General features: G+C 34.4%; 1 protein-coding gene across 1 annotated transcript; it reads left to right on the top strand.

Annotated features, from left to right (window-relative positions):
- Positions 1–14,885: 14,885 nt before the first annotated feature.
- Positions 14,886–123,531, top strand: MCU (mitochondrial calcium uniporter). Its single transcript, XM_090158167.1, has 7 exons — positions 14,886–15,285; positions 106,816–106,915; positions 107,804–107,974; positions 115,309–115,413; positions 117,367–117,527; positions 117,607–117,810; positions 120,463–123,531. The coding sequence occupies exons 1-7, from the start codon at positions 15,214–15,216 to the stop codon at positions 120,676–120,678; spliced, it is 1,029 nt and encodes a 342-aa protein (XP_090014293.1). The 5' UTR covers positions 14,886–15,213; the 3' UTR covers positions 120,679–123,531.
- The last annotated feature ends 12,908 nt before the right edge of the window (positions 123,532–136,439 follow it).

The following is a 136,439-nucleotide window of genomic DNA, read 5'->3' as shown; positions in this document are numbered from 1 at the left end:
GGTTTTCCGTTCAGGAAACATTTTCAAGAACGCTTCTTTCCACTCATTCCACGTGGCAATGGTACCACCTTTCACTTTTGACAATTGCAGGCGAGACTTTGGGGAACGAAATTCGCTGCCGCTGAATTTAATTTTATACTATTTGACCATCCGAACTTCGTTCCCAGTCTTTCAAATTGATCGAGCCAATCTTGTCCCGACTCGTTTAAGCTTCCACTAAAATTCGGGCAATGTAACCCTATACCATTAACCGCCAAGCTGACAGTTGCATGCGGTCTGTCTTGCATTCCAGTAACTAAAGTTTTTACACTAGAAATTAATTGGCGTATACTTTCCTCCGTCATTTTGGTCTTCGATGGATGGCTTCGTCGCTGTACCGAAGGTTGCTGCTTGGGCACCGGTTTATCACTTTTTGTCGAACCACTCTTGTTCGCGCGTATCGTTCGCGGACCAAAACCCGAATGCCACTTTTTATCTCCGCTCCTTTTTCCTTTTTCACTATCGTGCCCCCAGCGGCAATATAGACCACGTTTGGGCTACCATTAAGGCCCGAAATCAAAAGGGGATAAAACATTCCGTCACAATATTTGTAAATCTGGTGATAGTAAAGCATTAACATACTTCATATTTCCTCCCAGCATTTCAAATTACACGTTTTTACGTTTCAAAATGTATAAATACTACGGATAAAATACGTTAACCCTCGTCGGAAACGCCAGCTAGAGCTAAGCCAATTTACGGCTTTTAGACGCTTTTTACTTGCTCGGAGTGTAGTACATTGTAGGTTACTCTGGTGGTATTCATCTGCGTAAAATTCTTGACAAGTGTTGTCAAAAACTCATGACAAGTTTGTTATTAAAATGCATTGAAGTTAAATACTTACTACACAAAAATGCAAGCAAAACTTAAGGAATGACTTCAAAGGACTTACGAAAGTGTAGCACACGACTATCACGACCACCCCATCGTCAATCAGGGCCAAATGTATAATTGTAGACGTACGAAATTCGTTGACTAGTAATCGTTTTAAATTTAAAATATAGTGTCATTTTTCATGGTTTTGAAAAAATTATTTTTTTTTCGGTAGGATGCAGACAAAACGTTTCAATGATATAGTGAAAGAGCAGACTCTAAAACGTAAGAATACATTTGGTTTAATTGAAATCCGCATATTTAATGTTAAATTAGGTCATAAAAAAACTAGTTGGTCGTTGGAGGCAATACCTTAACATGCTTCTACAATTATTCCACGTAACTCTTGAACGGTGGCCATAGGCGTACGGTACAGTCCGGGGATCTATGAGGCCGACAAACCGGACCATTCCTTCCCATCCATCAATTTGGTAATTCATTGTTGAGGTACTCCACGACATCACGGTGCTGGTAAGCTGGCGCTTCGTCATGCTGAAACCAAAGACGCCTGAAATCGTGCAGGGGAAGATCATCCAATGCGTCCACTACCTCGTTTTGAAATAAGGATAAGTAATTAAGTCCATTTAGACGAGACGGATGAAAAATGGACTAATAAGTCTATCTCCAACCAGAACAGTGAGGTTAATCGTTGCACCACATGCGATTGTTCTGGTGGTTAAATGGGCCATCCCTTGAGAAAGTGCACTCATCGAACATTAGCAAAAGGCATCAGCCATGATGTTAAGCCAGTTGCAGAATTCGTATCGGTACTGCATGTCTCCATCGTGTACTGCTTGATTGAGTGTCGTTTGGTAAGGATTACAATGATGACTGTTTTGAAAGCACCAGTTGTAGCTATTTCCCACACCCAACGAAGAACGCAAGGACAACGTCTTCCAAATCAAAGTTGTTTCGGCCTTAATCACGGAACCTCGGATTGATTTTGCCGAAATTGTTTAAGTCCCTTATGACTCTGAGAACCAACTAGGGCTATAGTTGGTAAAACTCTTTCTAAATAACTGGCTTACTGTACGGGCGTTCCAATTACTTAACCCGAGAACTAACTCAAGAAAATGGCTGCTCTGCTCTAAATTATAGCTATACATACTAAACTTGAATTGTAATTTTGAATAATAATTTTAATTAAATACTAAATGGCAACTTTTTTAAAAGTAAATGTTAGTACAAAATAGATGACATTAGGTTTACGCTTATTCTTCATTTCATTTAAATATGCCAAATGTTATTTTATTTGGTAATTCTAAGTGGTTAATTCCAACATAGAAACATTTTGCCAATGTTCGATTAAAATAATTATAATAAAAAGCTATTACTTCCTAAGACGAACTTGTTTTTTGATGACCTCATATTTCCGTGAAAAATAGGCGGATTTTAATCAAACCAAAATTATTTTAAAAGTAGGAGGCCACCAACGGTCAATATATAAGAATTAAACGACAAAACTGGTAAAAAAGACCGTATATTTAATAAAAATAAATCGCAGTACTTCGGCAAAATATGCCTTCAAGGCGGTACAAATCTTGAAGGCATATTTTGCCGAAGTACTGCGATTTATTTTTATTAAATATACGGTCTTTTTTACCAGTTTTGTCGTTTAATTAAAAATTATTTTAACCTTTTATAGTCTGCTCTTTCACTTTCTCTATGAAACGTTTTGTCCGCAACCTACCGGTGAAAAATTCTTTTTTCTAAAACCATTTTTGTAAATTAAAATTAAAAACGATAACTAGTCATCGAATACCACTGAAAATTTCGTACTTCTACAAAACATAGTTTTGGTGACAATAGTCCAATCCGCTCGGTATCTTATGGGTCCCCTAAGCTTAAGATCCTCCAAACGATTGAAAAGCTTGCCGATGTCGTTCCTCCTCCCTCCGCCAGGATGCCCGCTGATCAACTCCCCATAGCCACGCTCCCGAACTAAAAATAAAGAAATTTTTGGTTCGCAATAGATGAATGGATATAACGCCGTCTATTGTTATTCAACATACTTTAAATTTAAATATATCTACGCTCCTTTTAATACATTTAATTATACATTTAATTTTTGCCGGCTTTTAATAGGATTTTGGGATTACTATAATATTTTCAACTAGCCCATGGCCTACTTGATTAACAGAAGGCGCCACCTCTTGGTTACTTTAAAATTCAACCATTTTTGGTTATAATTGTAGTATCAAAGTATAAATTAAATTTAACTGCATTAAATTTTTACTTTGTGTTTTTCAATATGAACTTGTAATTATACACTAATTTTTTAATTTGTAATGTTATGAATCGTGTATATTCTGCCGAACGCACATGTAGTTCATCAATCGTCAATATCAGTGAACATCGTTATGCTAAAAGTACAGGTACGGAAACTAGCTCATACATTTTAACAGTACGTTTTTCCAACGCACCGTTACCAACTTTCTATGTCCCTGTTTCCATGAAAAAAGGTGTGTTAGTTTTTTACTTACTAGTGTACATTGATCACGCGTTTTTTCGTGAAAACGTACGAATAGGAACTGTTTAATAATAAGTTACGCGTTAAATATGATGAAGAAAATTTCGCCAATATTATTTACCATGTTTAAGGTTTTCTTGTTCGCATCCTTATTTTGTTTCGGGTTTTTCTTTGTAACAAACTCTTCACCGGGGAATTGCCCAAATAAAATAACAGTCAAGACAAGTTACTTGTCTGTTTGGGGAAGCTGGACGAATTGGAAAAAACTAGTGGACAAAGGTGATACTCTGAGTCGTATTTGGAATGAAATTTACTCGAAGGAACCGATTAACTACGTCCCTAAGCCTCTGAATGAGTCGTCGCAGCGTTTGGCAACAATAACTGACGTCTGCCAATATTACCGACTGGATCAGAGAGAGTCCGTCTGGTACCGAAAGATAAACCATGGCAAGGTAGCCGCTACTCGTTGTTTATTTAACCAATGCAGCGTCATTGCGGATGATATCACCAAAACTTTCTTTTGCGATATTCCCAAAGTAGGTTCCACCAATATAAAGCGATATTACTTAAACATGGTCATCAATGATGCGGAAAAGAATGCCAAAAACCCGCACCAGCGAGGCATATCCGTCTTGAAAATGGTCAGTCCTTCCTACTACAGCCAAGCCGAATTGAAAAACCTCCAGTATAAGAAAATTGTGTTCACAAGGCATCCTTTCCGGAGATTAGTCTCGGCGTACTTGGACAAATTGGTGATGCGGCGACCCAACCAAAACTTCTACCGCACTTATTCCTTGCCTATTATGAAACGGTATCGTGACCCAAAAATGGACTCGACAGAAAATCCGCGTTTGGAATTCAGCGAGTTCGTGAATTATTTAATAGATACTCCTCCCGTTTACTACAACGAACATTGGATTCCTTACTGGATTCGATGCGAACCGTGTCGGATAAAATACGACTATATCGGGAAGATGGAAACTATGAACGAAGACACACAGTTTCTGTTCCAGAGTCGCTTGTCCACTCACTCGATCGCGACCAATGATACAATTTCTTTCGAGCTTTTCTCGCGAATCCCTTTCGAACAAAAACAAAAGCTCTATCACATTTACAGATTGGATTTTGAAATGTTTGGATATTCCGTGGTAGGGTATCTCTGAGGCTGTAATCCTTAAACAAAGATAGAAAGATTTAGACATGTCTAATTTTGGAAAATGTAACAGTAGTTAAACATTCAAAACTAACTAATTTTTTTATTGAAACCAATAGAATCTCTGGCCAATAACGACTCGGGGGACTAGCTTCTTAAAAATATGCACCCAAATTACAGGTATAATGAAACTGAGATTAGGTCAAATCTGCAATAAGATACGTAATCACTTAAGTACAGTCGACGCTTAAGGAGTGTACAGCGAATAGGTTCATTCCCTCCCAGACCAGAGGCCAGAGATATAACGGAAATTTTTACATTTCTACGACTATATTCTCTTGTTTCAGACTTTGCTCTGAAATCATGTTTGTAATATTAAAAAACTAAGAATTTTTAACATTTTAACATTATCTAGAATTTTAGTGGCGCCAAATCTATTGCGTCACAATTTAATCCATAGTATGATATAATTTCGCATAGCAAATTAGCTATATTTAACAGATATATTTAAAATAAAAATTTTAATTTTAGACTATGATGGTTTTAAAACAATTTATTTAAATAATAGTTTTAAGTTTATTTACAGAGCATGACGCATGTATTAAACGTTTATTAGATAACTCATTGCGGTTTTTAGTTCCATATTGATGTATTTAATATCAATTGGCACTATTGCTATTTATTAACTAATATTAATTATTTTTAATATATTTTGCAACTTTTGTCATTTATACATCAGTACGCCTTTAAATATAAATGACTGCCCCTTTTTCCCGGTTCGGAAGCGGAAGCAACTATCATTTATAACTCTCACAGCACATTTTTGCAAAGTATCAAGCCGGTTAATATGTTTTTAGCGACATTTCCCCAAATGTGGATTACAAACAATAAATGGGGATACACTAATGCGTAATATAATAGTGGGGTGGCTAAGTAATAGTGGGGTGGCTAAGTAATAGTGGGGTGGCTAAGTGGTTAGCACTTTAGCCTCGCAGCAAGAGGAGCCGGGTTCGATCCCAGCTTGTGGCACTGGGTGAAAATCCGGAACCACTCCTTCTGCGTAGAGTTTGTAAGTTATCTCCCCACTGGTTAAAGGGGTTTTCCACCGAGATCTTCGGTTTCCCCTTCCTATAAAAACTTGCTGAGGTTAACGGTAATAGTTAGTGTAGGGAGCTGTTGGCTCGCGTGGCATCAAGGGCTTGCCACCACCCTCCTACGCATTGTAACCCGGCCACCTGTTACTAGATCACGCACAAGCAACATTGCTTATGTGGTCGAAGGTGGTGCCTTGGGTATTAGCTCTATTTAAAAAAAAAAAAAATTGTTTTCTAATTTTCGGACTAAAATACCGCTTATTAACATTAATTCGATAAATATTATACGAAACTGTTTTTGCTATTTTATATACATGCGCATCAAAATTTAAACGACTGTCAATACAGACCCCGAAATACTTATATTTCAAGTATACTCTTTCAAGTATACGACATTTTGCGATTTTAATCTCAAGGTCACTATCGTCTGGCTTGTTTTTATTACATAGTATCATATATAACAGTTGTATCACAGTTAGTTCAAGCTGGTTTTGATCCACCCACCTTTTAATTATAGTCAGTAAATTATTAGCAGAGTGCTCCAAGTTTCTAATATTAGGCCCAGTTAGAATGCCAGCGGTATCATCGGCGTACAATTTAGTAGTATCCTAAATTTATATAGAGGTTAAAGAATAGTGGGGACAATATCGACCCTTAGCCCCGCCGTGAGAGTTTGTCTGTATGATATATTATTCCCTATTCGGGTTTGCGAGGTTCTATAAGAGAGGTGTAATTCACACCAATCAAGAGCTTTGCCGCGAATACCTACAATTTTAAGTTAACACACTAAACGTTTATGACAAACATGATCAAAAGCTTTCTTGAAGTCAAGAAAGAGTACCAGGGCATATCATAAGAACTGTGGTCAGTTACCTTAACACTATCAAAAAGTTTAGCAACAAGAGGAAAAGTAGAAAACCATAAATCTAGGAGAGTAGCTGTAGTATTTGTTACTCTCGTTGGTGTGTCAAGACATTGCACAAAGCCATAACTTTCAGTCAAATCACTCAATTGTTTTCCAGCAACTGCAGGGCTCTCAGCGATTTTTTTAAATATTATAGGAATTATGGGAAATTTCGTAGAAAATATAGGAATTTATTGGAACATTTTAAGCTAAAAAATAGGAATTTATAGGAACATTTTAGCTAAAAAGAGGAATTTACAGGAATATTTTAGCTAAAAATAGGAATTTATACGAACAATTTGGAAAAAATAGGAAATTATAGGAGTATATTGAAATTATAGGAATTTTTAGGAACTCTGGGAGCCCAACCATTGAGGTTTTCGGGAACACCAGACCTATTTAGAAGGCAAATTTTTCCCAAACGTTAAGGCTGTTTTCTAATACAATATTTTTAACATTATAGGAAATTCTGGATATAGCTATAGAAAAACTAGAAAATTTCGAAAAAAATAGGAATTTATAGGAACAATTTTGAGAAAATAGGAAATTATAGGAGCATATTGAAATTATAGGAATTTATAGGAATTATATAGGAACTCTGGGAGTCCTGCAACTGATCTTAGTAGCATATCGACATTATAATCTCCCAGCAGTATTTCTTTTTGTGCCAGCTGGACCCATATTGTTTAGAATACCTTCCAAAGCTATAGTAAAGTCGTTAAAGTTTTCGTGCGGCCTATATATTATTCTAATATACACTTCTTGGGTCTTGATGGTGAAACACTCTGTAGCCGCTTAACAAATACACACATCTTCAATTATATCCACATCATGACAGGACTTAACGTACATACCAACTGCCCCACCATTCTTCGTAGTGCGGTTAATACCAAAATAATTATACCCTTCTAGAAAAACACTATGGTTCTCTTTGTACCAGGTTTCGGTTAGCGCATAAATATCAACACTTGGGGGATTCGATTCGGCTAGACAAGAAGCAACTAGATTCATAAAGTTACAATAAGTACTGCGAATATTGTTAGAGATTATATTAAAAGCCATGTTGAACAATGAAGAGAACGAAAAAAAAAGAAAAAAACAAAATAGAAACCTAAAAAGATATTAATGATTTGTACTAGAGAGCTGCATGGAATCGGTTTTTTACCATTTACCATGGTTACCGCGGGATTTCCGCGGGAATGGACGGGAATGGTATCAATATTTATTTTCCGGGAATGGAATGGATGGAAAATCATTTATTTAAATGGGATGGAAAATTTTGCCTCGGGAATGGATTTTCCCCCATTTTATATACATAATGTACTAAGTGATTGGCCCTCTTAAATAGAGTTTAGTTCGAGTGAAACGAGCGAATCCAATGTAAATATTTCATTATTATTGGTGTGTCTCTTCTCACAAGCGCTTTGCGCCGTTAACTTCTACACCTACAGCTTCTCGTACCCGTATCGTGCGCCAGGCCGTGACTGCACGGACTTCCCCTGAATCCCCTCCCTCCCCACGGTGACGAGAATGCATATATTTATATTCAGGGAGAATTAGGCTAGATGATTTTGAGAGTTTTTCCAAATCGAACTGTCGCTGCCCTCGGTAGGCTCCCCTGTTATAATAAATAAATCAAAGCGTCCCGGTACCTCGTTGACCTCGTTAAAGCTACGTTATTGAGACTGACCCGGTTGACGTTTATGGAACGCCAAAAGTGTCACAAGCATCACTTTTGGACATGTTAAAAGTTTTTGACTAGTGCTTTTCCTTCACCATTCATTAGATTTTAATCCCATCGAAGTTGCAACGTGTCCACCAATAAAACCATGACGATTTAAGCTCATTATAAATTCAACCATTAGAAATCGGCTGCTTCATTTGGGCGTAGCTGGGGAGGAGTCACGTTTTTACTTGACTCGACACAATTTATACATGTCAAAATCAAAACTTCTTTTCGACTAGTGCTTTTCGTTTCGACTAGACAATTTCTTCACGCATCGTGATTGGACTAGAGGTTTTTAACGGTAAAGGGACAGAAATATCATTAACATAATTATTGAAAAACGCCATTCTATTGGTTTATCAAAATTTATACAAAGCCTTTATTGGCCTTTACGTGTCACGTAAAATAATTTAGTTACCTCCTTAAAAAATCTCATGCCTTTATCCCCTCCTCCGACAAATTGAACATGTCAAAACTTTCTGACTACTTAAAAACTGTAGTCGAGTACGCCAAAGGTGTCTCAATTCCCGTATAGAAATCTAACGCGAGCCGAAAGTGTCACAATACAACAGATTTCGACTAGTCGAAACTTTTATTCACGTCCAAAATACGAGTCACGTCAAGAATTCGGCACTAGTTCGGAAATGTGTCGCTTAAAAAGGTTTTTGACTAGTCTCGAAATGTCGCCACTAAATCTGCGATGCCCTTCGACCCATCACAATAGTTGAAATTCAAACTACCCAATCGCGAGTGATGTAAACTTCTGCCGCTTAGCTCGCCAAAAGTGTCTCGATACAACAGTTTTCGACTAGTCGAAACTTTTATACACGTCCAAAATACGAGTCACGTCAAGAATTCCGCACTAGTTCGGAAATGTGTTGCTTAAAAAGGTTTTTGACTAGTCTCAAAATGTCGCCACTAAATCTGCGATGCCCTTTGACCCATCACAATAGTTGAAATTCAAACTACCCAATCGCGAGTGATGTAAACTTCTGCCGCTTAGCTCGCCAAAAGTGTCTCGATACAACAGTTTTCGACTAGTCGAAACTTTTATACACGTCCAAAATACGAGTCACGTCAAGAATTCGGCACTAGTTCGGAAATGTGTCGCTAAAAACGTTTTTGACTAGTCTCGAAATGTCACGACTACATCTGCGATGACTTTCAACCAATCACAATGGTGGAAATTCCAACTACCCAAATGCGAGTGATGTAAATTTTTCGCGAGTAATGTAATTTTTGTCGCTTAGCTCGCCAAAAGTATCACAATACAACGGAACGAGACATGCCAAAAACGTTTTCACTAGGCTCGATCTCAACGATTAGATCTGCGATGGATGTATTGTTTCTTTATTATTTCCGTTTATTCTCCGATAAATCTGCGACTATGTCTTCTGCTGCTACGTCAGTATATCGTTTTTGGTAGCAGACGATTCCTTTAATTTATACAAAGAATAACATAAATAATAGTGAAAGGATTGGCAACTTCATAGACAAAATGGATTTAAGACGTAGGCTTCGAATGATATTGCAAAATAAACTTGGCAGTACGAGAAGGTGGCGTAGGAATTGAGATTAATTAATTGTTTTATTAAACGGTTTTGAAACTGAAAATAGAAAGGGTACGTCAAATTGTTTTTAATAACTAACGATATTTTAGCAAAGGATCCTTTCAACGTGTTAGATTTTAGAAAGCGAGCTTTATAAACAACATGTTTAAATTATTTCAACTGCGTTTTTAAGACTGTCAAAATAAATGCTGCTTTCCAATTTCTGTTAGATATTTTGAAGACCGGAGGTGGTTTGTGTAAAACCAAATGAGTAGAAATCTAACGATGTTTTGTACTCAGGCATTATAAGCCACAGAGGATGGCACTCCGAAGAGCTTAGGAGACGGGTCTGTACTTTGGTAATACGATTCCGTAAGTCGTAATCTTTGAATATCTAGATAGTCAAACCAATTTTACCTTACATGGAGTACCGAGGAGAAAAGAGTTTTCGGTACGGAAATATTAGATTATTAGGTAAAGGTATACGCGTTGCCGATGAATAACACGCCGCAAAAAGTCAGAATTGCTAGGAGACGAATTGTACATTGGAATTTCTGAATATTATTTTTATTAAATTACGAGAAACACATTTGATGGGACTAATTGTAAAAAAATGGTAGTGGTGTTGCTTCGATTTTGAAAATCTGGTATATATCGCCATTCTACAACATGCTCTCTTAGGAGGAATGTCAGGCGAAAAAACTTACAGTATTTATACTGGCTGAAGCAGAGATGGAATTAATTATGTATTCTTGCTAAAATGAGCATATTTCGGGGAAAATTAAGTTGTTTGCTAGGTTGAATACAGTGTAACGTAACTGTTCAATTACTAACAACGTTTTATTAGTTGTAAGCCTAATACACAGGGATAAATAATAAGATATTTTGTGTTAATTTAAATAATTTATATTCGAAAAATAATAACGAATGTTTGACAAGTTTTCCCATTATAGAAAAGGTAATTTAAAACCATTGACAAGACGTAAATAACGGTTCAGTTTCGTCCACTAATACATAACAATTTTTCCGACGCGTCTCGTTCCCAACTGTACTCTGCGTGCCAAACATAGAGGAGTTGCATCGCAGATTTATCCGCTCGTGTTGAAATGAACTAGAAATACTAGCAAACCATTGAGTTGGGAATAAATAGAGGTACAACTAAATCTGACTGGCGCGGGACCGATTTAGTTCAATAAGGAGACTTTATCAACTTTATCGTTCTACCGTGACGGCATCTGTCTCTAGTGGTGGCAACTATATTGCAATTGAATTTTTTCGCGAAACTGAAATGTATATTTACTTGTAACAAACAAACCTTTCAAATTGTTTAAAAATAATTTTATTCTGTCAACTCGATCCTTTTTAACTCAAGTTACGGTGAGTTAGCTAATAATTATTTATTTTTAGCCAAATAACTTTACAAAATATAGATGGCGCTACCGCCAAATTATAAAGATGAAATTCATACAGTATTATCAGAACAGGTCCCGCGTAACCATGGCAACCGAAATCGTAATTGTAATTCTAGCAGTATTATTCCCAATTCAATGCTAGCAAACAACATAAACTTCCGCGAAATATTCTCATTTTAGCAAGAATACATAATTATTTCCATCTCTGCTCCAGCCACTATAAATACTGGAAGTTTTTTTCTCTTGACATTCCTCCTTAGAGAGCATGTTATAGAGTGGCGATAAATATCAGATTTTCAAAACCGAAGCCACACCACAACCATTTTCTTACAATTAGTCCCGTCAAATGTGTTTCTCGTAATTTAATAAAAATAATTTTCAGAAATTTCAATGTACAATTCGTTCGTCGGCTAGCAATTCTGACTTTTTTTTAAACATGTTGTTTATAAAGCTCGCTTTCTAAAATCTAACACGTTGAAAGGATCCTTTGCTAAAATATCGATAGTTTTTAATAACAACGCATTGAGATTTTTACGCACCCTTTCTATTTTCAGTTTCGAAACCGTCTCATAAAAAAATTAATGAATCTCAATTCCGACGCAGCCTTCTCGTACTGCCAAGTTTATTTTGCAATATCATTCGAAGCCTACGTCTTAAATCTTATTTGTCTATGAAGTTGCCAATCCTGTCACTATTATTTACGTTATTCTTTGTATAAATTAAAGGAATCGTCTGCTACCAAAAACAATATACTGACGTAGCAGCAGAAGACATAGTCGCAGATTTATGGGAGAATAAACGGAAATAAGAAAGAAACAATACATCCATCGCAGATCTAATCGTTGAGATCGAGCCTAGTGAAAACGTTTTTGGCATGTCTCGTTCCGTTGTATTGTGATACTTTTGGCGAGCTAAGCGACAAAAATTTACATCACTCGCATTTGGGTAGTTGGAATTTCCACCATTGTGATTGGTTGAAAGTCGTCGCAGATGTAGTCGTGACATTTCGAGACTAGTCAAAAACGTTTTTAGCAACACATTGCCGAACTAGTGCCGAATTCTTGACGTGACTCGTATTTTGGACGTGTATAAAAGTTTCGGCTAGCGTTAGATTTCTATACGGGAATTGAGACACCTTTGGCGTACTCTATATAAGTTTCCATATAAGTCATCAATTTTTAGATTTTGTTTTGCTATCGCATCTCTCTTAACCCTTGGCTACCGTTTTAAAGATCATCTTGCAAATTAGCTATTTGGGTCTTCATCTACAGTGATTTTAATATTTTTAAGCGATTGTTCTAAGTTATCTTGTTTTATTGCAACTTGATCTATTTTCCGAGTTAGGGTATCGTTTTTATCTCCGAAACCACTAAGGGTTTTTTCAACTTTAGAAAAGTAAGAAACAGAAAATAATATTAATAAAAGTACCAACCTATAACAGATATATGCCTTACTAGTTCATTTCGTGTAAGATCCCGTTTGCCTGAGCTCTGCCTGCGGAGTGGAACGTTGAGTGCTAATCGTCACTTTATAACCTCGTATCAACTGCAGTGTTGTTTTTATCACCACCGATAAAATATCGATGCGGGCGATACACTTTCACACCGATTAAAACATCAACTTAGTGACAGGCGTGTAGTCCACGTTGGGGCCAAATCGAGTTGTGTGTTGGACACTTAGGCGACTTGTTGTAACTCCATACCGCTACCTCGATCGGCTCCTATAACAGATAAATGCCTTATTAGTTCATTTCTTGTAAGGTCCTGTTTGCTTGAATGGCTAACTAATGGTGAATTTGAATGGCTAGCTATAATGATGAATTTGAATTGTTTACTAACGGTGAATTTGAATGGCTTCCTAATGTTGAATTTGAATGGCTTCCTAATGTTGAATTTGAATGGTTTACTAATGGTGAATTTGAGTGGCTGACTAATGGTGAATTTCAATGGCTGACTAATGGTGAATTTGAATGGCTGACTAATGGTGAATTTGAATGGCTGACTAATGGTGAATTTCAATGGCTGACTAATGGTGAATTTAAATGGCTTATGTCTTGTAACTGGTGAAATCCTCAATATTTAAAAAAAATAACTCTTTTTCTCAAATTGAATATCAATATCGTCGCGATGGGATTGCGTTCTCATTTAGTTGCTTCTTAGGTTTAACTTTTAGTAATTCTGCTTTAAGGTCTCGCACGAAGTCTTCTTAGTCAAATGAGTTAATATTTCAAAACATGGAAGACTGAGCGCATTAATAAAATAAATTAAGTGAATTAAAATTTAATTACTAATTTTACTATTCGGGAAAAATTGCTGAATACAGTGTGTAGTTGACCGGATCAGTCTGCATAGCAGGAAATACACCCTCAGTCACAAATCACTAAACAGTGTCCAAAATGTCAAAAATCATATTTGGTTTTTTTTTGGTGGTTATATTCCCATTAAACAGATCCCTAACAATTGATATTTTAATAAAAACTACTACATATTTCAGAACTAACGGAAATATTGCTGTGTTTGTAAATAAATAACTGAAATATGAAGTAAAATAATCCTATAATCAACGGTTAAAAATTTTTGGCTTGCAAATTGACATAATTATTAAAAGTGTGTTGATGGGTGCTTTTTGGAAAATAATGTTATTCTCGAAGTAAAAGTTGAGAGTGGGTAGGGAATGAAGTTCAGTTCAGTTCAATTCTTTTCCGAAAAAGATTTTTAGATAGTACCCGGATTGGAACTTAAAAGCTCCCAATGAAAACAATTTAGAACATTCTTATACATTACCATCATGGGCTACTCAGCTACACGTATCTCAGAAACTACTTTACGATGTGACATATTTTGAAAGTTAGCTATCACAAACCGAATGTTGATGCCAAACCCTCTTTGTCAAATGAGTGTAATGAGTTGAAAATAAATAGAGTACAAAAAAGACTAAATTTTTTTTACGTAAGCGCTTATGTTCAAAGATGTTATATAAAATTTGATGCACATGATAAATTGTGATATTTTGAATAGAATAATTGTAAACAAACAATACTTGATGACTTAGAAAAATTGGTTTTGCAAAAGGAAATATTTTTAAGCTATTTTTATTCACTTGGTAAATACCTCATTTGATAAACAATATTATTTTTTATCATTAATATTTGTGTATTTCTTTTACCGTCATCTTCTAAACTTGAGTTTCTAATGCCAGTTTCACCCTGCTAATGTTGAGGAAACTTTCAACTTCGCGCCCATGAAATATCCTCCTTTGACGTCACACTGCTATAAGCAAATTTTCCAGCTTCATAAAAATTCCTTCAAACCGTTCGGCTAACCCCTTTTCCCGTCCGGTTAGGGATTCAGTGGCCATTCTTTCACCCTCGATCAGAAGCCTACAATCTATTTAAACTCAATAATTGCCATCTAGTGTTAAATTAAATAAATTTCATTTAATGTTTAACAAGTTTGTATTCAAAAATATAAGATGATATGAATATGATTTTTAAATTACTAAAAATGCGAAACAAAACAATTTTGTTTAATTCAACACTTATGTTTCCGCGGAGAGGTGGCGGCACATACGTAGCGAACTTCAATCGCAGTCGATTTGGCTTGTAAACCTAGGCGTTGCGGGCGGCCTTTACGTTGCGAGGAAAGCTCCATTGAACGTCTCTTTTAATAATATTCACTCCCTCCCCCTCTCGTGGCAGTGTTTGGCATCATTCTGCGACGTACCGGGCCAAGCTTTCGCGCCAGGTTTTTCGCCTCGCTGTCGGCGATAAAAGGCCCCGAAGAACCGCGGAGTAGCGGTTTCTCGTTGGAAATAACCAAAAGTGAAGGAATTAACCAAGCAAACCTCGTATTTCTTCCGCAATCCATTATCCATCGCTGCCCGCGGAGGAAACGGTGAAACGGCGATAATATCCGTTTGTTTACTTCGTGTATTTGCGAAATCCCAATGTACGAATAATCGGGTGTCAAATAACTAAGGAATCGCCGGTGAACATGGCTAACGTTAGCAGAAGATTGTGCTCATTTGGATTGACGTTTTGTCACAGAAGAACCAAACAGTGGCAGGTAGGTGACCACTTTTCCTTTAATTTTAGCCAGGTCGCGGTATTATACGCGTATGATCGGTCCGCAAAGGCTTAGCGTTTGACAGTTTCGCCATGGGTAAGCCGTTTTTCCCTCTCTATATGCCGACCTAATGTTGCTAATGAAAACGTTAGCTCTGCAATTACAGCGAACCGAGGGTTAACGGCTTTCCCGGGTTTCCGTAAGAGGTTCTTTTTTATAATTACTTTCGGTTCTTATAATTAAATATTTTCTTGCTGTTGATAAGCACGATATATTTATTACGACTAGGTTGTTATATTTCCAGGGCGTATATGATGTATTATGTTTGCTATTGACTTTTGTTAATTTTGTTTTATTTAATGAATAATGAAGTAGAAAAAGCGAGGACATTTTCTATAAATTTGCGTAAGAGGATAATGAATTTTTTATTTAAAATTGTATATTCTTTTATTATGGATTTGCCTCAAAAATTAATTTGGTAATTCTAAAATTTTGGATTTATGAATTTTTATCCATTTTTTCTTATGGGATTTTGGTAAATATAAAAATAAAATTATTCAGGCTTTTAGATTTCTTAATTATTGCCTAGAAGTTATTTAGGTTGAAGTTATTTCCGATAATAATAGCTTAATGTAATTTTATGTCATTTTTTGATGCTATCCCTATTTAAGTTTAATTTTTGGGGGTAAAATTTAAAAATTGAAACTTGACTTTTTTGTTAAAATTCATTTTGTGTTGTGTTAAATAAATCTTAAGCCGTGTATGGGGCGAATATATTACGTAACAAATTCAAGACACTCTGCTATTTGAGAAGCCCTTACCGGGAAGTTTCTGTTACCATAAACATTGTGCTTGAAAAAGAAATTATTAATTTTAGTAGTGTAGGTGGATCAGTAGGGGAACGTATAATGACTGGTGAAAAATAATTAAAATATACAAAACGTTCTGATTAAAAAAATATTAAGATATTAAAGTGGATATCAGAATTAATAAATATAACCATGAAAAATATTTACCACTATTAATAAATGTTGTATACAAAAAATATTAAATAAAGGAAAATACTTGCCAATATTAAGAAATATTTTACAAGAAATATTAAATACAAATTAAAAATACTTACCAATATTAAATATTGTACAAAAAATATTGAAAACAATATAAAAACACTTACCAATATTAAATATTGTACAAAAAATATTAAATAAAAATACTTACCAATATTAAATAAAAAATAAAAATCCATTACCAATATCAATAAATATTTTACAAAAATATTAACTAAAAATACTTAACAATTTTAATATTGTACAAAAAATATTGAATAAAAATGAAAAATACTAAGCAATATTAAATATTGTTCAAAAAATATTACGTTATAAATACTTACCAATAATAATATTGTACAAAAATATTAATTAAAAGTTATAAATACTTACCAAAATTATATTGTACAAAAATATTAATTTAAAGTTAAAAATGCTAAGCAATATTTAAAAAATACTGTACAAAAAGTATTGAATAAAAATTAAAAATACTTAACAATATTATAACAATAGTGTTAAAAAAACGTATTGATTAAAAATGAAAAATACTTAACAATATTATAACAATAGTGTTAAAAAAACGTATTGATTAAAAATGAAAAATACTTAACAATATTATAACAATAGTGTTAAAAAAACGTATTGATTAAAAATGAAAAATTATGATTTATAATCTACCATACCTTTAAAATAAATATTAAACGACAATTTTGGGCGTTTTCGTATTTACAAAAACCAGTAAAGCTGATATCATTAATTTTTTTCTAAATGCAATTCCTAAATATCCGATCCGCCTAATATGGTCGATCTTTTCTGAAATTCCATCACTTTCTCGTGTATAATATATCCCTTGTGTCAAACCGCAATAATTAATTCACTCAACGATGTTCAGTTAAGAAATTACCACGCATAAGGATATTTTAATAATTTATAATTTGTATTTTCTGTATGTGCTGTGACGTTTTACACCCTGCACTCTTATTTCCTAACCAATGGGTGTGTGAATTTAACAATGGTAAACTGGCAAGTTGTATTTTAAGTAACTGTATGGAAAAACGCAACCGTCATAAATATTTATCAGAATAGAAATAGGTTGTTTATTTACAATTGTATTTACTGAAGGGAAGTTTTGGTTTATTTAAAAAAAAAATTTATCACTTAACTACACTCAACGTCTACAAATGTTTTTAACTTAACCGAAACTTCCACATGCACTTCTTAGACTTTACTGTAAATCTAAAAATATTGAAAAATCTATTTATTTACATACAATTTCTGATTTTTATTGCTTAAAATTTGTTTTTAAGCACTACCCCTTTACGCAAAGAATTCCTGTAAACTAAAAATTTAATAAATTTTAATGAAGTATTAGCAATTTGTTTTAAATTTTTAATTAAATTAATTAATAAAATTATTGTAAATTATTATTTAAGTAACTGATTAAACATTAAATGGATTAGCAGCAGACGACAATGCTGTCAAAATCAAGTTCCATTTTCATTTTAAAGAGTAGAAGTTTAATTTGGTTTATAAATACCGTAATTTGTATTGGTCTAAATATCTGTATGACGTCACGTTAATTGGGTTTTTAGTCACGCCTTATACTAATCTTCAGATGACGTCATCGTAACATCACATTTTACAGAAGTTAATTAAATACAGGTATTTTTTAAAGTAACAAAATTATTTGAATTCGTCATATGATAAAGCTTCTAAAAATATTTTATCCTGAAGATATGGTTATTACTTTTTACACCCTGTTAATTTTGAGTATTTTATTTATGGCAGGAAATTCATATCGCGAGATATTTAATATATACATTTGATAATAACAAACGATCAGCGGTATATCTGCCTTTAAATATGACATCAATTACTTCACAGAAGTAAAGGTATAATTGTTGGGGTGGGTCACTTGGACAAGGCTACGCTAATATTTACCCTTACGTTTTCACAATTTGCATCGAAATTTCGATGATTAGTTACTAATGTCTAAGATTTCTTATCCACTAAAAATATCATTTATGAATTTTATATCATCCTTTTCCTGAGAAAGGTTTTTATACCGCGTTGAATGTGCAACTCAATTCCAAGACTTCCACGCCTTATCCATTAGATTTCAATTACAGGAATTACCTCAACATTTCCCGCGTAATTGTACTAGATCATTTCATTTGCAATATAACCGGGAGATGTTTCTTCGACATTGTCAGACAATTAGTGAAACTCGTGTACAAAGTTATAGGTAGCGTAGAATTCAGGAGGATCAATTATTTGAACATTTTCCGCCGGATTTAAAACACCATGGGGATTACTGACGTTAGTTACCTGATTACAGGGTTGGATTGATTTAAATTATTGATTTTTTTGAAAACAATCGTTGATTTAAATCAAATTTTAAATAATTTTTGAAAAAGAAAAAACTCGACAATTGCTATAATTGAGGTTTAAATATTATCTTTCTCGTACTTCCCCCCTAATGTTGCATTGGATTCTACCTGTGGGTGGAGATTCTGCCGGATTGGTTTTGTGAAGTACCAAAATAGGATTTAAAAAATACACTTTTATATGATTATTAGCTGTAATTTAATAAATTCATTATACATATAGAAAGATTAATTCTTCAAAAAATTAAAACATTTGTTTTAGCTAAAATTATGATACTTAATTATATGAAACTTTGAAATTTTAATTGAAATCAAAAAATCCATAAAAATCCAAAAAAAATTAAAAAAATGATTTAAATAAAAAAATCGATTTATTTGATTAACAAATCGTAGCTCTTTCGTTCATACGCACTCTCGATTTAGAATAAATTATAAAAGTTGCTAGTTGTAAGGAGAATTTATAGCATCATCTATTTTATTGCTTGTTTTGAATGGGCACATTTTCTGCTAATATCCATTCTCGCAGGCAGCGGTGCAAATCTTCCGTGAGTTTTTGTTATCTTTTTCTAGGTTTTTATACCTGACAAAGGTCGTAAATCTTTAAAGGTATTTCGAGTGGGGTCTCTTTTTTTGAAGGTCAGATGGGTTTTTCATGTTTAAAAATACTTCATTTTATTGAAATGCGACATTTTTCGTTTTATTTTTCTTAATTTTTGTTTTCAAATTATTTTATAATCATAGCTAACTTAAAATGTTCCCGGAAATTCGTCATAGCGCTGCCAACTTGTATAACGCGCATCGGGGTTGGCCGTCGTCAAAAAATAGGGGCTGATTCCCTAAGCCTTGGTTACTTAACATCACTCAGAATAATAATACCATAAATTAATAATATTTTACAAAAGTTTGTCAATTTGGGGAATATTATTACTGAGAGCTAGTAACGGAGTGACGTCATCACCAGAAGAAAAACTCCCCCTAGCGAGGCGCTGTCAAAGGCTACGGCGAAGAAGCCCGTAATGCAGTCTGTCTTGTGAATTGCTCTTAGTAAAACTTTTGCATGTGAAGAATATGAAGTGTCACACTTATGTAACAATATTATACACTTCTGATAATACCAATGTCCGACTCGTCGTTAAATATGTTTAACAAATTAAAAAAGTATAAATATTTAAACGGTTAAATTCAAAGCAATTTTATAACCACGTGACTATATTTAAAGGTTTCTACCGTTTGATGACGCGCAAATGTTAACCGAAGGAAATTTCACCTTGCAATTTACGCTATCGCCTATTTAAGCGACGATTAGCGGAAAGATGCAAAGTTAATAATTCTTATTCAGTAGATCGATTTAGTCGTTCTGTTTTCTCATCTGTTCTAATTCCGCAGCACCTGTTTCGCTTCTCGCGCGAATTTAAAATATTTTTTAATTTGCTCTCGGAGCGTCCTTTGGCGCCTTGGCCCCCTGGCGGTGAAAAAAAGTGAGAAAACGTAGAACCTCTTCTAAATAGGATCTCTTGCGTCAGCATGTTTCAACTCCTACGCGTTATGAACTTCCCTCTTTCGAAACGTCTACGTTCCTCATTTCAAAGCCAGTAATTCGAGTATTTGTGTCATTTGGATTTAGGTACATGTAGATTCGAGAAATTTACGTGCCAACGAAAATAGCCAATTACTGGATAGTTCTGGTTAATGATAAATTTTTATTAGCGCGCTGTTACTAATGCCAGACTTAATATTCATTGGAATAAACTGCAAGAGCCGTATTATATTCAGATATTATTGACAAAACTGTTTTGTGGTTTCTAACCAGAGTTCATGTCGAGTTGTTTTCAATTTTCTTGGTCAAAACTAGTGCTCGGCATTCGATTAATTTTTATCCATGAATAAAATAAGCTCGGCGATGTTTAAATATTTATTTAAATAACCAATAGTTGAATAACAATTGTAAAATGTTTAAATAATCGAAAGTGAATAAGCCTATTATTTAAAGAAAACAAACAATTATTCAAATAAATGCTTGGTTGTGTAAAACACATAATTAAATAAGTTAAAATGATATTCTTATTACCAACGTTTTTTAAATAAATCAGAAATTTTGTGGATAATGAATAAACAATTCCGAGCACTAAAACTAGTGTTGTAAGTCGGAAAATTTTCTGGTAAATGACCTTTTTTCCGAAAAATGTTTCGTATTTTTACGAAAAATAAAAAATGTTTTTATTCCATGATTAGTCTAATATATTGTTAGCCAAGTTAAATAAAGCGGCATTTTCGCCTCATTTTTTCGAATCTAAAAGTAAAACTAAACCTCTAGACTAGTTTAAACTGATTAACAATGTAACACTATTAATGTTCTGTAGTATGTTTACTGATATTAGACATTTTATATCGATAAGAAGTTAAAAAAAATTAAAAACCCTTAAAAAGTTATTGTTTCAATTTTTTTTATTTTTTCGATTTGCGGAAATTTTTCCGCATTTTATTTTTCCGGAAAATTAACAACATTAGTCAAAACCGTCTTTCAAAACCGATTGGATTTTAAGTCAATACATGTAGTATGACCGTAGCGTAAGTGTAAAGGAGTTAATGATATGCATTTTATATCTGTTAATTTTAAATCGATTTAATTATAATTTGTTGTAATTGGTCTTAGATAACAAGAACAAATTATCGTCTGCAATTTGGTTTTAAAAAGATTTACATTAAAATTAGGCACTCTTAAGTCGGTCGTAGAAGAAGATGAGGTGGGTTATTAATGTTTTTGAGAGCCACATAGTGGACAACTCGATAAGCTCATAAACTCCTAGATGTTAGTCTACTATATGCCGTTGATATCTAAAATCGTCCAACGAAAAGTTGAATTTCCCGTCAGGGTTGGCTGATAAAATCAAGAATTAAATCGAGTGATTTTTTAAAAAAAATTGTTGATTTTAATCACGTAATGTATTTCAATGGTGAAATAAAAATTGGAAAAATAGGTTCTTTAAAAATTAAAATACATAGAAAATCTCAACAAACTAAAATAATAAATAGTTATTAAATTTAATTAAAGATAAACTTATTGATAAAAGTCAAATATGCTTTAATTATACAATGAAAGAGCCATAAATTGAAAATCTTTAAATTCAATGAAATAAATAAAAAATGATTCAAATCAAGAAATCGATTGATTAGATTTTAATTTAAAAAAATTCAAAAAGTGCCAACCTTGTTTTCCCGTACAAAAATTTTCTTCAACATTACTATAGAATATAAACTAGTGTTTTCTATTTAAAACGTACGAAAATTGGGGTTATTTTTTATATTTTTTTATAGGAAACCTTCAGAATAAACTTATTGAAAAACTAGTATATGTTATAGAAAAAACTGGTACATTTTACGGAAACAAAAAAAAGTTTTATTTACTTATGTTGGTAAGTTCCAAATAAACAATATATCTTGAAATGAAATGTTGTGCAATTATTTATTTAGGTTTTAATATTTATAATATGCCATAAAAATTCTTTATAAGTACTTCTAAATGTTTTCTTTATATACGGTTTCTGTAGAAATTTTATAGTGTTATATACTTGAAAGGCAGTCTTATATAGCACTTGAGGGTTTCCATAGGACTATATAATCATTTTATAGAAAAATGAAATGTTATAGATTACTATATAATTTCATTTCTGTATTTTTTTGGTAGTAATTAGGTTTTATTGATATCAAACCATTGGCTATTTTTGAAAGGTAGTTGTTGCAAAACGTAGTTAACATGTTTTCAACGGTTAATATTCCTACTGGGGGTTTAGTAGAATCTGCTATGTACTCAACTATTTGGCATAGCAATTGCATGTGCTTTCTACAAATATGTATTTCAATATGGCGCTGGGTTTTAACCCGAAAAATTTGTCAAATCATCTGACTCGTTATAAATAAACTTATTACGTTGTGTAGAATTATTACGAGCAGAAAATCAAAGCTAAATCCGCCATTTTCCAAGATGAAGTCGGATTTGAGCCGCATTAGCAAGGAGTTACCAACCAACTCGAAAATTTTCAGCCTAATGGCCTTAATATTATGGATATTTATAAAGTATTTTTGAATTGTCCATATATGGAAAACGTTTGTGATAAGTAATATAATTCAAATAATTGGACACCGTTTTTCGACACTGACAGTAGCACCGCGCTTCGACTGGAACGTGAGTGGTATATTATCGTCCTGAAATGGTTAGTAGTAGTATATTTCACCTTGGGCATATTAAGACACTAAAGGGAACTCTGTGCTGAACTAAACCTTGTTTGCGCACTTTTTGTTATTACGTTACTTACGGTGTTAGGAAACAACGCAAATATGGAAGGTTGCTTTATCGTCACGGGATAGCGTATTGGCATAGCCTTAACACGCGAGATTTCGCACGCGCGCTCGAAATCTCCAATTCCTCGTGACTCTAGCACGTGCTTTTTAGACTTTGAAAAGTACGAGATAGTGACGTAAGAGTTTCATTGATTTTAAAGACCACGACACTTTATAGACGAATACTATGGCAGCTAGGAGCAACAAACACAACACCCCACACAAGGAGAACGCAACCCGTCAAAAGTCGTGGATTTTCTTGTGTACGTTTTTCATTGGCTAGAGTTAGACGCTTTAGCGCCTGCTGCCGTCGGAACTTTGGAAGGGGAAATCCCCAAATTGTCTTCCTCCCGCCCGTAAAACGTTCAGCGTAAAGGCTCGAGACGCTCGTCCAATGAAATTCGTACACAACCCTTCGTTAGCGTGTTTAAAGGCTAGCTGCGTTCTCCTTGTGTTTGTTTCTCCTAGATGGCAGTTACTGAGTCAAAAACATTTCAGTAACAATAACTGGATATTTTTGTCTATAAACTTTACGCGTAGTTAAAGTAGTTGACGACGAGGTGATCACGTTTTGGTTCGGAACTGTGAAAAGCTTGTATTTTTGGAGTAAAACCGATTTAAAAAACCGCCAATAAATGGCCCAAATTCATAAACCCAAATTTATTACTTTTCTGTCGAATACAGTATACAGGGCTCCCACCAGTTCCCTAAAATGCCTAAAAGCCCCTACTTTTTTTAAGGTCCCTAAACCACCATAAAATCGGGATTTTGTCACTAAATCACCCTATTTCTAATACATTTGGGGAAAAGTACCATCGCCTTAAAATATTTCGTAGAAAAACGGAAAAAACCCGATTTAATGTGATAGAATTATTACAAAAAAATTATAGTCATTTTTGTGATCGATAAGTTTTTTTAGAAATTAAAACTAAGTCAGTTTTAAAAATTTGCTGCTTTTAAAAGTTTGAATAAAGATCCTATCTTTGTTTATTAAAATGGTCCCTATTTGGTTCCTACGTTAAAATATGTGGATCCTATTTCACCCTATTTCTAACCAGAAAAATCCCCTATTTCCCTATTTTGTTTTCAGATTTTGGTGGGAGCCCTGAGTATAATTTGAGCGGTTATGTAATCAAACAAAAGATGTTTTTCCTATACTTGGCGGATATAATTGTGTCCATACAGTTGTCTTCTAACTCGCTAAACAAGTTTCATTTCTGCATTCCATTTCTTCTATTGATCCACTCAATGCTAGAGTACGTGCAAGCCCTTTCATTTTGTCAGTCAAGGACGTTAAGTTTGGGGGAAATCGCAATTGAATACGGAATTTTACCGATTGCTTTAATTACTGTTCTCCATGTACCTGAATTTAAATACTGTTAGTTTTTTTTTCGTCAAAATAAAGAACGTATTCGTGTGGCCGCAACTAAAGCTTGTGTAGTCACCTGATCACATACTTGCTTTTGCCTTTTATTACCGCTTCAGCGCGTCTAATGATAATATCGTCACTGCTAGTTTGTATAGGTATAAACATTTTTGGAATTGAAGTGAAGTTAAATGATTTTTTCCGTATAATACACGCTAGGCCTATACCGAAATTTTGAATTTTTGTCATTTGTACGCCAAATTGTTTCTGCTTTTGTGGTCGATAGCAAATTACGCTACGTACCTCTCCTTCGTAACGAACACTATAGTTCTTTCACAGGGCTGCGTTCAGAACGGCATTTTAATGTCGGGTATATACGTCACGATAGTCACCGAAAGAGATAGTCGGTTTTTTTCCGATGACTGACGTCATTACTGACATAAAACTACTATTAATAAGTACGTTTAGTAGCAGTCAACGGAAAAAAACCCGATGGAATTGATATTTTCCACCGATGAGCTTTTTCGTCATAATGACGTCGTAAGTTACTGAACGCTTTTATTCAGTCATCGGTGTTTTTAAAATGGCGTAGCTTTTATAGTAGTTTTACGTCAGTAATGACGTCAGTCATCGGAAAAACCGACTCTTCCAGCCGATGACTTCGGTGCGTAACCGATGACTATCGTGACGTCAAAACCTGAAACGTGAAAAAGCGTACAGTAGGAAACCGATGTCAGCGATTAGTAATGGGTGAGTCCGATGAGCGCTGCTGAACGTACCCCTTGCTACATGTACGTTATTTTAAAAAACACGGATGACTGAATAAAAGCGTTCAGCAACTTACGACGTCATTATGACGAAAAAGCTCATCGTTGGAAAATATCAATTCCATCGGGTTTTTTCCGTTGACTGTTTCTGAACGTACCCACAGTCTCTAACAGTAACGAATTATCTTCAACGGCACACGATAAACATTTAATTTAGACGTTTTTCGATTGGTATTAGCTCCCTCTATCTACCTATGCCAGTTTTGAGCCACGATTTTTAATCAAAGAGGGATATTTAGTCCCCCCGATTGTGCTAAGAGTGCCATTGTGACTGTGCCATATGTTTTTTTTATGAAATAAACTATTGAAAAGATCCAACTGCCTAAGTTAAGTTCCTAATACTCGAACAAAATTATAGTCTTCATAATTATTAAATTACATGGAAAATTCAATATTTTTATTGATTTTAAGTAGAAAAATCAGTATTCCGAAGTGGTAAAGGTCAGATGTCAAATAATGTAGCAAAATGTGGTAAATACTGACATGATCATACTTTTACTGGCTAATATGCCAACTAGTAGAAAATTATAAATTTAAAAAAAATAAAAAACATACCAAAGGAAAAATATATTTGTGCTATTTTAGACAAATATACTGGATTATTATAAATATTTTCTTTTATGGCCATGGTTGAATAAATTAATAATTATTAAAAATAAAAGATCTGCTACCATGAAGTAGCAGATCTTTTGTTTTTAATAATAATTAATACTGGATTAGTTGCCAGGTTTTGGACTAGAAACTCAATTTTAGCCCAAACTTGTTGTTTCTTTTGGCTATTTTTCTACGATTTTTCCTGAGTTTGAATTCGTCTGCTATATTTCTTTAAGGTGCTTTCACGGTTTATACACAGGTTAGACTACTTCGGCTCAGAGATGCATGGTTATGAGCTACTCCCGCGTTTAGAGAATTTGAAAAATTCTACTTCGCGCCTACAGCGCCGGCTTGTGTAAGTTTCTGAACTATGATCAACTATTGTTAAAATAATATTTATATTTAAAAATGGAGCGCCACCTATATTTTAAATTTAAATGTATCGTAGATAATTAATAAATTTTAAAATACATATTATCAAATTATAAATACGGTAGCTCATTAGTGTATTTATAATTAAAATTTAAAAAAAAATTATTTATATTAAATTAATTAGAACTGTTTTTATACATTAGAGGGCGTACTAGTAGCATAGTAGAAAACAGGGTTGCCTGTCAGAAGAACTTAAGAGGCTCAAAACGCTAGAACGTACAAGTAGTCGAACCTGTGTAAATATATAAACCGTTGTGTTTTTAATGGTTCTTTTGTGAAAAACTGAAACATTATATCTCACATGTAAGTGATGCTACATATCTGAAAGACATCATTTAAATGCACCTACTGATGGTTAATCACTAATGGTCACTTTTTGCCACTGACATGAACTTAATTCTAAAAAAAATACATTTATTTAAGACTGAGAAAAATAATCGTTTTAACTTAAATTTGAAAAACTATAGTTAATTTAATAGTGATACTTACGGTTCCTGTATTGATTTTTGATGTAATATACTTCATTGGCCGCTTTCCTTACATTTTCGCCTGTACCACGCCCCCTGTTGTGTTATGAAAATTGTGAACGCTCCCTTTTGAAGTTGGAAAGACGCCAATTTGTTTTGGTGGAGCTATTCAGATTTGATATCCGAGAGCGATTACTTTCGTTGAGATCCTTATAAAGCAACTTTTCTCGAACTAAAGGTGCACTCTTTTTACCCTAAAACGTTTTATTCTATTTTACTCTATTTGCTTATTCCGGATTATTAGGGCTACTCTTTTTACTCCTTCTGAAAAGGAGGTGTAAAGGAATAAATCGAATTTTGTCGTTTGTAGCCAGAATTTATCTGTTGAAAAGGCCACAGGCAGCACATTTTGGAAAAACGTTTTTACTCCGACTCGAACTATTCGCCACCACAGAATCGGAGTAAAATGACGTCATAGCCTTACTCTTCTTACCCTACTCCGAAATCCAGGAACAAGCGAAAAGAAACCACCTAGTATACTTATAAAACTACAATTTCATGTTTTGAGACACTTACAGGATGCATGTATGAAGCAAGTAATATACTAAAATAAAAGTAACTTTGCAGCCTTCTGATGATTTTAGTGGACATTAGTGATTTTCTCGAACTATTTCATCGAGGAAAGATACTGTGTTTAAGTAAAAAAAAATCCTTCATTTTTAGTTCTTAAATGCATACTTATCTGGTAACAGATATATAACACACTTTAGATATACGCTCATGAAACTAAGTTTTTTTTAACTTATAAAGCTACGATTAGAGCTCTGTGTAACAGATAAATTAATTGACAAAATTTCAATTAATCGTAAATATTTTGGTTAACTGTTTATTTATGGATATTATCCATGGATAAACAACGATTTAACATGCAAAAAATAATCTATATTTTCGGATAATTGTAGGTTATGGATAAAAATAAAATAAGCCCTAAATAGATTACATACTTATGAACGTACTAAATTCCTTTCAAATATCTTCAAACCTCAAATTGTATTATGATGTAGCAAGATTTCGGGTGGTTCCACAGATAAGCCACCAATTAATTCAACTTAGCGTTCAGGTTAACTGGGAATATGTGGCCAGCACCCTGTTCGCCTCGTGATTGCTGGGAGTAAAACCACGCCCTTCGGCTTTCAGGTAAGTGGCAAGACACTCCCACGTGATATTACTATCGGATATATCCGTGCTGAAAACGGGTGCTATAGTTGCGGCGATGTATTCTCTTTTACCTTGAGTATATTCTTGGTTTCATATACAGAAAATAAGATAACTTACTCGACTGGTTAATCTCCAGCCGCCAACTGGAATTAAAACAAACATATTTGCGGTACCATTAAAAGAGCCAGTATCTCCCTAGCTATTCCGCCGGATCCCCGATAAATCGGCTAAATGGGTCGCGGGTAGGATGACAATTGTCCATTCAAACAGTGGGGCACCGCTACTACACGCGCGCTGCAGCGCCCTCTTTAATCTATTTTATCGTTAGTTCGTAAACTGAACTCATTGGCGTTCCGGGGAGGACCTTTCTAACCTTCGCTCTCCCCTCTCGGATTAGGCAGAGGGCGGCCTTCTAACGGCGAATGGAAATTACTCCGAATTAGGTGCTGCCCTCTCCTGGAATTCCGATGCTCTATAAATCGATACCATCCTATGTAATGTTAAATTCAATTGTGCGATATAATTCGAGGCGGTTAAATCACCCTGTGTTAGGTGTCCTTCCTCTGTAATGTTAAGTTTCATTGTAATTCGGTGTTCCAATGACATATTCCGAAATTTGATGCTTCGTATCGAAAAGTTTATGAAGCTTTATTGAAAAACAGAGGAAATATATAGTTTTCATTTTACCTATAATGCCGCTAACGTTGAGTTAAGATTGAGTTTGTTGCTCTAAAAGGTAGTACATAAAGCGCCAAACTAGTGCTTTCAACGAACTGATCAGTTTTTTCAGGTCTTAAATCTTAGATATCTGAAGGTAATTCGTCAAATCAAATAATCTGTTATATTTACATTACCCAGCATTCTGATTTAACTTTGTACCTGATTCAGATGACGGCAGATTGATATATTTTATATGAACTGCTTACGAACCATCTACCGTGTGGTTTTGTTTAAAACACTACCAGCCACGTATTGACAAGAAACAGTCTATAAATGCATAGTCTTGCTGATCGAGACTGAATAGAAGTAGTGGTAATGATGTAGGAAACGCGCTAGACTAACTACCTCCATTACACCTTGTATCTTCGTACGAACGGCTTCATTTTCAAATAACGACTCTTTTGACCGACTGTCACCACATTCGCTATTACCGCTATCGCTTTTTAAATATAAGCTGTCACGTAAAACACTGCCACGTAGTTTCGTTGTGCTTCGAACGGCGACCGAAGAGGGGGGAGGGGTCTGTCGTATTCTGGCTTTAAAGGCGGAACAGTCCAATATTGATCTTTCACATTACGCGGTCGCAGCCTCCCTCTAGCTCTCATTTCCGCCTCGAGAGTTTCCTGGACCGAAATTGCTTGTAAATCCACGGTGGCACGAAGTACTAACTCCTGTCAAAGTCGGGGGCCTTCGCCCCGATGCGGCGAGATAACCTTCAAACGACCTTGACGCCGTATACTGTAGTTTGTGGTAATGCAAATCGCCGCGCGGTCAAATTTAATGAAAACCAGCTTCCGATTATAATACCGCGATGAATTATCGCGTTTAACTTTGACTGTGATTAATGCAACAAACGCTGGTTCACGTTTATTATCGTTTTGTTTTATTATTATCGGAACGTGATCAGAAAATAATATACCAAGACTTCACATTTTTAGAAATTCTTCCGTAGTGTTTGGTCCATTTTTGGGTGCGTAGGTGTTAGTGAAATATAATCAAATAGTTCTTGATCCTCGTAGTCTCTGAGAAATAGCATGGCTTTCTTGCCTATTATATAGTTATTATTGCAGCAATATTACATTTATTATCAGGTAAAATTTTAAACAAACCATTTTTATACAGTGAAATAAGGATCCCATTGATTTTGTAAATTTCCATTTATAGCTACTACTTGTTTTAATACATTCATAAAATTATCAACAAAGACCTTTAAAAATACCACCACAATAAACAAGAAAGGCCACAATTTCATGTCCTATTGAAAAATAGTCTTTGTGAAGAGTGGGACTGGTTTAGTTAAGGTATCTAAAGACTTGTTTACCAATCGACGAAGCAGAGACATAACCTTTTAGAAATGGTTTTCTTGGAATGTAAATTCCATTTTAAATTTGGATTTCAGTTAGTTTCTGTAAACTCGGCGTCGAAAGTGTTTTTTTGTTTTGTAATTTCCAACTTGACCTTATTAAAAAAATAAAATTTACTGCGGTTTCCTTACATTTTCGTTTATCCCCGATGACTCTTTCTGTGTTTTTTTTTTAAATAAGTTTCATCTGGCGGTAAGTACACGTATCTGTTAATATTTCATTCTTTCACATAACCAAGACTAAAACGACTATGATAAATATTTTTAAATTGCACTTCGGAAATTATGCAAACTGAGCTGTTAATGACTATACCATTCTTACCATAGTGACTTTCCACTTACAAGGAGAGTACCCGAGGTGTTTATTGCCGATTATGTTCAAAGTCGAGCGTAATGTAGACCTATATGAGATATGAAATTTCCCAAAAAAGGAGACGTTGCACTACCGATTCGATTTGCCATGGCAACCGAAAATATTTTTGCCAACTTAAAACAAAAAATCTCAATTTAAAAAAGCATGGGATTTTCTCGGATTCACAGGGCAGCACAAAATGGGTAATTTGGACCACATTTAAGTAAATTTCATTAAGCTTGGGTAAATTGGAACATTTTTGGTGTAAAATTGTAACAATTGTTTGGTAAAATAAAGAAAAAATCTTATTTTTGTTTTAAGTGGTCAAAAACATTTTCGGTTGCCATGGCAAATCGAAGGACTGGTGCAACGTCTCCTTTTGGGAAATTTCATTTCTCATATAGGTCTACATTACGGCCGACTTTGAACTAAATCGGCAATAAACACCTCTGGTACTCTCCTTGTTAATTAAATTAACGAGTACGTCAAAACGCTTAACTATCAAACTCCTACGACTCGAATTTATACTTGGTTCACGGAGACATCTCTCAGTTAAGATGGCGTGTATCGCTTATTATTCAAACCGAAAAGGAAATCGAAGCTCTCTTATTGTTTGATTGGCTACTAACGATTTCTAATACATTTCCGACAGTATTTCATTTACTTAATTATATCATGTATTTATCCACTGATATTCGATTTCCATTTTATTGCGCGAATTCTAAACCTAAGCGTTCATTTCACCTTGATCCAATGACCTGAACTACCACAAGCTCAGTTACCGCAATGTTTTCGAACGCGCGTTGTTTAAACTTATTGGAAGATTATAGGAGTAATGACGTTTATTATATCTGATCATTCCAATAAAAGAGAAACTATCAAAAGGAATTCATAACCAATTAGCCAACTCATAGACACGCCATCAATGGGACTCGTATAACGGAATGCAACAATGACTCCGCACAAATTAGGGAATCTTTGGCTTTTGACGCGATGAACGGTCTACTCATCCAATTTCGTACAATACCACTTTCGTTTACATTAAGGAACTTGATTTTACTATAAGATTGGAACATAATTGTCGTCAATCGCGGATTGCCTCAAGTATAAACCTTAATGACATGGACGCGGTCATTATCTTTTGTCATGTCACTAGAATGAACTGTGTCCTCTTGTGACCGGGTGTGTCTTTTAAATGGTAGGCGAAGTCAAGAGCTTTATCACCTTACTTTAAGGAACCGATTTTTTACAAAAATTTCAAAGACAAGTTTCGCCCATATTTTAGCATATAGGCCCTCTGTTAAGATTAGTTTCAATCAACTCTTCAGTTTCGCACTACTTGCTTCAGTATTTTTTAATATGCCATGTTAGTCTTAAAACATACGTTATCTTTTGTTACGGCTACAGATTTTAATCGGCTGCGTAAACATTTCAGGTTTTGTTTGCATACCTGTGACCGAAGGCTTACGTAATTGCACGCAGGGTAAGGTATCTGTAGGCAGAGATCAAGTTTTAAAATTCAGGTAACATTTGTATAGCTTTGGTCATTTTCAAAATAGTTATTCAAATTAGTTAACTATGTTTTCTTTGTCTACGGCGATGACGAAATTATAATTTAAAAAATATCTTTAATTAGGTAGTTAAATTTCAAAGTAATTGGTATAGAGTTCAAAAAATGCAAATATGTACCAGTTTTCAACCTGAACAACCTAAGTTAATTGTGGGCAAATAGTTTGTATGGTAGGCCAACTCCAGAATCTGAAATGATTGAGCGAACCACAAAATTAAACAATAAAAGGAACCACCTAAGGAATGCTTTGGATGAAAAAATGAGTGAATAAGTAGATACCCGAAACAAATTTGAAGAAATTTAAAAGCTTACAAATAGCTCGTACCGATAAGTCTTCGAGCAAACCAAAAGACGCGAAACTCGGACCAAATTATATAGATCTTCGAGTGTATAAGTAGATTAGTCCATTATGAAAAGGGATAAAAAAGATAAACCCTAAACAAATGCGAAGAAATTTAAAAACTTACAAATAGCTCGTACCGATAGATCTTCGAGCAAACCAAAAGACGCGAAACTCGGACCAACTTATATAGATCTTCGAGTGAATAAGTAGATTAGTCCATTATGAAAAGGGATAAAAAAGATAAACCCTAAACAAATTTGAAGAAATTTAAAAACTTACAAATAGCTCGTACCGATAGGTCTTCGAGGAAACCAAATGACGCGAAACTCGGACCAAATTATATAGATCTTAGAGTGAAAAACTAAATTAAATTAGCCAGAAATTCCAACGGTAGACCGGTTTCGTTCTATTTGGGACTCATCAGTATCGTGCGGGAAATCTGGCTTGCGACTATTAAACCGAAAAGATAATCTAAGGCTAAACATTAAAAATTTCAAAACGAGTTGCGTAGCAACGGAAAGCCTGGTGAATTATTAAAATCAATATTTTGGAGCTAATGCAGTACTCGTGATTAACATAATGTAGTTATACAGACTGTATTAAAACAAATGACTATAAAATAAAAATAAAAAAGTTTTTTGGCTCACCAAACTAATACGACATGGGCGCTCAAATTTGTCACCACCATTGAACACCACTGACCACCACTGACTTCGACTTCTCGGTTCAAAACACGCATTTTAAGGTAATTGAATTTGGTACATGATTATTTTCTTAGTTCGTAATGTTTACGGTAAAAATTAAAAACTTTCGTAAAGAATTATTTAGGTGTTTAAAGATAGGAAATTTGTCTAGTTACTTTCTATTTGGTGCTTCAAGAACTGTGTTAAAAAAGGCATTTATTTTTTTTTAAATCCCAAAATATTCGTAACGTCAACTATATAGGTATTAAAAGATACAAATCTGTAAGCTTATTCGTGACTTGAAAATCCCTTTGCGTGGTCTTCTAACGGATTCCCCATTGGTTTTTTTCTCCGTGGTGATATACAGGTATCCTGGTCTACAGAGTACTTCAACAAATAGGCAAATAGTGTGCGCGGGATCTTTTCATCTGTTGATGCAGTTCTTGGCAAGCTCTTCCTCTCCTTATTTTACCGCACGCAATAACACTCGGGGCCAAGCCTTTTCTTATATACGAGCTACTCGCAACATCTACGGATTTGACTGCGCCATACCATCTTCCACCAGCGACTGAGTAAGCGGATCTCATTCGCCTCTTTGGATGAGGTATTAGGTGAGGGTGAATGCTTGAGCGGAGAGTTAGAGGGACTCGTCATTAGCGTTTTGGGGAATGAGAAAGGGCCTTTGTTTCTCTGATGAACATATATTATACGAAGCCAGGTTGTAATTACTGAAAACTCGAGCATAGTTGGCCTTCATCGCTCCTCAAAAGTCTTGGTCGCTTTCAGATAATGACCCATCCGTTGTTTAGCTTCTTGGGCCAATTTGGAGACACTTTTTTCGATTTCATTTTACGCATTTATTTTGAAGGCACTAATGATAATTATCGAGTTCGTTAGGAACTGTATTCAAATTGGAAGATATTTGATCGTGCTGAAACGGAATGGACTTTCCTTGTAGCACTAGCAGTACGCGGGCTCCGACATTTGCAAATTTTGTGGACGGGATTTTGTATCTCGGTGATTTTTGAAATCAAACTGATTTTGAGATTGCAGAGCGCGATTAGACTGATTTAGAGATTTTGAATCTGATTTTCGGCCAGATTTAAGAATTTTTAAATTTATTTGTAAAATCATTTTTCTATAGGCCTAGTGTTCGGGATTGGTACGAATGTTGGACCCCTCGTAACAGTTTAAATAACTCGTCCCTTCTGGTATATAATTATTATATTAACTTTCATATTATTTTTAACATTATCTACTTGTATTTATAACTTTTGTTGATTTAAATTAACACATTGATACTAAATTATAATTTACTATCTACCGTTTTCTCCACGTTTTTCAATTTGTTTCATAACCATGTTTGCCACACTATTCAACTCCGATTGGGCTAGATTTCTTCATTTCGTTTGAAAATAGTTTTATTGATAAATTTAGCACTGTCTTTGGTGTAATATTGTAGCGTTCAAAATGTTTTAAACGTATTCAAACTCATAAAGTATAAATAATACATTGTCGACATTACAGGGTTGGCAAAAAATCGGTTTTTTCATGTTTTTTTGCAAGATAAATCCGGATTTTTCAATAATCATACATTTGCCTTGTTAATAATTAAAATCGTGTTATTTTCCGTCCTCCACTATGATGCCCACCCGCTTTTGGCATCCAACACCAGCCTTGGAAATATTTTTTTTTAAACTGGTCCTAATGAGTTATAATAACAGTAAATTACTGTTATTACACTTAATTACAGCAAATTTGGGATAGTTCCATACACTAAACTGTATGTTTCCACCAATAAAAAGCTCATTTTTGGCTAAGTATAGAAACGTTTCTTAGTGATTTTTTTAAAACAATGAGTTTTTGAAAAGTCCGGATTTTTTCATGGATTTTTTTAACGTAGTTTAAACCAGTTTAATCCACATGGATAAAACCGGACTGGTTACCACCGTGCCAACCCTGCGAGATTACCTAACTACAGAAGTGTTTCAATGTAATAAAGAAACCATATTAACCTTTCAGTATATTTTGGAACTTGGTTTTCGCAGAGATTTGAAGTTTTTAATGAATTTACCGGAATAAACCGCTGTTGGAAAGAAAATAAGTGTTTGTATTTTGGCTGGAAGCCCGCTGTCAATATAGTAGGAGCCGTTAGAGAATTCCGCTACACAGTCAACCGATATAATGACTTCAATACTATTAATAGCAGCGGCTTATTACAGAACTTGTGTCGGGTGAGGGAAGGGGGAGACAATTTTCGGTTTATCTCCAAATACTCGCTACGATGTCTAAAGTTAGTGGGATCTTGATGGGCACCTCTTGATTGCGATTACTTCTACAGGCGGCAGTTTGATTTGACGTTTGTGTATTTGGGTGTCTCTTTTCTATATCCTGTCTATGGTATTGTTTGGGTTGTGTGGCCTGGTGCAGACAGTGATTATGAAAAAAAATATCTTCTTTGAATTCCGGGATTTTTTTTGAAATATTTTTCAATGAAACCAATAAAAATTATAAAATTAATTAAGTCGGAGTTTTAAATGCTTCTATCTGCAAAAGTGACAAAATTACCAAAAGTGTGTCAATCGGACCTATTTCTTAATGAATGTTACGAAAGTACAGGGATTGTCACACTTTTGGTAATTATGCCACTTTTGATATCAGTTTATACGGATAAAAAAGGAGTTTTTGAAGGGTTGTTTAAAACATATGTTAAACTTTTTTAAATTTCGCGAAATTGTTGAATTAATTTCAGTTTCCTTTAAATTATTATCTACAAAAATGTTTAATATAATCATAAAATAGAGACCTTTTGTCTTCGCGCGCGAAACTAGTCTAGGTGGCTCTGTGGCGCTACGCACTTACAAGGTAATGTGTATGATCTAACATCTGCTCGTGTCAGATTAAAGAAAAATTTAAAAATCTGGTCTTAATTGCTTTGTTAGCATGGACGAAACACAACGGCAATAGTTGGTGTATTGAGTTGTTGGCTCGCGTGGCATGAAGGGCTTGCCACCACCCTCCTACCGGCTTTTTTAAAAATTTAAAAATCCAGTATGGTTAAACCGGTTAAATACATTAATAAAAAATGCTCAAACTGCTTAAATCTAGCCCTCATTGCTCAAATTGCCCGAGTTCAAAATTACATTTTTTCGAGTGACAGTACCTTTACATTGGAAGGTATAGCAGACTTATTTACCCGCTTTTATACCCTAAGATGGCGGCGTATTTTCACGCGCAAAATGAATTCGAAGATCCCCTAATTGCTTATATCTAGCTCTCATTACTTGCGACAAAAAGTGAAGGTTAAGTTTTAGTTTTTTCAATATTTCAAATTAAATTACCAATTTTTTAATAAAAAAAGTGGTTTTAACCATGTATTTTATTCGGTGGTTAAATCTGATTTAAACCAGGGTTGTTTAAACCAGGGTTGTTTAAACCAGGGTTGTTTAAACCAGGGTTGTTTAAACCAGGGTTGTTTAAACCAGGGTTGTTTAAACCAGGGTTGTTTAAACCAGGGTTGTTTAAACTAGGGTTGTTTAAACCAGGGTTGTTTAAACCAGGGTTGTTTAAACCAGGGTTGTTTAAACCAGGGTTGTTTAAACCAGGGTTGTTTAAACCAGGGTTGTTTAAACCAGGGTTGTTTAAACCAGTATGGCTGGCTCTTGCCAACCCTGCCTCCTACGCATTGTAACCCTCCTGTTTAAGTCATTAAAAAGTCGCTAGATGACTTGGGTCTAGGGTGGTGCCTTGGGTATTAGCAAGAGAAAATAGGGGAGAGTGTAGCTCTTAAAACAAAAATGCTACCTTGTTTGAGGGGCTCAATCTTTTCAAACTTCCCCGGCCAGCGAGAACCAATAAAGACGCGTGTAAGTCATTCTTATCGGGAATATAGTGCTGACCGAGGTAGTCTGGGATACATTTATCTCTCGTTTTCTACGAAAAGCGTGCTAAATTGTCAGAAATGTAACCCTTGGTTTCACGGCTTTTAATATTTACGTATGTAATAAATAATGCGCAAAGTGTTACAAAGTTTTTTTAACGCACCACTGTTTTGTAGTTTTTCTATTATGCCCCTTAACTTCCACTTTCGTCTAACTCAAAATTATATATCAAAATGACTGGGTTTAATATGATTCCTCGCGTTGCTATTTTGACTTGACATAAACCGTAAAACTACCGGCAGGCAGACTACTACAAAGCTTAGCAGGCACGTTTGATCTAAATTTCGTAATTGAAAATATAAATTTACTTTTAACACGCCTTTTGTTTATAAATATAATATAACATAAATTTATCATATAAAACAATCATTAGCTCGGTTTTGAATTAAAATTAAAAACGAACTCTTTTTTGAGCGCATGGTAACAAAAAACGACATACTCATGAAAATGTGAAGAGGCTTCTGCGGGAGGGGGGGGGGCGGCAGCCATTCTGGATGATTTTTTGCCCCTCAAACAAGGCGACGTGCGCGTTCGTCGAAGAGAGCTACACTCTCCCCTATTTTCTCTTGGTATTAGCCTAGCGATTATGAAAATGATATAGAAATGCAAATATGAATCTTTAAAGCTTCTATTTTATCTATCGCCTTCACGCTACAGGCTACCAAAGCTATCTAGGTTTCGAGGGCAACCCGAAGAGTTCGTTGCGATAGTTTTCCTTCGCGAATAGTGTTGCCTTAGCCAGCTGGCCAAGTAATCCGAGTGCGAACCAGCTTCCTTTTCCTTTCACGCCGGCTTCTCATTCCTTTGCAAAGACGGGAAATATTTATAGGGTCATGAATTGAAAATGTGCCTTCCATTAGGGATTCAGAATTATCTCTTAAGTTCAAAAGTGAAAAGCGCGCTTAGACTAGGACCCGCAATTCCCAATGGGCCCATCGATTTGTAATTTATGAAGGTACTTCAAAAATAATTATTCAAATATTTAAGTTTTGTTCTGGAATAAGTGCCAAACTCGTTTTCAACAAAAAATTATAATTTTATGAGCTTTCATACGGGCTGCCAAACTTGTCGGCAATCACTGCTCTCGTCTTCTTCTGTTCAATATTACAAAAAATTGATCTACTAATTTAATAGTGTAATATTAATATTATTTTATTATAGTTAATGTTAAATAATACCACACTGTAATTAAGATATTTTTTCAAAATGGAGGGAAACACTTTTTTCTTAAAGAGAGCAAAATAAAAATAAGATTTAAATTTTGACCGCTCAAAAAGAGTGAAAAGAGAAGAGTTCAATTTTGAACTCTCCCGAAAAAGCGTAAAGATCGAGGCGAGCTTAATTTTGAACTCTCCCGAAAAAGCGTAAAGATCGAGGCGAGCTTAATTTTCACCGCTCCCAAAAAAGTGAGAAAAGGCGAGCTCAATTTTCACCGCTCCCAAAAAAAAAAGAAAAGGTGAGCTCAATTTTCACCGCTCCCAAAAAAGCGAGAAGAGGCGAGCTCAATTTCCACCGCTCCAAAAAAAAAGAAAAGGTGAGCTCAATTTTCACCGCTCCCAAAAAAGCGAGAAGAGGCGAGCTCAATTTTCACCGCTCCCAAAAAAAAGAAAAGGTGAGCTCAATTTTCACCGCTCCCAAAAAAGCGAGAAGAGGCGAGCTCAATTTCCACCGCTCCCAAAAAAAAGAAAAGGTGAGCTCAATTTTCACCGCTCCCAAAAAAGCGAGAAGAGGCGAGCTCAATTTTCACCGCTACCGAAAAAGCGAGAAGAGGCGAGCTCAATTTTCACCGCTACCGAAAAAGCGAGAAGAGGCGAGCTCAATTTCCACCGCTCCCGAAAAAGCGAAAAGGGGCGAGCTCAATTTCCACCGCTCCCGAAAAAGCGAAAAGGGGCGAGCTCAATTTCCACCGCTCCCGAAAAAGCGAAAAGGGGCGAGCTCAATTTCCACCGCTCCCGAAAAAGCGAAAAGGGGCGAGCTCAATTTCCACGGCTCCTGAAAAAGCGAAAAGGGGCGAGCTCAATTTCCACCGCTCCCGGAAAGAGCGAGAGCAGCGAAAATTTTGCCGATCAAAAGAAAAGCTATGGGTATTGAACCAGGGATATTTATTTTGCAAATCTGCAAAAGCCAAATGCTTTGACAATACTGAAATAGCGCTTTAATCTTTGTGAAGTGTTTAAGCTTAGGAATTTATTTTTATACTTGTTAGGAACATTATTTTCGAGTGTTGTTGCGGGTTAATTTTCTCCGAAATGCCATTCCAAATGCGAATTGTTTAATTTTTAATTTTTTTTCGTTTGCAATGGCAGTTTAAGGGGTTTTGAAAGACCCAATTTTCCCCGAATTATTTTAAGATTTTCCGAAATGAATGCGTACAGGGCTTTTAAATCTTGTTGTTCATTCAGTTAAAAAAAATGATTTAGCTTCTAGTGGCCAGATGTTCGGGATGAGCTCGACACGAAGCACGTTTGGCAAAACACCGGCTTTTTTTTTCAAATTTAAAAATCCTGTATATGTTAAACCGGATGTAACCGGTAGATTAAACCGGTTAAATCTATTAATAAAAATGCTCAAATTGTTTATATCTATAGCCCTCATTACTTCAATGCTCAATTTTCCCGTTTTCAAAATTACTTTTTTGCGCGTGACAGTACCTTTACATTGTGAGGTATAGCAGACTTATTTACCTGCTTTTATACCCTAACATGGCGTCGTATTTTCACGCGCAAAATGAATTATAAGATTTCCTTATTGTTTATATCTAGCTCTCATTATTTGCGACAAAAAGGGAAGGTTAAGTTTAAGTTTTTTCAATATTTCTCAATATTTTTTGAATAAAAAAGTCGAGGGGTCGGACACTTGCCAAAATCCCGTACACGAAAAACAAAACCAGTCCGAAAAAACGTCCGAAATCGCGAAATCCCTCCGGAAATTCCGAAATCACTCCCGGAATCGCGAAATCACCGAAATCAATACTGACAGTGGCGGCGCCAGGAATTTTCGCGAGGGTAGGCCAACCAAATAAATGGGCCCCCGACCCGGTATCCCCCTTTTCTCAACGAAATGCTTCAATAAAATAAAGTAGTGATGTACATGACGAACAAAAAAGTTCGAACAACAGTAAAACGAGTCCAAATATAACAGAACTGGTTTTATTTACTGGGAGATACCTCAAAAATTTCTAAATACATTATCGACATTTGTTTCATTGTTATTTATAAATAATTTTATCTTTTGGGACAATTTTGAGACCCTTTCTAGATCAATTTGGGGCCCCTTATAGGATGATTTTCGGGCCCCTCAAACTTTTAAGGTAGACAGTGGCCTACCTGGCCTACCCCCTAGCGCCGCCACTGAATACTGAAATCACGAAATCAATCCTTTAATAGCGAAATCAATCCAATACCGCGAAATCAATCCCAAAATAGAGAAATCAATCCTAATACCGCGAAATCAATCCCTAAATCGCGAAATCAATCCCTAAATCGCGAAATCAATCCCTAAATCGCGAAATCAATCCCTAAATCGCGAAATCAATCCCTAAATCGCGAAATCAATCCTAAAATCGCGAAATCAATCCTAAAATCACGAAATCAATCTCTAAATCCCGAAATCACTTCTCGAAATATTTTCAGTAACACATTTTCCCCGTGATGGCCTTGAGATACTCCTTCTAGCGTCATCGGTATTGCTTAAAAAACGGTTATTTACCTTTTGGTTTACCCGTACTTTTTTTCCCGTGGGAAACAGACAGTGCATTTTGGGCCGGCATCGGTAGGGCCTACTAGTAGATATTACAACCAATGGCGTGAAGAATATTTTTGTTGTCTGGAAGAATTTCTACCAATTTAGATGGATTAGTAGGAGGTTTGACATTGTGCTTTCAGTTTGCTTTTAACTTCGGACTCGTGTCATGTAAGTGAAAATAGCTCCATATTTGTTGCGCTATTGACGCTCGGTTATTGATATGGTACTTACGAGTTAGTTAAACTCTCGTAGCTCTTGTTATAAAATGTCTAAGCAAAGACCAGAGACCTCGCCAGAGACGATATTTTTGGACAAATTAAAGGAAAATTTGCCAGATGATCTACACCGTTGTCTAGAAAACACCGGCTATAAAACTATCAATTCAATCGCTAAATTATCGAATATTTCAGAAATTGTGAAACTTGAAAAATTTATTCGAGAACACTGGGAACTCTATCAAGACGAAGAGAACAAAGAGCAAAATGGAATGTTTGGTATGATTTTTAAAATTCCACAGAAGTTCCAGTTTTTACCGGGTCATATACACACTTTAAAAGCTTATGGAGAAGAAGCCAAGAATATAATCGCTGCTAATGATAAAAACTTTTCATTTACTCGAACACTGACCGAGGCAACTGATATAAAGCGCAAACGTAAATCTTCATCGAAATATTACGAGAAATCTACTAAGGCGCATACACGAAAAAATATACAAATACCTGTAATACCTGTTGGAATTGTTGATGATGACGCTGATTTCATAGGCGAACCCTCGGACGAACCAATTGTCTTAACTGAAATGTCTGTAACTTCGACAGAACAAACAGCTAACCGCGTGGAAATGAATTCAGTTAAAATTCGAAGCCTAATCCAGCAATATATTTCAACCAAAGCAATTGAAGGATTAGATACTAAAGATTTCAAAGAATTTGTCGATTACCAAGTGGTAAACACGGCTCCCTCAACAAAGCCGTCTTCTGAAAATCCCGAGGGAAACTCGGAAACCAAATATAAAATAATATGTTTAAAATGCGGTAAGAAAAGTCTGGTAGTCTAAAGCCATTCAGGTGGATTTAGCGCATCCAATTATTATAGACATTTAAAATTATGCTCGGCTCTTAACAAGCTTCATGGTAAAACCAGACAAGACTTTCTTTCATTCAGAACACTAGTATCTGCAGGGAATATTGAATCTGATTTACCAATTTCCCCGTCTAACAATCAAATTGATAAAACAAAGAAAACGCCATCAGAATCCAGTAGCGCCACATCCTCGACAGCATCGAAACCAACGGCTGAACAAACATCAGGAGTAGAAGACCTGAAAGCTCCTTCATCAGAGAGTAAAATTGACGAATCAGAATTTAGTACTGCCAGAAAGGATTTTCACTAAACCCCTCTTCGACATTTTCATACGGAGGGGGGTCTTTAACCAAAAAATTTGAAACCAACGGTTTTGGCTCGGATTGCAGCTTTGCGTATGGGATGGGTAAGAACTTAAAGTACAATTACTCTAGAGACGAAAGGCGTAGACGAAAGTTTGCAAAAGTTGACACTTTGACCCAAAACATTTGTGACTTTTTTCCCACTTTAAACCAGATAGACTTACTTCTACGTGAAAATAGAGAACTTAAAAAAAAAATTAGCTACTTCTTTAACCTCGTCTTTAACTCCTTCAGACTCGGAAATAGATATCACCTCGGGTAACACACAAACCTCGAAGTTCCAATGTGGAAGTCAAAGTAATATGAGCAATATGTTAAAACACTTGTGGGAAAATGCAAGGTCCAAGGTTAAACGACACACCGAAGTCATAAAAAAATTCAGTGTAGCACTATTTATACTGTCGGGATCTTTAGCGTATTCGCTTTTATTAATAAATCTGCCATCAGCTTTGCCTTCATTAAGACAGGTTAGAAGATATTTAACCGAAGATAAAAAACCGATTCAAGAAGGTGAAATCAGGGTCAAGGAGCTTAAAGACCATATTGCGCTTTATAACGTTCCACATAAATTTGTATCTATAAGCGAAGATGCCACTAGAATTATTACAAGAATCGAATATGACATAGTTACTAACTGCTGCGTCGGATTTGTACGGCCAGTGGACGAAAGCGGGTTTCCAGTTGTCAATTCCATGGAATTCAAAGAATTTGTTCAAGTTGAAGAAATGTTTCGAAATGAACCTAAAGTGAAATATGCATACGTGTATATGGCTCAGCCGTTACATCCCAACGTCCCTCCCATTTGTTTAAGCGTTTTTGGAACGAACAACAAATGTACTAGTACGGAAGTACTTAAACGTTGGAAATGCATATCAGACACTTGCTCCTCCAATGGAATTAGTGTTATTGGCTATTCGAGTGATGGTGATCCGAGGCTGTTAAAAGCCATGATATGTCAAAACCAATTAGGACAAATTCAAAAGCTTCAAAAATCGGATTCTAGTCTAATTGCCGTACCATGGTTCGCTAATTACGATATAGCTAGTCCACTTTCTTTTCAAGACGCAGTTCATGTCGGTACAAAGTTAAGATGTCGTCTATTAAAACCTTGTATAGTTTTACCGATGGGAGACTTCATTTGTAATATGGCCCACTTGACGTTCCTGAAAGACAACTTACCAAAAGCGGTTCTAAAAGATGGTAAAAAAGTATTTATTCGGAAAACTAAAGCATTATGGCTACTAAACAGTAACGAAAAGCTATCGAATGACCGCCTAGTGCGAGTAATGGAGCTTTCAACTGCAACTTCCACGCAAGTCTCTAACAACTCTAAAGATTCCTGGTCTCCTTTTAAAGCTGAAAGTTTGAATATTGGAGATTTGTGCGCATTTAAATATCAAACTACATTCGTGATCGGTAGAGTTTTGCAATTTTGCTATTTAGAAGGGAAAAATCAAAGAGAAAGGAGTTACCAAGGAAGCTACGTAAATATTCCCACTAAAAGGTCAATAGGAGTGTTATGCAATTGGTATGAGTTAGCAAAAGAAACCAGCAAAGATTCCATAAATTCAGAGACTAATTCTCATTTATATCTTAAGAGATCAGATTGGTTTACCCACGGGTATTGCGATATAAAGAAATATATCTGCACGATCCCCGATAGATTATTCTCAAATAACCGTCAAAAATTATCTATCGATAAAAACATTGTAACAAAAATAAAACAAATTAAATTAAAAGCTAAATTAAAGTATAAAGTGTTACTAGTTTTTGATGAATAAAAGTTTGAAAAAGTTTGATGTATTTTTAACTTTGAATAATAAAGCCCAGTTCACACTATACAATTAATTTCGCCACTTAATTGAAACCAACCAATTGTAAGCAAGAAAATTGTATAGTGTGAACAGAAAAAGTTGGAACAATGTTTACAATTTATCTGTTCACACTATTCAATTTTCTTGCTTACAATTGGTTGGTTTCAATTAAGTGGCCCAATTAATTGTATAGTGTGAACTGGGTTTAATTGTAAAGTATCTGAGAGAGATTCACGCTCGGAAATTCATTACAGAAATAAATTTCCAAATTGTAAATATAGGATTCAACGACAGGATTCAGTTAAGTGACTTTAAGTAGAAGATTCACAGAAGGCTTTTTCGTAAATTCCTAGCTTTAATACAGATGATTTTAAAAATCAAAATGGTCCTCGGAAATGATTTCTAAATAAGTAAATTACGAACTAAGTAAAGTTATAATTCTTTTGAAACTAGAGAACGTTTCATCTCGGCTTTCATAAACCCAGAAAAGCTTTAGATATAAAGCCCAAAATAGCTTTAATATTCAAAAAGCTTCGGGGACTTAAATTCGATAACAAAGCCTTAGATATCTTTAAATCACTCCGTAAATCGCGTAAAATATCCCCAAAATCTCGAAATCACTCTTGCAATCGCGAAATCACTCTTGAAATCGCGAAATCATTCCCGAAATCGCGAAATCACTCTTGAAATCACGAAATCATTCCCGAAATCACGAAATCACTTTTAAGAACTCTAGCGATTTCAAGAATTCCGAAATCAATTCAAAATCTCGAAATCAATTCGAAATCCCGTACACAATTTTGGTAAGTGTCCGACCCCTCGAAAAAAGTGGTTTACACCATGGATTTTTTCAGTTATTAAAACCGTTAAAGCCAGGGTGGATTAAACCAGTTGGCTGGTTCTTGCAAACCCTGACACGAAGTAATTGATGACTGTCCTTGATCTGAAAATGTTTTTTATTTTACAACGTTCAGTTTTTCCCGATATTCTATCCAACTAATACTCATTACTGGAAGTATACACGTAACGATGAATGATTAAATAATGAATTAAATATAATAATTAATATAAAGGTGAAAACTAAACATTGTGTTTAAGTGCCGTAAGTAGAATGGAAAATGTGGTTGAATCGAAAATAAATGAAACATTTTAAAATGGTAACCATTAAACACAGTCGTTTGTAAATTTCGCCCCGAATTTAGCACGTGGTAGCAACTATGACCAATCCTATTATGGCAACTAGCGCGTGAAACAGGTCAACTTCAAACGCCGTTGTGGCCATATGACTGAAAAGTAGTGAATACCCGTGACACACAATTATATCACCCGCTGTTCCTGGAACTTTGAAATCGAGCCGCGTGTTACAAGCTGTTGGAATTTTTCTTATCCGATTAGATTAATTCTAGGCCTTTCCATAAATCGCTACGGCTGAGCAACTTGTTTTTGAGATTGTGCAGTCAAACGTATGAACGAATTCATTAGCTCTCTTTAGTGGGGGAGTTAGTTATGAAATGGAAGTTAAACGATTAATATTTTGCCTTTTTAAAAAATAATTTTAATTATTTATTATTTATGCTCATTTTCGGAGAAGGTATGAAAACGTTTTAAAGTAATTAACTAATTAAGATTTACCATCTGGCAGTTATAAACACATATTTGGAGAAATCTTTGGTCACCTTTGAAATAAATCTTGAACATGAGCGGAAGGCTCTAAAATTCGATACTTTGGGATCTCCGATTTGCGAGAATAGTCTAAAGTGAAACCTGCGGTTGGTTTTATTTATTTATATAGATAGGATCTGTTGGAATGACTTGCCAACTAAGCCATGCCAACTTATATTTGCCAACTAATTCGGTTTTATATAATTTGTTGACCTTACAAATCTTTTATATAATTTGTTACCCTTACAAATCTTTTATATAATTTGTTGACCTTACAAATCTTTTATATAATTTGTTACCCTTACAAATCTTTTATATAATTTGTTACCCTTACAAATCTTTTATATAATTTGTTGACCTTACAAATCTTTTATATAATTTGTTGACCTTACAAATCTTTTATATAATTTGTTGACCTTACAAATCTTTTATATAATTTGTTACCCTTACAAATCTTTTATATAATTTGTTACCCTTACAAATCTTTTATATAATTTGTTGACCTTACAAATCTTATATAATTTGTTACCCTTACAAATCTTTTATATAATTTGTTACCCTTACAAATCTTTTATATAATTTGTTACCCTTACAAATCTTTTATATAATTTGTTGACCTTACAAATCTTTTATATAATTGGTTACCCTTACAAATCTTTTATATTATTGGTTACCCTTACAAATCTTTTATATAATTGGTTACCCTTACAAATCTTTTATATAATTGGTTACCATTACAAATCTTTTATATTATTGGTTACCCTTACAAATCTTTTATATAATTGGTTACCCTTACAAATCTTTTATATAATTGGTTACCATTACAAATCTTTTATATAATTGGTTACCCTTACAAATCTTTTATATAATTGGTTACCATTACAAATCTTTTATATAATTTGTTACCCTTACAAATCTTTTATATAATTTGTTACCCTTACAAATCTTTTATATAATTCGTTACCCTTACAAATCTTTTATATAATTGGTTACCCTTACAAATCTTTTATATTATTGGTTACCCTTACAAATCTTTTATATAATTGGTTACCCTTACAAATCTTTTATATAATTGGTTACCATTAGAAATCTTTTATATAATTGGTTACCCTTACAAATCTTTTATATAATTGGTTACCCTTACAAATCTTTTATATAATTTGTTACCCTTACAAATCTTTTATATAATTTGTTACCCTTACAAATCTTTTATATAATTTGTTACCCTTACAAATCTTTTATATAATTTGTTGACCTTACAAATCTTTTATATAATTTGTTACCCTTACAAATCTTTTATATAATTTGTTGACCTTACAAATCTTTTATATAATTCGTTACCCTTACAAATCTTTTATATAATTCGTTACCCTTACAAATCTTTTATATAATTGGTTACCCTTACAAATCTTTTATATAATTGGTTACCCTTACAAATCTTTTATATAATTGGTTACCCTTACAAATCTTTTATATAATTGGTTACCCTTACAAATCTTTTATATAATTGGTTACCCTTACAAATCTTTTATATAATTTGTTACCCTTACAAATCTTTTATATAATTGGTTACCATTACAAATCTTTTATATAATTGGTTACCCTTACAAATCTTTTATATAATTTGTTACCCTTACAAATCTTTTATATAATTTGTTACCCTTACAAATCTTTTATATAATTTTTTGACCTTACAACTCTTTTATATACGTAACACCTCATACTTTCTTATATACTTTCCTGCCGAAAAGTAATTATTAAATTAGAAGTTGGTTTTTCGAGTGTTATTTCTGGTTCCACTGGTATTGGAAATTGTATCCTAACTTGTCAATACACCGCGATGCTGAGGGGTTTTTACTAAAAATTGTTACGGTTTTACTCTAAAAGCAGAATCTTTGGTGAAATATCCAATCGCTACATCTCTGAGCAATTTCAACCAGTAGTCAGTAGAAAAAGGTTAAGTAGGTCGACACCGACGGTAATTGACTTCCAAGGCATATCTGGAGTCTAAAGTATTTTAGCCAGGTTGGTAATCAATCTATTTATAACGGGAGCAAATTTCTAGGTTTTCGCTGTTCTTTCTCTTTATGACAGCACTGCTGAAGTTAGTGAGAAATAAGAAAAATCGAGAAAACCCAGAAAATGCTTTCGTGCGAACTCGGTCGATGCAGTGATGGGCACTCGCCTCTCAATTCGAGCGATTGTGAGCTGGTGACATGCTACAAATTTTCAAAGCTATAAGTATTTACTTCAATTACGGGGAGTGATCAGCATTTAATAAACCCTAAGAAAACCCAATTGCCGAATATCCAAAGTGATTAGTGTTCGATAACTCTTTCTGAAAGATATTTTTAGAGTCTCCTTAGAAAGTTATTTGGAGTGTAAGAGAGTTTAGTTTCAGATAGGTTAATATGAACCTAAAACGTTCTCATTCTCCACCATGATTCTTGTCGAAACAATCTCCATTTCCATAAAGGTGTTAGTTTTCCAACCATTCTTATTCCATTTGACGTATAATTTATGAGGGGCTCACTCTGTTACATAGTTTCCTAATAATCAAGATCATCATATACTGCCCAAGTTATCGTTATGATTTTAATCGGGTTTAATCAATTTAATGAGCCGCTGTCCTAATATTCAAGGAGAAATCTTCCCTTCGCCATTCCTGATTCAAACAGGGTTCGTACACTACCTGAAAAACCTGGAAAAGAGGGAAATTTGAAAATGTTTCGAAAAGGTCAGGGAAAAGTCTGGAAATTTGAAAATTATTGCAAAAAGTCAGGGAAAAGTAGGGAAATTTTAAAATTATTGCAAAAAGTCAGGGAAAAGTCAAGGAATTTGAAAATGTTTCGAAAAGGTCCGGGAAAAGTCCGGAAATTTGAAAACTATTCCAAAAAGTCAGGGAAAAGTCAAGGAATTTGAAAAAAATTATCGCGTCTAGATTACAAATCCATCTAAATTCAAAATTTACTTTTCACTACCAGCAAATACTCGCGCGATATTTTCACCGTATCAAAACGTAGTCTTATTGCTCTCCATTTCATAAGCGGAATCCGTACCATTTGAGACAGGAAAGCGAGATGAAGGTGGCCATCTTCGCTTTAACCTTTTCTCTTCATTACTTCAATTTGATTAATCTTGGGTAATAATAAGTTCCCAACAGCTTGAATCTTTCCGGGCGAACTGATTGTCTGGCGCGATCAAATCGGAAGTTTCGTTTTTAATGAGATGGATTGGATGAGCGTCTCGCTGCTAGAAAGTAATCTTCCGGGCCATTCGAACGGCTCCATTTCAATCGTTTCCCTGGGCTAGATGTCGCTGCTCGCCGGTTCATTCTCCCCTCGGGATGACCCCGTTGCGTGTCCGACCAATTAGGGCCAGTAGCGCCCGTTTCTTTGGCGCTCCTTCCCCGCCTCTCCGTTGTGGATGGCTTCCAAAAGGGAAAATGGCAAATTTCTGGCGCGCTGCTTCGGGATAATAGATCGGGGTCAAGCTTTTTTGCCAGTCGATATTATTTGTCCGTTCGTCGTTGCCGCCGCTCTCGCGCGACGTTCTTGTTTTACGTTAGAGAACTGCCTGAAAGAGAAGCGATTTAACGTATCAAGGGTTCCTCAAGGTTATTGGCTGTGGATTATGTCATCTTATTTCTTTTCTATGGCCTTTGAAAAGAAAAAAGTGACATAACGAAAACTTAGATCTAGGCGTCGATTGCGTTTTGGCTAATTTAGGTTTGGCGCGTGGGAACAGTTGGCGCGTGGGATGGGTTGGCTCGGCGTGTGAGATGTTTTGTCTTAATTTGCTACATGATGTTACTTTTTTCCTCGGTCCGAAGTAGCTTTATTACGAGAGCTGTTATTAACTTACAAGGAGACGACCCGAGGTGATAATCACCGATTTGGTTCAAACTCGGGTATAGTGTACACCTCCATGTACCTTAAAAAACCTGCAAGGGAAAAATTGCGAAGGGCTTTCGTTTTGCCATGGCAACCGATAACGTTTTTGACAACATGATTTGGAATTATTTCTATTGAAAATAAAATGGGGATCTGAAGGATTTTAAATACGGTTAAAGTGTCCACCCATAGGAAAGTTATGAAACATACAAATCTTTAAAAATCCTACATGTAAAATACAAATTTTTATGCAATAAAATGTTCGATAAATCCCAAAACTATATTTCTCATATTTCGAAAATTTAAAAAACTTTTAACATGAATACCAAGGTCCTTTTCTTGAAGGTTTACTGGGTTGTTAGGTGGAGATGGTAGCTGCACCAACTTTACGAGTTTTCGGCTAACCAATCATGATGGGAGTGCTTTTTCCCGCTGTATCGCAAATAATAAATGCTGTAACGGTTTGCATTTATTACTCTCTACATACTACATGCTATCTATGATTTCTCTAAAAATCATTGTCTTTCATCGTTTTAATATCTAATTTTCTTGGCTTTTATAAAAGGCGTCTTAGAAAAAAGTTCTTTGGAAAGTTTACCCGAAAAAAACCTTTTCCTGTATAAAATTGAAAAAGAGAAGAATGCAAAGAAATCTCAGCGGAGTGGTTTCATCGTTTTAATTTATAAATTTCTTGCCTTTTAAACGAAGACGTCTGAAAAAAAATATCTTCCAAAAATTTTAAACGAAAAGCTAAAATCCTTTTTTTTCGTGTAAGAATAATAAGAAAAAATAATGAAAGAATGCAAAGCATTTACGACGTTATTCTGAAAAATAAAATCTTGAAACTTCTATGACGGATATATGGATGAACGTGCTGTACTCATCACCTTTTTATCGACCGAAAACCTAACTTGTGCCGGTCGATTTATTTAATTTAGGATGTCGTTATAGGATTAAAAAATGATTTCTCGACAACAATTATTGATTGAAGATCGAATCTTGTTTTTAACGCGAGGAATATAACTAATATAAATATAAATTATATATAATTTTATATACATATGTTTATAATTAGATATCCCATTTACAAATTGACGAAGAAACTGTAAGCAAACAATAATGGTTTCCCTTTCTTAGGTGCCTAATTACTTTGCCATAATATTGTTAGATACTTAAACCACATTCACATTTATTTTTTAACTAAGAATATTGGCATAATTATGATAACCCTTCATTGAAAATGAATGCTAAATTATTATTTATAAATAAATAATAAAGTATTCAAATTGATTTATGGCGTAGCTAAAAGCGGTAATCTTAGCAACTGCGGAAAACGCTTGTCAAGCTCACAGTTGACCGGTTAGTGGCATCGTACGTAACGAAATCACTCGGAAGAATGCGACTGTGGTATTGGTCGTGTATGAAACCTTATCGAAATGTTATATTTTAAAAATTAAATTTAAGAAATTGGTTAATTATCTTGTAAATCAACTTAAAGAGTAAGTTGAAATTAGATTTTCGGAAAAGAAACTACACTGCTTTATATTTTTCAAAAAATGTAACTCACTTGATGCAGTGCCGTCGTTAAGTTTATTTAATATTAAAATGAAATTTACGTGCAGCACCCCGCGCTGCGGTTTTATTTTACTGCCCTTAGTTTGCGACGTCATTGACTACAGTTTTATCTGAATTTTTCAAACTGCATCTGGTAGATAAAATAGTTCTTACCAAGATCAAAATCATACTTGTAATATCCTTGCTAGATAATTATGGCGAAAAATTGATCTAATTAAAATATCTGCATTTAAAAACAAACCGTGTACATTTTTTTCAAGTGTAAAAACTCTAATACGTCTATTAGACTTGTTCGCTTTTTTATTATCGTTTCAATAATTGTAATTTGGCTTGACCAACTTGTAAATTTTTCAATCTCAAATTTTCACTGAAAAATAAGTCTTTTTACGCCGAATCAACAATTTTTAATAATGTTCGATGACGGACTACACAACTTTATAATAGAAATTCTTTATCTCTCACCTAGGGGTGAAAAAATAATTTTTCAAAATTGGTGAAAAACATTACCAAAAACGCTGAAATTTCTTAAACTAATGTCCCCCGGTATAGTAAATTGACCTTCCAAATTTGAAATCAGTAGTATAAACAATTTTTGAAAAAAAAAAACTTTTCCAAGCAAAGAAAAAGACCCTGTAAACGGTGACATTGATTGGTTTACTATTGTACAATTTATAGCACATTTCTCTAAATAGTAGCTGCTCACTGCAGATTTAACAATAATATCGTACAGGGGGAAGATATGAAACGCTTACTAGTAATGATTTTCGAAAAGTTACATCCAAGTTTGTGTAGAAAAAATGACATTAGATATAATGCTTACGAAAATAAGAAACTCGTATCAAAGACGGGGTCATTTCCTCCGATTTCTTCCAACCACACCACACTTTAATCGAGTTTTTCTTCTAGATAACAGTTATTGCCCAGCATTATATAGGAAAAAAATGTCTTACGGATCGATCTGGTTTTTATCTAATAGCCAAGGCTTAGTGTGGCGTCGGTGTATTTGCAACGCGCTATTGAATCGCAGGGTTCCATCGATGACTGCTTTTCCGCCAAAACATAATTCCTTTTTACGGCGTCGCGCCAATTTTGTAACGGACGCGTTATTATTCAATCACCGAGTTCGAACCTGATAAGAAATCATTCGCCGCGTTGTCCTCCCAGAACTACGAAAACCGAATTGATAACTGATTGTTATTACACGAACCACATGAAATTTTGGAATTAGCTTAGAAAATTATTACTATTATTTATTATTATTAGGGAGCGTCCATCAATTACGTGAGGCGATTTTGACGATTTATAGACCCCCCCCTCGGTCAGATGTCGTGATATTTGACTCGACCCCCTCCCTTCCCCCTAATATTACGTGAGATTTTTCAAAATGTGTATTTTTAGTGTAAATACGTTAATCTGTGTTTGATTCCGTTGGATTTATTTAAAAAAAACATAATTTGCTTAATTATTTATATTTAAGACTACTTAAGACTTATTAATTGGAAAAGTATATACGACGACGGATACTTCATGGCGTGTTTAAAATACAATCGTCTGAGTGATGACGCTTGACAAGGGGTCTCGTACCCGAAAGCTCGCAATGTCAATAAAAGAAAATATGTTTTTATAAAACAATTATTCTTAATTTATTTTAAACACGCCATGAAGTATCCGTCGTCGTATATACTTTTCCAATTAATCAGTATTCTAACCATGGCCAAATTAAACATCTACTTAAGACTTGTATTTTAGACAGAATGTATTTTAGAATCACAGTGAGAAAATCGAAAAATAAAATACTTAAAACATGTTTTACTTAATTTAACCCAGTTTTATCGCAATTTTACACTGTTTCTTGCGGGGATAAAATTACGTGATATTTGCCGAAACCCCCCCTCTCGTCCACGTGAGATTGGGTGAGATTCAGCTCAACCCCTCCCTCCCCTAAACGCCTCCCGTCATTTATGGACGCTTCCTTACATGACGCTTTAACACACCGTTGCACAATTTGCTAACAGGGAAATACATTTTTCCATCGGAGTCATTAGAGGTTTCATGTTAATGTTTCTTTTTTATACTAGATGGCGCCAATAGAGCGTTCTATAAAATCGGTGTGGTTTACTTTTCCCCTTTTTAGTGCGGAGGAGATGAAGGTTTGGCCGGTTTTTTCGTGTTAGAGAAAAATATTTATCTGTCAAACCCGTAAGAAATTGAGAGCAGTCGATTTTTAGGAGTAGCGTAGTTGCTAGCCTAGGCTTCACTAATTTCCGGCTTTCCGCGCCGTTTTTCTTATTTTAAATGATTTTTGTAATACATGTATGATAGCAAATAAGCAAAATACTAGTCCCAAATCCACGGGTTTAAAAAGAAACTTAGATCATGAAAATATTCTTAACCCCAAACATACTTCAACAACTAGGGTCCCTCCTACAACTCCTAAAAGGTACGTCTCTAAAATATTCATATAAAGACAGGACATAAGCCGAATTCTCTTAAACCAAAAAATAACAAACGTTGTTAGTCCTGCTGAACTAGCTCTATAGTCTGTATGAAAAGTTTGACCGATTATGGACCGATTTTATAGAACGCTCTATTTAAATCGTTCGAGCGCTAGTAAATAATTTCTAAATTCGGAATGAAAAATATCTTGATACACTATTTTATGTAACCTCTATTTTACGAAAAGCTTTATGAAACCTCAACTAAGAAATAATTCTGGCAAAAAAAATCCATGAAAAGATAATTTTTCAAACTGCTGGCACCATGTAGCGAAAATTCAATTATTAGAAATCGGCCTTTTATGGCGTTACAGCTGTGATAATATTTTCTCCATTTTCAAATGTTTATCTGCCTATTGAATATAATTATCTTTAATTAAACCACATATACAATATAAATTAAGGGGTGTTAGTATTTCATAAAAGAATAACAAACATTTTAAGTCAGGAAAACTTCCAACAACGTATTTCGATTACTGAGTACGTTAGTCCATCTTGTAGGATCTATAACTAATTATTACTCGCTCAAATTGTACAGCACGATCTAGTGTTGGTTGTATTTATGTTTTCTTTTAACTTTAGAGAAACCTTGTTTAATTGGTTACGGAGAGGTTCGATAAAATTCTTCTACCCGAAATTAATCATTAAAAAGCAGAGTTGATAATAGACTATCAATTATTGTTTAAAAAATTATTTTATGACAAGTCTCCGGGAAATGACCTTAGTCTTTCAAATAGGCTAGCGAATTTTAGTCTATTTAGCTCGTGTTTTTTTGCTTCTATTAAATACGCTCTTCGTGGTATTAATGAACCCCAACAGAGGAAAAACAGTCTTTTGTGACTAGTGACTGAATTATCACGAATAGTAAATTCAAATATTTGATATATACGATAATTTACTTCTATTTCAAACTATAAAGTACTCTAATCTAATTCTAATTTGGTTTTATTTAATAATCTTTGAAATTAAAATCTCATTTCGGAATCTTTGAAATTCGTCCATAGGCATGAGAGGGACAGCAAGCTTTGGGAGCTAGAACCAATTATCAGGCCCGATTTTGAATCCTTCTGCCAATTTTTTTCTGAAAACGTTAGGCTATTTCCAAAAGTATGGACTCTCTTTCAGCCTTGAACAATTGGGTACCCGGGGCCTGAACTGCTCTCGGTGGGCCCTGGTAATTCATTCAATTTTGGTAATTAGACAATTCTTCAATTCCTCATTTACTGGTTTTAGTGTTAGTTAAATGTGAAATTTACTTAACATATTGATTGTTCTCCTACTTGTAACGTCATGTATCAGCCATTTGGTAGAGGACTATTGCTATATTAGAAATCGGTTTAGTGCGTTTCATCTTGATGCTCTCAATAAAGCTGTTTGAAAGGCGTGTGTTCTAAGTTAATCTTTCTAAGTTTCGGTTGTAATTCTCTAACTTTTTTAAATCTTAAATGCAACATTTAAGATTGTGAAGATAGGCAAAACTAATTACTTTGATGTTGTACAAAATAAATGACTTCGTGTAAAACATTTTTTGCATATCGTCATTTTGCTAAGATTAATCTGTTGCATTTTTCGCATAAAAAATAATTGATTAGGGGTAAGAAATATTTTCTTTGGTAATTTAAGAAATAGTTTCTTAGTCGTTTGGCAATGATCAAAGAGTAGTATCTATTCGAATCAGCTGTGAAATATAACTAATCTCGTTCACCATTAAAAATGGATCGATTTATTCGATGCATATTCGCATCAAAGATTTAGCAATATCCAAGCATTAAGCAGCTCGTACGACTGCGATAGAGCTGAAGCAACTTGTTCCGTCGATGGCTTCCCCGCGCGATCAATGATCTGCGATAGTTATTGCTTACGACTTCTAGGCTGGCTGGAATGGGATTTCGGTCGTAATGGAGAACGAGACAACGTACATCTCATTTTCTGGCCGCAAAAGTTCTTATCGAGCCTATAACACTATATCCATGACAAGCTGACGATAAGTCTCCCGAGCACTTTAATGCTTGTCTTCCATTTTCCCCTCTTCATCTTTTTTCTTTCGGATGTTTTTATCGGAGATGACCTTTTCCTACATCCGTTATAGTGGAGTGCCAGTTCTTCCGGCGGGGAAACTCAATAGGTCCTGTAGCGACCAATCGCAGTTTGTCTTCGGGACTGACGTCAAGTCTCTTGTTAGAAACTCCTTTTTACCGGGTTTTCTTATGGGCATTTACCCTGGTGTCAATATTTGGACTGTTTGGTTTTCATATTTAATTTAGAATCTTCTGTTGCCATTGCCAATCTCTGGCGCGTTTATATTCCGCATCGGTGACCCAAACACGGAAACTTTTCCGCAGATCAGAAAAATAGAAATTGAATGTTTTTAACTTTTATCGATATAAAATGTCTATTTACAATAAACATACTACAACACATTAATAGTGTTACATTATTAATCAGTTGAAACTAAATTAAAAGAGACTTAAATCGGTTTTAAAATTCACAATTAATTTATTTAAAAAATCCAACGTTTCGTAGGAACTCTTCCTCCTTGGAAAAATCCCTGAAGTTTTATTTTTTTTTCACAATGTGCTTCTCTTCACTTCCAGTTTAAACTAGAGGTTCAGTTTTACTTTCAGATACGAAAAAATGATGCGTATATGCCGCTTTATTTAAATTTTCAAACAATATATTAGACCAATCATGTAATGAAAAATTTTCGACTTACAACGCTACTTTCAACCATAACTTTCTACATAACTCAATGGCGTACCGAGGGAAAAGGGGTGTTTACCTCCCCTTCGTAACTTACATTTCTTTATCCCACACCAGCAACAGCGTATCACAACGGTCAATAATACAGATTAATGTTAAGCTTATCAAACTATGTGGCTGCTTCTTGAAACGTCTACATAAGATTAAGGAGAAACCGACTTCTAATAGGTTCATTAATAGACATAACTACCAAACGTATGACAATGTGTTGAGTTGATAAAGTAAGGTTCTAGCGTGGTAGAAATAGTGAAATATTGATCTTCGTAAGCTGAAAGCAGCCCATTACTAAACTTCGAGAACTGTGAGTGCTTACAGAGTTATCCACTAACGTAAATTTTTCAACAGAAAAACAAAAGATAAAGTCAAATTTAAATCGATATGATTTAAGTCAAAACGTCCATCTTAAATGAAATATTCTGCGAAACTAAAAATTGTTAGTATCACTTTTTCCTGGTTGTCAAATCTAAAACAATTCGACTTAATAAACTAATTTTAATTGCGTTTTAAACCAAACGATTTTTTAAAAATCATGGATTTACTACATTTGTTTTTAATCATTGATTTTAATCACCTCTTATACTTCTACGTATTTTTGATAATTTAAAAATATGGTTGCTGTTGCCATGAAAATTCGCAAAAAGTAATTACAAGTACTAAGTAAATTTTATTCAGATACATTTCTATCTATGTTTTCAATGTATGAAAACTATCAATACATTTTCCAAGGAAAAAGAGGTATAAAATGTTAAAAAAATCAATTCAAAATTATTTTAAACACTCAAACAAGCCTGCGTGGTTGCTAAAGTCTATTAAGATACCAGTTCCGGTGCAAAGAGTATATGTCCCTATTAAGCTGGCTAGAGTGCTTCTGGCGGGGGTTAATAAACTATCCTTAATCTACTGACATTGTTCATTAATCATTTCAGAAGCTCGTCAAGTAAGAGTTTTCAGCTGCCATGCCGTGTGCCAACGCCTTACGTCACGCACATTTTTAAGATTGAAGCTCCATCTGTTGAACTATGTTATTGCAATAGAAACGACTTCTACTCACGCGCTACCTATCGGCTAATGACTGAAGTAGTTACTTATGGGGTAAAGACTTGGCAGTCTCTGACAATTAAGATAACGCTCAGTCTTCTTAAATATGAAGTGACTAAATTAAATAGATTAATTCTCCTTATTTATAAAGATACCAATTTAATCAATTTCGTTTTGGTTGATACTATCGACAAGATGTGTTTGTTCTAAAAATAATGCACCATTTATCTTGTGAATCTGGAGATAAAACTAAGAAGCATATGTATCTAATTAAATTACAAATAAAATATGAGTTATTATTAAAAAGTTAAATTAATATAAAAGTTTTACTCTTCGGTTTGACGAATGTAGATGGCGATATAAGCGATAGACTATATTTGGCCTTTGCCAACTTGTTACCATATTTGGAAATTTTATTGTTGGCATACGCGTGTCAAAAATGTTAAAGGTACAATGCTCCAACCTGGTAAAGTAGTTAAGATCAACTTGTTTGTACACCACTTCAGTAATAGCCAACAGCTCCGTCCACTCAATATAACCATTAGTTTCAAGTTATTATAGAAATATAATATATATCTCAGGGGAAACCCTTTTAATCAATGTGGAGTTAAACATAAAATGACAGGTAATTAGTTTGTTGACGAAAGATTTAAGGAAAACTGCAAATATTATTATTAAATCAGGAAAGGTTAAGGGTTAGAAACAATTGCCCTAATGAGTAAAGTTAAATTCCAATGATTAGTTTCTCCAATTTAAAGCATCAGAAAACATCACTTATATAAACTGTAAATAGGTTTTACAAATTACGTACTAACAGTAAACGAAAACGCGTCAATGGCTTAGTTTAAAATCTGTATTTCAAAAATCTTGTTCAATTTGTACTATTTCAGATTTCGCGACAATTTGCTTATTGAGACTTACGTGAAAATTTCAACCAAATATTTAATCTATCAACGCTTTTGCTTTATTTATAATAGTCTTTATGGAAAGAATCAAAATTCAATATCATCAATAATTTAAACTTTGTTTTTCCAAACCAAGAACAATCTTTTCTAATACCCAGTGGTCTTGCTTCGCCTAAGAATATTTCCAACCTCATTCTGAATGATTGAACAATTTGGTGAAAGCCACTGCCGCGTCAGGCTGGCTTAACTTTAAGGAGAGGGTCAAAAGTTCAAACATAAATATTTTAAAAGAAATATATATTAAACTGCAAGTGAAACTTGTTGGATATCGACATTTTTTCGGGTTCCCACCACGGAATACAAATTCTCTGGGAAACCTAGTTCCGTCGGGGATTTAAATAATTTCGTCAATTGTCAGGGATTTAGTTTATTCAACGAAACCTTGCATTTTATTTTTTTTGCGGTTGAAAAAGTAATAGCATCTCTAGTTTCTGATATTTAGGGTTTTTTTTGGTAGTTGTACGTAATAATAATAATCAGCTAGGCTAATATCCAAGGCACCACCTGAAGCCTAAGCCATCAAGCGACTTTTAAAGCCATTAATTCAGATGGCCGGATTACAATGCGTAGGAGGGTGGTTGCAAGCCCTTAATGTCACGCGAGCCCATAGCTCCCTATACTTACTATTACCACTAACCTCGACAAGTCCATTCATTTAAAAATTAAAAAAATACCAGAAATATTAAGAAAGGTAAGGGAAGGGAAAAGTTCTTATACGAAAGAAATCCTGCCTCGTAAATTTAGGAAAACTCGTATAATATCTACCATACTTAGGTGCAAATTTGACTTGAATGTGAAAAATCTTTTATCATTTTTACTTAAACAAAATCTGAATTTTTAAATTCGCTGAAGCTAATAAATTAAAGCTAACAACATTTATTACTACTGTCGATTTCAATGGGAGACGTTATAGAATGGCATTACTTAACGAAGGCTATTTGAGAGTAGATAAAAAGCTTTGACTATAACATTTTTGACATGGAAGGCTTTAATCTCTTACCAACTCCGCCGCAAAAATGTAAATATGAAATTTGGCCGTTTTCGCACTTTACAGAAGAATAAATAATAAATAAAGTATATTTTAGTTTATTTCATAAATGTCTGAAAATAATAATAATAATAATTGATATACATATTTATCAGATATAAATGTATACATTTTAAACCCTTTGCTTAATTTGAGGACAGTTAATTGAAAAAAATATTAAATTATAAAGGATTACGTGTTATATAACAGCATATGTTGGCAATAGTTTTTGGGGACTAATAACTAAAACTGATCTATTGAAAACCAAAAAAACAAATATCCTTCAGTGTATGGACTTTTCAGATCCAAAATTTTAACATAATAGATCGAAGCAACAGATTTCTAGTAAAATACAAAAACTTCTTATTTATAACACCAATTAATTTGTAACATGTATTTAGACAATTTTAATTTAATACATAACAAACGCTGCAACGCGTGATATTTATGTTAATAAACGCATTAAAAATTAAGTACTTACTTCACAAAACAGCTGGAAAGTTTTCAATTAGGTTATGAAGGTGTAGCTGACGATGATTTCTTGAATGTCAACAACAACCGGGCCAAATATAAGCTTTCCATAACAAAAATCTCAAGTCTGTTTAAACGCTACCTATCCAGTTTTCGACTTCCAGCAAATTAGGCAGTACGGATTTTTTTTAGTATAAGAGCGTGCTAGCTACAAACGGAGTTAGAAATGTTTCTCCAAAATATAAACCCTGGACGTTAACCCGTACTCATTTACAATCTAATATTTTATCAATTTACTATTCCGGTTCAAGGCTCAAATTTTAAGCTATGGGTTTAAAATGTATACATTTATATCTGATAAATATATACATAAATTAACGAAAAGGTGACGAAAATTGACTACAATTATTTTTAAACATTTATGAAGGAACTAAAATTTACTTCATTTTTTTAAATTATTCCCGAAAAATATCTTTAAAATCTAAAATACCTTGTACGTTAAAGATCCCAACTTAAATCAGCCTTTAAACTGCTTTGGTAAAAGCATTTTTGTTTTAATATATTCATATTTGATTAAATTAATTTTTGACGTATTAAGTATTTTACGGGAAACTCTGCGAATATCACGATGTATGCGATTTTTAAACGAAACAACTTAATACAATACATTTGGTCAATTTTTGAATACATTTTATTTATGAGAACATAGCTAGATAATTGGATTGGATTTGTTTAATGTTGACCAATAGATAATATGTATTCTGTTCAGACTACATTTCCAATTAAAACTCTTAAAACGAACATAAGACCCAAAAGTGTGTCAGCTCTAGAAGTGAAGAGAAGCACATTGTGAAAAACTAAATGAAAAGAGACTTTAATCGGTTTTAAAATTCACAATATATTTATTTAAAAATCCAACGTTTCGGAGGAACTGTTCCTCCTTCTTCAGGGATTTTTACAAGTCTGACAGTATAATGGTAAAACTTTGGGACCAAAGTTTTTTCTCGAAGGCGAGTCGACCGTCGAAGGGTTATATGAGCAACGGGCTCGATATCTTCGTTCACGCTAGAGGCTACTATTGTCGGAATGGTGGATTCTGCGAAAGGAGGAATTGGTTTGTTGTGTGGGAGAGGGTGAGGGCCATAAAAACATTTAAAAAGTGGAGAAAACGTGGATAAGTTAAAGGGACCATCGTCACGGTTTAAACATTGCGCAGATTTATTTTTTAAAATTTCGATGGATTCGCGTACATTAAAATGAGTTTTATGTAATTTTGGTTGAGCTAGTATGTCTATTGAGTCCCACCTAGCATTATGGCCAAAAACACGAAGGTGTTCGCTAAGGGGATAATTATTGTACGGGTTGTTTATATTTTTGTGCTCTTTAAGCCTTTGATGAAATGGGCGACTCTACCTTTGCGCCCGTTAAAATATTTACTGAGAGCTAGTCTCACAATAGACTACAAAACCTACTAGTTGGAATAGTATTAGCAAAGATATTTTTAGTCTATGGTCTGGCGCGATTTTATCCATTCGATTTATTCTCCCGTAGACATACGTTCTAAAACGAAGGGGAGGAAATTTCAAATTTTGATGACGTATTTTCAACCCCCTCTCCCACTCCCTCTTTTTACTTCGCGACAAGCTCTCATTAAACATTATACCGTACTGACACACTTTTGGGTCTTATGTCGCTTTTGGTATTATGGTTGCAACTCTTCCAAATGCGAAATAAACCTATTTGATTATTTGGCATGAATTAAAAGACTTGGTTTCGACGCCTGCAAGCTCGTATACGCCTCGGTTTAGAGGCAATTTATTTCAGCTTTACTCTTTGGGGATTTGTTGCCAGAAAACGTTACTAATCATTCACGGGGTTTCCACTTGAAGTACGAAGAATACATTATTTTACTCAGCAACGGATAATGCATAAAATTTCGAAGGGTGCAACATGGCGAAATCTCGTCCAAAATATTAGGATTTCCATGTCATAGTGTTATAGCGAATTCTTTATTTCCCACAAAAATAGGCCAATTTTAGAGAGTCGCTAGAAACTTCTTTGGGGATTTGGGGAATACTAACCACTGACAAGAATATAGCAACCCATTTTTCTCACAGAATATTTTCTGTCGGACAATGGTCGTACCGAAAGTTGGGGTTTGGGAGGCTATAGAACTCCTGCCCAATTATCCTGTCAACCTTTGACGATTGATAACCTTCTTTTGGGGTTAAAAACTGTACCACCTTATTTTGATTATTATATTGTTTTTAGTTTAGTGTGCAAGAGTTACATTTTTATCGCGTGAGTTTCGTCGGAAAATACTTTTAATGGCCCAGGTCCTAAAACACAGAATTTGGCAGGCGGGGTTTATCGCAATTTAATAAAAACGCTGGTCATTTGGGCCACCGCAGGCTATTGGTATACTTCTACGAATAAAAGAGGTTACCTACTTTTTTATTAAAAAATCTTTTTAAAAATACCCAAAACCTCGAAAAACACCTCTTATTTATTTTACCATACTTTAAGCACTACCCACGTAATTAATCAAGGCCCGTGCTTGCTCGGAAAAAATAAGTTTCCTGGTCTTTCGAATTACCCGCAAATTCCCGCTAGTTGCGCATATACGCTGAATCTGCTGCTCTGGCCTTGTCTATAGCATAGGCCATGGTGATTAAATCACGTAGGCTACGGCCGTTATTGGCTACATCGCAGCTACATCTATTGTTCAATTTTCACAAATAATAAATTGTGGTAATATAATTATTGAGATTTCTAAAGAATAAAACTAACGTTTAAGTATTTTTTTAAATATCAATATTCATATTACCATAGCTTAAAATAAAAATATTAGTTAACCTATATCTAGTGTTTAATGTTGTGTATTTTGTAAGTTTTTACAAGTAAAAGTTTTCGGAATTTTTAGCCTAGCCAAGGAATAAAAAAATATTTATTTTTAATGTTATTTTAAGTAGTTAATAGTTCTATTTGTGAAAATTGCCAAATATATGTAGATGCCATGCAGCCACTACCAGCCGTAGCCTACGTGATTTATTAACTATGGCCTATGCTATAGACCAGTCCAGAGTAGTAGTTGCGTTGTACATGCACACGCACCGGGAATTTGCGGCTTATTTAAAAGACCAAAGTTTTTCCCCCGAGCATGCACGGGCTTTGATTAATTTCGTAGGTAGTGCTTTAAGAATACTTTCTAAACGAGTAGTTAGCTGGGGCAGCTCAACCCCACAAGCTCTAAATATGGAGGGGCAGAAACATAAATTGTCCCCTCTAACATTTTGGTCAGTACCAAATAATGTTTTTAAGTGTTGCTAAAGCAGAAATAATCCCAGGCTAGAGAAGGGACCCTTCTTTTAATTTGATGAGTTATACATTGTGGTTTAATATATTAAAATAATTAAAAACCACTGTTGTACAATTAAAAGGTTTTATTAAAAACACAGCTACGGCCGTTTCGACGCCAACACCAGCGTCGTCATCAGGCTAATATTTTAATCTCTTAATTATGTACTGTACAAGAACTGTTCTTTTATTAGTTTAGTCGTGGTTAAATAATAAATAATCATAACCAGCTAGGCTAATACCCGAGGCACCACCTTAGGCCTAAGTCAGCAGGCGACTTTTAAAGCCGTTAATTCAGGTGGCCGGGTTTCAAGATATATTTTAAATTTACCCAACAATATATCTATTTTGTTATTAATTCTTACCAAGAATGTATTAGGAAATGACTATTTTTAGGTTTGCTCACGTATCCCCCGAATAACAACCATTTCGCTGTATAAAAATTAAATCAGCACGGTATATCATTGGTTAAATATCGTATCGGTGGTGAATTATTGTCCTTAAATACTTCCTGGTTCTTACATTAAGTCTATCTAAAGTTTTCCAAAGGCAATAAATATTAAACCATTACCTTTTTCGCTCCCAAAAGTTAAATTTCCAGAGTGCTTCGGACACCTTGGTTTGCCTCGTCTCCTCCAACATCAGACGATTCTAGAACGATATTATTTAATATTTTATTTAAAAGTTTTAATTGAACGCGGCTCACTCGCAGCTTTACGAAATACATACGGCGAGATCTAATTTTTCCTAAAGGGCCGAATTCGAAGTATTTTCCTCAGCTGCGGAAAATGGAAGCCGTAGAAGAAGAGGCTCGGATTCTGGGTTATCGAAGCGGAACGTTATTCATTCCAAACGTTTTTTTGTCAAAACGAGCGTATCTAGCTGGCACTATGCCAATGCGAAAAACGGGGCCTCCACGAGGACCTGAGCGCAGCCATTCGCCTCCTCGAGACATTTCACCTCTAAAATCGATGAATACTCTCCACTTGTTTAAGGTGTCTTCCGAGCTTCTTGTCGCGTATTTTTCCTTCTCGCGTTGTCGCTTGCGGATGACTTAAACAGAAGTGGACAAAGAGTCGGGAACTTTGCCCCGGGAGGCGTCATATCCGCTTTTTCAAACCGTGTTTCGGGATCCGCTTTGTCACGGATTTCCTTAGGAATTAATTTCTTCGGAGAATTATCTCCGCCTTCCCCTTCCGGCAACTTGAAGACACCAACTCTTGGACGAATGGGAATTTCACGTACTTAACTCAACTTTAGTTCAAACCTCAGTGGCGTAGCTAGAAAAATTGGTCCTCAATGAGTTATTGGCCTCCTCTAAACGCTTATATTATTCGGTAGGTGAAAATGTCGACCCACCCTGCGAAATTTGAATTTATATGAACACGAATTTCCTGTCTTGAGTGGTTTCGTGTTTTCGGTTAAAAATCGTCTGCGTTTCAGACGACGTGAATCGAGTTGGCAGTTTCTTTTTGGTCTTTCATATATGCCTGAATTCAGATTTATATTTTACCTGATATAAGAGCTAAGCTAGACCATCAAATTATTTTAAATGATGTAAGAGTTAAAGCAAATGGCGGAACTATCATTGCCATCTGTATTATGAAAAGGCCCCAGTTATTAAAGATGGCCCTGAATATTTCCGATTTCACTGGAGAGCGTGGTGCCATCTATTTATGTCAAAGGGAGCTAAATTTTAAAATTGCCAAATTATAACGTCGTCAGAGAGCGATGGTAGAGTATTATAGTTAGTCAACTTGTACTCAAAGTTGTAAGTTGTACTCAAAGTAGTGGGCTTTAACCTATGTTATATATCCCACGCAAAAATATGGTTTATAATTGCTTTAAATTATATTGACGAATTTACAAACTTTCCAGTTAACGCGAGGGGTAGCTATGAGTACCGCTTGTTTTATTTCGATGCTAGTGACATCTATTGAAAAAAGAGCTACTTCACGTCGTGCCCGCCACTTCCTTTAAGCTGGACCAACAAATATGTTGCATAATATAAGAGCTTGAGCTGAGTCTACTTAGTTACAGGACGCCCAGCGATCCTATTATTACTATATTTTCCTATAATTTGGAAATGGTTCCATGAAATCCTATAATTCCAGTTTTTATCCTATATTTTTAACATTCTGTTAAAATCCAACTGATGATTTGCACACCAACAAAAAATAAATTTAATTGGTAATTCTCATAAAACAAAGACCCTCACGAAAATTGAAATCTTAAAAGCGCAGATTTCAAAAGATTTTGAATTTTCATTTCTGATCTGTTTTACATTCTTGTGACTTCTTTCAAATACACGCAATCAATCTTGCGTATTCCTATATTTTAACCATTCCTTAAAATTGCAATTTTAGTCCTATAATTATCCTAAAATTCCTATATAGTTTTGAGAACCATTGGCTGGAAAGGTCTGTACCATAAATATGTAAAACATATTGAGCCCGAGCTGAGCACCTCAATTTACATCACTATGTAGTATAGTCGTAGCACGCCCCTTAAAAATGCGAAATTACTCGCGAGCTTAAAATGGTAAGATATAATTATGTAAGCGCTATATTAATAGAAGAAAATTGCGTGACGTTATAGAAAAACCGGTTATATTGTTTTTGGTCTAAGACGAATCCCTAAAATTGTCTTTGCTTAGTGATCATGAGAAAAGCCCAAGAAGATATCCATTTAAAGTACTGTAGGTAAATCGAAACCAAACTCTTGACATAAAGCTCTAGATCTGGTTGTTAATTTGGTTTTTTAAGGTGCAAATGGTCTTCGAATCGATTCAAACAACGAGAGGTCTCATTTCTGCCAATTTAAGTTTAATTTTTCCCGGGTCTTTTAACAATCCACACTGCCCTTCAGAAATGCCTCGTAAGAAATTTAGCTTCCCAGAAATCGGAATGGCTCGATGTTAATCTACGGGAAAAGCAAAATTTGTTCTCTCCACGCGGCCCTTAAATTGAGTTGGCAGTGCATTATTTCCGCTCACTAACGGAGGACAGCGTTTGCCGCGAGCCCGGAAATTGCGGCACGTATAAGCAGGATGCGCCTCTTTTCCCCACAACGTATTTTGGAAAGTGCCGCCGTAGACGTGAGGTGACTCGTTGGTGTTTCCACGCTCGAATCTTTAAACAATCAACGACTCACTCGTTTTAGAATTCCTCCGTGGAATTTCTTATGATCTTTGTAACAACGACGTGAGCAGTCGTTGGTCGGCAAAGGGAAAAATACCGATGACTCTGCTATTTCTGTTCTCTATTGACTATTGCACCTTTGCTTTACAGAACCATCCCAAAATATACTTTAAAAAATAATAATGTAACAATGAACAATTAAAACCTTTAGGGAATACTTAACTTTATTGACGGAAATAAGTGGTACTTTGATAGATTTTGAAACTTTTGTTGTAAAGAAGTTCTTTGAAAAAGGGAAACCGAAGTTAACGAAATAGGTTAAAATCGCGAAAAAAATTAGTCAAAAGGCGGATGAAAAGTATAAACCAGAATAAAAGAACTGTCATTAAAGATGACTGATGACAATATATTTGGCGAGGAATTAATGGAAAGCAAAGAAAAGGAGCCGATAGGTTGGAAAATTCGTGGTACTAGTGACTCGGGTAGAAACCTTTGATGTTAGTCGTGCTATTAAAGTGAAGAGTCTGGAGTCTTTCTGATGTCGTTAGTGATCTCCGAGAGGCAGGTTCATTATTAATTAGGATAAAATTATTTACCATATATTCTCGAATTGACCGTTTTGATCTCGAATTGACCGTTTTGATCTCGAATTGATCGTTGTGATCTCGAATTGATGGTTTTGATCTCGAAATGATGGTTTTGATCTCGAAATGATGGTTTTGATCTCGAAATGATGGTTTTGATCTCGAAATGATGGTTTTGATCTCGAAATGATGGTGTCGATCTCGAAATGATGGTGTCGATCTCGAAATGATCGTGTCGATCTCGAAATGATCGTTTCGATCTCGAAATGATCGTTTCGATCTCGAATTGATCGTTTCGATCTCGAATTGCTCGTTTCGATCTCGAATTGATCGTTTCGATCTCGAATTGATCGTTTCGATCTCGAATTGGTTCTGAATTAGAAGTGTATTAGTTCATTTAGATGGGCTTTAGTTAACATTACGTTTAATTTTCTGCGTCGGTTAAAGCACACAAACTCAACGTGTTTTACGAGAAAACGGGTGGTGGCCTGCAGATAAAAAGTTTGTCTCTAATATGAAATTATTGAGAAAGGTGAAATCTCGGAAGATAATGGCACCTAATTTAGCTGTTTCTGGAGAATCTGAAAGAATTTTTAAATTGAAATAAATGGATGTTGGAGTATCTTGAAACAAGGCTATTTTTATCTGTAAAGAAATCTCTCCAAATGAATATAAAGTGCTCACTGACAAGGTATTAGTGTTTTCATTTTCAACGCAATTGTGTTTATTTGAAAATACTTTCTTTTTGACAAATTTATCTTTCAAAACTCTTATCACTAGTCAGTAAATGATTAAATATAAAATAAATTAAATTAAGATAAGAAATGTTAAATGAAGTTGCTCATCCGTCACTAGACAGAGCTTTATTACTGTAGTCTTTGCAGGTGCTCCAAAAAATCCTATAATCACTCGTAGACTTAAAAAAATTTTAGGAAATGCCGTAAGAGTGACAATAAAATAAGAAAGATACGCCAACTTTCTAAAATTAACAATTTACGCAATATTAAATTTGGTAACAAAATCTATCCAAAATTTGATTACTTCAATAAACCAATACCGACAACTAACCGAAAGGGAATAAATTTAACGCATCACGAAACACGACGGCAAGGGATAATAAGGTTTGGTGAAAATGGTAAAAATGATGGCTACGATCATATATTTCTTTAGCGTTTGGCGAAATGGCAATGAGCTTTTTAGCTCGGAAGGCACAGCGCAGTAATTACATTCTCAGCGTGTCCTTCGTGCGTACCATACTTTCCGTTTCGGTATTCAGCTGGCATAGCTCTCGTGCCTCCCCTTTATCTTCAGTTGATCTCCGTTATACAACAGAATTCTTCCCGTAAAGAATTTATTTGACGCGCTGCAATTTCTTCGTTTCGCTTTATATTTGCCCCGACTCAAAAATGCCCTCTTTCAAAGCTCTTACCGACGACGGCGAAGAATAGCGTTTAGAGTGGCATTTTTATCATCGATTTCAAAGCTTCGTGTTATTTTCGGTATGGCTTTCTGATTTAAATTAACGATTTAAGAAAACATTTAATTGAAATCAAACTCAAATGATTCTGAGTTGCTCCATGGTAATGAAAAAACATTTTAAACCGCGTCGTTCAAGGTTTTAAGAAGGGTTAGATTTCATTTAACCCTTATACATGTCTATGATTGATCCAAATGAATGTACATATTTTTCCACAATAGTTCAAATAAATTGATATATTTTGAAGTAATGGAGATATTTTTAATAAACTCTTATTATTTGTATGTTAACGTGATAAATTTCCCAAACATTTTGTGGAGCATGTTAAAGAAGTTGCAACGTATTTTACGAACGTAACTCGAAAACATTTTTCACTGAACAAGTTGGACAGAAATATTTTACCTCGTATAAGCCTTTACCTAAAATTATCATGGAATGGGAACGATGAAATCGTTTCGAAAAACTCACATTTGCATCTACTGAATTCAGGATGTACGTATAACTTTGTTGCATTGCTTTTAGCTAAGACATTTAGCTCAAAATCGTCGCGCTCGTTTACACCGCTGATTTGAGGACGGCAGTTTCAAGCATTTTCTAACATTTCTAATCGGAAATTTTAAATATCTGAAAATGTTAACTAATTATAACTTAGTAGGTTTTATGAAGATCTATTTAAACTCTATATATTAAACTTATTATTTACCATGGTGAATATTAGTAGAAATTATGTTTAATTCGGAGAAAACGGCATGGTATTAGAAGGGAAAACTTTATTTTAAACAAGACGTTTCGAGTCGAGGCCCTTCTTCAGTCGTTCGTTAGTTTTACTTTTATTTAAAATTCTACCACGTGCCATATTCAAGTTCTAATATCACGTGAGCAGAAGGTCAACGTGTTAAATAATATACAAAAGTTTTTCTGATTATAACAATTAACGTCCGTAATAAAATCAATGTAACCGAACAATCCAAAGTACATGCAAGTCAGTGGGAATTATTGAACTAGAAATTAAAAATTTGAAATCACAATATTTCCGCAATTAGTTACTTCCTGACATCCTTAATCTAAATTTTAATTACTTAGTTTACGTATATACAACCCTTCATTGAATTTTCTTTTGTACCAATTGGTTTCACGTTTTAAAATTTTGTAATCATCCCATTTAATAGAGTCTTGTTTAAAATAAAGTTTTCTCTTCTAATACCATGCCGTTTTCTCTGAATTAAACATAACTTCTATTTAAACTCTCCTGATTTTACGTATTCCATATTTTGGTCGTCGTTGGCCGCGGCTGAATAAAATCCGTCCTGTTTTGAATGGTTTTAAAATTTTGACATCACACAACACCACAAGTTCAGTGAAAAAATAGGATATGAACAGATGGTTTCCAATTTTACTGAAGGTTATAGCGCCACCGACACTCAATTCTGCGCTAAGAGATTGCAACTTAGCTCCACAAGTTTATAGCGGTTTTCCTTCGAGTTTCTCTTTTCATAACAAACTTGTTCACGCCACTGTAATAGTAAGTAATGTACAGCTTGCCGCAACCTTCCTAGGCATTGTAACCAAGTCACCTGAATTAAAGGCATTACAAGTCACTAGCTTTCTTGTGCCTAAGGTGTTCCCTTGGGTGTTAGCGAAGCTGATAATTGTAATTAATTTCCGATTTCAACATCCATCATTTTTTCCAAAGCGATTAAAATTTCAAGAAGACTTTGCCAACATCTTGAAGCCGGAAAAGAAACTCATTACATCATTACGTAGTACTCGAATACCAGTAGTCTAAGGCCTAGTTCCTAAGAACGCCTACATTATTTTGAGATGTTTAACCTTTTTCAAATCCCGCCAACCAAAGCGTCTTATTGGTATTTTCAGCATCGGTGCTGTTTGTGTCGTGTCCTCCCTTCAGCGAACCCAATCAAAAGGGCATTAGGCGAGGACAGGAATTTCGCGTTTCCCCGAATTCAAATTTGGTTAGCGGAATTTCCGATTCAGTCATCTCGAACGAGCGACACTCTTGGCGAGTCCTGCGACGTCGTAATTTCTCACCGGGGCAAATAGTCCGGTCCCGGCAAACAGACAAATTAACGAAATTTCCGTCTAAAAGAGGACTTCATTAAATGGGAATTTGCGGCGGAACATCCGGTGAAAGCAAAGGATAACTCCCTCTGGCGAATCCCGGGCGCGTTCCGAATCTCTGATTTACTGCTAGAATTTGCAAAAGAGAAAAGAGCTTTCCTGATTTATGGCACATTGATTAAATGGGAACTAGGGAACCCGTTTAAGCGAACATTTTCTGAGATGTATGGGCTAATATCTTAAAGCCTTTATACGCGATGTCTTCGAGATGTTTTTGAATTTTATATTAAGTCGAGAAACCTCAAGTGGTACTGCAATTGTTGACGATTGATTTGAGACGCGCCGAATCATAGACCGGGTGAATTCAATTTAAGACTTGTTAAATATATGTTTTTGATGCTAAGCTGTTTTAAGGGAGTTAACCAACTTACCATTTTGCATATGACAATCTGCACCATTGGTAACAAGACAGATGCTCAATCATTAAAACTTTTGATTAAAAGGAGAAGTTATGAAGTTCCATATTTAAGGATTACCCAATTTCAAATTCCTGTCAACAGTTTAGCAAGAATTAAGGGTAACCGAGGGTTAAAAATGAATAGTAGCAGATGATTTCTCGATCAATAAAATATGCTCATGCGCTATTCAATGTTAGTAATCTGAGTGACTGATCAGTTCCTTATAAAGTGCCTTAATAATCTTTTTTTTAAGAATGTAATTGATATTTATTCTTTAACCAGTTAATGCTCTATATTTTGGTCATAATAAATAATGATTTCATCGTTTATAATCAACGTATTTTTTCAAAAACTGTGTTGTTTCGTCCTTGCGAGGCTGTAGGTTTTTGATTTATCTCTGCGGTGTGTTTTTGGTTTTTCATTGGTCTGCACGAGTTGTTAGTTTTTTATTGACCTGCGCGACGTTGTTGGTTTTGATAGATTTATGTTAAATGTGGTTTGTTTTATGCTTAAGATATTTAATTGTACCGCGTTATTGATTAGTATTTTGGACTACGTAAATGTCCTTTTTCAGTTAATTATTTCAAGGTCTGTTTTGCTGTAACTTTCCGAATAGGTTTTGCTTTTCGAGAAGTTTAATGACTTCTCGTGGTTCTCTAGATTCTGCTTTTTGTAAAAAACTTATCAATGGTAGACGACTCTTGAAAGCAAATCCAATTATGTCATTGGCTTAAAAAGGTTTTAAGCTTCGCATACAGAATGTTATTTGAATACGAAATGTTCCAGTGGCTTAGCTACTTAAAACTTCAGTCGCGAAATCTTTCTAGGAAAATCTTTAAATATACTCCAATGCGTATAAAATATCATTTAATTTATTTAAATCTTTTAGAGCATGCACTTTGAGATGACAAATTGATTAAAATCTACATACATTCTTTGTGAATTTCCACTAAATGACGGGTTTCCTAAACTTTATTAAGCTTTAAAAGGTACCGCGTTTAAATAAAATTGAGCTCTTATTCTACTGCTTCCAACTTTTTTATACCTAGCTATAATATTTTAAAATTGTTTTCTGACCTTTTTTTTTGGAACACAATGGGTTTAGTACGTGTATAGGTGGTGCCTTTTTGGTTCATCTCTAGCAAATTTTGATCTTTATCTGTAAAATGATCTGTTTTTCAGGAAAATATTATAGTATTTGATTATATAAAACATTTACAAGTTGAGATAAGTATTTTTTACTCTTCGAGGATTTGTGTATTTTCATTACATCAAGGGTCTGATCACACCGTAATTGTGTACAAGTCGGTAGCTTTGATTTGACTTACGTTATTTCGTTATCAGTTAACATATTGACAGGAAATGGTTAGCCCTTCGTATTGTATTTCTGTAACCTTCGGGGAAAAAACCTATTTTAACCGAGTAAATTTTACATTAGAAAATCGTCTGCGAACGAATTGTTTCACGTAACGATTACCAGTCATCCTTAGCTTTTGATAAACCTGGAGACTAAATTAAAAATTATGTAAGTAAAATTCGTCGCGCTAATAATCCAAATATTTTTGGTACGTTCACTTTGTCTTTTTTTATTTTGTAAAAAAATAAAATATTAGAAACACCTAAACTTTCAAAATGGGTATCATTAAATGATGAAATATTCGGTACCTCTAAACATTTTTATAGTTTAATATATTCCCAAATTCGTTTGTTGAAATGTAAATTGAAACACATCATAGAGACAATATTAAAAAGTAATAGGAAGTCGAACGATTATTCTTCTCGGGGTTTTTTTAGGATTAGGAACGTCCGGTAGTAAAGTCACAACTAAGCTTTCGTCTATTGGAATATAGATTAACCTTAAGTACCCTACGCAAACCCCTATAGCTTTATAACCTAAAGATACATTTTCAAACTTGGTTAAAGGTAACGTTGCTATTCCTCTTTTTATATTGACTATGGAAAAACTGTTATTGTCTTCTTATCCACTACGAGAAAGGGTAATAAATCTATTGAATGCAATAAGAAACGAACTGCGAGAGCAAAGATAGCGCTAGTGTCTTTTACGGAAAGAAGATTAGGAAGAAAACAAACTACTTTCGGAAGGCGAATTTCCGCGAGGGTTCGGTGGAAAACCACCCTTGACTGGAAAATGCCTCTTCTTCGGAAGAAAACTACCTAGAGAAAGAGCGAGGAAAACCCGTGAGTGGCGTCAAATACCCTCCGAACCTGATCGAAGGGTGTTTCACCTTCTCTCCGTTTGAGGATTCTGATAATCGAAATGCCTAGCAACAAAATACAGGCACTTATCATCTTCTCAAGTTTCCCGCTGATCGCATTGCGGGAGGTTTATAAACACGAGGCTAGTGAGAACGAAGTGTGGCGTGAAGAAGTGCACGCCGCCATAATCGGACTAGGCGAAGGCTTACTGCGGTTACAAATCGGCTTCCACTCGCTTCCGTTTCTTTTTCCTGCGTACATGGATACAGTTGTTGAGTTTTACGCCATTTCGTTTTTCTCATATTGAAGACACGGTCACCTCGTTTTAAACATGGCGATTGCATTTTAGCTGATCCAAGTCTGCTTTCGACGCCTGGAAATTGAATTACTGGCAGAATTGTGTGAACCGAACTACTTGAATTACAGTGAACCAGGAGATATCACAGATTGTTGACTAACGATTAATGAAATATCGGAGAATCATGGATATATCAGTGAATTAGTAAATGTTTGGTCAACAATCTAATTCCCTGAAATATCCATAATTTTTGGTCAACAACCTAACTGATATATCCCTGATTATTGGACAACAATCGATATTCTCCGATATCTCAGTAAATGTTTGGTCAACAATCTGAGATATCGGAGAAAAACGATTGTAGACGAAACATTTATTGAAATATCGGAGAATAACGATTGTTGACCAAACATTTACTGTAAGGTCGGAGAATAACGATTGTTGTCCAATAATCATGGATAAATCAGGGAATTAGATGGTTGACCAAACATTTACTGAAATATCTGAGAATAACGATTTTTAACCAAACATTTACTGAAATATCGGGGAATAACGATTGTTGACCAAACATTTACTGAAATATCGGAGAGTAACGATTGTTGACCAAACATTTACTGAGATATCGGAGAATAGCGATTGCTGACCAAACATTTACTGAAATATCGGACAATAACGATTGCTGACCAAAAATCGTAGATATATCAGGAAATTTGATTGTTGACGTGTTTCCTTTCGCTTCTCGTGCCGAGAGGTAATTTCTACTATGAAGCCCGTAAATGGTCTCAATATAGTTATTTTCCCCAATCGTAAATAAATATATTCCTGATGAAAGAAAATAGATTTCGGTATCAACAAGCCAATACATGTATAAATGTTTCACAAATATGGTCGTGTAACCCTCGAAAGTACTTATAGTTGGGCCTACGTAAATTAGCAAGCTTATATGGCGTTTTAACATTTTTGACACGCAAGCAAGTTAATATAATATAGCATTACCTTTTTCCTCAACGAGAGGTGGAAAATTTAAATAAATTTTTGGCAAATCTGAAGAAAACAGCTTTAACTGTCCTAAATAAGGTTAAAATTCTCTAAAAAAAATCCCAAAATTTTTAAACTCAAGCATCGATATTTCACGTCGCAATAAAAGGGGATATTTCGACAATATGGTGCCCCAATTTGTTGTTTCCGAGTCTAGACAAGGACGCATTTTGGCAATTTATCTCAAAGGAATAGCCGCCATCGAATTTCACGCTTTCCAAAACATTTCGTATCTCAGGAAAAGTCCCATTGGTCGTTGTTAGAAACGCGTGGTCGTAAATCAGGCCTCGGCAATATTTGCGCACGTTTTGATATTCTCAGTTCCCTAAAGGCGCAATAATGTTCTAAAGCGTGAAGGTTTTGTTTCTTTAAAAAAATATATACGAACTTTTTATTGTGAATAGTAGTTGCCTCGGGTTTCGTGGAATAGAATGAAATGAAGATGTACCCGTACCACAGCTCGGTTCTCCAGGTCTCCAGTCTTTTGAAAATTAGGTCTGGAGTATTCATTGGAAGACTTGATCTCCACTTTCCACCGGAACTTTTAATCTCCAAACCTAAAGGTTACGACAAATGTCTCAAAAAATCCCTGTTTTTCATCTTCAATCTCTAGGTCTTCTATTTGCATTGTGCAATGAAAAATGTTAGCTCAGGTTTCCATTTTACACTGGAAGAAATAGTTTTCGATTTCCCGGGGGTGGAGGTCAAAGACTGCTGGCTGGAACCTGTATATGTTAAAAGATTTAACATTTAAGATACCCTGCCTTTTACTAAATGCCGAATTTTGATTATATTAGGCATAAAAATATTTCTTTTTCGAAGAGACATTGTCTTAAAGGCGATCCCCTTGCTTAGAGCACCCGCTATCTGCCTGGATTCGCGTGTTCCTACCTTTGGAGAAACCTCACCAACTTATTATGAAGGAATAAATAAATTAATGCTTATTTACTTTATCTTTTAATTCCTTTTCAAAGCTCGGAAAGAAATACATATTGGCACAAGTACTTAATAAACTATAATTCATAATTAAAATAGATTAAGTATTTAAACTTATAAAATAACAAAATATTTAAATTCAATAATTCATACAAATTTAGCAAGCTTAAAAGTTGAACATAATTGTTTTTTAAACCCGTTCATTTTTAGTTAACCATTCCTATTCGGGCAATGTTGGTTTCCTTAAAGGACATCCGTATCCCTTTTTCATTCATGTTGTTTCCTCTCGTAACATCTTCGATATCAGTGGTTAGTCAAATCGCCCGTTTGGCTACCCTTTTACTACACCATCTCTACTGCGTACTCCAAATTTATAATATGGAAAACCTGATCTCAAATTGTATCCTGCGAAATAGGTTTATTGTTGTTATTTCGTGATTCGAGGAACGGAATGCATCAATTCTATTAGATTCTTTATTATTGAGAAATGAAATTTGGGATGAGTTTTTCCTTTTTCAAAATACATGTACTTCGCGAGTAACTACACTTCGGTATATTTCAATTGTTGTCATTGCTTGAGCGTAAATGAATTTTACCTCGAGCGTGTATTGTATTTCCTTATCTTACAGGGGTTCTTTTTGAGATGGCTTTTTTTTCACAGTATTGGGTCGACTGAACTCAGCCAAATAAATTGGCCAACAATGGATTTCTCGCTTATCATAGAGGGTGCGTAGGTACTCAATTGGCGAGCACTCTAAAGGTGCTACTCGATCAAAGGATGCGTTTTTACCAAAGATATCGGAAATACATTACTTGGTAAAAAACTAGGTCACTCCACGACCAAATTGAATTATTCCTCTAGACAGTGTACCACTTACGGGGATACCGGTAAATTCTTATTTTTTGCAAAATTGGTTGGCCAACTCAGGTCGTAAACCAAGCCGAAGCTACCTGTAATATTTTAAATCTAATAATTTCTTACACATCCTTTAAATAAATTTAAACTGAATGGTAATATGTATACCTTAATTAATATATATTGATTTTTTTAAGAAATAAGTATTTTTTAAGCGTGAGGAGTATTTATCTTTGGACGTTTGACGTCAAATTTTCAGCAATTTTGGAATTATAATCGAAAACTTTTCATCAACACAGTCGGTAATAATGTTGGCTCGTGTGAATAGACCGTAAGAGATTATCGCAGATAACGTAATTGTTTTTTAAAGAAGAATTTGTAGTTCGAGTACGCGTCAAATATTTCATTGATAAACTGAAGTGCTTCGTTTGAGAGTGCTTTCGTCTTTTTCAAATACTTGAGAAGATCTCACCTGAGAACTATTGAAGAAGAAATGACTTGCCAACTGATAAAGACGACGATTGATCAAGTCTTGTCTTAAATCAGCGCTAAAGTTATAGTAAATGAAAAAATTTTCGCTATAGAAAATGAAACAATTTTCGCTATAGATAATGAAACAATTTTCGCTATAGAAAATGAAACAATTTTCGCTATAGAAAATGAAACAATTTTCGCTATAGAAAATGAAACAATTTTCGCTATAGAAAATGAAACAATTTTCGCTATAGAAAATGAAACAATTTTCGCTATAGAAAGTGAAACAATTTTCGCTATAGAAAATGAAACAATTTTCGCTATTGAAAATGAAACAATTTTCGCTATAGAAAATGAAACCATTTTCGCTATAGAAAATGAAACCATTTTCGCTATAGAAAATGAAACAATTTTCGCTATAGAAAATGAAACAATTTTCGCTATAGAAAATGAAACAATTTTCGCTATAGTAAATGAAACAATTTTCGCTATAGAAAATGAAACAATTTTCGCTATAGAAAATGAAACAATTTTCGCTATAGAAAATGAAACAATTTTCGCTATAGAAAATGAAACAATTTTCGCTATAGAAAATGAAACAATTTTCGCTATTGAAAATGAAACAATTTTCGCTATTGAAAATGAAACAATTTTCGCTATAGAAAATGAAACAATTTTCGCTATAGAAAATGAAAGAATTTTCGCTATAGAAAATGAAACAATTTTAGGTATAGAAAATGAAACAATTTTCGCTATAAAAAATGAAACAATTTTCGGTATAGAAAATGAAACAATTTTCGGTATAGAAAATAAAACATTTTTCGGTATAGAAAATGAAACATTTTTCGGTATAGAAAATGAAACATTTTTCGGTATAGAAAATGAAACAATTTTTGGTATAGAAAATGAAACAATTTTCGGTATAGAAAATGAAACAATTTTCGCTATAGAAAATGAAACAATTTTCGCTATAGAAAATGAAACAATTTTCGGTATAGAAAATGAAACAATTTTCGGTATAGAAAATGAAACATTTTTCGGTATAGAAAATGAAACATTTTTCGGTATAGAAAATGAAACATTTTTCGGTATAGAAAATGAAACAATTTTCGGTATAGAAAATGAAACAATTTTCGCTATAGAAAATGAAACAATTTTCGCTATAGAAAATGAAACAATTTTCGCTATAGAAAATGAAACAATTTTCGGTATAGAAAATGAAACAATTTTCGGTATAGAAAATGAAACATTTTTCGGTATAGAAAATGAAACATTTTTCGGTATAGAAAATGAAACATTTTTCGGTATAGAAAATGAAACATTTTTCGGTATAGAAAATGAAACAATTTTCGGTATAGAAAATGAAACAATTTTCGGTATAGAAAATGAAACAATTTTCGCTATAGAAAATGAAACAATTTTCGCTATAGAAAATGAAACAATTTTCGCTATAAAAAATGAAACAATTTTCGCTATAAAAAATGAAACAATTTTCGCTATAAAAAATGAAACAATTTTCGCTATAAAAAATGAAACAATTTTCGCTATAAAAAATAAAAAAAATATCGCTATAAAAAATAAAAAAAATTTCGCTATAGAATATGAAACAATTTTTAGCTATAGAATATGAAGCAATTTAAGCTAAAGAATATGAAGTATGATAAGCCTAGGTCAATCCTTTCGTCGAAAACTCCGATATGATACGGTACACTGTCAGCACTAACGACTAATTCAAGCCGATATCTTCCTTAAGCAACCGTTGAGCATCGTCACTTCAAGCACGGACTGTAAATTTTAGAGGACCGGTATTTCCGATCAGGCTGACGGGAGTCGCTCAAGGTCATAAAAAAATTTCCAGATAACATGCGGGGGGGGGGTCTATCTCTATGCATGGTACAAATGACCTTGACGGACTCTCTCTCTAGTTCGAAGTGATTGATGCTCGGGGAAACCAAAATTCTACAGGAGAAGGCTACGCTTTACTCGTCCTCTAAAATTTACAGTCCATGCTTCAGGACCGGAAACATGACAAACCGTAGCGTATAGGAAATGGAACTCAACATTTATTCCATGGTGTGCCCGTTACTGAACGCATCCATATGTGTTTCAAAACATTTACGGAAATGAATACTTACAACTACTATCTTTACGGAGACATTTATTACATATTTTTTGGGAAAGGTTGTTGGTTCACTTGGTTGAGAAAAAATTAATTACCTTTGGCAGAATGACTATGTACAAAGTATTTTGGAAACTGCTCTCAGTTCACCGATGCTCGAAGAGTAAGGTCCTTCGCACTAGGGATGCACCGATATGGGTACATCCTATATATCGGGTATTCATAGCCGATAATATCAGCCGATATATCGGCCAATATAAACAAAGTTATATATCATAACAGTTACTGTAGTGTATATGATAAAATCATCGTAAAAGACGGTTCAGTCATACAATTTTATTCTAATTTTCCACGTGTTACATATTTTCTATCACAAATCTAATGAGTTGTTTTTTATTTATTTACTCTGGTAAGCCCCTTTCTAAAAAAAGGAATGATCTAGCATCTGAAGTCTGGCGTCGGTGACGCGGCCAATCAAATAAAATATTGTCATTAGTTAGTTAATCGATAATTTTCTTATTATTAAATATTTTTCTAATACCGGTATCGGCGAATATTGGCTTCCCTTAAGCCGATATTAGAAAAATTAGCCGATATATCGGTGCATCCCTACTTCCCACACACAATAAATCAACTCAGCCAGGTATCTCATTGGCTCCCTAAAATGTACGTCTTCCTTTACTATTGAGGCGCACGCCGGTGACAGATTTCCTCCCTCCCCCTCCAACTCTTCCCAGGGAAAAACTTAGACCATGATGACTCATCTAAACATAGTCATGCTCCCATAGTATAAATAAATACATTCTCGGTTCGAACGACGGGCTAAATGTGATCTATAAGTAGTGTTCGCGATAGACGAAGGGATAATAGGGCGTCTGCTGGCGTTCTGGCTCTTTCGCGGTAATAAATGACTTTTGTATCGGCCTCGACGGGATGCATTCCGTCAATCTATCACTGGAAAGGAACTTTTACGACCGTCAGGAAGTGTTCCCGCTCGATACGATAACTTTTCTATCTCTATCTATCTATCTATCTATCTGTCTTTCCCAGGGGTGTCATTTCCTGATTGGTTTTTAATAAAAGTCAAATCAGAAGTCAAAATTTCAGCCCGACATTCCAACAGTAGATCGGTTTCGCCCTTTTGGGGCTCCTCAGTACTGTGTAGGAACTGCGGCTTTACTCGGTCATCTTCCGATATCAGTAAATCTAATCATTTAGGTCTTAACGTTGGATTTGAACAGACGCCCGAACGTAAAAGATGTCTGCTGTGTAGCGACTGCCATGCAATAATTGGTGAAGAATTTCAATGTAAATTGCAATGGATGTATATTAAAAGTCAAACCATTTAGTTTATTTATTAAAATTATATTTTTTTTATTTTTTTTATTTCTCAACAATGGCTCTAATACTAATTAACTTGGCTAATGCCCAAGTCATCTAGTGACTTCTGATTCCTTTTATTCAAGTAGTCCGCTTTCACTGCTTAGGAGGGTGGTGGCAAACGATTCATGCCACGCAAGCCAACAGCTCCCTATACTTATTTTACCGTGAAACTCAGTATGTTTTTATGGAAAGGAGAACCAGAAGAACTCGGGGGTAACCAGTGGAACTTGTAAACTCTACGAGGAAATTGTTCCAAGTTCTCACCCATTCTAATTCATGGTATAAATTTAAACGAAATCTTCAATACATTTAAGTAATTTTTAATGCTATAGTTTTGCTCAGTTTTGCTTTGTCTTCTAATTGTCTTAGATTATATTTTTAAAACTTTTCATTTCTTCATTCAAATACATAAATTGATTTAAATCTTGTTTTTAACAAAACTATCAATTGATGAAGTCGGGAAATTATAAAAATTAGTTTAAAATCTGGGAACTATCAGAGAATTTAGATTCGACTGAAAATATGAAAGTTTACCTAAAATATACGTTAAAAAATAGAATTGTTTGGCACAAAATAAGGTACGTAAAATATCCGGAGATTATCAAGAAAGAACTGAAAATGTCAGGGATTTGAATCGGAAAAAACTGTGGCAACCCAGTTTGGTAGTAAGTAGATCTTATTAGCAGGCCTGGGAAGTAGACTCGAACCTCCTCCGTAACATAACTGTATTATCGTTACTGTTTCTTAGAGGGAAACTGTTTCTTCGTCATTTTGTTTATCTTCATTATTTCATTCCTTATCTTAACAAAGCATAATTGATTCATAATAAACCTCTTTTCTAAATGACGATTTGCATACCGGCGGATAAATAGTGAGGGTGCGAGACTGGTTGTTTGTTCAAACTAATTACGGCGCAACTTGGGGAAAAATAAAATTCCAGACAGCGCACTCCCTGTCAGCAATAAATTTTCTTATCTCGCTTTTACATTTGCATTTTGATTAAAGGTGAGTATTTTTACCGAAGAAATATACCCGCATTATCAAGTTGGCGTTTGAGATTGATTTCTTCAAATCCCAATTTCCATATCAATTATTTTTATCAGAAGTTAATAAGCTAAGGGGCTAAGTCAGTAAGCAACTTGTGCCCCTGCGTTTTATTCCGGCTGAAGATGTAAAATGTACAAATTACAACGCCAAGGGATATACACTTACTTATAAATCATATTCTTTGGATGGTATAGTTTTAAAAATTTCCCATATGATGTATTTCGTTCTGCACTATTTTTCTTCCGAAACGTGTTTTGAAAATTCTTTTGATCCATCAACGACGAATTGCATTATAAAAATAGAGAGATGAGCACTTTTCTCGTGTAAGATTTACTTTTTTGATTATTCTTCATCGAATTTTGCAAGTTTGTCCTCCACCCAGACCTTTTGTACTCTAATTCCTATGAAATCCTATATGTTAATCATTTAAAACCAGCAAAAATCCTATACGTTTGAGTGACTATTGTACCCGAAACCCTTTTATATTTAGCGACAAAATTCGTGAGGGAAAACTATCTCTTCATCCTCCAGTTGGATATAGCCAACCACCGTCTTACGCAATGTAACCCGGCCACCTGAATTATGGCTTTAAAAGTCGTTTGATGACTTAGTCCAGAGTTTCCGCGGATGGTTCACAGGGGCTACGAGATTACGCAGCTCGGCCATCTTTGTTTGTGTCAAGAGTCTTTTAAGATAAGTTAACAAAAAAGCCTGGGGTTCCGCCAAATTAGGTAGATAATTTAGGGTTTCATTGCCAAAAAAAAAGGGGGGGGGGACCGCTGACTTATCCTTAAAGGTGGTGCCTTGTGTATTAGCCTTTAGCTGATTATGGATTGTGCTCCTCAGGCTCCTCATAGGTCGGTTCGCTCTCAAATAATCGTCATCTCCGAATAAAAGATTTGCACTTAATGTTTACGAATAATTATTGCGTTTCTTGCTGAAAGTTTAGTCCTTTATTATCCTACACAGGGTGTCTACATTTGATCGGCCTAGGCATTTTTCTCAAACACTATATCGCCTAGAAATGTGAAATTTTCAGGATGTACTCTCTCGGTGGAGATCCTTGTTATTTGTGATTTTCAGAAAATTCGTGAAATTTTTCACGGTTTTAGAATTTGTAGTTTTTGAACGCAACTCCATTTAAGGTTTTCGAGTATGCTCTACAACTTACTTATTGAAACTTTTCATCTACCACCTAGCGTTCAAAAACTACAAATTCTAAAACCGTTAATTATTTCACGATTTTTCTGAAATTCACAAATAACACCGATATCCACACCGAGTGAGTACATACTGAAAATTTCACATTTCTAGAAGATATAGTTTTTGAGAAAAATGCCTGGGCCGATCAAATGACGACACTCTATATAATAAAAATGTTTGATTCTGTATAATCCTATGATTTGTAAATATACTCCTTTTTCTGTAACTACAATTTTGGGCTCTGATCTCTGGGATCGCCATCACCTACTTATGAGGAACTATGAAGTTTACCTCTTCTACAAAATTTGATTTCCAAATATGCCTCATACGAAGTTAACGCTGTTTAAAACTCTCTATTAATGATGCCAAAGTAAGCTTGTTTTAAATTATACAAAATTAAAATATCGTTTAGCTGAAAATACCGTTTGCTTTAGCATAAAATTGATGACTTATTGATTCAGTGCGTAAAACACCAACTACCATATACAGGTTTAGTTTGGAGTTGGATTTATTAGCTATTAATAATAATCAACTAGCTAGGCTAATACCCCAGGCACCACCCAAGTCAGCTAATTAAATTGAAATTGCGTAGGAGGATGTTGGCAAAGCCCTTCATGCCACGCGTGCCAACAGCACTTCCTACACCTACTATAACCGTTAATCCCTTCTAGAATTTATGCAGTGTCTGCTTCGTCAAATGCCAAACAAAACCATGCAGAGTATCTTTAGCTCGTATTTAAAAAAAAATTGTCTGTATAGCGCCGTAACTTGGAAAGGTATTCTAGCGGTTTGAATATGATAAAAGTTGTGAGCTGAACGTAAAAGCTGAGCTGTAGTGTTGGCCTTGTGGTACCATATCAGCCGGTGTTGACTCTCCCGCCCTCTTGCGTACTGAGTGTGTGTCGGTGGTGGTATATCAACCATCCCTATTCCCTCGGCTGTGTTCAAAGTAGGAAGTGGCTGTCCCGTACCTTTCGGTGGGTTGGATGACTCGCTACCGTTAGCAATAGTGTTCCCCCTTTACATATGGCTGTTGGTCACCAGTCCAGGCTGTGAACGCTATCACGAGGCCATAGACAAAACTCCACATAGACTGCAAAGCTATCAGTGAAAGCTGTTAACGATTTTTGCACGCGACGTCTTGTTTTGTAGGCGTGAAATCAACAAATTGGCCAAAGGGTATGTACGATTTCGAGACAACTTAAAGAAGTCTAACAATTTGCTTAGTCTGTCAGTTTGCACATCCAATTGAATTATAATGTTTTCATATAAATTATTTTATTTAAGTAAATTTCTATAATTAATATTATGTTAAAAATGAACGTTATATCTATTTAATAATATAAAACCATATATGCACAATATTGAGTGCCTCTTGTGGACGGTCGCTTTGACATTCTAAAACTTAAATATACACACTACCATTTTGTTTAAATTTACAATTGTATACTAAATTCCAAATCAAAAACATTAAAATCTGAGCTGATGCCAAGCGCTAGTTGCCAATCGAAGAAAGTAATAAGCACGCTGACAGCAAATATCGAATATAATTGGGAAATTTCGGCTAAATGCGCGCGCGCACCGCGTAGACCACAGGCGACGTCTTGTTTACAAAAATTCATGCCTCGAAAACAAGGTAGCCAGTTAGGATTAATATAACATATATTACCATAGAGCCTTCCAGTCTATGTGGTGTTTTGTCTATGCACGAGGCATTAGGATGAGACTACCGGTGATATATGGTTATACAATATCGGTGCACCAGTTTTTAAATAATGATCTTTTGTCTCAGGAAATCTAGGATTTTTCCTAAACTGCGTATTTATGGGAAAACATAATGAGTAAAGACTAGAAACCAGTTAAATGTAGTATTTAAATTAGGGATAGCATTTTTGAGTACAGCAATTTATTTTATATTCTTACACCCAACGAAATTAGTTTTAAACAAGTTTACCCAGTGAGTTCTTTAGGAAACTCATCTTTGAACGAATCATCTTCCTCTAAGAACGGAAAAATGAGACAAAATTTTGCGTAAGACTGACCCCTATAGGTCAATCAACAGAGCTCCTAGTGTCAAAAACATGAAATATGTTGATGCATTATCCGACACGCTAAATTATTCAACGGCATTATGTAGCTAAGCCCGAAAACCAGCGCACAGGGTTTCTGGTTGTAATTCGTGGGTTTCCGGTCCACGAGACACTTGTTTACTTCTAACTCAAACTGTCGTTAGTAAAATTAAGGAAACGCTTACCAGAATAAATGACCCGTGTACGCGGCCCGCAAATTTATTCTTACGGACTGAACAGCTTCTAATTCTTCGAAGAAAGCGACCAAACATCTTCGGCCGTTCCCAGATGCTCCAAAGGAGTTTTCCACGTAATCGTTTCAAACTAATGAACCGTTATCGCGAGTAGCTTTGGCTGATTACTTCATTCGCTTGTCCTCACCAACTGCCCTTACTATTTTAATCACGATTTATATCGGGTCTCGGGTCATGATAGAGAAATAGCGATCGCTGGCGAAATTTCTATTTTAAACGGTTAGTCGTAAACTTTGTTTGAGGTATTTAAAGCATTTGGAAGTATTATTTAAAAAAAAATCGTAGTGAACAGTGGTGCATTTTATTTAACTGTGCAATAGTCTTTTCTATAAAGTAACATGGGTATTCTTGTTTTGATGTTGCTGCTGCGTCAAGGCGTATCGATGGCCATTTACTACGAAGAACCCTGTCCATGAGTAAATTCTAAACCTCAACGTATTTCTTTACGAATAAGCTACTTTAATAGAGGTTCAGCACGCGGAGCTGATTTTATAGACAGGCCTTTTCGTTCTCGTTTATACTTATGTTATAAGCCAACTTCAGAGACATGATTTGTGAAAATATGAGCGTACAAATCCTTTGGCAGAATCACCGATTTAATTGCAATGTGAAATTATAGTGTACAGTGTTTTAAAAATTAGAGGTGGTAATGAGGGGCACCGATTTAATTTCAAATCGCTATTTTACACTTAGCCAAATCTGCATACCTGTATTCATTGTAACCACAGTACCTGGGGATCCTTGGAAAGTGTTTTAAGAAATGTAAATTTTTGACTCTAGAAATGGTCCGGAAAACCCGCAAGAAGTCAGGAAATTGGAATCTGAAATAAGAGTAGCAACCCTGGAATTTGGAGTTAGAAAAAGATGCTCCCTCAGTGACTTTTTATCCTAACGATCAAGGAGTTTCATGTTTCGCCAAAAACATGAAACTGCTGACCCAGTTATTAATTTGACGTTTGAATTTCAAATTTACGGCATAATATATCTAATTCTATTTTCGCCATTTTGGAAAAGATTTAATTTTCAATCATAATGACGTATGATGCTTTATCTTTAAGAGTTTGCTGTGCGTTTTGGGTGACTTACAGCGAGTACATTGAAAAACCGTCTGCTTAGACTTATTTTTAGTGAAATTAACGGCCAATAACTTTCGTATTAACCAACAAGGTGTCATAAATATAAGATTACGTAATATACCGTGGATATAAAACTTTATATTATCTTTAAAAGTTAAAGTGTCAGGCCAGCTAATGGTGAGGCAAATTGGAAATTTGCCAGGGTGTATTTTAAATCTTCTTTATAAGGAAAGTAGTAAAGGTAATAAAGTCAATTTAGCAATTTATAAATGGCTATTTACTGACCAAAATGCAGTTTAGAAAACCACGAATGAAGCAATGAGCGACAGAATGGACCTGGCACACGACTGGACGGGATAGAGCAACGGTAAAAATTGTCTCAACATACTCGTTCTTGTGATTTATTAATAAATACGGTTAAGATTGAACTAAGAAATTAAAATCGTTGGCGTTGTGTTTTTGTTTTGGAATCAGTTTTAATTCAATGAAATTGAATGTTGAATTAATTTGTTTAGCTAAAACGTCTTCCTAACTTAATAGCATTTTCATTTTCGATAGTGACAAAACCATTTTTAAGCACTTTTGCAACTGCTTGAATTTTTCAGTGCCGATTGGAAGCACACGGGAAATACGTTATAGGAATTTTCGGTCAAATCGCTCTTATAGGAAAGAAAGGTGATATTATATTATAATTTGTTGCTAGCCTTAAAACAAAGGGTGCCCTACGATCTCTCTTATATAATCACTAATAGTATTACTTTCAAAGAGTTGTAGGCTGGACGGCTCTCTTATTGACTTGCTGATACATAAATCTGTTATCGTAGTCTAGTACAGGCTGCAGACACGTCTAAACGTGTACCGACCTATTGTGTCAACTTTGGACATGCATTTGAGATTTTTTTCATCGTAGTGCCGTTTGTAGTAATGTTATGACCCTGATCAAATAAATTAGGTCCTTAGTCCTCTTAATTTACCTTTGAAAGAAACAGTATCAGCTCGGACACATTTAAAATTGTGTGATTTATTATAGGGTACATCAAAAGATAGATTTTTATGTCCAGAATACTAAAATATATGTTATGGCACTTAAAACAAGCATTTAGTTATGAAAATTATTATGACATTATTTATAACGTTTTCATCATAAATTGTTGTGGAGATAAATAAATTGAGAATATAATAAATTGAGAATATTTCGACCTAATTCCTGCCGTTGTAGTTTTGGTTTGGATTAATTACGCGCTTAAAATTGTGTTAATGTTTTGGGTGCGTGCTCCTTATATTTTAGAGAAGTGTGGGTCGCTCCCTTCAAAATAATATTAAAACGCGCGCTCAATTATTTAAACAACCACCAATATTATCATTTGTTTTGGAAATAAAGTTTTGATTTCTGTTAATTGATTATTAAATTCTTTATGCGTAAAACAATTAAGTTATTTAGTGTTCTCCATAAACGATAAAATTATTTTTGAAAATCTCAAAGGTATGGTTAAGATATTATACATATCAAATACTATTTTATTTCTGTTTTCCCTCTTAACATTATCTTTCAGCTGGCTTTACAAGCAACCAATATATACATTTACCGGCAAATGACGTCAATAATAAGTACCAAAGAAATGCAGGGGAGCCTACCCTTTCATTTACAAACTTCAATTTGGTAGTATTTACCTATTTTAATTTCAAAAAGAATTCAAACCAAACGCGTGAATTCACGGCAACGCGAAAAGACAACCTTCTTCGAGAGGTACCAGGAGGAAAAGTGTTAAGCACCGAAGTCCCGTTAATACACCAAGAAAATTTGGACACTATCTCTTTAAATGAATTGTTAAATTGTAATAATGAGGCAAATTGATTATTGAAAATCAATAATAAAATATGACCTTTTTTCAAAAAAAAATAATCAACCGATATTACGATCAAATCATTAGTTCAATGTTCGAACAATTAAATCATCTATTTCTTAATAAGAAACTTACAAAAATATGTTTTTAAAATTGCGCAATATCGAGTAGCACGTCTTGAGTTTGAATATTGGATGTCAATTTGGAAGTAGAATTTTTGATGACAAAATAAAATATCAATAAAATATGAAGGGGAATAAAGTTGAACAAGGACATATTTATTATTTTGGTTTTTATTCAAGTGTTTCTCGAAAACTCAACGATTTTCGTCTTTGTGTGTTATTCTCTAAAAGAGAAGTTTAAAGGATTCACAACTATTTGCACTCTTTAACAGACATTATTTGGAGCTTAAGGGGTGTTAAACATATATTTTTCTAGGGCTCGCCACACTTCAATCATATTTAAAGTTACCTTTTCATGTGGCAAGTTCAATCCAGAATCCGAGCTCATTTTACTGACTACAAAATACAAATTAACCTCATATTTATTATACTAAGTACACTTGGATTAAATGATATTTTCGAAAACATACATACACAGTAGTTTAGTTTAGCTGTATTATAAGATATTTTTGCTTAACTGATAAACATAGCTGCTCTGAAGATGGCCCGAATAAGCTGAAACTTCAGTTGGTTTTTAAATAATGTAAAATTTTTAACCTTGTGCAAATTAAATCCTTTGTTATCACTGACGATGTGAGCGCATTTAATCTTGTATAAATTTTAGTTTTGAAACAGACAGATAATATACTACGGTTTATAACTCAAGGCTACTCATAATTCCAAACTGAATCGTATTCAATTTATATCTACAATTCCAGATCGTATTTAGATTTAACAGTATTATCTATATATGCTTAAGATTTCTTTAAAGTATAAAAATCTTAAAAATCAATACTTCAAATTTTTATTTGGTTGGTTTTCTTTTATTTCTTTGGACGCATTAACATATTTCTGGTTAAATTAATCCTGTTTTGGTCTCATTAATTGCGATCTGAAAATATCAAATTCCCCGGAAAAATAAGCTTTTCAATTATTTACTCTGGGTAATTTTTAGTGGACATCTTATATGCATTATATTAATATATGTATATATTATATTATAAGTATATATATATATATATATGCATAAATGTAAACACATTATATTATAAGTATATAGACGTATATATCTGGGTTGGCAGAAACCCGGAAAAAACAGGTTTTTGCCGGGACATGTGGGAAAAACTAGGAAAAATGGAAAAAACTCTTTTCATGCTAAATTAATCATTGATATATTTATTAAGTGACTAATTTGGTCATTGCAAATAGGAGATATGAAAAAAGTCCAGAATAATAGTGAATAATGTAAGTGGGGTGGCAGAGTGGTTAGCACTTTCGCCTCGCAGCAAGAGGAGCCGGGTTCGATCCCAGCTTGTGGCACTGGGTGACAACTCGGAACAACTCCTTCTGCGTTGAGTTTGCAAGTTCTCTCCCCACTGGATTAAGGGGTTTTCCCCCGAGTTCTTCGGTTTCCCCTTCCATAAAAACTTGTTGAGGTTAACGGTAATAGTTAGTGTAGGGAGCTGTTGGCTCGCGTGGCATGCGGGGCTTGCCACCACCCTCCTACGCATTGTAACGCGGCCACCTGAATTAAAGGCTTCAAAAGTCGCTTGACGACTTAGGCCTAAGGTGGTGCCTTGGGTATTAGCCTAGCTGATTATTATTATTATTCTTTATTATTAGAATAGAAGAATATACTGCTTTTATTATTTATTTTTTATGTAATTTTGCCACTAGAGGTGGAAAAACCATGGAAGTACGATTTTCCACACGGTTATTAACAGGAAGACAATAGGTGGAAAAATCTAGTTTTTTCACCCGGATTTTTCCTAGAATAAACCGCGGTTTTTTCCACGCTTGGCAAAATTGTGCCAACCCTGATATATATGTACACATATGATATGTAAGTGTTATATATGTACAAATGCGTATATGTATACATAATATTTAAATATATGCATGTATGTATTGATTATATATGAATATATGTATACATATTAAAGGCTCTCATTTTTTAAAAACCTATTTTTTTAAATAATGTTTAACTATGAACCCATGAACCTCCCACTTTGAAATTTGATCAATAATTTAAAGTAGATACAGATTGTTCCCTGTATTTTTTTAAATTTTGATCATGCAGTTTTTTAAATTTGAAAAATATTTAAAATAAAATACACATGATGTATATCGTTGGAAAAGGCATACAAAGCTGAGTAAAATGACACCATTCGCAACTCTGTAGAATAATTAGAACAGCTGCTATGGGGATTAGAAAATATACCAGTCATGTGATTTTGGCCATTTTTTGAACATTTTAAACGGCCATATTTTGAAAACCGCTTTAGAAAATTCAATCAAACTTTGCATATTCCTTGCAATCCCTAGACACTATATATATGCAAAATTTCATTAAATTCCAAGATGGTCAGGTTTTTGAGTGTGTCGATTTCTTTGTATTTATTCTCTGTTTAGTTCCATTTTATCAAAAAGCAACGACCGTCTTTAACTTAAAACGATGTAATTTGTCAATGTTACTTTAATAAACTTTTTAAAGCATGAAATCGACTCTTAGTATGAGTAGCTTTAGAACAAAAATACTGCAATAAAACGTTTCAGATATACAGTTTACTCAAATGCCTTGTACCTAATTTCCATTTCTCCCGTTTCTGCCAACCCTTAATAGTATGTGCTTTCGATAAACTGTCATAGAGGGCGCTACAACAAATTTATTGCCGCTGAAGTACGATAAACAACTTTATGCTAATAGAAATTTTCTTTTGTATTTCGAATGCTTGCGTACTTGCCACGTTTTTAAGTCTTCACCGAAGGCCCGGGATTGGACATTCACAAAACAAATGTACGGGAATTGCAAATCAAATGGAATCTTTGGATAAATCTCTAGATTTGTGCCTTGATCAAACAATCTTTTTTCAATCAGTGGATTTATATTTGTTATAGATTTTGTGTATTTTCATCTGGAATGTTATCCAATTTCTTAACAGCTAAGCTAAAACTCAAGGCACAACCTCCGGCCCAAGTCATCGAGCTATGTTTAAATCTATATATTCAGGTGGCCGGGTTACAACCACGGGAGTGTGGTAGCAAGCCCTTCATGACACGCGAGCCAACAGCTCGCTACACTTATTATTACCGTTAACACCAAGCTTTTATGGGAAGGGGGAAACCGAAGAACGTGTGAAAACCTCTTTAACCAGTGAGAAGTTACTTGCAACAGTTTCTTCTCCGTTGAGTTGGCGAGTTTACACCCAGTACCACAATATTAGGTTGAACTAGGCTCTTGTTTCTTTGAGGCGAAAGTGCTATCCAACTGATGTTTTTAAAAAATCCACGGACTTAATTTATTTGTTTTGAACATTTTTTACATTGGTTTCTTGGAGTTTCTGAACAGTGTTACAATATTAGCAGATTATTTGGATTTATTCAAAATTTTGGATTTAAGGGGGAAGACTACAGTGGCCATTGTCTAATTTCGCGCTATTTCAAGCTGAACTCTTTTAATTTTGTATTTTAACTTATAAAATTAATTGTTATGTGTAGAAAAGCCTCTTGTTTAGTGACTAAAATAATTTTGACAATTTAAAATTTAAAAGTAATTACGTTATTACGTTTTAATTCGGACCCCCGGAGCTAAACAAGTTGGGCAATCGCCCAAACTACCCTTTAGTTAGGACCTTATATCTCGTTAACTATAAATATTAGAATTATCAAAATTATTTTAAGCACTAGAGGAAGGTTCAGCTTAATAAGAAAAATATAATTCAATTATGTAATTGTTAAAACAGAAACGTTCAGCTTGAACGAAAAAGAGGCTTTTACGGTATTCTTCCCCCTAAAAAAAATATACAAATTCGTTGCCGGGTATTTTCGTCAGATTTTATAATTTTAAGGCAGACGTTTTCGGTGAGCGTGTAGGATGTTTCCGAGAAAAACTCTTCCTTGTTAAAATATGTTAACAGGCACAAAGTTTAATTCCGTTTCGGATATGCAGTAATCCAACCCGGCATGGTCCCGCATTTCACGCAGGCTGATAACCCTCGCTTCCACGTAGACTGTCTCGTTCCCACCTCAGCCTCGGATTCCGTCGGAAGATAAAAATACAAAACCACGAGACTAGAGCCTTTACCTTCAACAGCCAGTCCTTTGGCACATTCTCGAGAAACGTATAAGGATTTTCATTATCTCTCCTAGATGGCGCTTTATCCTCAAACCCTTATTCCGTTCTTCCCCTTTTTTCTTCTTATTTTCATTTAGAGAAAAGCCAACAGCCTGGGGCTGCTATAAATAAATGGAAGAATCTAGCCCAGCCGCTGCCGCTGACTTTTCACCTTCCTACGTATCCTTGGCTGGCCGTATTTCAAAAACGCATTGTCCTCCATGTTGGATTTTCTCTGTTTATACCCAAGCACTCTTGGTGATTAAAGGGTGTTGTTTCCTAAATTAGTCACTTATTTTCAATTCAAAACCATTTGTTGGAAACATTAGATAAAAATTTCATTTCGTTACTAGTTGAAACCCGCCGTAAGTTCATAATTACTTTTCATATTGGTGACAGGTTCTTGTGTTACGTTTTTACTGATAAAATGTGTATAAAAATTGTTTGGTGGACTTTAGACTGAAGTTTAAAAAAAAATTGAGCTCTTGACCTTGTTGCACAAGTAGGCGCGTGCAGGCAGCCCTGGCGAAGCCTTCGTAGTACCAACACGTGTAAATCTGTTTTGTTAAGTTCTAAATTTTCATCGTTATTAGTAGTTTTTTCAATAAGCTGGCTCACTTTTGTAACATATATATAGACTTATGTTGCTGCTGAAGGGAACGAATATCAGTCGTACCATAAATAACATAATAACCATTAGTATGACACTTCCTATTGTTTCAATTCTAATTTTCTAACCGAACCTATTTTCAACACTTACCCTACCGCCCATCTCCAACTAGGACTTGCAACTGAACTGAATGATATCGTCCTAGTCAATAGTATCTTTCTGTTTGGGCATATTTTAGACACTAGGGGGCTCTGTGCTGCATGGAACTTTGATTGCGCATTAAACCGGCCACCTGAATAAACGGCTTTAAAAGTCACTTGATGACTTAGGCCTAAGGTGGTGCCTTGGGTATTAGCCTAGCTGACTCTTATTGTTATTATTATCACTTCGGTGACAATCGAAGCTATTTTTCTCACTTATAGTTATTTTGTTACTTATGGTCGTACTATATAAGGAATTATGTTGCATGTTATGTTACGGATATTAAACATTAAGTGCCTGAATCAACGCGCGTGGAATAAATTACTAAAGTATCGCGAAATTTCTGTTGCACGCGCACTGATAAGTCATTTTAACGCAACCATAGCTTCACGTAGTCTCGCGTGTTATAAACATTAACCTCAAACACCCCAGACCACAAATCGTCGCCTGAAAGCAAAGTCCATATAACTAATACAGAAATAATAAATAGATACGTGGATTTGGCTTTTAGACGGCGAAATGATAATTTATAACTTAATAATTTATTTGCTAATTTACAATGAAATAGGCGTAGTAAAAGTTACTCTACGAGAGTGAGAAACATTTCGTCATTTAAAAAATTCGCTTTGAAAGTTGCACCTAGGAGCAACAAACACAACACCCCACACAAGGAGAACGTAACACGTCAAAAGTCGTGGATTTTCTTGCGTACGTTTTTCATTGGTTAGACGCTTTAGCGCCTGCTGCCGGCGGAAGGGGAAAATAAGGAAATTGTCTTCCCCCCGCCCGTAAAACGTTCATCGTAAAGGCTCGTGACGCTCGTCCAATGAAATTCGTACACAACCCTTCGTTAGCGTGTTTAAAGGCTAGCTGCGTTCTTCTTGTGTTTGTTGCTCCTAGGTTGCAGGTAGGCCTCAGACAATATTGGCTTTCTATTTGCTCTTTTCCAAATCGAGTCGTGTAGTCATGGACTGTAAATTTTAGAGGACGAGTAAAGCGTAGCCTTCTCCTGTAGAATTTTGGTTTCTCCGAGCATCAATCATTTCGAACTAGAGAGAGAGAGTCCGTCAAGGTCATTTGTACCACGCATAGAGATAGACCCCCCCCCCCCCCCGCATGTTATCTGGAAATCTGGCCGACCGAAAGACACGCGCTTTAGTTTTTTTTATGACCTTGAGCGACTCCCGTCAATCTGGTCGGTGAACGGGGCGTAAAATACCTCGGGAATACCGGTCCTCTAAAATTTACAGTCCGTGGTGTAGTATCACTGCCGTTCATTTGTAGCGGCCGAACTTGGCAAGCGAAATCTGCTGCAATTAAACATATACACTCTACCGCGGCGCTCCCTATCGGGCAAAGGCGAAACTAATGAATACGGATGAAAGTGTAGGTCAATATAGAAATAAAATATTTAGATCATATATGTCATTCATAATTTTGTACCTTTTAATGGCCTTTTCTTTCCGAAATTGCGTAGTTGAAGCAATCTACTGATTGTCGATAACAAAATGTTAAAAAGTAATGACTATTTCGCTTAACATTAGAACATTACTGTGAAATAACGCGTTACGTGGAGGTCGGCAGAAATTTATCGTCAATTTTGTGGTTAATGTATCCGGTTTTCTCGCATTAAGCGAACATTTTTTTAAAGTAATTATTATTCTAGTTTTTATTTTGTATTTATAATCGCATTAATAATTTTATCTTCTCTTGGTTTTCAAATTTGAATAAGAACTTTTTTGAAGATAAAACTCCCTAGCAAATATTATAATTTTATTCCATAATAATATTATAAACATTAAATCTACAATTGAGAACCGCTTTTAGCGTATTCTTTTCCTTTAAAGAATAATTGGATACTTTTGAAGTAAGAGATATAATTGCAATGACAAAATGTTTATAGAAACTCAATAGAATCCTTTAGAGCTCTATCAAAGCTTTTTGGGACATTTAGTTAGTAAAGTATTCTATACATATTCCTAAAAAAAGTTAAGAAAATATCTAAATATTTATATTAATGACTTTAAAAGAGGCTTGATGACTTAGGCCTAAGGTGGTGCCTTTGGTATTAGCCTAGCTGGTTATTATTATTATTTGTATTAGTATTATAAAGCAAAAATTTACAGAAAAATTTAAGTACTTTGAACTTATTCCCAAAGATATTTGATAGAGGGGTGGGGTCGAGCCGGGCGGTCGCCCAGGGCCGCTAAAATTTTCCCATAGGGATGTATATACCGGAAAGCCGCTACCATCAGTTTCGCCCATGCATTTCGCCCGGGGACCGCGAGACCTCTAAGCCTGGTGCTTAAGCTTCCCATCGCAGTGTATAGTTTGTACGTCTACACTCTTACAAGTTTCAACTACACGTCATCGAGGGGCATCTGGACCTTGAAACGGGTGCAATTAACGCGAAAAGTCAGTATGCATGGAGAAAATGATAGGAGTCGTGCTGTAAAACAATTTTTACCTGACAGTTATTCCAGTGGCAAATGGGGGCATAATAAAACCGGGGTAAACACCCGGTCTCTTTCCCTCGCGTTGGCTTGACCCCCTTTGGGATGCATTTCCCCGACTGGACTCACTATGTCGGGTTAAAATGGTTATACATCCCGATTCCTTTCATTTTTTCCGTGGTATTCAGCGGGGAAACGGTCATTTGGCGGATAATTCATTTCTGAATCGGTGGAAGGTTTCGTCGAGGCACGTCTCAGTTCGCGATGAAAGTTCGCTTACGCAGTTTCCCGCTCGAGGCGCTGTTTCTTTTTCTCCAGAAAGTTCGAATAAGAGATCAATACCTGACTCTAAACGACGAGTCTTTTTCTATTTTTGCTCTCTACCGAGAATTACTCTTAATATTGATGATTTTGCCGATTTCAATAAACCTCCCTATAGATGGAGTTCTACGCGTGCTTTCCATCGATCGAGAGTCTAATACGTCACTTTGGTATTTATTGTGGCTCCACTTTCGGCAGTTTTTCGGAAATAGTTAGTATGTGTTTTGTAGAAACTGACGAAAAGGAATTTCCATACTAAGCGGTTCTATTTTCTGATAGTAGATGGCGCTTGAGTCGATTAGGTTTTACCATAAATTTGACTGCCCAACCAGTTCTTGAGATAATGCAGTCAAGCCTATGGACGAATTAATATATATTTTTAGTGGGAGAGCTGTGAAAGCATTGTAGAAGTGGGGGGGGGACATTAAACAAGAAGGTTGCGTTATTTTTATTAAATAAATGAACAAAAAGTAGAAATATGAAATTAATTTATTTTTCCCAAAAAAAATGGTTACGTTCAAAATCTCAACTTATTCGGGGGACGCATCAATATTATGTCTATTGGTCCTATGTCTAGATATATTTTACCTATATCTTTTATATAAACAAATTCTTTGAAATTCCTTTTTATCCAATTTTATTTTGCTAATATTTTTGCTTTTTCCCACTCTATAATATGATTATAATTTTTTTGTGCGCTAGTCCATTATGCAAAATTTTGTTTAAATATGTTATTTCTGTTAATTTTGACGTTTTTACTTCTCCGAGGAGACTGTCCCCTAGGAGGGGTTTTACAATCACCGTGTCGGTCTGTCTGTCTGGGCTGCGAACGCGTACGCCTTTTCGGGGCAAAGTGTAATCACCGCGTTCGCAGTTTCTTGGAATTAAAGAAAAGCTTTTTCCAAAAGAGCCCTCTTTTTGTCATTGGGTGTTGTATCATTTTGTTTTCAATTTGCGTTAGTATCGGGCGGGATTTGAACCCGAGCCCTCCGGCACGGATAGATGTTACGCTTCACTGAAAATTAGAAACTCTACCGAGGAGAGGTATATTTTGTCTCGCCAACTTGTTTGAATACGCTTCGTTTAGCCTACATTTATATTTTGATAACTATATGGTATTTGACGACGTTTTCATGCAGGTAGTAAACTCGTGGTTGGTGTAAACCGAATTTGGATATCCGCGCTGCATTGCGTGAAAGCGCTTGTGTTAGAGTTAACACGTGTTTTCTCTAACACGGGTAATGGACCCATATTTTCTCAGAAAATCCGATATTTCTAAGCTTGAAATCGCACAAACACGGGTTTGATATGCCGGTGTTTTTTTAGATGAAAATGTGGGGTTGTCTAATTATTGAACGGGACCGATTGAAAACGTCTCCTTTTAACCCATTCCTTCACGGAATTCCCCAAACAATCCTCGGAATACACAAGAAAGGGTTTTTCGGTTACATAATTTATTTTTACTTTTTGACTAAATTGCTAGAGCCGTTTTAAACACGATACTCGTTTCATTTTCGGTCTGCCCAAGCAGTGCCCAATAGAGTTTGCAGAGACCGAAGCTACTATAAAAATTCTAAACAGTGTTTTTTTGGTAGGGCTAAACCCGTGTCAAGGTTGAAAGTGGACGTCATGAAAACTCTAAAAATGTGTTCCTGCAAAATCGAATTCCTACCTCCCTGAAAACGTAGTATTTGATAAACTATTCCAGTTTCGTTTTCATTTTCTAATTAACAAAATAGATGCTAAATTATTTTATTTATTATTTATCAGGGTGCGATTGTTTTTTTAATTTACCTTTTGTTTTTCACTTTAACCTTTTAATAGTTTTAAATTCTAATCAAAAGATACTTTGTTTGTTTGGAGATTTTAAAGCGATCGTACTCCATCGATTTCGCCGTATAAAGAAGCGCCAACTGTCTATTTTACAATGGATATTGACGTCGGCCATTACTTTGTTACGCTTAATAACGTAACTTTGCGTAAATCATCGAAGCTTAAACCTTTTCGTGCCCGAGATACCTTCAAAATGGAAAACCCTTCTCCCGTTACGAAGCCGATATGAAAAACGTATAAAATGTAATAACTGGCCATGCGCCGTTAAAATCCCTTTTAACCTAGAAAATAAGGCTATACGGTTACCCGATTAATTTAGTGTGAAAAATCCCGCGGACTCTTAAGCGGGCTCGCGTATTACGGGGACCCTGAACCTGAATGGCTTCGGGAAGGAAACTTGACAGGTTATAATTTTAGCCGTCCAGGACGCCCTCCGCGAAGGGAATCTACTTTCGAACGAACCGTTACAAGAATTTAATTAAAGTTCCGGGGAAAACTTAAAACTTCGCTGGCTTTCGTGTTGTGGGTTATAGAAGCACTCACGCGAGGAGGCTTGTCGGTGCGGACGGACTATTTTAGTTCTGTCGCTTTCGTCTCTCCCTTTTCAGATTGATCAAATCTGCCTGCTAAACTAGAAAAATGCCAAGTGTTAATCCCTTTTTAAACGTACTTTTATTTCGAAGCCGAGAAATTGGGAAAAGGTTTGGGCATTATTAAGCCAGAGTATTGGTTTTGGGAGTCACCACCCAAGGTTGAGCTATGGCGGTTTTACTGTACCCGAATTAAAATTTAATTTCTATACATCCGAGCGGAAATTTGGTTCAAATGAATTGGCTTATTTTTTTAATGTCATGCGTAAATTAATCACTTAGAATGTTTGTATATTCTGATTATATATATAGTAACAGTCGTTCATATAGATAGGAGTATTCGCATCGAAAATAAATAAAAGGTGGCGCGTCGGTCGCTCCAAGATGGCGCGATCTAAAGGATACAAACCAGACGACATAATAGTGTAGATTGAAGATTTCGTACGTTTAGGTTTATTTCGTTTCCAAACAATCTACTATTAAATCAAATTTGGGTCGTTTTAACAGACCTTTTATCTTAAAAATTGTTACTTTGTATGGTTCTAATAACAACGGTACCATGGAAGGTATGCGGTTTCATCGTTTTCATTCAAAGCTACCAAAATTAGCTAAGGCTTGGGAAGTTTCATTGAAAATGGGAATGACACATAGTAAAACGATAGTTGTTTGATATTCGCATTTTAGGAAGGAAAATTTAGCTATTCCTGAAGCCTGTAAAGGTATGACTATGTTACGCTGGAGTATTTAATAAAAATTTAGTAGTTTTTTTAATCTTGAAATTATCAACAGATCAGTTCAAGCAGTATCCACATTGTTTAAGGCCTTTGGAAATTCCTTCCAAGAACCTGCCTATTCGTATGCGTGACAGAAAATCAACCAAAGCATCATATAACAGAACAATTAATGGTTATATAGACGAACCTCTCTGTATAATGCTAGGAGAAAAAAAGAGTATTTATGATGAGGGGAAGAGATTAGCGGAACATTTGCTTACGGATCATCTTGTAGAACCTTTAACTGGTGGAAAAAATCAAGCTGAATGCATTGAAAATGCTAATGTCATTCGTACTTAGGAAAAAGGAATTACAGTAAATACGCATGAAGAACATAAATGTAAAGTAACTGCTAGATGCGGCATATTGAAACCGCAAACTGTTGTCTGATTGACTGGAATTCAATCAATGGAACTTCTTAATGAAATAGTTAAAGAACTTCCAACTGAAGATTTGTCTACCCGGAGAGTGTTAAAATTACTTAGTCCACTTTTCATTAAGAAAGGCTTAAGGGGTCATTCCACGACAGAGTGACCCACCTTGTCCACCCTACTGTCTCCAATTATCGTGAAAACTTGTACATAGGGTTATTTTGGCCGTAGAACCCAGATTTGAAAGTTTCGTTGAGATCCGACGAGCGGTTTCTGAGATACGGCATAGGGGCATTTCGCGAAAGTGACTTTGACCCCTAAAACAACTCTTGGGTTTTCTCAGCTTCTGGTTGATGTACAAAGGCATAAAAGGTATCATTTTAAAGGTAACGGGCAGCCGAATACGAAACCATACTCGGTTTGACACCATAAGTAATTTAACCTACAACAAAACAGGGTTTCAATAATTGACCCTTGACCCTGAAAATAGCTATTTTTTATTTTTTTTTATAATATTTTTTTCGGAATTCTCCACACAAAATACAGTTAAAAACAAAAATCGAGGGTAATATTTTTTGTTTTTGAGAAAAAAAATATTTATCTAACCCCCCCCCCCCCCCGTGTTAAAACGATTAGATTCTTAACCATGAAAATAACATTGGTCATATTTATTTAAATTTAACGATATTATTTATTTACTAGACAAATACACGTAGTATTTTTCTACGTGTAATTTATCTTCGTCTTTTATGATATATTTATTTCTGCATTGTTTAATTTGTGTAGGGCATTGCACTTTGCATAACACATAGTGTATTTGTCTAGTAAATAAATAATATCGTTAAATTTAAATAAATATGACCAATGTTATTTTCATGGTTAAGAATCTAATCGTTTTAACACGGGAGGGGTTAGATAAATATTTTTTTTTCTCAAAAACAAAAAATATTACCCTCGATTTTTTTTTGTTTTTAACTGTATTTTGGGTGGAGAATTCCGAAAAAAATATTATAAAAAAAATAAAAAATAGCTATTTTCAGGGTCAAGGGTCAATTATTGAAACCCTGTTTTGTTGTAGGTTAAATTACTTATGGTGTCAAACCGAGTATTGTTTCGTATTCGGCTGCCCGTTACCTTGAAAATTATACCTTTTATGCCTTTTTACATCAACCAGAAGCTGAGAAAACCCAAGAGTTGTTTTAGGGGTCAAGGTCACTTTCGCGAAATGCCCCTATGCCGTATCTCAGAAACCGCTCGTCGGATCTCAACGGAACTTTCAAATCTGGGTTCTACGGCCAAAATAACCCTATGTACAAGTTTTCACGATAATTGGAGAAAGTAGGGTGGACAAGGTGGGTCACTCTGTCGTGGAATGACCCTAAGGGCAAAAAACAAAGACGAGGGCACAATCTTCCCGAGAAGACGCTTTGCTTACATAAAAAGTTGCTCGTGCTAGGGTTCATGTCGAGCGTGAAATTCAAAGACTGAAAACATTCAACATTTTTCCTAAAAGCATACCCTGGGATTTATTACCATGTGCTGATAAAATGATCACTGTTACGAGTGCTGTAGTAAATTTGTCAACATCTATTTTGGCAGATAATAAATTTTATTTGACTGAATGTAGTTTTTAAAAAATATTTAATATAAACATATTGCAATTGAAGCAAAAGCTTATGAACAAACTCTTTGTCAATTTTCAATTCAATTATTTAACAGTCATGCTTTTCTTTGAATAAATAACTAGATGCCCTACGGAGAGGCCTTAAATTGCAATGTTTAGTTCCAAAGTTACGTGATGTTGGATCTTCGGAAAATGAAGTACTAAAGCCTCTATTTTGTAAACTTCCAGTTTGTCAAATACTCCAGTGAAATTACATGATAACTTCTTAGTTTTCCTCTCCTTGTTGAATACAATTCACTTTGTTTCGATAATGGTAATCTGATTTCAACTATATTTTTATAAAACAAAAAGACTCATAAAAATCATGTGGGCAATTGGTCAAGGCTTACTTCATAAATTCCTTTTTAAAAAATATTCCCCTTCAGTATTGAGTCGTACCACTTTCTTCCAAGCTGATGATTTTTACCAGAAAAAGTATTTATTAATATCATTAATTTATTGAACAATGATATTAATGAAGGAAACTCCACGTTTATATTTAACTGTCCTTCTCTGACCGATTTGTTTCCTTGAGATCGTAGTTGGGCTTCATCGCCACTAGGTGGCGCTAGTGAAACTTTTCGTTGCGAATAGTTTATGGTAGGAGAGCCCGTGTCGTGAAATTGGTAGTGTTCTAATTTTTTTAATTTTATGGAAATACCAATCGTGCTAGAATTAAAATATTTATATAATTAGCGAATAATTAGTCCATTGTGAAAAGGGATAAAAAAGCTTAACCCTAAAAATTTGGGTGGTTCCTTTTAACTTAACATTGAATTAAAATATACGAAAATATAATTTTGTAACGGACAAATAACACTCGTTGAAGCAGACTTTGGGTAATGAAGATTTTGCACCAGTAGTCTTTTATGTCATGGACCAGATACTCATTAGCAAATTGTTTAGAGGACAATACACGTTTAGAGGGAAGTCCTCGGTGGTTCGATTTATGCTAGATCCATCCACTTGGAGCTTTTTGGCGTGAACGAACTAAACAGTTTCCGATTTATGATAAAAACCACTACGTTAAAACTATAAATGAAAGGATCAAATCGGGGGGAAATGGGGAATTCATTTGCGTGAAACAATTCTTTCACTGACGTGGCAATAATAGCCTCTGATTATTATTCATTCTTACGGTCAATTGAATATGCGTTTTTCGGCGTGTGATGTTCATTTATTCGTGGGTGCAAAACTGCTCGGGCGACAGAGCGAGAGATAATATTTGTGGACGGCCACCGTAATTAAACGGAGTGGCAGCAGCCCGAAACTATATCAACGTCTACGCTCATACCGCAGGCAAGGTTCACTATTTAGTATTTTATACGTCCCAATGCAACGCGATTCGCGGAAAGGTCAGTAGCTTGTTGACGTTGAAGCCCTGTTAATTTCATTATCGGCTCTTGCTGGGATTAAGTGTAAGCGGAGTACCATTAATCAACTTTATTGAGGGTTTCATATTAGTTGACGCTAAATTAATTTCACCGCTATCTCTTCGCTCCACGAAAACCCTTAGACGCGCGGATGGCCTTTAATTTGCATATATTATTTCGGCTAGTTCATACTATTAACCCTGCTTTTATCAGTTATTAATCCGAGCAGCTAGAATTGAAAAAGTATTTTTTAATAAAAATCCGCTAGGCTAATACCCGAGGCACCTAAGTTGGGCTAAGTGTCTTGCAAATGCCGGTTTTTAATGCGTAGAAGCCTGCTGGTAAGCCTTTTTTGCTGATACCTCGTGTTACGGTTAAAGTTTGCGAATATTGGACACGAATGCTGTCGATTAAAATCTAATTGCTTTATTTCTTGATTGCCTACTTAAAACTGCGAGGGGTCGGACATTTACCAAAATCCCGTATACACTTTGTCTAAAATTGCAAAATCATTTAACTCTCTCTATGGTAAATTAACATTGAAATCCCAAAATCACTTCAAAAAGTAATGATAAAATCTCCAAAATCTCTACGAAATCCCGTACAAAATAATGGCAAGTGTCCGACCCCTCGTAAAACTGTTAATTCTTGTGTTTGATAAATATTTAATGGTTATTATTAATTTCATAAAGACGGAGAGACAGAAGCACACTGTAAGTCGCAACAATTTAGTATTGGAATTTCAAATGCTGATATTCTAATGCAAATGTTTAAATTAAAATTTTCCGAATTTTTCAGTATCTATTTGACAGTGGATATAACTTTTTTTTTAAATTTAATTACCGGGTCTAGAAATTGACCAAACCAAACATAAAATATTTCCTTATTTTAATTAAATCATTTTTTAACATTTGGATTCTATGAAATGAATATCCGTAGGTTTTTAAATTTGCACGAACCAATTCATTCCGTTAATCCGTAAAACAAGCTTGATGTATAATTACCACCTCACTTAACTATTAAGGCGCCACCTATGGCTGATTTTCGAAAGCAATAGCTTCTTATGTCCTGTAGACTCGGGATAAAAAGAAATAACGTATTAAGCTTTTCGTATCGCATAATTAAAGTGATGTATTAACCTTGAAAAGTAAAACTTCAACCTAAACACGAATTTAAGTATTTTAAATGCTTGTTAAGAGTTTTAGACGTAAAATAAGTAACGGATTAGAGTTTACGATAGACATATTTGAGCCTTTTAGATAAGATGGGCACTGGAAAAGTATTTTCCAAAGAGGACATCACTGGTCAGCCTCCATTGGCTATTTTTGATCAATGACGATGGACGTTGCGGCGCCGTCCATATAACAGAAATTCCGTAACCGGAGAATATGTAATTGAATTTCCCTTTAACGTTAGCGGGTGCCTTTGCATGACATTTCTCGTTTCGTTCTTACTCGTTACCAGAGGCATGCGACCCGGCTCTGATAACGATAAACGCAATTAGACGTGAGAACGGATAACAACATTTACTACAGATTAAGGCTCTTATTGTCTGTTCACGCTAAGAAACATTTTGTCAATACGAGTCTTAAACCAAGTTCCTCCGTGTGAATGCGGAAAGATGTTTCACAACGTGCTGTAAATTAAAACGCTTTTGGGTGGTCAACTTAAAAGAAAACGTACGTCTTACATCCCCGAAGTTTTATTTTAAATATCATTTCGATGAACAAATCACCTTTATTTATTTAAATTACATATTAGGTGGTAGTAGATGTGAAAAATTTAAAATCACGAAGTTAGCAGTTCGTAGCTATTCGTAAAGTTTAAACTTTTCGTGGAGTGTTAATTAAAAACAATGTAGTTAAGCAAATTTGACCTGAAACCTGTGGTCAACAACAAAGTTGAACAATAAAATTGACTCGTTTAAATTATCCAAAAAATTTGGTTAAAGTATCTCTTTGTTTGCCGGAATTTTGGCAAACGTCTCCTTACCTTTCGCCCTTAATTTTTTTTTCAAAGAAAATAGTGCCATGTGAAACCTAAAATTGTTTAGGTTACCCATAGCCAGTGGTTTTATCAGCTGCGGACTATAAAAACGTTCCATTTACTGTATCCATTGTTAGAGTAGTCTCAAGAATAATAATAAAAATTAAACGGTTGCATCTTTGAGTTTTAGGAGCCAATAAGAATTGTAGTTAAAAATCTTCATAATGTTTGATTCAGGGGTGTTTAAGTGTCTAATTTTTAAGATCCCCAATTTGATGGTCGAGATCGCTCGGCATAGAAAATGATAGAAATAATATTGTTTATTGTAAGTTTTTAATACATTTTCAAGATAAAAATTACTGAAAATCGCTCATTTGGGTACCCCTCCAGGGTTAAATTTAATTAAATTGCTTTAGAATTTATAAAAATAAATTAAATCTTTATTTATTTAAAAGCGATAATGAAATATACAAAACCACAATTTTAATAAAAATTAAAATATTTAACTCTAAAAATATTTATGTATTTTGAATTGAAGTTTAATCATTAAGTTTTTTCTCAATCCATCAATTTTCGCCTTCGCAATCATATATATTTCATTTAGAGGTCGAGGATAGTTAACTTTTATTCAATAGATAAAGCTCTCAAAATTATTCGTAAAATGTTTTGATCAAGTAATTTATATTTCTGTATTATCCGATTAATTTTTTGATAAATTTGTAAAATTAATCGGAAAAACGACGTTTTTTTCGATGAAAAGTTCAAATTTTACGAATAATACATGGTTTTTAACCATTTTCCGAAATATTAACCGGTAATTTTCTTTGTTTATATTTTTTTTCCAAAAAAAATCAATTTAATCATGGATAATGATTAACCGTTACCGACCTCTAATTTCATTATCAGACTGCTTAACTCTGCGCTGGAATGTTTCGAAACGGTGTATAAATCACGTAAGGATACGCTGAACCGTTACTAATTGTTAGATCTCACTGACATAATTATTTAAAATATAATTGAATTTTTATAGATGTAAAACCAAAATACTTGTATTAAATTCCTCTCATGGTCTTTAATGTTCATGGTGTTAGTGAAATTGATGAGGTGTCAGTGTATTAGTTACGTTTATTTAGGTAGTGGTATATTGAGCTTTTTCGGCTTACACAGAGCCCCGTAGTGATCAACGGAAGAAGTTTATAAATTTGTTTAAAAAGCTGAAATTCGATTTTGTTCCGTTACGAAATTTTTGCATTGTCCTGTATGATTGTAAACGATACTGTACACTCAAGTACTTTACGTCCGCTCTACAAGTTTCTCAGAGACGATTGAACCTCTCAAATATGACGTCATTATACGATGAAAGGTGAAAGGTGAAAGGTGACGTTTAAAGATTGACGAGTGTTTAGCCGCGTAATATAAATCATAAACGACAAACTTGAACAACTAAACAAGCACGCCTATCAACTGCTTATCTTCCGGCAAACCCACTACCGAAGGAAATCAAATTAAGCGGCTGCTTTATCTCTACACTTTATCGCCAAATGCCAGTTCTACTCCGGAAACGTCACGTCGTTAATTTATAGAACTTCATTTTACCTCTTCATAGTTTCAGCTTTTAAAATTAGTCCAGCCAGAAATATGTGTTTCAAATGAGAGCCGTACCTTCAAAAACATTTTATGTAGAAATTATTTTTATTATAGAAACATGGCCCATAATTCTATCAAGTTCTGTATACGATGTAAATTTGTATTTCCACAGATATATTTATACAACTCAATAATAACCTTTAGACTATTTATACATTTATCACGTGGCGTGGTGGGCTAGCCACCACGCTCCTACGCATTGTAACCTTGCCACTTGATTTAAAATCATAAAAGGTCACTACATAACTTGGGCGTAATTTGGTGTCTTGGGTATAACGAACAATAATATTAGTTTATAGAATTTAAAAAAATAATTGTACATTTTTTTTGGATATTATCGTGGTGCTCTAGTCTTAAAACGGAATGTTATTGTTAGCAAAACTTTTTTTTAATAAAAGAACAGTCTTTGGTTTTTTTTCTAATCGGTTTTTCAATGAGAATATAAACTCGATAATATACTTAATGTTTGTCATTTAAAACGTTCTTTTGATGGTTTTCTTGAAGAAAAGGTGAAAAACTCTTCAGATCGTTTTAAAGATGTATTTGCTTTTTCTGTTTAAACATCTGTTTGAAACGGTTATTGAAAAACTGAAATATCAATTTTTATTAACTAACGTTAAAAGCTAAATTATGATGGTCAGAACTGTAACGCTTTTACACTATTACAGTAATACTATGCCCAAATGTGCATATTTTTTGTGTGAGACTATGTAGAATCGATTTCTTATATAAACGCGAATCGTGTACCTTCCCAGTTTCGATCGTTAAACCGTGGTAGAATACCATATCATTTTTTTTCTCCCGAACCACATTTTTCAAGTGTAATAATTTTAGAAATTAACATAAAATACTTCGCACTGTTTTTTCCCCTGAAGCAATTGTCTTGAATTTTCAAATGTAAAATGCGCTATTCAATTTAATTTTTTTTTGCTGATCATCGTTTGTTGGGTAAGAAATGTGAATTAATAAATATTATTATTGAATTGCAGTGTCATAAATCGGGAGTATTCTTGGTAACAACATGTCAGCTTCCTCAAGTTGCGGCACGGGGTTTCTCAACCGCCTCCCCGGCAACGCCAATGAGAGACGGTGAGTTACATAAGGTGCAATAAGAGACTATGAGTTACGTAAGGTGCAACGAAAGACGTTGAGATGCATAAGTCCTAATGAGAGACGGCGAGTTGCTTAAGTTCTAATGAGAGACGGCGAGTAGCTTAAGTGCCAATGAGAGACGGCGAGTAGCTTAAGTGCCAATGAGAGACGGCGAGTAGCTTAAGTGCCAATGAGAGACGGCGAGTAGCTTAAGTGCCAATGAGAGACGGCGAGTAGCTTAAGTGCCAATGAGAGACGGCGAGTAGCTTAAGTGCCAATGAGAGACGGCGAGTAGCTTAAGTGCCAATGAGAGACGGCGAGTAGCTTAAGTGCCAATGAGAGACGGCGAGTAGCTTAAGTACGAATGAGAGACGGCGAGTAGCTTAAGTGCGAATGAGAAACGGCGAGTAGCTTAAGTGCCAATGAGAGACGGCGAGTAGCTTAAGTGCCAATGAGAGACGGCGAGTAGCTTAAGTGCCAATGAGAGACGGCGAGTAGCTTAAGTGCCAATGAGAGACGGCGAGTAGCTTAAGTGCCAATGAGAGACGGCGAGTAGCTTAAGTGCCAATGAGAGACGGCGAGTAGCTTAAGTACGAATGAGAGACGGCGAGTAGCTTAAGTGCGAATGAGAAACGGCGAGTAGCTTAAGTGCCAATGAGAGACGGCGAGTAGCTTAAGTGCCAATGAGAGATGGCGAGTAGCTTAAGTGCCAATGAGAGATGGCGAGTAGCTTAAGTGCCAATGAGAGATGGCGAGTAGCTTAAGTGCGAATGAGAGACGGCGAGTAGCTTAAGTACGAATGAGAGACGGCGAGTAGCTTAAGTGCGAATGAGAGACGGCGAGTAGCTTAAGTGCTAATTTTCTTTTAATTTGTTACTTTTGTAGAAGTGACGGTGGTCTACCAGAGAGGTTTGCCTGTGATAACATTACCGCTGCCTTCTCGTCGAGAGAAGTGCCGCTTCACGCTGAGACCAGTCAGCAGCACCGTAGGAAATTTTATAACTGATATACAGAGGGAGGACAGGGGAATCGACAGGATTATCGTAGAAACTACAGGTATTTCGAACGTCAAATTCATTTGAACAATCCATACAATTTCTATAATTTGTACCAAGTGTCCGAGTTAGTGTAAGTATGACTTTCAGAATGGTCGATGAAGTCTTAGATTGTGTTAACAAGAACGACCGGATGTGGCTTGACCTTTCAAACCCGCCTTACTGGTCAGAAAATACCGAATTTATTCTGACCCCCTTGCCAGGAAAATGTCTACGCGTTAAATATTTGACTCTGTATTATTAGAGTAATTGCTGCTAGTGATACGTTTCCTCCGAAGCTTAAGGCTTAAGTAAAACACGACAACTGAGAATTGGGACACCAGAAGACAGCCCGTGTTTCCAAAATAAACTTCAAGCATTCTAATCTACCTACTCCTCTAATTTAAAATAATTAAAAAGTGAATTTAAAAAAAAACGGTTATTAAAAAGTATTTTTTTACGTATAGCCGCCGCCGTCGTTTTGGACATAACATTTTAACCCTGATGGTTGAATACAAATAATGCGTTATGCCCACGATATCCCAATTCGGCGATCGGAGGCCAACAAGTTATTCATTTGCCGATTTTAGTTATTTCGGAAATTTCTACATACACATCAAAAATTAATATAAATTTTAAATGATGTTTATTGCCAATTTACGGGACCTTACAATCTGTAAAGGCACGTGTTGTGTGATATTAAAATAAGTACCAATTATATATTAATATCCAAATTTTGTATCTCGAACCTTGAATTCCTCAACTAAGAGAATTGCAACTATTATGAAATTTGCCGCATTAAGGAGTTTCCGGATATTTGTAGCGTCTGTGGCATCTTGTTTGCTAATATTGGTTAGAATAAGAATGAATTCAAGCCAACAGAGCTCCATTAAGTTGGCCCCCCCTCTCTACAATTTTAAAAACTTTCATTTGCGATCGAATGCGACCTCGATGCGACGTTATGCGAAACTAAAAAAAAAAGATGCGACATAATTTTTAAGTTGGAATAATTAAAACAAAAGGGGGGGCTAACTTAATGACAGCCCCCCCACTTTCAACTATCAACCCGGAAACACAACCAATAGAATGCGAACTCAATGCGACGTTATGCGACACCCTTACTTTCGAATGCGACATCTTAGTTAACGAGATAATCGCTTTCGTAAGTGGGGGGGCTAACTTAACGGGAGCCCCCTATAACAGTTGAGGCCTCCAAACAACTTTATTCGATTGCGACCTCAATGCGACGTTATGCGACACCCTTACTTTCGAATGCGACATCTTAGTTAACGAGATAATCGCTTTCGTAAGTGGGGGGGCTAACTTAACGCGAGCCCCCCCTATAACAGTTGAGGCCTCCAAACACCTTTATTCGATTGCGACCTCAATGCGACGTTATACGACACCCTTACTTTCGAATGCGACAGCTTATTTAACGAGATAATCGCTATCGTAAGTGGGGGGGGCTAACTTAACGCGAGCCCCCCCTATAACAGTTGACGCCTCCAAACACCTTTATTCGATTGCGACCTCAATGCGACGTTATACGACACCCTTACTTTCGAATGCGACATCTTAGTTAACGAGATAATCACTATCGTAAGTGGGGGGGGGCTAACTTAACGCAAATGAATGGGCCGCCATGTTAAATGAATGCAAATGAATGCGACCTCATTTTACATGAATGCAAATGAATGCGACGCCATTTTAAATGAATGCAAATGAATGCCACGCCATTTTAAATGAATGCAAATAAATGCGACGCCATTTTAAATGAATGCAAATAAATGCGACGCCATTTTAAATGAATGCAAATGAATGCGACGTCAATGCGAAGCAATGCGACAGCTCGGTTCACGAGATAATTAAATAATCAAATTTGGGAGCTAGGTTAATACTAGTCCCCCATGTTGGAATTAAGACCAATAATCACCGCTATTCGAATGCGACGTCAATGCGAAGCAATGCGACGGTCTTACTTACGAATGCGACAGCCGTGTTAACGAACCAGATCGAGAACCATCTAAGGCGGGCTACGTCAAACATTGCCCCCCCATCCCCCCCACTTTCAAATATAAATACGGAACCACTCCCAATCGAATGCGAAGCAATGCGACAGCTTCGTTCACGAGATAATTTAACTAAACTAACTTGAAATCAATTATTAATTTACAAAATCGTATAATAAAAATATGTATAATAGGAATACAAGTATGTTTAATTGAATCAATTGATTCAATTAAACATACTTGTATTAGATTTCAGAAACATTTTCAATTTGCTTTTTAGCAACTTAAAATTTTTTCACATTTTAATTCCTATGGTAATACATTAAACCATTTAGGTCCCAAGTATATGAAACTTCTACGTTGAACTGAAAATTGAGCGATAGGTATACGAGTATTTTGATTACGCGTAAAGCGAGTAAAGTAATAAACATTCAACGGATCTAATTATCTGGTTGAGTTCCCAAAGTAAATTGAGATGACAGACATAATATATAAATGTTTAAAACTAAAAACATTAAATTAATTGTATAGTTTTTTGGTGGAATACTACCATGGCTTCTTAAGACATATTCTTATTATACGATTTTGTAAATTAATAATTGATTTCAAGTTAGTTTAGTTAAATTATCTCGTGAACGAAGCTGTCGCATTGCTTCCCTTTCGATTGGAGTGTTTCCGGGGTCGATTAAGTTGATTTCCCAGAAAATTTCTCTATCAATTTTATGCACCCACAATGCGACAAAATGCTAAATTAACGTCAGTCCCCATAATTTCGTTATTCAACCAGGACAGAATATCATAGCCACTACATATCAATGCGAAGAAATGCGACAGATATAACTTTGATTTCGAAAAAATAGTTTATGAGAAAATTAATAGAGAAAGTGGGCGGGCTAACTTAACCCCCCATATTAATTCATAATTTTAATTAACCTTAATATAAAGAGACGTCAATGCGAATTAATGCGACACTATTTTTAACGAATGCGACAAATTAGGTTATGAGATAATAGACAAATGAAAAAAGGGGGCTAATTTAATGGCAGCCTCCCGAAATATAAAAAAATAAGTTATATAAAAAAATGAAGTGGTCAACGCGGACCAATGCGACAACCATTTATCCAAATGCGACATCAATAAAAATAGTTCTTCCTAACCAGATTGGAATATGACCAATAATAGATAAAAAAGGGGGCTAGTTTAACGGCAGCCCCCGAAATATAATAAAAAAGTTTAAAAAAAAATTGCGAGTGTAACGCTAATTAACGCGACAATCGTTTTTTCAAATGCGACATCCATAGAAAGAGTATTTCCTAACCAGAATTTTTTTATCAGATTTAGGAAAAAAAAACAATCTAAGGAGACGGCAATCAAATTAATGCAACACTGTTTTACACGAATTCAACAAATTAGGTAAAGTCAGTAATTTATTGGTAGCCTCAGAATATTAAAAATTGAAAAAAAATTTAATTATGTTTTTAACGTGGACTAATGCGACAACACCTTTATTAATTGTGACAATATTTCATACCTGTGAAACTGACTACTAAATGCACTCCATTTATGTTTTAAAAGCGATAGTTTTATTCAAGAAAACTGATAGTAGCGACTGCGTATGATTACGAATCATCTCTTTTTGATAGCGACATCTGGGTGACTGCTTGAGACATAATTTTAATGAATGGGACATCATTTTAAGTGAATGCGACATCAATATAAATGAATGCGACATCAATATAAATGAATGCGACATCAATATAAATGAATGCGACATCAATATAAATGAATGCGACATCAATATTAATGAATGCGACATCAATATATATGAATGCGACCTCATTTTAAATGAATGTGACCCTATTTTAAATGAATGCGACCTCATTTTAAATGAATGCGAATGAGTTTTTCATTTAAGCCTGGTTCATTTTTTAAATAGCGATTTAATTAAAGGCATTGTAAAGTTACAACATTATTGTGGCTAACGGAATAAATTTGTTTGTCACAAAAAACGGGCAACCAGAGGTGGTGATAGTATTTTAAAATGTTTCAAGTATTTTTATATACAAATTTGGCCCAACTTCCAGGGGGGTTGGGGTTTCACCATATCAACTTTCTGGGCCTTCTAACAGTTAATAACTGGGCCCCAATTTAAATTTAAAGTAATATCCACTATTTTATTTTAGATTGTTCTTTATAATCTCGTAATATTGCAGGGGAATCGTCAAGCGAAAACCACGCTAAAAACATAAAGCGGTCGTTTTTTAATTATTTTTTATAGTTAGCGATTATCTCGTTAACTAAGATGTCGCATTCGAAAGTAAGGGTGTCGCATAACGTCGCATTGAGGTCGCAATCGAATAAAGGTGTTTGGAGGCCTCAACTGTTATAGTGGGGCTCACGTTAAGTTAGCCCCCCCACTTACGATAGCGATTATCTCGTTAACTAAGATGTCGCATTCGAAAGTAAGGGTGTCGCATAACGTCGCAATCGAATAATGGTGTTTGGAGGCCTCAACTGTTATAGGGGGGCTCCCGTTAAGTTAGCCCCCCCACGTACGAAAGCGATTATCTCGTTAACTAAGATGTCGCATTCGAAAGTAAGGGTGTCGCATAACGTCGCATTGAGTTCGCATTCTATTGGTTGTGTTTCCGGGTTGATAGTTGAAAGTGGGGGGGCTGTCATTAAGTTAGCCCCCCCTTTTGTTTTAATTATTCCAACTTAACAATTATGTCGCATCTTTTTTTTTTAGTTTCGCATAACGTCGCATCGAGGTCGCATTCGATCGCAAATGAAAGTTTTTAAAATTGTAGAGAGGGGGGGCCAACTTAATGGAGCCGAGTAACAGAGGATATGTAAGCATCACCACGCCCCTCCGATTTCAACTTTAATAGGAATTTTAAGAAACCAATTTATATTTAAAAAATAATTTTGTGCAATATTTTTATTTCATATTATTATATTAGCCTTCATTCAAAGACATCTTTGAATCATAAATTGAGCTTTACAATTTTGCATTCGTTTTACTCAATAAATAATTAATTGTAAAGAAACTGAAAGTTTATAGAAGTTCGAATTTTAAATTATTTTCTAGAATTTCAATGACTTCCGCGTGGAACGGAGTAAGCGTGTATAATATATTTGCAGATTATCAGAGGCGAATTCCTAGGGTCATCGATTTTGGCGAGCGAAAAGCTCAAAACATTGTCTTTGAGATCAATAATACAAATATTACATGCTACGCAATGTTTCCCTTATATGCGTAGTTAAATCTCTTAAGGTGGGCTAAAATTAGGCTAGGGTAGTGTCACTTAAATCAAACGGGTTTTAAAAGAAACTATTAATTTAAATCGTAATTAATATTGACTTTCTTTATAGTGATTATATATGTACGAAAATAGTTACGGTTGTATGGAACGCCAAACCGGAAAACACTATTTATTATAGTAGAGAATTAATCTATAATATGGTAGAAAAATTTATCTATAATATAGTAGAAAATTAATCTATAATATGGTACAAAAATTGATCTATAATATAGTAGAAAATTAATCTATAATATGGTAGGAAATTCAACCATAATAAAATAGAAAAAAATGCTTCTATAATATGGTAGAAAAATAACCTATTAAACGGTAGAAAAATAATCTATAATACGGTAGAAAAATGATTTATAATATGGTAGAAAAATAATCTAAAATATAGTAGAAGCGTTCTGTTTAGATTATTTTTCTACCATATTATAAATCATTTTTCTACCGTTTTATTAATGATTTTTCTACCGTATTATTAATGATTTTTCTACCGTATTATTAATGATTTTTCTACCATAATATAGATGATAGAAGCACTCTTCCTACTATTTTATAGAAGCTTTTTTTCTACTCTATTATGGTTGAATTTCCTAACATATTATAAATGCATTTTTCTACCATATTATAGATTAATTTTCTACTATAACAAAGAGTTTTTTCCCGGTTTCACGTGCCATACTATAACAAAGTTTTTTCCCGGTTTCACGTGGCATACTATATTATAGTGCTCCCTCCTACATTATAGCTGACGTTTCTACTATACTATAGTGCTCTTTACTATAATTTTGTGTTTTAATTCAGTTTTTTCCGGTTTGGCGTTCCATACGGTTGCAATGAAAACGCGGGAAAAAGTTAATTTAGGTTAAAATAATTATAGTTTATATTACCAATTTATGCAGATTATCCATAACGTTTTTGAGCAAAAAGATATATAAAACCATGAAAAGTTGTCTGCTGTATAGCGACCGCCATGCAATAATATGTGAAGAATTTCACTAAAAATTGGCTAGGGCCGCTCACATATAGGGCACCCTGGTTGTATATTAGTTTACTGATATCGGCAGTTCTTTCTGAGTAGAGCCAGAGATCCTACACAGTACTGATGAGCCCCAAAATGGCGAAACCTATCTACTGTTGGAATCTCTGGCTGAAATTTGGACTTTTGATAGAATTATTTTAACGTTAAGTTTCAACGGATGCCAGAGCATTAAAGTTTTCTGACTGTATAGCGATCGCCATAAAATAATATGTGAAGAATTTCAGTATAAATTACCATGGTTGTATATTAAAAAGCAATTAAAACCTACTTTAGTTCAAGTAAATAGATTTTTTAAATACATAGTTTGCAGCTAAGGAAGGGGCCTATGGTCTACTTGGAAACCAGGAGTGGAGTGAAAATTTCAAACCATTTCGCGCATAGCTACCAAATAGGTAGCCATTTTTTGGTCATGTCATCAAAGCGACAAAACGTACGAAAATTAGATTTATACTTTCAAATATTTAAATTAATATCGTTAAGGGCCTTAAAAAAACCCAGATAGGATTTTAAACCCGTGTTATTTAAATATAATAGCAATTAACGACAGGAATATCTAAGAAAAGAAGTTAGCAAAGTTTATCAAATTAGGCCTTTGTGGTGATCTCTTTTACAATTACCTTCGGTATTGAATAAAATGACAATTTTCGGTCTCCCTTTTTAATGGAACTACTCGAACAATTTTAACTAGGCAGTTAACCATTTTTAACGTGAAAATTAATTCTTAACCATTTAAAAATAATTAAAATCGACAAACAGATGATTGAAACTGTTAATCCTGGCGTTTTACTGAGAAATCTACACCAGCAAAATGGCGACATCGTACCGTTCATTCTTGAGTAAATTACATATTTATTCTTGGTGCATATATCTATACTTGGAACTGCGTCCTTGATGACGTAGGGATGCAAACTATGTATAACATAAATGCAAATACCAGCATTAGATCTTTTTATATATAAAATAAATTTAACCCGATTGTTTGTTTATCATTTTGCAGACGGAGTTAGAATCGCTTCATCGACAAACATCGAGAGTCTCATGCAAGAAGATTTCCATCTTGTTATTAACAATTTAACTTACTTCGTTAGCCCACCCGAAACAGGTAACGCATGATTCATTTACCTAATTCCTTCTCATTAAAAACGTCATTGAAGCTAAGCTTCCTTACAGCTTACTAAAATGCAGGACCCCCAGAGGTCCTATAAATCTTATAAAATCTTATATTTTCAAAAATGTCCTATAACATCCTATATTTTTATCAAAATCCCCAAAAATTCCTATAAAATGCTATAATTTTGATTTTTGGCCCGTTTCAAATCCGGCCACTCACTTAAATTGCTAGATTTAGCTATATGATAATTTCTTATACAAAGTCATTCTTGTCTATACTTTTATTATTGTTAACATGGTTAGCTAAAAGTATAATTTTGTGCTAAAATGGTTAAATAGTTTCTATTTTTTAAGTGAAAATCAAAGATTTATTTCACTAAATAGAGATTTTGTTTTGAAATGAATAAAGTTAGAAAATTAAATAGCATATATAGTCCTATAAAATCCTATAATTTTTAAAAATAGTGCTACAAAATCCTATAATTTTGAAAAATAGTCCTTTAAAATCCTATATTTTTAGTAATATTATCCTATTTTTCCTATAATAAAACTGAAGATTTGAGTGGGGGCCCTGAAAATGCTTAATTTTTCTCAGCGTCGTAGCCATATATAGTTCAAGCAATAAGGTCCCAATCAGCCCCGTTGTTTAACAAAAGGCTTTTACCCCCTTAAAATAAAATCAGTCAGGAACATCATTTGTCCCCTAAAACTGACTTCTATAGACGCGACTGAAGCAGACGTCGGTGACGTTTTTCCTCCCCTCCCCCTCAATCGTGCCAGATAATGATTCGACCATGACGTCTCAACAAAACTATTCTCCAGAAGTCCGAGTACATTCTTGGTGAAATTTAACCGATTGTAATTATATTTCAAACGTTACTAGATCTAACCAGCATTATCAATGTTTAAAATTCCTTCTGTTTTTTGAGAAAATAGCTTTTTACGTTTAAAACAAGTTTGTCTATGGGAAGCTTCGATTGCTTGAATCAAATTGTCTATGGAGTACAAATATCACGTACTCTGATCAAGTATTTAATTTCGAATATCAATCGCATCTCGTAACAAGTTGGCAAGCCAAAATATACCTCTCCTCGGAAGAGTTTTTAATTTTCAGTGAAGCGTAACTGTATCCGTGGTTCTGCGGTAGAACGCTCACCTGTCGTGCAAGAGGGCTCGGGATCGAATCCCGGCCGATTAAAAAGATATACTACACCAAATGACAAAAAGAGGGCGCTTTTGGAAAAACCTTTTCCCTGATTCTAAGAAACTGGGTACGCAGTGATTACCCTTTGCCCCGAAAATGCGAACGCGTTCGCAGGCCTGACAGACAGACAGACACGGGGATTGTATAACCCCTCCTAGGGTACAAAGTCCCCTCGGAGAGGTAAAAATATAGTTCCAAGAAGTTCGTTCGCTTCAGAGTCAGGTCGCTAGAAACCACCTAGTTTTCATAGCAAAGCTAGATGGTCAGAATTGTTTCTAATGTCCTTATTGGAAATGCCATACATTCTTGAGATATTTCAAAAGAAAAAGGAGTTAATGCGAAATTATTGATTTTTTTTTCAGGCAAATTTATGAGCCTTGCAAAAAAAAATAAAATGATAGATTTTATTAATGATCTAAAAATTTTCAAATGGAGAATTTCCATATTTGGAGGGCTTAGAAAGTTTGGCGTGTTTTATCCCCGATATTTTCTTTTGTGATGTGAATTTGAACGTGTTAATTTGCAGTAGGATTTGTTGCAAACATTTAAGCAATTTAAATATTTAATTATTTTGAACATTTTTCATACAAGACGTCTTATGTCGATTGTTTCAAATCCTCCGCGTTCTTATTTCCCTCGGGCTGGTTATAATTTGGTTCAACCTAATGATTGTAGATCTAAAATAATTCCCTTCTCAGTGCTAAATTATCCGTTGTAAGTGTGGTAACGTCTAATTCTCAGGAAGAATTACCTCCGAAGAACTTCAGAAGCTGTCGGACGTGAAAGCCCATGTTGCCAAATTGTACGAAGTCCTACAAGTCGGCGAGTACCAGCTCGACCAAGAAAGGCTGCTCTACACGGAACTCGAAGAGTTGAAGAAGAAGTTGGAACCAATGGAAAAGGTGCTTTCTCATCCCTTGATATGGTTTCCAAAAGTAGACGAAGACGTAATTGGTTTGCCATATTTTTGTCGGTCCATAGAAAAAGGATTCTTTGATGGAGGCGGCCAATAAACGCACGACGTACTTGATTTGGGTGGGTCTGACGCTGATGGGAGCGCAGTTCGGAGTTCTGGCTCGATTAACATGGTGGGAATACTCCTGGGATATTATGGAGCCAGTCACGTACTTCATTACTTATGGGACCACGATGGCCATGTATGCCTACTACGTTCTAACCCGTCAGGTAAGAACGCCATTAGACTCGCTACAATATTTTTTATTATATAAATTTTTCTGGAATATTTGGTCCCAGAAATTATCAACTTAACCACCCTTTTATCGCACCCTCTTATTGGTTTTACCGTTTGGAAGCAAGTTTACGTAGAAACTAAAATATCTAAATAAATAAATCACATTAATTGTCCAGAACTAATTAGAAACTATCTAGTTAATTAAAATAATAAATTATCTTCAAAATATTTACTTCATTTGAACGATGGTAACACTGCCCGGTATAGCCAAATAAAACTGTTTCCCTTTAGTTTGGTAATTATTTATTTACACATTTTTAATCTTTAATATCTGCAAGACGCGCCGAGGGAAACTTGCAATACTTAAAGGAATGGTTTCTAGCAAACATTTTAAAAATGACAAATATAGTGGCGTAGATTAGAGCAGAATTTAATTGTTGTAAAAAGGCCTTTCTCGGCCAAAACTAATTAAGGGTCAGATACAAATAAATTATAAAATATGTATTTAGTTCATGGAGAGAACTAATAGTGACGTACATAAAGAGTATGAAACTACACTCTCTAGCGGCGAAGTTAGCTTTACTTGACCAACGCAATGCATCAATGACTTCCAAAATAATTTAAGAAATTAATTCTTGGCACTAGTTTCTGCTAAGTCCTTTTTCTTGGTTTTCAACTTCCAAGCGACTTATTCCTGAAGGCTCTGGCTGCCTTCCAAAAGTCGGCGTTTGATAAAAGCCTAAGATCCGAGCGTAATCAGGACACTCAATTTCTTAAAATGAAATCATTCGACTACAAGTCTCGACATTCCGGTACTTACCAAGTCTCAATTTGTTGTACTTTGGTAAAGTATTTAAAGGATCAGAATCTCTAAACAAGATATTTAGATTAATATTAAAAAGTACACATTATTTAAATGAACACGCGGTTAATAAAAATAGTGAAGCTACCACAAGAAATATAAAGTAAAGTCGTACTTCGATAAGGTATGAGTAATTCAATGACAAATGGTCACAGCATGTCATTCCTACCTCACCGATTTGGTTCAAATTTTGTATAGGGGGTTTTTAATACCGTAACAAATGAATTCTCGGTTATCTTTTTAATCGGATCAGCGGTTTCGGAGATACGGCAGGTCGAAATCTTTCAAAATGACCTTGACCCTTAACGTTCAGTGAGATATAAAATGACGAGTTTTCAACCGATTTTCAAATTTACTACGCCATTTTGAAGCTATTAAAACGTTCGTTTTACATCATTAAACAAAAAAAATGGACAAATTTTAATGGTCAATATTAAAGATCAAACATTTTGAACTTTGACCTTTGGCTTTAACAGAACTTTTAATTTCAAAATAATGGTCATTTTCGAATTCCCTGCCCGTGATTTATCTAAAAATGTTAAAATCCCAAAATTATGTTTCTAGATCTCGAGATATTTAATTATGAATTTCACACCAGAAAAAATAATCGAGAATTCATTTTCTACGGTATTGAAAACCCTTTATATAAAATTTGAACCAAATCGGTTGATGTAGGGTTGACATGCTGTGACCATTTGTCATGGAATTACTCTGATACTTGCAATCCTGCATGTCGTACAAGATTAAATTATCAAGTCTTATATTTATACCTTAATAATTTAGTCTTGGACGCCATGAAGACATTTTTATTTCATTAAAAATCGGTCTTTTCATGCATTCCACTTTTATGAACTAATTCCTTAGCTGACTGAATAAGCCGAGCTAAAACATTTGGCCTCTAAATCTGCGTACCGTGATAACTGTTGTACAATGTAGTTCTACGCAGAAGTATTTAAAAAAAAATTAGATTGTATGTGACTATACGTTGGAAATATGGTCCCAATAGACGCTTAAATAAAACCTGTTCAGCGATTGGCCTAGAAGTAGTTATTAAATCGCTTGCTGCTTAATATTTCAATTAGTGTTGTAAGTTGGAAAATTTTCCGGAAAATTACCGAGCCCTTTTTTCCGGAAAATTTTCCGTATTTTTCCGAAAAATATTAAAAACGTTTTCATTCCATGATTTGTCTAATATATTGTTTGCAAATTTAAATAAAGCGGCATTTTCACCTCAATTTTTCTAATCTAAAAGTAAAACTAAACCTACAGACTAGTTTAAACTGGTTGAAATGTAACACTATTAATGTTTTGTAGTATGTTTACTGATATTAGTCATTTTAAATCGATAAAAAGTTTAAAACATTAAAAACCCTTGAAAAGTAATTTATGTTTAAATTTTTTATTTTTCCGATTTGCGGAAAATTTTCCGCAATTCGGAAAATTTTCTGGAAATTTTTCCGCATTTTATTTTTCCGGAAAATTAACAACCCTAATTTCAATATTGAAGGGCTCGTGCAATTTCGCGCGCGTGCTTTCGGAATCGAGAAAAAAGCGTGCACGCTATTTTATTTGTAACGTTAGCACGTGACTACTTTATTCAGTGTCCCACGCATGCGCGTTTGGGAGGAAAGAAAATGAGAGCGGCATTTATTGAAGCGCCTATAGGAAAATTTTCTGTAAAGTTTTGGAGTTAACGCGTATTAATACATATTGTAGCAATAATTTTCCGATTAAACTACATCCCAGTTACTAAAATTTGAAATTTGTTTTTGTCTCCTTGCAGGAATATTACCTTCCGGCAGTACGAGATCGTCAAATGCTTTTTGCCTTTCACAAACGTGCCCAAAAAGGTGGTTTGGACGTTCACGAGTACAATCAACTGAAGGAAGCCGTGGCGCGGGTGGAGTCCGAACTGAGGAGGCTCAGGGACCCCCTTCAGCTGCATTTGCCAATCAAAGAGTTAACCAATGACTCGACAATTTCGAAACAGATTACGTAGCCAATTACATAGCGCCATATTCAATCGAATTAATTGTTATATAGCTTTGAATTCTTTTATCTCCATAACGTTATAGCTATACATAGGCCTTCTTTAATCGTTTCTCTTACAATATCAGTATCCTAACAATTTTTGTTTTTTGTTCTCGGATTGTTTACTTAATGTTAACACCAGTTTATATTTTAATTTTTGTTTATCGAAAGTATCATTTCTAAAAAACCTTTAATTTTTTATTTACCTACCAACTCAAAAGATTTCTTACTAATTTGGTGTAATTTAAAATAACAAAGGGTAATTAGGAATTGACAAAATAACCGATTCGTTCGGTTTTGTGCATGCGCTCATCTTCATAATTGTACAGATAACATTTTATATAAACAAATTCAAGTTTGGGCATTTCATATATGCTACTACAAGGTATGGTAGATACTAGTTGGTATACAATTTATTATAACACGATTATGTACTTTACTACTTTGAAAGCTTCTCAGGGTTAGGTACAGGTTATCCTCCGAAATTCAATTTTACAAATTTCGCGTTTAATTATGTTTATTAATTGAACCTCCGTTTTAGTACATTTTCTAAGGTTATTTTGCACAAACTGCATAAATAGTTATGGTAATTTGTAATTTTATGGAAATTTATCTGTTCATTAATTATTAATTCGTAGATACTGAAACATTTACTACAATTATAAATTGAGCAAATTTTCAATTGGTATATTGGAACAGTAATGTTTGTACATAGTTCTATTTAATCAGTATAATTGCAGACGTAAGCTAAGAAACAACTGATGAAAGCTCAGTTTTTGACCTATTCTTCTATTAGCATCGGGAAGTGATCTTATTTAAATTATGAAATGAAGTTACAACGTAATTATTTATTATGATTTAAAAAATTCTTAAACCCAAAATTGTATTTATTTACACTGGAATTAAGGTATCGCTCTTTTCTATTTGTGAAAAATTGGAGATGCTTTGTGATTCGAATTCCTTTTCCTTGTACTTAAATTGAATATTTCCTTAATTGAGTTTTAATCCTTCTCAGTGATGTTCTACAAATATCAAAAGCTAAGCTAGATGTTTTTTCGGTCTATGTAAACTTTGATTTTAAAGGGGAAGTGCCAAAATTTAACGAGTAAAATTAGGGTGTAGACGATGAAGAACTTAATTTTCTGTCCAAAATCGACGTTTTTAAGATTACCGTACCACTTCTGAAATTTTGACAACCAACAACTTATGTCCCGCGATTACACTGTAACCATTGCTACTCCGTCGCCGCTTGAAGTAGTAGTAAATTAGTTTTTGCTTCTTCCGCCCAGTCGCTCTGAGGAGAGGTTTACATTTAAAATAAAATGACTTTGGTTTTATGGCGATTCAGATTTACACCGAAAGAGAGGTTTGAAACATATTTGGAAATTAAATGAAAATGTTTTTTTAACTTTTTAATCGCCAGTTCGTCGATATTTCGAAAAGTTTGACACTTCCCTTTTTTAGAAATTGAACTAATCCCTTCGTGAATGAAATCGTACGAAATAATGAAAAAGGCTGCTGAGCGAAAAAGCGCATAAATCCAATAGACATATTAGTAGGTTAAAGACGTGTTCGTTTTTATGCAGTAACGTACAATCAGTACTTAATGAAATATTTTATTTCCTAGTGATATTGTAGTGGTTGTCATCATTTATGAAAGCTTCAGAAGGCAAGGTAGTTGCCTCAAGTTGAAAGGTGCCGAAATGTTTGAATTTTAAGTAAATTTCTACTTATAGTTCTAGACTTGCCTCGTCTTCACTAGTGTCTGTAACTGTAGACAATCAAGTCAAAGAGAAAACGTAGGAATTGTCATTTTGAATCTTTCGCGTGACTCCTAAACAACCTATAGTCATGAGCATATTTTCACGCTTTTTTATTGTTGGCCAGTTTTGTCGAATCCAAATGCAATTTTTAAGTATTAATTATAAAAAGCAAACTTTATGATCGATCTATGCCAGCAAAATCCCTTATATTTTTATCTATCAATGTAAACCTGAACATGCAAAAAAAAACATCATGTAAACATTCTGTACTTATTTGTTCGCAATTGAGGATTGTTTTGGAGGTAAAGTCGCCAGTAGTTATTTATTTTATAGATTGATACAGGCGTAGTGCCAGTAGAAGGCGATATTTTCTAATATACGTCTTACCGGATGGCGCCAGTAAAAATATTAAATTATCTTAAAACCATTGAAAACAATTTTATGTTACGCTTCTGTTTAACAAATTAGTAAGTATTGATGACCATTCCGCCAAAAATGTTTAAACTGGCGCCATCTAGTGTAACTAAAAGTATTAAAATCAAACCGCTAAGGACCATTCACTAAATGTTTCCTTTCTTCTAAGCAAATTGTGAGTTGGTTTCTTACAACAGGGAAAACTAATTTAAAATGTTGAAAAACGTATGTTAAGCCAAAGACTGTGTTCTTATCGCTACTCTATAAAGTTATATTTTGAAGCTTGAGGTAGTTGAGTCTATAATCTTTGGTTTATAAAACGTGATTCCAAATCTTTCATATGTTAAAGAACGTAACATTGTGGGCTCTATCTTAAATCAAGTGATCCATTAAAAAATTTTGTTTATTGTTAAATTCAAAGAAAACTTAAATATTAAATGAGAAAATATAGCTTATCAATTACATAGTGCAATATTGATCGAAGATAAATTGAAGTAATGGACCGATTTACGTAATTAAAATTTTCAATTAATTTAAAACCTTTAATTAATATAAAACTATCGGTTAACTAATATATAAAATTCTGTAGACTGAACAAAACCTCAAATGTAGGTGGATAACCCCGATAGGTTTTCAACGTGTTATTTGCTTCTCGTATTTCCTATAGCGTTTCTCTACTTTACTTAAATTTTTTACATATTATTAAGTAAATAATTGTTATTATTATTAAATAATTATTTATTATTATTATTATTTAATTATTATTTATTATTATTATTAAGTAATTATTTATTATTATTAAGTAATTATTTATTATTATTAAGTAATTATTTATTATTATTAAGTAATTATTTATTATTATTATTAAATAATTATGTATTATTATTATTAAATAATTATTTATTATTATTATTATTATTATTAAATAAGTCAAGAATATAATTTGTACCAGCTTGTTTAACACGTACTGAGGAATAGATTGAAATGAAAATTCAAATAAAATGATTATAATATCTTTGCATTATATATTTAAAAATTTTAACCATATCGCTTATATTAAATATTTAAGCTTCAGCCTCCCACATATTAACTTCCTTCGCATTTTTGAAAGCGCACAATTTGGTTTCGAGTATTAACCAAATGGAAATATTATAGTTTCGTTACTTGTTCCTTTTATAGTATTTCAAAATGGTGTGTGTTGGGAAATTGTTTTTAACAGTGATGTTTTTTTTTATTAAGGTGGAAAACTACAGTGGCCATTGTCTACTTTCGGGCTATTTCAAGCTGAACTCTTCTAATTTTGTATTTTAACTTAAAAATTAATATTTAAGTAAAGAACAGCCTCTTGCTCAGTGACTAAAATAATTTTGACAATTTTTAATTTAAAAGTAATTAAGTTATTATGTTTTAACTCGGACCCCCGGAGCTAAACAAGTTGGGCAAGTGCCCAAATTACCCTTTAGTTAGGACCTTATATCTCGTTAACTATTAATATTATAATTATCAAAATTATTTTAAGCACTAGAGGAAGGTTCAGCTTATTAATAAAAATATAATTTAATTATGTAATTGTTAAAACGGAAACGTTCAGCTTGAACGAAAAAGAGGCTCTTACGGTATTCTTCCCCCTTAACCGATTTTTTTTTGGTTTTGAATTTTACAAATGCATAAAAATTGAGAGACGTAGAACCGAGTTAAATCACGTACCGATCCAATATGCAAATTAAATTAAATCCCGAAAAGTAATAATTTTGCTTTAGTTATTAATTACTCACTTTTAATGGCCAGTTAATGCCTTTCCAGTCTAGACTTCTTCTCTGCGGCTTGTGCTTTCAAGTAATATTGAAAGTTCCCAAAGTCGGAAATTAAAAAGGAACCTGTGTATTGGTAAATTATTTGAAAGTGCTGTGAAACTAAGCTAACTAAACTTAACGAGATCTGATTAATAAAGAAGTTAAGAAAGTGACTGAGTTTTAAAAAAAATTGGTTACGATTTGAGTGGCCAAAGACCTGTGACTAAGAGGTTTGTTCATTGAAAGCTAATCTTATTTTAATTTGCTTCATCGACTTCGGTAACTCATCTGACTCAGTTTTCGTTGTGTTTGAGTCACGGATTTATAAGTTATTAACATACCAGGACATAAACTATCTAAATAATTTCCCAACAACCACAATAGATAAGAGATCTCACTGTGTTTAAATTATCTAAATATTTACCATTACAGTTGAAGCCTTTTCCTAACACACATCCGCATCTAGATCGCGTAGACTTAAAATTCAATACCGAGGTCAGATGACGTCACCCGTGTTATATCTCCGTTGAAAAACAATTTGATCCGTTACGGCTATCGCTGCTAAAACTACACGAGTGATGTCATAGCTGTTAAGACTAAATTGAAGGAGAAAATAGGTCTTCCTCAAAACACAAATGCCCTCTAAACTGAAGTCAATTTATTGTTTAGTTTGTGACCGTTTCGTTCCCTACTGAAATGTGCCTTGTCACGGGAGCAAGTGTACTACATGTAGTGATTATATGCTTGTGGTTGCGGCTTAACTGTTTCTATTGTAAAAGGTATATACATATAAAACTCAATGAGCTTTTTCAATTCTAGAATATAGAATAGCATTGACTCTTTTGTAATTTATATTCATTGTGTAATTCGAGGAAAACACTTTCACGAACGTTTGAGGCCAAATGTATCAAATATTTGACATAATTGCGTGCAGCATTGGTACCGTGAAGAATTTATATATTTCGTCACTAGGAATTCGAGCTAATGGCAACTGGATTGCGATTCTAGCTAATTTATATATCAAGTGTCAACTCAATTATCCTTACATTATCGATTATTTTGTGTTATTTATAATACATTTTATTCTTTCCGGTTGAACCATTTTATTAAAAAATGAATTATCACGGGTTAAAATAATTTATTTTATGTTTGTCTTTAAAATTAACGTAAATATATCAAGAAACCTTGGACTTGAAACTAACTATTAAATATATAAATTCCTGGTACCTTTATTATCGAGATTTTGAGGCATATCTGAGTTAGACGAAAAAGAATGAAATTTACAAAATAAAATAAAATTTTCACTCATACTACTTTAAAAAAATATCATCTCACTCTTATGATAATATATGCTCCTTGTACCCTGTCTATAAAATTTCATATTAAAGTATATATCATATCTTCCATTTATATACCAAATATTAGGCCAAACGTCTTTTCAAATAGTTTATATTAAATCTAATTAGCATTACTTGGATCTTTTATATTCGTACGAATCTGAATTGCTGTCTGCCTGTTCGTCATTAAGTTTCGCGTACCCTAACTTGCATCTTCCCAGTTAAATTTTAAGAGATGTCATTTTATGTCTGTATCATTGAATATGAATATTGAAGGACCTCCTAATTCCGTCTCCAATCTCCGGTTTAATCTTTCGAAAGGCGCGTAATACTTCGTGCATTTATGAGGTTCTATGAAATAATGGAATTGAGTAAATGTTTCCCACAATGTATTTCAATGATCTTCTATAATTGTTGTCACGAAAATGAAATCCATCATAAATTTACGCACATTTGAGTAAAATTTAAATTTGCCACGCACCGTTACCCTACGACCAGCGCTGCTGGAAAAGGTGATTCAATCCCAAGTCGGTTTTGTTTGCCGTTATTATAACGAATGTGTATGACACAATCGTTTCTTGGACGCATCCAAACAGTGTTCGGTTACTAAAGACGAAAGACAGCAGTTTACGTTCGGGGTTTTTTTTTCACTCTCTTTCTTTAAAAAAATGTGTATTTGTAATTAAGTGTTCTACGTTATTTTTGAACAGCGCGTTTGGAAATAAATGCTATTATACAAATTTCAAAATATCCGTTGATGTTTGAAAAATATTTAATTTGTAAAAAAATGAAATCTTAAAGCGAAATATCATGGCTTGTTTTTTAATGAATGTGTTAACGATACGAGAAGATCGGTTTGTTAATTAGTCAGTTGTAGCTTCTTGAATGATAATAATGCGAGCCGCGTGATTGAATCTTGTTTCAAGTGTACACATTATAATTCATTCTTGTTGAATTTCGATCGAACTGAGTCTGAAAAGTGTTTTAAAAGCCAAAAGCTAAAATTTAAAAATAAACTGTAATCTTACAGATTAACCTTATTCGTACAAGGGTTAATACGTTACTTATTTACTAATAAAATAATAAAGAGTTTTAATAATACGTGTATTTGTTTTCGTAATTGGTGCTTAAAGGTGGGTGAAACTTTTTAATATATCAAAGTTTGCAATTCTAAATATCACCATCTCGAATATCGAGATAACGGTTCGCAAGGTCAAGTTCATTGTAATTATTGTAGATATTTATTATTCTAAGGTTTTCGTATTTTTTGTATGCAAAAATTAAAATTTTAAATTTCCACGAAAGTTAAAGGATATTATTAAAAGTTCTCTCAATATTAGGTGGTTTCGTGTCGCCTGTTCTGTGAGTAAGTTAAGAAGAGTAGGTTAAGTGGAGTGCCGGAGTAGTAAGCACTTTCACCGGACAACAACAAACTACCGAAATTATCCTAACAATTATTACCCCATTCGTCACCAAATTCATTAAATCAGCGAATTTTTAATATTAAATTTGCATTTCTGAAAAAGAATGGTGGAATGTAAAGGACTTTCGACGAATCGCAGCAAGAAGAGCCTGCGTTAAACCCAGATTGTGGCACTGCACTGGGTGAAAACTCGGAACAGCTCATTCTGAAAGTTCCCTGGTTAGTAGGGTTTCTCCCGAATTTCCCTTTCCATAAAAACTTTTTGAGGTTAACGATATTAGTAAGTGTATCGCGCTGTAGGCCCACGTGCCATGGAAGGCTTGCCACCACCCTCCTTTCGCATTGTAACCTGTCTACCTGAATTAAATTCTTTAAAAGTCGCGTGATGACTTAGGCCTAAGGCGGCGCATTGCTGATTTTTATTATCGTTTCACGTCATTGAACTCCGATTCTTTGGTGACGAATAGTCAGTCGAAGTGAAAAATGTATCTCAAAATGGGTGCCTGTGGCCATTTTAGCTGATAAATTCTGGAAAAGCAGAGTATTTTATAATTTCACTAGCTTTACTTCCACTTCTCAGAGCAGTAGAAAAGTAGTCCTAATGCTTTGGAACAAGCGAATTAAACGTTTTGGGGTAAAAAGAGTTCAAGACTAAAAATACTAATGTACTGTCCACCAGATCTTTCAGCCTCGAGGTGCATTCCCTGTATTCAGATAGTGTAATACCCGTTATTAATCACTCAAAATTGACCGTTATCTTAGTTCCAAAATCATGTAATTTTGTTTTAATTTTAAGTGATATGCAGTGCCATTGAAATTGGTAAACAACTGATAACTTTGAAACTTCCACTATTTTTTATATTTACTACAGATGAAATTTGAAAAAACCCCAAAAAACATTTACGATTAAATGATTTACTGGATTTTTAAAGCAAAATGGAAAAAAAATGTGCTAGTTGGTTTAAACAATGAGTTGAAAAATTATTTATTTAGGTAAATATTGAAGTATTGGTTGTGAAAAAAATAAGCGATTTCCCTCGAATCAAGTCAATTAAATTTCTTTTCATTTCTAAGCACTTTATCTCACGTTCTGCCCAATAGCAGTTTCAAAGTCCACAGAAATTTCCCGCGATAAATTCGGCGTGAAATGTCGCCGCTTTCCGATTCATTCTGGCCCCCGGGATGACCTCTTAGGCGCCCTCGCCGCGAGTCCTCCAATTAGAGACAGTACATCCGGTCTCTTTAGGGCGCGTTTCTTTATCTCGAAAGAGCTAACACGACGCCAGCGCCACACAGCGAGAAGCGGGGGCATTTCCCCAGAAACGTATCTTTTCTCTTTGTGTAACGTAGAAAAGGCAGATGGCTCCGACCGGGGATGGCCTTTTCCGCAGCACCGCTTCGGGTTAATAGATCGCTGGCAAGCTTTTTCCCAGTCGATACCGCGACTGTGACGCCGCCTACGACGTTCACACGCTTCTACAATTTTTAGTTTTGCTTGTCTCGTATCAAGTAAGTATTAAACTATTACTTTTAGATGAGTCGGATCCCGACTGATGTTCCAGGCTACCAATGCTTTACACGGAATATTTTTGACTCTATTATTGGTGGGTTTTTGAAGTTTGTATATTCCCGAGCTCGAAGGCAGTGTAAAGTTTAACGTTCTTGGGTGGATCCCAGAACTTCCTTTTCTGTCACTTGGAGCGCTGTTGATTGTTTTTATTTTGTAAGGTCTGTAGGGGCCTCGAATAAAACCTCAACATTGAACAAGAACAAATTTTATTTATCATCGAAGAAAAACAAAAACTGCTTTATCCTTCCGCTATAAAAACAACGAAAAGGAATAAGGTAAAAGTAAGCACGCACTTAGGTTACAGAGAACGTCTAGTCGTTTAAACAATCCAATATTACTTAGGTCAGACTGAAAAAAGCGTACATAAGATTGACAAAGTCCCTCCATTTGCAGAAGGAAGTTTCGCGACGAAGGTTATATATTTTATGTTCAGTATGCACATTTAATACTTTTTACCTCTCCGAGGGGACTTTGTACCCTAGGAGGGGTTATACAACCACCGTGTCTGTCTGTCTGTCTGTGGGTGGGTCTGTCTGTCAGGCCTGCGAACGCGTTCGCATTTTCGAGGCAAAGGGTAATCACTGCGTACTAGGGGTGTGCAAATACCTTTTTGGCGACCAAATCAAATATCAAATATTTTTTTTTAAGATCATCAAATACCAAATCAAATATTTGAAAAGTCAAATAATTTGGTCAAATAGTATTTGGTTAAAAATATTTGATCAAATACCAAATAGTATTCAAATATCAAATACTAAATCAAATATCAAATAATTTGGTTTTCAAATAGTGTCAAATAGTTGTCTACAACCAGTTTCAATAAGTAAAATAACTTAACCTCCATTTCATTTATATTTAACAATAAGCCAATTACTCAATGAAACTATCTTAATTATCATTAATCAATTAATCATCAAACTATTCAGTTTAACTATTTATAATTATAGATATTAAAATTACGATCCATGGTTTTAAAATTTAAGTAATAGAAATTAAAAAGACAGATACTTTATTACCAAGTCATAAAAAAGGTAGCTTTCGGCTCAAATGTTAACAATACTAGCACTTACAATATTAACAATTACATCGCTGACAATAAAAAATAATATCATCCCTTTTTTATATATTTTTTTATACAACCTATTTATAGTTTATTAATTATAAAGTGATTCCATTGTAATATCCAATAACTAATTTTATAGGTTTAATTTCGTCCAACCAAATATGTGAACCGTGCCTTTATCTAGATTTATAAGTATTAAGTGACAATTAAGTCTAATAGAAATGGAATTTTAAATTGTTTCTTACCATTAGTGTAAGTTGTTCAAGTCTTAATCTTGAACTTTTCTAATTAACTTAAGTCTCAAACTATTTAAATAAAAGCATTTATTAATGCCGGTTTAACATAAATAAATTTAAATAATAATAAATTTAACTAAAACAATAGACTAACTAGTAGTAAAAAACCAAGTTTCTTTTACACTGGTCCAGCTTATAATTCTTCTTGCTTGTGTTTTAGTTTCGCTTTCATATTTCCATTGTTCAGCCAATGGCCAAAGCGCGCGAACTTTAAAATTTTTGGCGGGAAAACCCAGACAACTTCTAGCGGTTAATTGATTATTTGACTTATTTATTTGATTTTGGAACTATTTGACCAAATACCAAACTATTTGATATTATCAAATACTTTTTATAGCTATTTTCAAATATCAAATTATTTGGTCAAGAAATAAAATATTTGACAAATAGTTTTAAACACTATTTGATTTGGCAAACCGGTTATTTGATTTGGTATTTGGTTCAAATAATTTGGTAGTACCAAATATTTTGCACACCCCTACTGCGTACGCAGTTTCTTAGAATCAGGGAAATAGTTTTTCCAAAAACGCCCTCTTTTTGTCATTGGGTGTAGTATAATTTTTCAATCGGCCGGGATTCGATCCCGAGCCCTCTTGCACGACAGGTGAGCGTTCTACCGAAGAACCACGGATACAGTTACGCTACACTGAAAATTAAAAACTCTTCCGAGGAGAGGTATATTTTGGCTTGCCAACTTGTTGATTTTCAATTTCAAAACGATTTTGGGTCTCAAAGTAATACCAAATAACATTAAAAATAGGTTATTATATTTTTCATAGCAAAATAATTGAGAATATACCAACAAATGTGTTAATTAAAATGCCTATTACATAAAGTAAATGATTAAAGTTAGTTTTAATGAAAGAGGTACGAATAAGATTAACAGTTAAATCAAACGTTTACGTAACTTATACTTTTTCTCGAAAAATAGAAGAACCAGACGGCACTTAATCATTAGGAAAAAAGAGGTTTTCCTTAGAAGAAAGGGGCTTAGGTAGATCCATAGACTCCGTAACCTAAATAGGTTTTTAGTGTAACCAATTTTATAAAAAAAAAACCTAGTATAACTTTGACAGTATGATCGAATATATTTAAAACTTTTACGAAAAAATGTCCGCAGCAGATCTTTAACCTCCGCTGACTTTCAAGCCGGCTTGTTTTCTTCCTTTTTCTGACAAGTTTGACATATCGACCGCAAACCCCTCGAGACAACTATCTCTGTCGATCGGGCTTCTTTTCTGAAAACCGAAAATTTATACAGGATCTTGAGTCAATTCTTAAACCAGCCCGTGCTTTCCCGCAACACGCTGCTGTATTGCAAATTTTAGGGATTACAACATTTCCAAAGGAACGTAGGGCTTAAACGAGAAGGGGTCCGGGAGGGGGAACAAATATCCTTACGCGCATACTCAATTTACCAAACCTACAAAACACCCGTGTGTTACGGGAAAGCGCGCTCCTGAATTTTATATTTTGCAAATATTAATTTTTATACGAGATATTTATGGTAAAAGATCACTATTATCGAACATTTGGTCAACTAAGAAAAAAGTTATTAGGGTACCAATTTCCTCTCGGATTTTTTTATTTAAATCAAATAGCTTTATTTTAATTCCTCTATTTTATTAAAACGAATTATTTAATAAAATATAATTTTTTATTGAAATTAAGTTTTCTATTTCATTTAATTCATTTTATTTTTCTATTTTATTGAAATTTAAACATCAACATCTCTTTCTCTTGACAAATTGTAAAACAAATTGCGTGCAGCAAATTGTGTCAACTTAAATTTCAATTAAATTTAATTAAATTAAATTGTCTGTTGTTATACAAAATTATCGTAAGTTGTCATCTCAGATTGCTTTAACTCGTCCTTTGTCTACCTTGGATTTTATTCCAGAATATTTTATTTATTAATTTAAAAAATGAATTCAAACTATTGGCACCATTTCAGCTAATGTAGCACGATATTGGTACAAAGTCTGGCACATAAATACATAAACTGGAGTTTACCTATTTGTTAAGTGTAACAAATGCTTCACGTTTTGGAGTAAAGCTCATCTCCTCACAAACGTCAAATATCTACACTCATGCTTTTAAAGACTTCAAAAATAAAATAATAAGCTTTCATTTATGAGCAATGTTCCAAGTGAAATTAGACCGAAAAAGTAAGAATTACGCAAACCAGTCAGGGCCGTGGCTTGCCAAAATTGCGCCCGGGGCGAGTGAAATAATAATAGAAACATACTTAAGAAAAAGGCCTACCTACGGCCCTGCTGTAACCGATACTTGCCGCTAAAAATCTAAATGGTATTCAACTCAAAATTCTCAAAATTAAAGTTATTTAAGAAATAATAATGGTAAAATATTTCCAAGAATTGTGTTATGCCAAATTAAATTTCGCAAATTTGATCCGTAAACATTAATTGTACTCGGCTCAAATGGAGATTTTATTTAGTTAACAATTTAATTTCTTCTCAATTAAATTTTTTTCCATGTAAGTTTATATTTTTTACGTCGAAAAAATATTATTTCGGATGATTTGGAGTACAGCCAAATTCTTTTAAGTTTTTATTTACATGTTTTACTTCTGCATGCGTTGATTGTCCCGTAAATTTAAGAGACGTTTGATCTTTTTTTCCGTAACGATATATGCTATTTTTGTTTGGAATTACTAGAATGCGGTAGCCCTACAAATGGTGATGTTGTTTTTTATCTCGTTTTCCCGCTGGATTTAATGGCCAGCATTTCTTCGTTGCTTTCTTTCAAAATATATTCTACTTTGATTTTTTTTACAAATTATTTTTTAACGATCTTAAAAAGGAGACCGCTTTGTTGAAGCAACACAAATATCATAAAATAATAAATCAAAAAACCAACTTCAAAGTCCTCATATTGTATGAAACATTGTACACGTTTTTTATTTTTAAAGATAATTTGTAAAAATAAAGTCTAAAAGATAGTTTCAAATATATGAATATACATTAAAAATATCAATATTTTCTAAGATAATGTAATAATGTACGAAATTCTCAGCTTAGAATTTAAGTTATTCAAGATTATTTTTCAAACGGAATCGAGAAAAATATAATTTAAAAGAAATCTCCGAATATGTTAATATGCATAAAAAAACTAAAACTTTCAGAGCGCATAGCTTATCACTCTACGTAATCAATGTACGTAATTATCGTAATGGGTATGTAATCTTGACGTTATCAGTGGGAATACTAACTGCGAAGTAATCCAACCAAAATATAAGCGATTGGTTTGATGTAATTCTAAATAAACAAGTTTTTATGGAAAGTGGAAACCGAAGAACTCGAGTGAAAACCCCTTTAAACCAGCGAGTAGATAACTTATAAACGCAACGCAGAAGGAGGAACTTCGAGTTTTTCTCCAAATGCCGATCTTGCTGCCATGCAAAAGTGCCAACCACTCCGCACCCGACTGTATTTTATATTAAAGATTTTAAAATATTCAGTTTTATCTAGTGTTTTGAGATTCAAGAAATATTTACAGCAATATTAAAATATTATAATGAAATTTCGGATTTTTGTTCGGTTTATTAAATTTACTTTGGATAATATTTTTGTCAGGATTAATAATCAAAATAATCAGCTAGGCTAATATACCCAAGGCACCACCTTAGGCCTAAGTCATCAAGCGACTTTTGAAGCCATTAATTCAGGTGACTGGATTACAATGCGTAGGAATTTCTTGACGAGAGTACATCAGATTAATGAAATAATGACTCCCTCTGATCAACCTCTCGTGCAGTTATGCACAGGTTTTATTTTATTTAAATTGAAAAAACCCTGTGTAAAGGAGTTTTTGGTGAAAGTGATATCGCCGATTATATATTCAGAATCTCTTTAGTCATTTTTAATGTCTGAGATATGAACTAATTAAATGATGATGCTGGAATTTCTGGCTATTTTATTTAATTTAATTTAGTTTTTCACTCGAAGATCTATTTGGTCCGAGTTTCGTGTCTTTTTGTTTGCCCGAAGACCTATCGGTACGAGCTATTTGTAAGTTTTTAAATTTCTTAAAATTTGTTTAGGGTTTAGCTTTATTATCCCTTTTCATAATGGACTAATCTATTTATTCGCTAATTTTATCATCCTTTACAATGCGGTCCATAGGTGGTTCCTTTTAACTTAACATTGGGCTGCGTAGTATTTCTTCCACCCTTAAATGCCAATAATGCGAGAAACTGAGCTGGTTATTACTCCATCTAGTGGCAAGTGTTAGTCAAATGTTGGGTTTCACCTTAGTGATAAAATGACGACTTATTTTGTACTTTCAATCTAATTGACAGTTTCGGATAGTGATAAAAAATGACAAAAATACACTTTTATCTTACTTCTCAAAGAAACCATTATTTCGAAAGGATTGGAGAAAGATTTTGACCGATACTTTCTACAGAGAAATAGCCATTACGAAAAAAAAACCATTTTATAAAGTCCTTAAATAAAATACATAAATGATAGGGAATGGTAAGAGACTACATTTAATCCCATATAAATTATGAAGTGGCTAAGGACTCTACGTGAGCTGTTATTAGTCTTGGAAACTGCCAGGTTGGATGGGCCAAGGCTTATTGATAATTGAACCGCTTTAAGAAGTAAATATAACGTGAAATATTTAGATTTTGACTCCAATAAACACTCGTTCCTTTTTGGAACTCCGTGATTTACAAATTTCAAACCTAAACGTTATTTTATAATTATTTTTACCAACAAAGAGATTAGGAAGAAAAACATTTCCTCTTCCAGAACTCCTGATTTCACCGTCTCCTTGTCAGTCTAACATTAGCATGTCTAATATTTATAATATAGTCATATTAGCATCTATTAAGTTACTTAAGATATTGGGCTATTAATCAATGCGTTATTAAATTTAACGATGAAGTCTTATAGGTCAAGGCCTAGAATTAGGTGTAATACAAGAACCACTTTATTGAGGAAAGTAGAATTTATTTTATCAATAAAACTTTTATTATTTAAGCATATAAATAATAACGTAATGGATGTCACATTTAAAATGTAGTGTTTTTTCATAATAGGGAAGAAAACGTCCTGTCGTTGTCTATTCCAGTGTAACGTATGCTTCCTGGATGAAGTTCAAACACTTTTCGGAAATATATATTATTAATAAAATAGAGGAAAAAATATCCCATATACCTTAACATTTTCCGCTAAACATACAGCGGTTGGTCTGTCTATAGTTGAAAAGAAATAAAAAAATTAAGGACACGAAGATGGTAGCGTCAGAGATTATAGATTTGTTTCAGAAAAACACTACCGTTTTTTTTGTAAAGCTCTGTATCTTTTTCCATTATAAAACCCTTCTTTTTTATTTACCCTCAAAATGAGAAATACTTTTTTCTCGAATAAAAATAAACAAAAGCTTTATTGGATTTTCCAATTCGGATTCAAATGGATGTGGTTTACAATGAACATTGATTTTGATATACATGTCGATGTTAATTAAGATTGCTCTATCTATTAGCCATATCCTTATTTTTTAATTAGCTTTAAAACATTTATATTTTTAAGTGGAAAAGGCATGGAATTCCATAAATGAATACCAGAAATTTTAAAACTCTTATCCGTCATAAGTTTTTTTTCGGATTTCAATACTAATTATATTTGATTTAAGTAATATTTTTAATAAAATATAATCAGGTTGATAACTCTGGGCTACTTTCAACATAAAATTACTTAGGTCATACTAATATTTAATTTTTTAAGATAACTATCTTAGCTCATTTCTAGTTGCAGTAGACGAGGAGCACTTGCCGCGTTTCAAAATGTCCTTATTACAAACAGTAAACGTTTTCAAGGGATCCATCGATAATTATTCAATTTGAATTTCCACTTGCTTTTGTAAAAATTAAAAAATCAGTGCTTTTCTCCCGTTAAAATTTTAATTGTATATTTTATTTAAAATGATTTATTTGTTTCGAAGTATCTTAAATTTATTCAGATTTGTAAAATTGGGTAAAGAAAAGGTAATTGGAAGATAAATTGAAAGAACTGTTTTTTCTTCCACCTTGACAATGGTA

This window comes from Leiobunum rupestre, chromosome 9 (genome assembly GCF_980474605.1).
Source record: "Leiobunum rupestre chromosome 9, qqLeiRupe1.1.hap1, whole genome shotgun sequence".
NCBI lineage: Eukaryota > Metazoa > Arthropoda > Arachnida > Opiliones > Sclerosomatidae > Leiobunum > Leiobunum rupestre.
The sequence above is the reverse complement of the archived record's forward strand: the minus strand, read 5'-3'. Positions and strand labels throughout refer to the sequence as shown.

Bases quoted from the DNA above. Each gene is read 5' to 3' on its own strand.
- MCU (XM_090158167.1), top strand. From the start codon at position 15,214: ATGGCTAACGTTAGCAGAAGATTGTGCTCATTTGGATTGACGTTTTGT. The intron at 107,975-115,308 runs GTATTTCGAACG...ATCATTTTGCAG, and splicing joins GATTATCGTAGAAACTACAG to ACGGAGTTAGAATCGCTTCA. The intron at 117,528-117,606 runs GTGCTTTCTCAT...GTCGGTCCATAG, and splicing joins AGTTGGAACCAATGGAAAAG to AAAAAGGATTCTTTGATGGA.